The sequence below is a fragment of the Corythoichthys intestinalis genome, chromosome 17 (genome assembly GCF_030265065.1).
Source record: "Corythoichthys intestinalis isolate RoL2023-P3 chromosome 17, ASM3026506v1, whole genome shotgun sequence".
Classification (NCBI taxonomy): domain Eukaryota; kingdom Metazoa; phylum Chordata; class Actinopteri; order Syngnathiformes; family Syngnathidae; genus Corythoichthys; species Corythoichthys intestinalis.
Window position 1 is genome coordinate 4,233,915 of NC_080411.1, and position 109,438 is coordinate 4,343,352.

The 109,438-nt window shown below is 38.7% G+C and overlaps 3 protein-coding genes across 6 annotated transcripts; all 3 read left to right on the top strand.

Moving 5' to 3' along the window:
- Positions 1-2,911: 2,911 nt before the first annotated feature.
- Positions 2,912-10,211, top strand: ptcd2 (pentatricopeptide repeat domain 2). Of its 2 annotated transcripts, none has more exons than XM_057819735.1 (10): positions 2,912-3,055; positions 3,214-3,306; positions 5,423-5,552; positions 5,608-5,725; positions 5,791-5,869; positions 5,935-6,026; positions 6,460-6,573; positions 6,644-6,718; positions 8,053-8,169; positions 8,248-10,208. In XM_057819735.1, exons 1-10 carry the CDS (start codon positions 2,938-2,940, stop codon positions 8,467-8,469), a joined length of 1,158 nt encoding a protein of 385 aa, XP_057675718.1. In that variant the 5' UTR covers positions 2,912-2,937; the 3' UTR covers positions 8,470-10,208. The 2 variants fall into 2 exon arrangements, with proteins under 2 accessions (XP_057675718.1, XP_057675719.1); XM_057819736.1 differs by having other exon boundaries at positions 2,921-3,055; positions 3,150-3,306; positions 8,248-10,211.
- Positions 10,212-10,763: 552 nt separating this feature from the next.
- On the top strand, positions 10,764-29,806 carry cacfd1 (calcium channel flower domain containing 1). The gene is made up of 5 exons (XM_057819743.1): positions 10,764-11,636; positions 17,840-17,912; positions 19,817-19,942; positions 20,035-20,142; positions 22,656-29,806. The coding sequence occupies exons 1-5, from the start codon at positions 11,525-11,527 to the stop codon at positions 22,732-22,734; spliced, it is 498 nt and encodes a 165-aa protein (XP_057675726.1). The 5' UTR covers positions 10,764-11,524; the 3' UTR covers positions 22,735-29,806.
- A 4,722-nt stretch (positions 29,807-34,528) lies between these two features.
- On the top strand, positions 34,529-109,236 carry si:dkey-34e4.1 (carboxyl-terminal PDZ ligand of neuronal nitric oxide synthase protein). Of its 3 annotated transcripts, XM_057819731.1 has the most exons (11): positions 34,529-34,843; positions 42,299-42,370; positions 76,583-76,675; positions 76,744-76,802; positions 78,451-78,559; positions 78,695-78,824; positions 80,979-81,130; positions 85,667-85,825; positions 90,282-90,483; positions 93,691-93,916; positions 105,244-109,236. In XM_057819731.1, the coding sequence occupies exons 1-11, from the start codon at positions 34,736-34,738 to the stop codon at positions 105,656-105,658; spliced, it is 1,725 nt and encodes a 574-aa protein (XP_057675714.1). In that variant the 5' UTR covers positions 34,529-34,735; the 3' UTR covers positions 105,659-109,236. The 3 variants fall into 3 exon arrangements, with proteins under 3 accessions (XP_057675714.1, XP_057675716.1, XP_057675715.1); XM_057819733.1 differs by lacking the exon at positions 85,667-85,825; XM_057819732.1 differs by lacking the exons at positions 34,529-34,843; positions 42,299-42,370 and adding an exon at positions 62,762-62,832.
- Positions 109,237-109,438: the final 202 nt, after the last annotated feature.

Genomic DNA, 109,438 nt, shown 5'->3' on the forward strand with positions numbered 1-109,438 from the left:
ACGCTCTGACCCAACACAAGAAACACTGGAGAACGCCCGATATCCAATTGATATGACTCCAAGAGCCCCTCTGACGCTGAGGTGGCAAAATCCACAACCTTCGTTGCCCTGACAGCAGATTCTCCCCAATCCACAAATAGACAATTATCCCAAACACACCCGTCTTCCTGCCCACGGCCCGCCCCGCGAGAGCCTTCAAAAGACTGAATGTTTAACTAAGCGTTGTCATTTTTCTCGGGAACCTTTTGTTGACTTGTGAAAGGGTGACCTTGCCTCCCCGCCTGAGTGTTTTCTGTTTCGCCTTGCCATTTTGATCGCTGTCGACCTGAATAAATTGTCAAATTGTTTTCCGTGAGCCTTCTATAAAACTTTCAAAATTGAGTCAGTACAAAGGGTTAAGACTAAGGTGAACGCGTGGAGTTTGGCCTTCTGGACGGGGGTTCCCGTCGGCTCAGGTTGTTGGAGCTGCACCAGCGCGGGTCAAGCAGTTCAGCTGGCGCGATTCCGGAGACATGGCTAGAAGGTCAAATTCCTTCAGGATGTAGGCTTTTTTTGTTTTGTTTGGAAATTGGTGTTAAATAAATCGAATCACTTGACTTTCTGTAGTTAAAAAAACAACAACCAAAAACTAGCATGTCAACTAGCTTCATGATATATTCATAGACAGAGGTGGTAGTAACATGTTACATTTACTCCGTTACATTTTCTTGAGAAACTTTTTGAGAAAAATGTACTTCTTTGAGTAGTTTTACCACGCCATACTTTTTACTTGAGTAGATTTGTGAAGAATAAACATAACTCTTACGCCGTTACTCTGAGCTACACTACACTCGTTACATTTTCCCCTTTTTATTCTACATATTGAGTTTATTTTTGCCAGAGATGCCGACAGTGGTTGTCTGTTTCACCAATAAGACGTCGAAACAATAACCACTTGACTCCAATCGAAGGTAACAATGTTTTTTTTTCTCCACCAGAAGGCACTCATGCTCTTTGGATGGGTAACGTTTAATTTTTCTCGTTTGAATTCCATGATTTTGGTGTATTTCTTTGGCCCAATATGGTCATGATAGGTTATGTAGATGTCAAGTTCAAATATGAATCCTTATGTAGACATAATATTACCCAAAATAAGGAGAGAAGGCACTCAATCTAGTTGAAAAGCTTGCAAGGAGAAGGAGGGCAAGCTATACGGCTTCCGCAATCGTTCTTACTAGCCCATATTTCACCTCGCTTTTTATTTGGGATGGCCCTAGCAACAGATCGGTGTCTTGCCCTAAAAGGGCAAGAGGAAGCACACTAGCGAAACCCCTTGTATTTGTTTGGCTATGTGTGTGCATGTAGGCAGAATTATATACAGTACATGTGTGTAGGCACATTTCAGCAAAGCAAAGCTGCATCTTTTGCCTCTGTCCTTGAAAAGGCAAGAGGACTCTTCAAAGCTTCTTCAAGACAAAACATTCCTTCTTTGAAAGCAACAATAAGCAGAAGCATTTCTTCATTGCGAGCAGCAATTGATTAGAGCAAATATATACAAATTATCTCATCAAATACATTTCATGAAGCAATAGCATTTGGCAAGTAATAAAATGAAACAATATGATTTCCTAACTGTCCCAGACAGTTTAGTTTCCCAATGTCTGTGGCTTGTCCTCGAAGTTGACCTGTGGAACCTAGGCCGGTTTAAACCGGTCAGAATGACAAGGCAGTTTTATCAAGAACTAAACATGTCTATAGTTATCAATCACTAAAATGTCTCTTTACTGCAATCAATCATGGAATATACTTTTCTCGCAATCAGTACTTTATCGTGAGCCTTCATTGGTTCAAGCAAATATTTAATAACCATTTGATATTTATCAGCAGTGCAGAAAAATATTAACAGTTTATAAAGATGATGTGCTGAGCAACAAAATAACATTGTTTTAAAAAGAAAATATCACATCGTAAGCATTTACTCACAAAGTTACTCATTACGTGAGTATTATTTTCAATCAAAACTTTTTTACCTGTACTTGAGTAAATTTTTGGATCACTACTTTTACTTGAGTATAATTAGAAGCAACGCTACTCTTACTTGAGTAAATTTTTTAGCTACTCTACCCACCCTAGTTGATTGAGTACAAGCACCTGATGAGTTTTCGGTATGGATCAGCAATAAATAATAAATACATGGCAACAGCACCACCAGGTGGCTGTTTTTAAAGGGTCGTTTTCGCCAGTCATTGAATGCAAAATTAAAAACAAAAAGCAATAGAAAGGCTGTAAAATGAATAGCCATGCAAATACACAAAGATATTGCATACAAAAATTCGTGAACCTGCACTCTATCGATACATTACAGTTTAATCTATAGCTCTGTTTTGCATTCAGAAAAAAAATATATTTTGAAAAAAATTAATGAGGCAAAAAAAAAAAAAAGCATTCTATTTAAGTGTTAGGTCCTTTGAGTGTTAGTCTTCCATAAATGACATTAGAATTGAACAGTTACAACTAGTAAAGTATTAAAAGACAGAACATTTAAGAGTTTTGAAGAGAAATAAGCAAACTATAAAATCATTATACATTTGTTTGGTTTATTTATAGAGTAATAGGCTTCATTAAAAGAAAAAGAAAAGAAAATCGTGGCTATTATATTTTATTCCTACAAAAAAAAAAAAAAAAAAAAATGCATTGCTACCCTGTCACATTGACTACGGTAATATGGCGGCGGCTTTTACGTATTGTATTGGAATGTACCAAATCGTTTCCCGAATAAGTAAACGCGGAATAGACCTACACGTGCGGTGATAAGATACATTCCGTAGCATTGAGTTTTTAATTGTTTAGTACACAACAAATACCACATAAAGCCAAAATGGCATTTAAATGCTCTGTAGTTGTCATATGTTCTCCCCTTTATTTACTTCGTGGTGGTTCAGTCGGCCGCCCGGCAATATGGCGCTGCGAAGGTTTCCCACTTCATGTTGTCTATCTTTTCTCCGGGAGCACAATTCTCCAAATGCTACATTTTCTGCTTTGCTACAACCAAGCTGGTTTGGATGGCGTTTAGAAGGTGAAGCCAACACGTTTCTTGTTTTTGTTACCGAGCTAGAGTAATTGGTTGATGCTCTTGTACTTTATACACTTCTTTATACTCCGGTTCGCAGAGGTCACCTACCTGCTTTGCGTCGAATAGACTGATACAAATAATTTGGTGTCTAAAATCTACAGCTAAGAGACATCTGCTGTCTGAGGATGTTGTCAAACTACAAGACTTCCAGCGAAGGAAGCTGGCAGTGGCTCATCTCATCACAGGCTCAGATGGTAACAAGCTGAAGTTATTATGTCCATGACGAATTCTTCTTAATAAGAAATTAATCTAACATTCTAAAGAGGCAAACCACACGCTGTGCGATTGTCATTATCATAATCAACCAACTTTTAAATGATGCGTCAATGAAAATGTTTTGCAAATAAGTTTATCAAACAACTAGTGCTGCAACGATTAATCGATTAACTCGAGTATTCGATTAGAAAAAAATATTCGAATTAAATTTTGTTGCTTCGAGTATTCGTTTAATTAAAGTGGCGCTGTATTGGTTTATTTTGAAATTGTTTGCATGTAGTTTTATTGATTTGGGTGGCAACAATGAATATTATATAACTCATTTCTCATGGCTGAAACCAGCTGCTCCCTGTTAAGACCAAGCCAAGTTTTTGTTTGAGCTAATGTTTTTGAATGCATTCATGATTTAGTTTATAGGAATATTTAACAGATTTTTGTGGGAATATGTGTCTTAACCCTTTAAGAGAAAAAAAAAAACCAAGCATTTTATAGCATTTAAGCTAGCGGACTTTTTCTGTGTGAGTTAGCCATTTGTTCTTTTGTTGTACATAGATCCCCATTTTTAGATTTTTTAAAATACCGTTTTAGGCTCAGCTCGGGTATTTTAATTTTTCATGTTCCTTATCCGATTACTCGATTATTCGAACTAACTAATCCATCAATTAATCGATTAGTAAAATATTCGATAGCTGCAGCCCTACAAACAACGCGTTTTCTAAGATTAAGTTCACTAGGGCTGTCAAAATTATCACGTTAATGGGCGGTAATTGATTTTTTAAAATTAATCACGTTAAAATACTTGACGCAATTAACGCACATGCCCTGCTCAAACAGATTAAAATGACAGCACAGTGCCATGTCCACTTGTTACTTGTTTTTTTTTTTTTTTTTGGTGTTTTGTCGCCCTCTGCTATTGATTGGGGTGCGACTGATTTTATGGTATTCAGCACCGTGAGCATTGTGTAATTATTGACAACAACAATGGCGAGCTACTAGTTTATTTTTTTATTGAAAAATGTACAAATTTTATGAGAACGAAAACATTAAGAGGGGTTTTAATATAAAATTTCTATAACTTGTACTAACATTTATCTTTTAAGAACAACAAGTCTTTCTATTCATGGATCGCTTTAACAGAATGTTAATGTTAATGCCATCTTTTTGATTTATTGTTATAATAAACAAATACTGTACTTATGTACAGTATGTTGAATGTATATATCCGTCTTGTATCTTATCTTTCCATTCCAACAATAATTTACGGAAAAATATGGCATATTTTATAGATGGTTTGAATTGCGATTAATTACGAGTAGGGCTGTCAAAATTATCGCGTTAAGGGGCGGTAATTAATTTTTTAAATTAATCACGTTAAAATATTTGACGCAATTAACGCACATGCCCCGCTCAAATAGATTAAAATGACAGCACAGGGTCATGTGCACTTGTTACATGTTTTTTTTTTTTTTTTTGGTGTTTTGTCGCCCTCTGCTATTGATTGGGGTGCGACTGATTTTATGGTATTCAGCACCGTGAGCATTGTGTAATTATTGACAACAACAATGGCGAGCTACTAGTTTATTTTTTTATTGAAAAATGTACAAATTTTATGACAACGAAAACATTAAGAGGGGTTTTAATATAAAACTTCTATAACTTGTACTAACATTTATCTTTTAAGAACTACAAGTCTTTCTATCCATGGATCGCTTTAACAGAATGTTAATGTTAATGCCATCTTGTTGATTTATTGGTATAATAAACAAATACAGTACTTATGTACAGTATGTTGAATGTATAGATCCGTCTTGTCTTATCTTTCCATTCCAACAATAATTTACAGAAAAATATGGAATATTTTATAGATGGTTTGAATTGCAATTAATTATGATTAATTAATTTTTCAGCTGTGATTAACTCGATTAAAAAATGTACTCGTTTGACAGCCCTTTAAAATACATTATGTTTTAAAGTTAAATGCAACTGAACGACCATTCACTTGTACTTGTAGTTCATTCAGGAAGTTTTGCACACCACATGAGGGAGTCAAAGTACAAATTTTGATTTTTTTTTTTCCCCTCATTGAAATGCCAGGGAATTTCATTGAAATGATCAGCCACAAGCTACAGAGGAACAGCCTGGTTTTGCAAGACGAGCTCAAGCTTCTTCTCCACTTGTGTCAGTCGGAGGAGGACGTGAAGACGGCCCGAGATGCCATTTATAGGTACGTTACGGGATCAAAGTCTACTTAGTGAAGTCACACCGGCACCTGTCTGCAGGTACCATGCAGAAAACCGGAACATGGCGCACGGGGAGTTCAGGTTTGGCCCGCTCTTCATGAGGCTGTGCTACGAGCTGCGACAGGAGCAGATGGCCGCCGCTACACTTACAGATCATGTAGGTAAAAGTACTCACAAAGAAATGAAAATGTGAAACAATTTTCTTTTTTGGCTTCTGATCAGGAAATGAAAGGCTTTTTCAGCGAGTCCACCTCCTTCAACATCGGCATAGACATGTTGTTTATGAAGGGCTATCATGAAGGTATGGGGATAAGTGCGCACAAAAGCATCTTCTTGTCTACTGTTGTATTCCAAAATGCATTACAGAGGCTCTGGAGGTGTTGGGAACCATGAGAAGCCAACGTGTACCGTTCAATAAAGACACACTCGTGCTGGCGTCTGCCGTCTGCTACAAATTGGTAAAGTCTTACATACTATTCTTAACGAAATATAAAATAATAACAATACTAACCTTACGTCACACTGTTGTAACTCTCATTAAAGAGTGCACCTGAATACAATCCGCACCACTGAAACTCAGTAAAACTAAATAAAATACAATACAATTAAATAAACACAATAATGTTGCGGGTGTCTACCTTTAAATGTAAGATATTTACATTAAAACATGTTACACACAAGATTTAATTACAGGCATGAAAATCACCTTTCGGCAAAATTCACCGTTTTGAAGTCGGAAAGAGTGACCTACGTGATGCAAGTGTCGAAATGACTTTATTAACCAAATATAGATCAACACGCCCATTCTCTTCATTCATATGGAGTAATATTGATGCTATGCTGTTGTTGTTTTTCTTGAGTTTTTTTTTTTTTTTTTTTTTTTTACATTAGAACACGACCGAGTCGTACACGATCTGCACTTCGCTCATTGACGAGGCTGTAGTGAAAGGGCATTTTATCCCCAGGCACGCTTATTGCTTTGCTGTGGCTTTAGCCCTCAAACAGGTCAGTCTGCATTTGTGCTTCATAATGAGTATACAGTGAACCCCCATTTATTAGTTCTGTTTCTTCTTAGAATGACGTTAAAAAGGCTCAGCTGTTTTTTTCACAAATCATGACCACAGATAGCCGACTGTGTCAAAACATAAAGGTAAGTTGTCTAAATACAAAATTATACTGTACATATATTAATCGGGCGGTATACTGAAAATTTACCGTTACTGAAATTCTTCTTGATGACCGACATAATTTTGACCATGTTGATAAATTCGGTAATTTAATAAAACAAGAAAATATAGTCTATTCATCCCGCCTTGACTCTGTGTTGTTCTGCTACGTTCATTCCCCTTTAAGAAAGCAGTCAATGTGCTTACGTGTGAAGTTGCATGGTTATCAGGAAATCAAACAAGCAGAAGCCTGGTAGGCTAATGCTAGCAGCTAACACTACAAGCAAACATGATGGAGTCGGGCTTAAGGGAGCTTTGCCAAACTTCTACCCAACATTAAGTAGACGCTTGGCTGCCTCTAGACGGGCTTTCACCCGCCTTCCTCCTTGGTTCTCACGGTTTTAGCAGCAGGTGCTGTTAGTGCTTTCTGCTGGTAGCCAGGCCACAGGTTAACGCTAGCGGCTAATGCTACAAATGAACGTGATGTAGTCGGTTAGCGGCTTTAACCTTGTCGAAACGGCTGAACTTAATGAGTGGATTGGACACGGACTGCATCTAGCAATTAGTATGTCGCGTTATTTTGTATCTCTGTGTGTGTGTGATGATAGCTAGCATTCATCATAAATTATAATCCAACAGTGAAGCCTATAATATGACTGTTTAATGGCCACAGCTATTTTTCTGTATGTGCTTGCTTTATTCTGTGTCATTACTGCCGTCATAAAATCTTAACTGTTTCATTGGCATAAGAGCAATATAGCTTTAATGTTTGTGTGTCTGAGTGGGGGGGTAAATGTTGCGAATGCTAATGAATTTACAATTTTCATAGCAAATCACTCACACATATCTCCACAAACTAACCCTAGCTCTAAACTTAAATTACAAATGCATACAGAAACTTATATTAGCTGAAACTTACAGCCTTATGTGGGCCAAACGAGGGTGCAGCTGTCTTACATCTATGTCAGACGAGTCTCCTACTCAGTCATGGAAGGCAAGGTGACAGTCCAGCCACACCCAAGGCTGCCACCAGAGGGCAGTGTATAGTCCATCATAAAATAAAATACTTTTGGACTTTTTGGATAGTTATTTTTTAAAAGGGTTAATTCTGACTAACGCGGAAATTCGGGTTACGTTGCCAGCGTAAGAACGGTACTCGTTCGTAACACGGGGACCACCTTTATATATACTGTAGCTTGTAAGTTAGCTTTATTGCTGACACTGCGTCTCGGGGTCATCAACATTTTTGCCCCCACACACAAAAGTCAAACTCTGCCTATGCCTTTAATATATACATTTTTCAACATCATGCAATTAGGTTTTAGTACTGGCGATGTCCGGGTCAATCAAAGAGGCCATTGCGTTCCTCTTTTCTGCGGGCAAACTCGCCAAAAACCTGCCCTTTGTCAGGAAGCCAGAATTTTCTCACGAGGTGGTAAGTGGTTCAACTAGGCCACATATTTTATGTATTGCTAAATTGAGCGTCCTCAACATTTCTCCTATTCACTTCCAGTTGGATCAGGTGGTCCTGCACAGTGCGAGCGTAGCACAGGAGGCTGAAGCAAAGAATATCGTTTCCCAGCTGGAGCGTGCCGGTCAGGTGACGCAGCAGTCTCTGGACGATATGTTATGTCATACTCCTGCCCCCAAGAGGAAAGTGGCGCCCATCATGGAGGAGAGGCATATAAGCAGGAGAACATTGAAGCCACTTCACTCAACACTGCTTTCGGAGTGATTTGCGCCTCTTACTGATTTACATGAATGAATTGTATATTAAAAGTATATTTAATGCGGAAGGAAAACAAGTCCTCAAGTCTGGACTCTGATTGCTTATCTTAAGCAAATTGGGGTAGTCTGATAACGTTTTCAGTTTTTTAATGGGGTACAAAAAAGGTGATGGTACGACAAGAAGGCCAAACAGAACGAAAGAAAAAAAAGGTTAAAGGTACAAGGTTAAAGTCCTAGTATTAGTATGAAAAATAAGTTGTAGCATTAGTATGAGTTTAAAGTTGTTACACTGCTGGCCAAAAGTACTGGCACCCATGCAATTCTGTCAGGTAATGCTCAATTTCTCCCAGAAAACGATTGGAATTACAAATGCTTTGGTAGTAATATCTTCATTTATTTTGTTTGCAATGATAAAACACAAAAGAGAAAGGGGGGAAAAAATCATTATGACGAAAAACTCCAAAAATGGGCTGGACAAAGGTATTGTCACCCTTTGAAAAATCATGTGATACCTCTCTAATTTGTGTAATTAATTAACAGCACCTGTTACTTACCTGTGCCACATAACAGGTGGTGGCAATAACTAAATCACACTTGCAGCCAGTTAAAATGGATTAAAGTTGACTCAAACTCTGTTCTGTGTCCTTGCGTGTACCACACTGAGCAGGGAGAAAAGAAAGAAGACCAAAGAACTGTCTGAGGACTTGAGAAGCCAGATTGTGAGGAAGCATGGGCAATTTCAAAGCGACAAGTCCATCTCCTAAGACTGAATGTTCTTGTGTGTACTGTGTGCAGTGTCATCAATAAGTGGGAAGCCCATGGCACTGTGGCTAACCTCCCTAGATGTCGACGGAAAAGAAAAATTGATGAGAGATTTCAATGAAACATTGTGCGGATGGAGGATAAAGAACCTCGACTAACATCCAAACAAGTTCAAGCTGTCCTGAAGTCCACGACAGTGTCAACCCGTACTATTCGTCAGCGTCTGAATGAAAAGGAACTCTACGGTAGGATACCCAGGAAGACCCCACTTCTGACCCAGAGACATAAAAAAGCCAGGTTGGTGTTTGCCAAAACTTACTCGAGGAAGCCAAAAACTTGTTTGGAAGAATGTTCTCTGGTCAGATGAGACAAAAGTAGAGCTTTTTGGGAAAAAGCATCAACATAGAGTTTACAGGGAAAAAATGAGGCCTCCAAAGAAAACACGGTCTCCACAGTCAAACATGGCGGAGGTTCCCTGATGTTTTGGGGTTGCTTTGCTACCTCTGTCACTGGACTTGTTGATCGCGTGCATGGCATAATGAAGTCTGAAGACTACCAACAAATTTTGCAGCATAATGTAGGGCCCAGTGTGAGAAACCTGGGTCTCCTTCAGAGGTCATGGGTCTTCCAGCAGGACAATGACCCAAAACACACTTGAAAAAGGACTAGAAAATGGTTTGAGAGAAAGCACTGGAGACTTCTGAAGTGGCCAGCAATGATTCAAGACCTGAATCCCAAAGCAGGAGAGATCTGAAAATGGCTATTAAGAGAAGGCACCCTTCAAATCTCAGAGACCTGGAGCAGTTGGCCAAAGAAGAATGGTTTAAAATTCCAGCCTAGCATTGTAAGAAACTCACTGATGGAGACCGGAAGCGGTAGTTCAAAGTTATTTTGTCTAAAGGTTGTGCTACCAAGTATTAGGCTGAGGGTGCCAATACTTTTGTCCGGCCCATTTTTGGAGTTTTGTGTAAAATGATAATGATTTAAAATTTTTTCCATTCACTTTTGCGTCTTTTCATCGCAAGCAAAATAAATGAAGATATTACTACCAAAGCATTTGTAATTGCAATCATTTTCTGGGATAAATTGAGCATTATTTGACAGAATTGCAGGGCTTCCAATACTTTGGCCAGCAATACGTACTTGACGTTGCGCTTTGCCGCCTCCGTAATATAAACATATTGAGAGCATTTTGTGAGGCTGTGTTTTAGAATTTGTTTAAAAAATAACAAAATCTTTATCTTTTGGCATATCTTTATCAAATCTAAGGATTTATACTAGACTTTGACGCAGGATAACTTGCATAAAGCACGTAGCAGCTAAATTAGCCGCACTGCATCCATACTTATAACAACTTTAAACTCGTACTTTGGACTTTTTCTTGTCGCACTATTTGTTCTTATGTTAAAGTGTATATAATATTTTTTAACTCTTGATCGGAAAAAAAAAACCTGAATAGGCCAAGTAACTAAAAAATCAACTTGATAAAAAAAATATGGATCCAAATAAAGAGGACAAAAGACACCACATTTCGGGACATACTTGACCTAGACCTAAAATGGCGTGCCTCAATTATATTTTTATTTTCATTATTATTATTATAACTCATAATTGTATTTTTAAAATAATATTTGGCATATTTTAATGAACAAATAAACATGAATAAAAATTCGTTGTTAAATAGCTTCCGGAAATTGTCAACAATTTAATTGGTTCACAGCCTAAAAATCCCGCCCACCTGCGTAGATGGGTCAGTTTAATAGGTTCAAGTGAGCTGTACCGAGATCTTTAAAATACGTTCAAAATAAAAATTAATAATTATAATCACAAATTTAGTAGTTGGATTTCGTGTTTAAGTAACACGTTAAACACAAAAACCTAAAACTGCGGATTGAAACAAACAAATGAGGCGTGCGAAGACTTCCCATGTTGCAACGCGGTTGTGGCAACTCGGGGAAAAAAAACAGTTCCTCCGCCAAAACAAACAAGCTGGATTTTCCGTATCTTTACACTTAAATGATAAACACATTTTTTTGGTCGCTGTTGAATTGTAACGTAATTGATAATATTTTAAGGGTGTCATAAAGGAGATGTTCAAGTTTTGCGCAATTTTTGTCAGTGTTTGATAGCATTCCCTGCTAGCAATAAGCCTCAGTTTTACTTTGAAGAAGAACAATAGGAACGACAGGTTCCATTTCGGCGCCGCGGTACCGCTGGCGTCGCTGTCCGGAGCCGTCGCAACGCCACCGAAGAGGGTGTCGTGGAAACCGAGCCTCGGGTGCTAGCTTTCGGTCAGGAGGATGAGCTCCGAGGAGACCGCAGCCTCCAGCAAAGCGTCCCCGCCGGAGGACGATGGCATGACGTGGTGGTACCGGTGGCTTTGCAAAATTGCTGGTGTGCTGGGAGGAATATGTAAGATGATTTCTTTTACCGTGTAATGTATGTACTGCTTTGCTTGTGTCCATCAGTGTGTGTCCTAATAAGAATTCGGATGGTGGTATAAGTACACCCGGTGTACCCCCGCGTATTCGCGGATTCATTTTCGATCAAATACGTAAATGATATGCTGTAACTATATTTGTCTTTTTAATCCCTAGATGCACAAATTACTCTAACATAAGTGGGTCAAAAATGACCCATATTAGAACCAATATGTTTTTATGCCATTTTGGTGAAGAATAATCACTTGTATATTAATTCATATTATATTTAGGGCCACACAAGAATGATTTCATGCTTGAAATATGTTTATGATTCAATTAACATTATTTTGGGGGGGGAAAAAAACAGCAAAAGACTTTATCCTTCCTTGTATTTTATCATCGATGATGAAGAGCTCCCATGCATCTTTTTGGTGACACAGCGGTGCTAAGCCCTTGTGGAGGCACTGACCGATTTCTGAGAATATTGTGGTTCTGTGTTCTGCCCTGGGTGGGAGGTAATTCTCTTTAGTAAGAGCCCTACCAGCTCATTCTGTTGGCCATGATTTGGACACTTTCTTCTTCAGAGGACACATAAGTGGAATCTTATGAGTCAGATTGATCCTGTTCAGTTGGATTTCCAGGTGGACAACTGCCACTGCCACCTGAACAATAGTCTGGGTCCTCATCATTAGAAATTTTGGACACTTGAGTCCAACCCCGTCACTACCTCTCCATCATCCAACATCTGTAGGACCATTTCAGCTGTAAATCTAGTAGCTATGACATTTTGGATAAGGAAACATAAGAGTAGTGTTTTCAATAGATCAATATCTAGCTGTATAAATAAATACACACACACTATATGTATACAATAATGTTAGCTAACCGAGGCTAGGTTCGAATCCGATTTTTTCGTGTTTTTCCAACTCGACTGAACGGGAAAAGTCGCATAAAAGTGGACCATTTTAAATTCGTTCAAGGTCACTTTCGTATGTGGTTAAAATCCCATCCGGGCCACATTTTTCCAGAATGTGGCTGCAGTCCGAACTGTCAAGTCCCCCAAATTGGAATTCATGCAGCAATTAACATCAGCAAAGAGCGAGAGAGACCAGGTGCTACGGTAGCGGTGCAGCTGTGCATTAGCGTTAGCGCCTAACTTGAAGGCGGCTTTTGAGGAAGGAGCAGGCTTGACAACAGTCATAAAAAAACAAAAGGGGTTGAGGATAAGCCTGACAATGCTCGGTTTTCTCTCTGCTCCAATGCTCCTGCGCATGCGGGCCAGTTTGCTCAGCGTATCTCAGACTGCGAATTTGAGCTTATGTGTGATACTTGAACAGGCTCAATGGACCAAGGCAGTCTGAACGGGTACGCCAAAAAAATAGATATGACAAAAAATCGGAATTATGCATTAGGACCTGCAGTATGAACCTAGCCTTAGTTAGCTAGCCAGTTATGAGGTAGATTAATTTGTTGATAAATAATGATAAAAAATAGTCATGAAAGACACACACTCACACACATACACACACACACAAAATACTATATGGACATAATACTAACAGTACACGTATCAGCTCTTGCTATGTAAAATAATCTTCTTAAGGGATGTCACTTTTTAAATACCTCGTCTGTGTGGTCCACGGTAAATTTATTCCTGACAGCCAAAGTTGATAAGAATGAAAGATTCCTATTGGATTCCATAGAAAATGCACGCGGGTCATTTTTGACCCACTTGTGGAAGCTTAGGGTAGTAATACAAAAATGACAATTTCTTTAAATGTATAAAAAAAAATCATCGAAAATTTGAATGGCATTATATCAAAAACATGTTTTTTGAGGAATACATGGAATATGAATTGATAACAATTTTTCATTCCGAAGATATTTCGAGAAAACAACCTAATTTTTGACCCACTTATGCATCTAAGGGTTAAAAAGTACGTGTCTTTAAGTTTCAATGAAAACATATTTTTTGACGCGGCGTGAAAAATGCTTATTGAAACTTTAGGTGTTCGCGGGTTTTTACTTTCCAGGGCCAAGTATTTATTTTTTTTATTTATTAAATTAACATGATTAACAGACAGATGAACAATCAACAATACAAACCAAAAATAAAACAAACACAAATATGACAGGGGGTATAAACATTCCAAACATTTTGTGATACACTGTATGTCATATTGTTGCCACTAGAGGCAGTGTATCCACTCAAATCTGGAAAAGTAAATGCAAACACTTTCAAAACAAACCATTACAACGCCAATCTAATTAAACGAATACTCGAAGCAGTAAAATTTGATTCAAAGCTTTTTTTCTAATCAAATTACGCCACTTAATCGATAAAGCATTAATATAGTGTCAAAGCGCTTTGAGTACCTCGAAGGTAGAAAAGCGCTACACAAGTGTAATCTTACCATGGAGCTAGGGATGGGAATCGAAATCCGATTCCAATTCCGAACCGGTTCCGAGTGTTTCGAGGCCTCGACATCACAATGAAAAAGCCTTAACGATCCCTAAAGACGCATATTGCGTCGTGACGTGTCTTGTTGTCCAGACGCATCAAACTAGCATGGCGCCAAGAACCACTCGCTCCAAAGTTTGGCTACACTTCACCAGGAAAAAGGGTGAAAATGAAAGGTTACGATTACGATAGTTTAACACGAGCATTGCCGCCGTAAACATAACAATGACAGCACGTAGGTTCGAACGCTCGAAAGTGTGTCTTCACTTTACGAGGAAAAATTACAACAAAGCGACTTGCAGTCATCACTCGCTTGGATGCAGCATTTCTTCTTCACGTGAGCGCGTTCTTCTTCGCATGGGGAAGCGCAAGGGCGCCACCACTTGAGCGTGAACGCACCATAAAAACTAAAAGGCATGCATTTCAATATACTGGTAAATAAAAACAGGGGTCCCCAAACTACGGCCCGCGCCTCCATATTTGGTCCTGCCCCCTGAACAATTCCAGAGAGCATTTTGAATTTTTTTTGTTTTTTGCTCCCTCAGTAGTGTTATTTATTTCTTGGCCTTTTCAGTGAATAACTCAGAGAGGTTTTTTTTTTGTTATTATCTATTAATAGTGCTATTATTATTTATTATTATCACATTATATTATTACTTTTATTTTATTTACTTTTGTTCCGTGAAGAATCCACAGAGGGTTATTTGATTGTGGCTTTCTGAAAAACAATGATTTTTTTACATTTACGCACTCCTGCAATCGTCACACTTTTTCTGTTACAAACTGACCTGGGCCTCTCATCAGAGAAGGGAAAAGTTATGTGGCCCTCACAGGAAAAAGTTTGGGGACCCCTGCTTTAACACATATTGCCAAAGGCAGAACAACGACCTACATGCCAATATATACCAATATTTTTTATTTCTATTGGAAAAATGTTTCAGTAAAATGTTACACATTCTTGTGCATTTGCCACTTATTGCCACAGTTAACACTGAGGCTTTGGGCCCCTTTTGACCTCGTTGTGAGTTTGTAAGGTTGGGACTTCTGATTAAACAAACTCGATGCCAATCAAAATGTTTGTTCTTCTTTTTCCCAAAATTAGAATCGATAAGAGAATCGGTAAAGAATCGAATCGTTAAGCAATATCGATAATGGAATCGGAATCGTAAAAATCGTATCAATTCCCATCCCTACATGGAGCATATATTTTTTTTTCTCTGATTTGGTTGGCCTGTATTTAAAACACAAATTCACATAGTGCTCATTTTATGATCTTTGACAGATAAATAAGCACTATATTGACTGTACAGCTCACATGAGTGTTTCTGGGAAGCATAAGTAAAAGCTTAGCTCTTGCCAATTGTCTCCTGGCACCTGCTGTTTGATCCCGGCCCGTGAGAGCCGAGAGCCGGGTTGTCGTCAAACAAAAAGCACCATCAGTAACACTTGATACCACTGCGTCACACAAACCACAGCTGCATATTCCATGAGCTTTGTATTATTTAGCAGAAAACTTAAACCTTAACCCTAAAAGTGCCTGTGACAGCATAAAAACAATCTTAAATAGCATTATTTTGTGAATTAGAATCATATTTTGAGACGATTCGACTATATACAACAATTTGGCAAAGCGCAGATGAAGAGAAATTAGTCTTTTAGTCTGCAGTTTAGCCCCGCCTTTCATTATAGCGCTCTAGCGTCCCCAGATGGAGGATGACATCGGCAGGGTCACAATTTCAACTGATTTAGAATTCAGTCCATTGAGCGAGACGATTCAGAGGGAGGAAGACTGCGACAGAGAGCAGCAAAATGTCATTGTTTCAACTTCTACTCCAATATTTTATTTATCTAAGTATTTTTCCCCAACTGCTAAATAAATGGTATGGTCATGACAAATAACAGTCTTGTGCTACATGGAATATAAAATATTAAAAATGCATTTATTCAGTACGACAGGGCAAAATTAATGCATAATGGTCAAAACTGTCGACTTCTTGCACCTCCGGAACGATACTTTATGCCACCAGAGTTAGTCAGGCTTTTGTCGTTTCCTTGCCCCGGCTTCGAAGACAGAAGAAAGAGAGTGTAAGTAAAACAGGAGGCGTGACAGCGAGCCGACATGCTCACCCGAACAGAGCGGCGTTTCCAAGTTTTTTCTGCGGCGGGCAGGCAGTGCTCGTCGCCGGGGAGAGATGGGGAAACGCCGAAAATGACAAATCACACCAAACTACCCCAACTCGTGTCACACACGATGGCGGGGTTGATTGTCTTCACCGATCGGCCAGCCCACGGCGGCGGGCAGGCAGTGCTTGTCGCCAGGGAAAGAAGGGGAAATACCGAAAATGTAAACAAAACAGGTGTAATATTATCATCAACACAACGCCGTCGTCATCTCTTCGGTGGGGCCAAGACACCCAGGCCTACCAAAGCAACACCCGAAAACAAGAACAAAGTTTGATAGCGCAGCGCCTCTCAGACGTCAAGGCAGGCCCAAACTCCCACCTCAGTTGAGCTAAACAGACCCACCTGTGATAGAAGATTATCCTAAAACACACCCTTCTTTTGCCCACAGCCCACCCCGGGAGAGCCTTCAAAAGACTGAATGTTTAATTAATCGTGGTCATTTTTCTTGGGAACCTTTTGTTGACGTGTGATAAGGTGACCTCGCCTCCTCGCCTGAGTCTGTTCTTGTTTCACCTTGCTGTTTGATCGCTGTAGATCTGAATAAATTGTCAACTTGTTCTCGGTGAGCCTTCTTTAAACCTTTCAAAATGGAGTGCGTACAAGTGGTTAAGACTAAGGTGAACGCGCGGAGTTTGGCCTTTTGGCAGGGATGTTGGGATCGTTTCGGCTGGCGCAATTCTAGAAATTTAGATTTCTTCAACATAATATAAAACACGAAGCTTACTCACTTAGTCATCCGTCCAATGGTCTCTTGATTGTCTGACTTGTTTTGGCCATCGCGGCGAACAAGAATCTTTTGGAAATCCAAAAAGAGTCACACCACTCTCCCTGGTGCAGCAACAAAAGCCTGCAGCACATTGGGCTGGCGTGATGCGAAAAATAAATGAATTAATCCACAAAATCAGCTGAATCCGCAGTCCATCTGCATGCTATAAAGCAATGGTTGTGTTGTGAGATGGTGACCCGGGTGAGGTCACATTCGCATTCTTCCTAAACTAGGGACTGGAGCTGGAAGTCACTCATTTTTATGGCGCAGGATTAAAAAAATTGAATATAAACTGTCGCTTCCACACACATCCAAGCGGTCCATTTCATTCAGGAGCATAAAATACTGCGTAAAATATGAAATATACATGCCTTTTGCTGTCATAGGCACTTTAATAGGGCAAGTGTCACCAAGTATTTTTGGTGAATTAGAAAACTTCGTCATAAAGACCTGGCATCCACGTAAGTGGACATCACATTTTGGGTCATGGAGGCCACAGTAATAATATTTTGTGTAGTACAAGTGTGTCTTATAAATAAAAGAAGGTTTAGTTCCCCCTTTTGATTTTTGATTTTAAAAAATTGATAAAAAGGAACCAAATCCAACTATTGTAGAGTATTATCTATTATCTCATTGCATTGTATTAACATTAGATGCCCAAATTCATTTAAACTGAATGCCCTCGTTCGAGTCAGCGACTGATCTCTGCCAGACCTCCCAGGCAAAATGGATTGGAGTTTTGTTTTTTTTTGTCAAATAACAAATCCTGTGTTTTCTGCAGCATGTGCCATTGCGGGAGTGTGGAACTGTGTCACTGTGAACCCTTTAAACATCGCTGCTGGAGTGTGGATGGTGTAAGTCTATAAATTGGCACGCATTAACTCGTTTAAATGTGTTTGTATTTTAACCCCTTACTCATTCACTGGCAACTAGATGTGTGACAATATTAGGGCTGTCCCAAACGAGTAATTTTCTCCCGATTAGTCAGCCGACTATTTTTACGATGAGTCGACTAATCTTAATTATATATATATACAGTCGGGCAAATAAGTATTTAGTCAACCTCTAATTGTGCAAGTTTTCCCACTTGAAAATATTAGAGAAAATGTCAACATGGGTAAACCTCAACCATGAGAGACAGAATGTGGAAAAAATCCCAGAAAATCACATTGTTTGATTTTTAAAGAATTTGCAAATCATGGTGGAAAATAAGTATTTGGTCAATACCAAAAGTTTGTCTCAATACTTTGTTATGTTTTCTGTAACTCCTCACAAGCTTTTCACACACTGTTGCTGGTATTTTGGCCCATTCCTCCATGCAGATCTCCTCTAGAGCAGTGATGTTTTGGGGCTGTCGTTGGGCAACACGGACTCCCTCCACAGATTTTCTATGGGATTGAGATCTGGAGACTGGCTAGGCCACTCCAGGACCTTGAAATGCTTCTTAGGAAGCCACTCCTTTGTTGCCCTGGCTGTGTGTTTGGAATCATTGTCATGCTGAAAGACCCAGCCACGTCTCATCTTCAATGCCCTTCCTGATTGAAGGACATTTTTACTCAAAATCTCTCGATACATGGCCCCATTCATTCTTTCCTTTACCCAGATCAGTCGTCCTGGTCCCTTTGCAGAAAAACAGCCCCAAAGCATGATGTTTCCAACCCCAAGCTTCACAGTGGGTATGGTGTTCTTGGGATGCAATTCCGTATTCTTTCACCTCCAAACATGAGAACCTGTGTTTCTACCAAAAAGTTTTATTTTGGTTTCATCTGACCATAACACATTCTCCCAGTCCTCTTCTGAATCATCCAAATGCTCTCTAGCGGAACTGCAGACGGGCCTGGATGTGGACTTTCTTCAGCAGGGGGACACGTCTGGCAGTGCAGGATTTGAGTCCCTGGCGGCGCATTGTGTTACTGATAGTAGCCTTTGTTACTGTGGTCCCAGCTCTCTGTAGGTCATTCACTAGATCCCCCCGTGTGGTTCTGGGATTTTTGCTCACCGTTCTTATCGTTTTGACGTCACGGGGTGAGGTCTTGCATGGAGCCCCAGATCGAGGGAGATTATCAGTGGTCTTGTATGTCTTCCATTTTCTAATAATTGCTCCCACAGTTAATTTCTTTACACCAAGCTTTTTACCTATTGCAGATTGTCTTCCCAGCCTGGTGCAGGTCAACAATTTTGTCTCTGGTGTCCTTCGAAAGGTCTTTGGTCTTGGCCATAGTAAAGTTTGGAATTTGACTGACTGAGGTTGTGGACAGGTGTCTTTTATACTGATAATGAGTTAAAACAGGTGCCATTAATACAGGTAATGAGTGGAGCCTTGTTAAACCTCGTTAGAAGAAGTTAGACCTCTTTGAGAGCCAGAAATCTTGCTTGTTTGTAGGTGACCAAATACTTATTTTCCACTCTAATTTTGAAATCTTTAAAAATCAAACAATGTGATTTTCTTTTTTTTTTTTCACATTCTGTCTCTCATGGTAAAGGTTCACCCATGTTGACAATTACAGGCCAATCTAATCTTTTCAAGTAGGCGAACTTGCACAGTTGGTGGTTGACTAAATACTTATTTGCCCCACTGTATGTGAAAATATCTGTGTTGCTTTCGTATCACCTTCCTTCTATTCCACGGTATGTCTGTGACTGATATCATGTTTTAACACGTGAAATGATCTCAATTACTCAATTCACTGATTAATTGGTAATGTCTGCTGGCTTCTAATGAAGCTCCAAAATTGAAGAAACCCCCTGATGTTTCCAGATTGAACGCCTTCGTATTGTTCCTGTGCGAGGTGCCCTTCTGCTGCCAGTTCATTGAGTTCGCCAACGCTGTGGCGGCCCGCGCCGACCGCTTCCAACCCTGGCAGAAAGCATTCTTCTACTGCGGGTGAGATGTGCTACGTTGCTAAGTCCAGTTTGCTTGTCTTTGTAAGGACTCTGGTTGCAACTAGTGATTTGATACATCTTGTGTTTTACTAGAATGGCACTATTTCCCATATTCCTGAGTTTCACCTTCACCACACTGTTCGGGAACGCCATCGCCTTCGCCACTGGGGTCCTCTATGGCCTTGCTTCTTTAGGGAAAAAGTAAGAGCACCACACTTATAAATTTTTCTTTTTTAATACATTTTTTTTCTCTTTTAAGCAGCACTGTTGAACTGTAAAAACATGATTTTCATCTTTTTACTGTCTTTCAAACTCCTACTAACAAGCAGTAGACGTTTATTTTAAATCTACTTATTGGTTAAATGGAATACTAAACTGTTTTTAGTTGATCATCTTAACTTGTTTTTACTTAAGCAACCAAAATTCCTCTTCACAAAAATGATCAATAATCATTTTCATTTAACAGTGTTTTTTAAAAAGTATTTATTGTGGGAAAGCTCCCCACAAAAAAAAAAAAAAAATTCCTGTCCACTTCTTTGGCACGGAGCCCACGCCCTTTGACCTTTTCCCACCACTCCCACTTCAAAACGTTCCAAAAATTCACACAATCTTTCGATTTAACCCCTCGTGTTTACGGTATTTCAAAATGTATTATATTACACAATTCGTCTGTTATTTGTCAAAACGTATTTATTTCAAAATGTTGTTTTTATTTTTAAATTTTGACCCTTTTGGGGTTTCATAAGGCATTATTGGCACTTTGTGCTTGCACTTGATCCATTAAAACTGATGTTTGCACTTTTTTGGTTACGACATCAAATATAGTGGTGCAATATAGGCACTTTTTCTCTTATTTTTCATAGAATGCTTATTGGAAAACTTTGAAGTTGTTACATTTATCATTATTAAATTATCCAGTGGGGAATCACAGTATAATTAGCCATAATATGTTAAGTCCATAACTGCATACAGTGTGGCAAATAAGTATTTAGTCAACCACTAATTGTGCAAGTTCCGCTTGAAAATATTAGGGAGGCCTGTAATTGTCAACATGGTTTAACCTCAACCATGAGAGACAGAATGTGGAAAAAACCCCAGAAAATCATATTGTTTGATTTTTAAAGAATTTATTTGCAAATCATGGTGGAAAATAAGTATTTGGTCAATACCAAAAGTTCAGCTCAGCACTTTGTTATGTACCGTTTGTTGGCAATAACGAAGGCCAAACATTTTCTGTAACTCTTCACAAGCTTTTCACACACTGTTGCTGGTATTTTGGCCCATTCCTCCATGCAAATCTCCTCTAGAGCAGTGATGTTTTGGGGCTGCTGTTGGGCAACACGGACTTTCAACTCCCTCCGCAGATTTTCTATGGGGTTGGTATCTGGAGACTGGCTAGGCAACTCCAGGACCTTGAAATGCTTCTTACGAAGCCACTCCTTTGTTGCCCTGGCTGTGTGTTTGGGATCATTGTCATGCTGAAAGACCAAGCCACGTCTCATCTTTAATGCCCTTGCTGATGGAAGGAGATTTTCACTTAAAATCTCTCAATACATGGCCCCATTCGTTCTTTCCTTTACACAGATCAGTTGTCCTGGTCCCTTTGCAGAAAAACAGCCCCAAAGCATGATGTTTCCACCCCCATGCTTCACAGTGGGTATGGTGCAATTCAGTATTCTTTTTCCTCCAAATACGAGAACCTGTGTTTCTACCAAAAATGTCTATTTTGGTTTCATCTGACCATAACACATTCTCCCAGTCCTCTTCTGGATCATCCAAATGCTCTCTAGCGAACAGCAGACGGGCCTGGACGTGTACTTTCTTTAGCATGGGGACACGTCTGGCTGTGCAGGATTTGAGTCCCTGGCGGCGCATTGTGTTACTGATAGTAGCCTATCTTACTGGGGTCCCAGCTCTCTGTAGGTCATTCACTAGGTCCCCCCGTGTGGTTCTGGGATTTTTGCTCCCCGTTGTTGTTATCATTATGACGCCACGGTGTGAGGAGGGAGTTGAAAGTCCGTGTTGCCCAACGACAGCCACAAAACATCACTGCTTTAGAGGAGATCTGCATGAATGAATGGGCCAAACTACCAGCAACAGTGTGTGAAAAGTTTGAGAAGAGTTACAGAAAACGTTTGGCCTCTGTTAATGCCAACAAAGGGTACATAACAAAGTATTGAGATGAACTTTTGGTATAGACCAAACACTTATTTTCCACCATGATTTGCAAATAAATTCCTTAAAAATCAAACAATGTGATTTTCTGTTTTTTTTTTCCACATTCTGTCTCTCATGGTTGAGGTTTACCCATGTTGACAATTACAGCCCTCTCTAATATTTTCAAGTGGGAGAACTTGCACAATTAGTGGTTGACTAAATACGTATTTGCCCCACTGTATTTTCAAAATCTCCGTTATATAAACACTTTCACATCTCGAATCTAAAATATTGGCAATAAAATTGAAGTACAGTGAGTCCTCGAGAGAATTCTGCTCCACGACTTAACTTGCATTTCCGCGTAAGCTAGCACATTTTTCTCCAAAAGCTATTAGCTGGTTGTCTGGTTCTCAATTGACCTTAGAGTGATTGATTCCCAACAGGGCCTCCATCTTATTTTGTCGTCCTAACATTCCTAACAAGCTCCATTTTAAGTGTCAACTAATGACCTCTTCCCAATCCCCGCCCTAACTACCTAATGGCCACTGGTCTCTCAGGGGGGACGCTGTGACGTACGCCCGGCTGCAGCATCATAAACAGAGCGACGAGGAGAGAATGACCGGCACCACCGAGTAAGACCTCGCATCTCCAACCCTCCTTTAAGGCAAAACTCTCAAGACCTCTTGCTTGTATTTATTTATTTATTTAATTCTGGGACTTGGTGTGCGTCTGGTGAACGTGTATGTATTCCTTTTATGGTTTGTAATTTTTTTTTGCTGTTTGCTTGTCGCGCGTCAAATAGGGCTGCCACAAACAATTATTTTGATAGTCGACTAATCAATGACTTTTTGTGATAAGTCGACGAATGCGTACATGAATATAACGTTATCGTACTCTGGGTGTAACATTTGAGTTTAAAAAGCGCTTTGGAAATGGAAAGTTGGACTTTGACTTTGGAATTATGTACAGTGGTATGAAAAAATACCTGAACCTTTTGGAATTTGTCACATTTCTGCATAAAATCCCCATCAAATGTGATCTGATCTTTGTCAAAATCACACAGATGAAAATACAATGTCTGGTTTTACTAAAACCACCCAAACAAGTACCTGAACCTTTTGGAATTTGTCACATTTCTGCATAAAATCCCCATCAAATGTGAGCTGATCTTTGTCAAAATCACACAGATGAAAATACAATGTCTGGTTTTACTAAAACCACCCAAACAAGTACCTGAACCTTTTGGAATTTGTCACATTTCTGCATAAAATCCCCATCAAATGTGATCTGATCTTTGTCAAAATCCCTCAGATGTAAATACAATGTCTGCTTTCACTAAAACCACCCAAACAAGTACCTGAACCTTTTGGAATTTGTCACATTTCTGCATAAAATCACCATCAAATGTGATCTGATCTTTGTCAAAATCACACAGATGAAAATACAATGTCTGGTTTTACTAAAACCACCCAAACAAGTACCTGAACGTTTTGGAATTTGTCACATTTCTGCATAAAATCCCCATCAAATGTGATCTGATCTTTGTCAAAATCCCTCAGATGTAAATACAATGTCTGCTTTCACTAAAACCACCCAAACAAGTACCTGAACCTTTTGGAATTTGTCACATTTCTGCATAAAATCACCATCAAATGTGATCTGATCTTTGTCAAAATCACACAGATGAAAAAACAGTGTCTGCTTAAGCTAAAACCACCCAAACAAGTACCTGAACCTTTTGGAATTTGTCACATTTCTGCATAAAATCCCCATCAAATGTGATCTGATCTTTGTCAAAATCCCTCAGATGTAAATACAATGTCTGCTTTCACTAAAACCACCCAAACAAGTACCCGAACCTTTTGGAATTTGTCACGTTTCTGCATAAAATCCCCATCAAATGTGATCTGATCTTTGTCAAAATCACACAGATGAAAATACAATATCTGCTTTTACTAAAACCACCCAAACATTTATAGGTTTCCATATTTTAATGAAGATAGCATGCAAACACTGACAGAAAGGGGAAAATAAGTGAACCCTCTGCCTAAGGAGACCTAAAGAACAATTGAAACCAATTTTTACCATACAATTTAAGTCAGGTGTAGGGTTGCAGCTATCGAATATTTTAATAATCGAGTAATCGACTGAAAATTCTATCGATTAATCGAGTAATCGGATAAAACGTTTTTTTTTTGTTTTTTTTAGGTAAAGAGCAATTATAAATATACATGAGGGAAAAAAAGACATTTAATCCAATATTGAACCATTTTCAGTCAATCAATGTCTATATTCGATGTACATTGTTGAAAACAGCCAACAATTGCATCTAAGATGTGACTAGAAAAAACATTCACTGCTTTCACTCAAAAAACTTCTAGATCTTATTTAAAAAAAACATATTTCTTACCTAAAAATGTTATTACGCTTAATAACACACATCACTTGAAAGTTGCGTGTTTTTCCCACGTGTTTCAATTTAATTTCCATTTGTGTCAAGCTATTTTTAAGTTCTAGTTAAGTTTTAAGTTAGTCTAAACTGTAAGTACTGATAGGATTTTGATTTTTTTGCAGTGTTCAAAATAAATTAATGATACCTGCTGTATTGGAGCACATTAGGGACCAGTGCTACTTGTTGTTTTATTCAGCAATGACTACTGAGCTAAAACTGACAGTTAGCTTTATTATGTTTTAATTTTACACCCTCATCACTCTACAATGCTGTGTTTTTAGAGATTAAATAAAGCCTGTATGTAAAACACGTTAGCCACGCATCGACTATGGTCATAATCAATAGAAACCTAGCCCTCCGAAGGGCTAAGGTTACGTGAACGAGTGTCAGTAATGTTACATTTATTAGCGATGAGAAGTGTACTGCTTAAAGATGGCGGCTGTTTACTAATGCTGCCCAGACGCGGCCGAGTCTGTCATTTCGCATCTAGTCCTAAATGCATGCGATATCTATGAGACGCATCGGACACTACCTGCTGCTAGCATCATGCGGGTGTAATTTTTAGCAATGTCGGCGTAGTTTGTAGCGGCTGTTGGCTGCGGTAAGTTTTTTGAATTTTTTTTATTGCTTCTTCCTCTACGCACGTGACGTCAGCGCGTTGTCCCGCATTAAAAGTAGTCGGGGCAAAACGTGATGCTTTGAGCTGGCAAAATGAAACGATTCCTCAAGGAGAATAAAATTACTCGGATCAGTTTTTGAACTCGAGTTACTCGAGTTGCTCGAGTATTCATTTCAGCTCTAGTCAGGTGTGTGCCCAATCACTGATGAGTGGTTTAAAGCTGCCCTGCCCACTATAAAACACACACCTGGTAAGAAATGTCTTGATGAGAAGAACTGTCTGGTGTGACTCATGGCTTGGTCAAAAGAGCTGTCTGAAGACTGGCGATTAAGCTGGGAAATGATACAAAACCATCTCTAAAAGTCTGGATGTTCATCAATTGACAGTCAGAGAAGTTGTCTACAAATAAAAAAGAACCCTAGAGTGTCTGCTGAAGACTTACGGGAATCACTGGCACAGTCCAATATCTCCGTCAATACATCAACTACATGTAAAACTATGGCCAAGAATGGTGTTCACGGGAGGACTCCACGGAGGAAGCCACTGCTGTCTACAAAAACATTGTTGCTCGTTTAATGTTCGCAAAAAGACACTTGGACACTCCACAGAAGTTTTGACAAAATGTTTTGTGGACTGATGAAACCAAAGTTTAATTGTTGGGAGTAACACAAAAATGGAACAGCTTACCAACATCAACACCTCATCCCCACCGTGAAGCTTGGTGGAGGGAGCAACATGATTTGGGGCCGTTTTGCTGCCTCAGGGCTTGGACAACTTGCTATCATTAATGGAAGAATGAATTCAAAAGTTTATCAGGATGTTTTGCAGGATAACCTGAGGCCGTCTGCCAGACAGTTGAAGCTAACAAGAGGATGGGTGCTGCAACAAGACAATGATCCAAAACACAGAAGTAAATCAACTTCAGAATGGTTTCAGAAGAACAAAATACACGATCTGGAGTGGCTAAGTCAAAGTCCAGACTTGAACCCCATTGAGATGCTGTGGCATGACTGAAAGACAGCGATTCATGCCAGACATCCCAGGAATCTGACTTAACTACAGATGTTTTCTAGAGAAGAATGGGCCAAGATTAGTCCTGATCGAAGTGCCAGTCTGATCTGCAGCTACAGGAAGCGTCTGGTTGAAGTTATTGCTGCCAAACCCCAAATATTAAATGCAATGGTTCACTTACTTATTTTCCCCCCTTCTGTCATTGTTTTCATACTATCCTTATTAAAATATGAAAACGTATAAATGTTTGGGTGGTTTTAGTTAAAGCAGACACTGTTTTTTCATCTGTGTGGTTTTGACAAAGATCTGATCACATTTGATGGTGATTTTATGCAGAAATGTGAGAAATTCCAAAAGATTCAGATACTTTTTCATACCACTGTAACTGTCTCATTGTTTTCCAAAGTAAAAAGCAGATGTTTGCAAATATCTCATTTTAGTCTACTTTGATCAGATATCAAATTTATTGCATTTGCTTTTTCTAATTCAAACATTTTATTGGGGAAAAAAGTCAGTATTTTCTGCTGGTTTTTGTTGTTGTTGGTGCCTTCTTTCACTTAAATTATTTTTCATACACCTAAAGTAACAAAAATATCATGTCTCCCCCCCCGCCCCCCCTTTTTTTTTTTTTTTTTTTTTTGATAAAAGGAAAATGCAAAAGCATGAATGAAAAAGGGAATTTTTACTGTTTGGCTGTTAAACAAGTACTTGGAGTTTTTCTAGGTCAACCTTCTCTCTAAATGATTCCACAACGATTAAAATCTTCATTTGCTAATTGATTAGCTGTTGAATAGTGGTGGCAGCCCTAGTTTGAAGCCTCCACAGCAGTTCAAAACTTGGACGTCCATTTTGTTATTGCTCCCTTTCAGGACCTTAACCGTCATACTGATTGTATCATAATGCTTATGTGACTTGCTGATTTATTCCACCTTAAAAAGTCTGAGCCTTTGCCTTTCCTGATCCACAACTTGGAATGTATTTTTATTTTTAACTATGAAAAATTGAATTGTTTTGAAAGTTTTATTGATGTACTCCAGCACAACTTTTGCTCATTTGAAGTCTTACCGGGACGAAAAGTTGTATTTGAGGAAATACGGCCTTTACCCTTCATAGAGATTTAGAGTGTATTTCTCTTTAAACTCATTTTAATATTTTGTTTGTAAGTGAAAATCTACAAAGGTAGACATACGGATCCCCTAAAGCAGGGGTCTCAAACCGGTCCTCAAAGGGCCGCAGTGGGTACTGGATTTCATTCCAACCAAACGAGAACAATCCCTTTTCACCAATCTGGTGTCTAACAAGTGTAATCAGTTAATTGCAGTCAGGTGCTGCTTACTTTAGCAGAAACCTCATTGGTTGAACTGTCTGTTTTGGATCTGTTGGAACAAAGACCAGGACCCACTGCGGCCCTTTGTGGAATCGGTTTGAGACCCCTGCCCTAAAGGGACATCGACAGAAATGAAATAAATTTATCAGTCTGGTGTAACTTGCATAGCAAAGGTCTGCTAGCAATGCTAATATTTACAACAAATTGCTAACTTGCATAGCAAAAAGTTGTATTTGAGGAAATACGGTATTTACCCTTTGTAGACATTTAGAGTATTTCTCTTTAAATTCATTTTAATATTTTGTTTTTAATTTCAACAAAACACACATTAATTTATAATTGAATTTCTTCACGAAAATTAAGTGAAAATCTACAAACGTAGACATATACAGAGCCCCTAAAGGGACATCGACAGAAATAAAATAAATTTATCAGTCTGGTGTAACTTGCATAGCAAAGGTCTGCTAGCTTAAATGCTATATAATGCTAATATTTACAACAAATTGCTAACTTGCATAGCAAAAAGTTGTATTTGAGGAAATACGGTATTTACCTTTCATAGAGATTTCGAGTGTATTTCTCTTTAAACTCATTTTAATATTTTGTTTTTAATTTCAACAAAACACAAATTAATTTATAATTGAATTTCTTCACGAAAATTAAGTGAAAATCTACAAACGTAGACATATACGGCGCCCCTAAAGGGACATCGACAGAAATAAAATACATTTATCAGTCTGGTGTAACTTGCATAGCAAAGGTCTGCTAGCCTAAATGCTATATAATGCTAATATTTACAACAAATTGCTAACTTGCGTAGCAAAACTCCGCTAGTTTAAATTATATAATGCTAATGTTTACAGAAATTAGCTAACCTGCATAGCAAAAGTCCGCTAGTTTAAATCCTATATAATGCTAATGTTTACCAGATAGTTTAGATCGGGCGTCCCCAAAGTTTTTCCTGTGAGGGCCACAAAACTTTTCCCTTCTCTGATGAGGGGCCAGTTCAGTTTGTAACAGAAAAAGTGTGATGATTGCAGGAGTGCCTAAATGTAAAAATTTATTGTTTTTCAGAAAGCCTCAATCAAATAACCCTTTCTGGATTCTTCACGGAACAAAAGTAAATAAAATAAAAATAATAATATAGTATAATATAATATAATAATAAATAATATATCACTATTAATTAAATAGATAATAACCAAATAACCCTCTGTGGGTTCTTCATAGAAAAAAGCCAGGAAATAAAATAACACTATTGAAGGGGGAAAAAAAATGTTCAGGGGGCATCCGGCCCGCGGGCCATTGTTTGAGGACCCCTGGTTTAGCTGGATAGCTAAGCTAGTAGACTTTTGGTATGCAAGTTAGCCAATTGTTGTAAACATAAACATGACATTTAAGCTAGCGGACTTTTGCTTTGGAAGTTAGCCTATTGCGACAATGCAACAATTGGCTAACTCGGTAACAGAAAAAAGGCACAATATCACAAATTTGATAGTTACATTACGTAATAGGTATGTACTGCAGTACTGCTAATGTAGCTTGACTAGCTGTTACGTACTTTACGTAGCTGTGAACCGCCTTTGTTAAAATGAACACACAAATTGGTAGTTACGACAAAGTATTAGTATAAATCCTTATATTGATAATAATTTGATGAAATATGTCCTTATTGGTGAAACTGATTCTAAAACACAATACTGTTGATTTTAATCGAGGCTGTTTTAGAGTCCATTTAGCTACATTAGCCATACAGCATCCATACCAATTATGTATAGTAGTATAACGACTTTGGTCTTGCAATGTTACTTTTTTCTCTTACTAATACTACAACCTAATCTCGTAATGTTAAGACTTAAATCTCGTAACATTACAAGGCATGAATTTATTCTTGTAATACTATGACCTTTTTCTCCTAGTCCAATTTTTTCCCCCCATTTTTTTATTTGGCCCTAAAACTCCGTCATAAAAATGGGACTAATGTTAATGTACGTGTGTGTTTTCAATGTACTATTTGCATTGTTGTTTTCTTTGTTTCATCTCTAATGATGAAAGTTTTGGAGCAAATGTTTACATCCGAACCCAAGTTTTCTCAGCTGAACGTCTCAGGTACGCGCTCACGTACACACCCCCTTGCTGCTAAGCCATGCTAACTACAGTTGTAATAAAGGTTTGAATTCTTGTGTGCTGTGACATGACTCGTCTTGATGGGAAAATAAACAAACCTGCGATTGCAGTGCAACTTTATGATGCTGTGGATGTTTATTTCGCTAGAGTTCCCTTCCGTACAAAAAAAAAACGGTTTGTGTTACCTTAGTACCTGAACACATTTGACTGATTCCCAGGAATTTTGGGAGAAATTTGATGAGACAAAAAAATTTGAATTTTCATCTGACTTGAATGTACAGCAGAATTTCAGAAATACATGAACAGTCAAACGTGATGGTGGTACTTACTGGGGCTGCTTTGGTGCTTCAGGGCCTGGACAATTTTCTGTGATTGATTGAACCATTTTTTTCTGCTCTTAATCAGGAAATCCCAGCATCACTTTTTGACCCTAAGCTACATTTCATGTTTATTTAGGTTATCTTTGTCTTATATATGAATTTTGTGATATGGATCTTTAACTTAAAGAAGGGGGAAAATGTAATTTTGCTTACTTTTATTCTTTAATATGGAGGAGTTTGACCTTTTAGCCAGATTGCCGGAATCCTGGCAACCAAACTGCTGGAACAGCGCTGGCGCAATTCCAACGATTCGGGCCGGCGCAACCCTGACAACCCGGCCAAAAGGCAAAACTCCGCACGTTCACCTTAGTTTGAACCCTTCGTACTGACTCCATTTTAAAGGTGGGAAAAGGATTTGAAACACAAGTTCACAATTTATTCCAAATCGACAGCGATCAGAAAGCAAGGCAAAACAGAAAAAAGACCCAGACAAGGAGGAAAGCTGGCTCCAACACACTTAAAGCTAAATAAATCTCTGGCTGCGATTGGTGTCGATAGACATGCAATCCATTTGAACTGGGAGGGTTGGCAGCGATGCTAGTTCAAATGGATTGGACGTCAGTCGCTGTCAATAGCACTGAAAAATAATAATTTACTGCCATTTGTCCTTTATTACGGGATGGATGCTTTTTTATTTTTAAAAAATATATTTTTTTAATATACACTGATAACCCTTTATAGGGCAAGGGAGTATTTTTGGTAATTAAAAAAAAACAACTTACTTGTCCACATACAGTACGTTTTAGGTCATTTAAACCAACACTTAGATACCAAATGTTAATATTGTGGATACCACGTCTAAAATATAATCATTTAAAAAATATATATATAAACTATTTCTAATCAGTTTTACGTAATTCATAATGATAAATATGATTGTAAATGAATACCATTTTAATACAATTTTCAAAAATGAAAGCTATGTTTTTTTTTTTTTTCATTTTACTTAACTCATTGCCTTCCAGTGAGAACAATGAACGTCCAAATCATTTAAACTGGGAGAACAGGCTGTGAAGGCGAATCTTTTCTGTACCATTGACTGCGCTACACGTCTAATCTGAGTGACGTCAATGCCTGCTAATGAGCCCCATTGACACAACATGGACAACAGAGGGCGCAATTACCTTATATCATAAACGTGGCTTTTGTGTTCACCGAAAAATGAACCTTTACTGTATTTTCAGACATTTTGCCTTATTTTTTTTGTTAAATTGTATTCATTATTTAGTATTTTTTCCCATTATTGTTTTGTAAATATATACATAACATATAATAAACATTTATACACGCTAGATTTATTGTATATAATTCGTCATATTTTGGTTAACAGTTAAAAATTACACTCGAAAATGAGCTTGAATATAATGTTAAACATGCACATCTTTCAATTTCATACGCAAGTATTTTTTTTTTTTTTTTAACTCATTCACTCCCTGCCATTTTCACCAGAGCAAGGCCCTTCGCTCCCGGCCGTTTTACTGGATTTTGACTGATTTTGCAAGGCCCACAGAAAATTCTGTTCTATTGCTATAAACATAGAACCCACCAAAAGAAAGATTAGACTCTTCTTTCAGCAGAAAAAAGTAAATTCATATCTTTTTCCATTCTTTAGAAATCAGCATTAGAAAATAGCTTAGTTTGAGCAATTTTCCAATTTCTGATGAAAAAACGGAGAAATTGAGCTTTTTGTGAAAGCATACATTTCAAACATAACTTTGACTTTAACACAGCTATTTTTTTGCTTTAGTTACATCCCAAACATCTGAATTATGTTTTCCTTTTACAAGATAACAGAAACAACAAGACAATAGAGCTTTTGATAGCAAAGAAATTTACACATAACTAACTGAACGATGAAGCTATTGTGGCCGCGACAGCCGGTTTAACTTTTCCCTCATCGTTGCCTGTCTCAAAAAGATGAATTTGTTTGAGTCGCGAGCAGCACGGGCTCAACGGCATCTAGTGGTCCCGGTTGTTCTGCTCGGTTGTCCAGGACCTGGCATCCGGGCCGTCCTACCGGTTGTTCTGCTCGGTCGTCCACCGCCTGGCATCCATTTGGTCCTCTTCCACCGGCACCCCGGCTTTGCGGCTTGGCCTCTCGTTGGCGTTGAATTGGGTTGCGTGTCTTACCAAATTTGCAGCATCTGGGGAGCAAGCATCGAGGATCAAATGGTATTTCAACATGCTAAAGAGTCATTGCATTTACTGTCTTTTCTTCAAAAAGAAGGAAGAAAAGCATAAAAAGAAAGAAAGTCCCACAGCATGGCAAGTGGGCGTTTACATTTTGTTTTCAGCACAATTTTCTGCGTATGTTCCGGGACCTGTGCCCGTCTCATCATCCCTTCGCTGTCATATGTATGGTATTGACCCAAATATAAGACGGTGTTTTTTGTATTGAAATAACACTGGGGAAAAAAAAACGTAAAAGACGTATAAATACGTCTTTGGGACACTGAAACAATTAAAAATAGAACGTATTTATAGGTTTTTGGGAGCAAATTAGTTAATTGCAGTTTGTCAAATAATTGTAAAGATTAAAATTAGGCCTGTCAACAATAACACGTTAACGACCATGATTAATCTGGAAATATTAGCGCATTAAAAAAAAATAACGCAAATTATAAATTAAAAAATAAAATTTTAAAGCTCTGTTTGCTTAAGTATTAATTCATTCACACATCATACATTTCATCTTAAAAACTTTTTAAAAGTCAATTATAGTATTTTCTTAGATTTTTTTTTCCTGAAGAGCAACTTTATTCATCCCAAGGGAAATGTGATTAATCATGATTAATCACACAGTTGACATATGATTAACTAGATTAATATTTTTAATCATTTGACAGCAGTAATTAAAATAGAATCTAAATTAATTACCTTGATTGTGGATTCAGCTAAAATGACCCAAAATTATTACCTAAATACTTTATTGAATGTATTCATCTATATTTCTCCTTAAACTAGTCCACCCCCAACCTTATTTGTATAACTTGGGACGGCTACTACAGTCCAAATGATTTACGATACAAGAAAAAAAAATTGTCGATGAAAAAATAAACTAGTAGCTCGCCATTGTTGATGTCAATAATTACACCATGCTCACTCATTGCGCTGAAGCCCATAAAATCATTTGGACCCAAGCGACAGCAGAGGGCGCCAAACACCAAAAAAACAACAAGCAGACATTACACTTCTGTCATTTTAATCTGTTTGAGCGGGGCATGTGCGTTAATTGCGTCAAAAATTTTAACGTGATTAATTGAAAAGAGTAATTACCGCTCGTTAACGCGATAATTTTGACAGCCCTAAAAAAAATGTAAAAGACGTATTAATACATCTTTGGGACACTGAAACAATTAAAAATAGAACGTATTTATACGTTTTTTGGGAGCAAATTAGTTAATTGCAGTTTGTCAAATAATTGTAAATATTAAAATAGAATCTAAATTCATTACCTTGATTGTGGATTCAGCTAAAATGACCCAAAATTATTACCTAAATACTTTTTTATTAAATGTATTCATCTATATTTCTGCTTAAATTAGTCCACCTCCAACCTTATTTGTATAATTTGGGTCAGCTACCATAGTCCAAATGATTTACAATACAAGAAAAAAAATTGTCGATGAAAAAATAAACTAGTAGCTCGCCATTGTTGACGTCAATAATTACACCATGCTCACTCATTGTGCTGAAGCCCAGAAAATTATTTGGACCCAAGCGCCAGCAGAGGGCGCCAAACACCAAAAAACAAGTAACAAGCGGACATTACACTGCTGTCATTTTAATCTGTTTGAGCGGGGCATGTGCGTTAATTGCGTCAAATATTTTAACGTGATTAATTTTTTAAAAATTACCGCTCGTTAACGTGATAATTTTGACAGCCCTAAAAAAAAAAAAAAAAATGTAAAAGACCTATAAATACGTCTTTGGGACACAAATAATTAAAAATAGAACGTATTTATACGTTTTTGGGAGCAAATTAGTTAATTGCAGTTTGTCAAATAATTGCAAATATTAAAATAAAATCTAAATTGATTACCTTGATTGTGGATTCAGCTAAAATGACCCAAAATTATTACCTAAATACTTTATTTATTAAATGTATTCATCTATATTTCTGCTTAAAATAGTCCACCTCCAACCTTAAATTGTCGATGAAAAAATAAATAATAAAAAGTTTGGTTTTTTTCCATTAAAAAATAATTAGCAATTAGGATTCATTTACCAACTCAAATCAAGTTCTCACGATTTTTCAACTCTTTGAACTCCTTGGCTACCAGTGACGACAAGTGACGTTGGGCCGGTAGTGAATGATCATCTTTCAGTACCGCTGACGGCGATAAACGTCAATGGTATTCATGTCATTTAACCTAAAGCGTCTCCCTGTTTGGTCTCCAGGGGGAGCGCGAGTGCTCCCAGCTTCTCACAGTCACGTTTTGTGGAACTTTGCCCCATTGAAGCTTAGCTTTGTACTGGAAGGAAGACAAGTGAAGCCTCGCGGTCTCAACACAATCCCACCCGCATCCCACCCCACCCCACCCCCGCAGCGCACCAGCAAGCACCACAACAACGGACGCTGAATTTACGAGCACCGCATTGACGCTTCCTCTTATCTCGAGACGACAATGCGCAGCGGCCGCCGGGGCGAAAAGGAGGACGGAGACGGACCCTGGTGGTGAGGTCCCCGCCGCGGGTGCGCGGGCTGCGGAAGCCGCGCCATGCCGGCCAGGAGGAACCGCTACAACCTGGTGGACGACGTGGCCGACGCCAGGCTCCCGCTGCATAACGACGAGGCATACCGGCATGGCATCTCCTTCCAAGCCAAGGTAACTGACACCTGCTTCTCGCAATCTGTAGCCTACTATTCAGTAGCCTTTATTTTGCATGGTAGGTAGAATTAGCAAAAAATTGTACTCAAGTAAATGTAGTTTTACTTTACAATAAGTTGGCTCAAGTAGAAGTAAAACGTAGCCATCCTGATTGTTACTTGAGTTAAAAAGTAAACATTCAGCGGGAAAAATAAAAGGTAAATAGTGAACAGTGTTCTCTAGATAGAGTTAGCAAAATTCTACTTGAGTGAGAGTAGTTACAAAACAATAATATAACTCAAGTAAAAGAAAAAAAGTAGTCAGGGTTGCCAGATCGAAAAGACTTCCCCAGCCTATTCACACCGTAAAACCCATCCAGTGCAATGAAAACCAGACCAGAATCATAGACTTCATAAACTATTGACAAGACACGGGAAACGGGGCCGATCCGTAGGGGGCCTATAGACCCTACTCAGCAACGTCACAGACTGACGTGTCGCTGTATCTGGCCGCGATATTGTCCGTCAGTGTTTATCCGTATTCTCAATGGTTTCAATTTGTCGTCCAATTTATAGTGCAATTCATGGAAGCCCCGGTGCTTTCAGACGCTGTAAACTCATTGGATGCGTTGCATAAAAGGCATAAAAGGCGTTATGTGGAAAAGCTTCAGTCTATCCATTCGCCAGATCCATATTTGATGCCTAAATCGATATTTTTCGACCCACTGTCTTCGCCCTCTCTGCCTGACATCTGCTACCCTGATATCTACAACTATCTTGTCCACAGAAACTCAGCCTTTTCTCACGAAAGTTTGAAAAAACTTTAAGAGCAGCACTCTAAGCAACATTACCCCGTGTGACCCTTTACTTCCAATTTTCTAAAATGGCGACAATCAATAAAAAAAAAAAAGTTGACTGCGACGCGTCAAGGATAGGTGGATATTGGACTATTTCTTCAATAAAACACGCAACAACTGTGTCTGCCTCATTTGCAAGGAGACAGTCGCTGTTTTCAAAGAGTTCGATGTGACGCAATATTACCAAACAAGACACGCTAACATGTACGACAACATTACAGGGAAGATACGCAGCGAGAAATTATAGCAATTTAAAGCTAGTTTAATTTCACAGCAGCAGTATTTCGCAAGAGCCCGAGTGTCGAAAGAGAATGCCACAAAGACGAGATTGTTGAAATTATTAATTAAAAAATTTATAAAGCAAATGTGACACACAGAAGGGCTTGCTAAAATTTGTTTAAATATATTGTTCTATGTAAATCAGCCAAGGTAGCCCCCCGCATTTTTACCACACCAAATCTGGCCCCCTTTGCAAAAGGTTTGGACACACCTGTTTAAGTTCTTTCACTTGGTACCAGCTAAATATTATTCAAAAAATAATGATGGTGGAAGAAATAAGCATCTTGAATTTGAAACTGTATGTTATCGGCGATTAGCCTCGCAATGATCTTAATTGTGGTTGTCAGCCCCAAACCCTCTAAATATATATTAAATGCATCTTACCAGATATAAAATGACTACTACATAATCTGTGGTAATCGTTTGGAGCCCAGTTTTCTCGTCGAATTGCAGCAGCCCATCTCGCTCTCTCCTCTCCGGGTCTCTCGGAATCCGGTAGAACTTCAAGTCTCTCCGTCTATCTTCTCTGTTATTGCAACCAACCGCCACACACGCCTTCACCATTTTGATTATTAATGTTAACGAGCAGAAAAACACGCCATAATAGGAGGAATTCGTTAATCCGTAAACACGACGAGTTGACGGACAATATGGCGTGGAGGCGTGGTTGTGACGTCATGTGAGTAGGGTCTATTTTCAAAAACTTCATATATTTTCAAAATCAAAGCTGCTACCGACCTAAAACCAAAACATGCACTTACGTAAGCGGATTTTAAGGGGGGGGCAGCATGGGCAGTTTGAGTTTTGGGGAAACATGTTGATGACCCCGAAACGCAGTGTCAGCAATAACATTAACTTACAAGAATATTTATAATAATAAGTTGACAATTAGCGTTTTTTGTTTCCCACCATTCTTGAGGGAATTCTAAATTAGGCTGCTTAGGCAATACTTTTTGCCAAGATTGTCATCCATTGAATATGGTACGCCCGCCGGTGTCGTGCCAATGTAGTTACCCCAGTCAAAAATGGTATCCCCTGGGCAGAGCCATATGGAGGTAGATTTGTGTCTTTATTATTCAACCCAAAAAAATGTCGCTTTAATTAAAAAAAATGTGTTTGAATGCAAAAATAAATTTGAAATTCAAAAAACTCGCCACCCCCCAAAAAAAATTGCATGTGAAAGCTATTTTTCTTTGATTTTTTTTTTTTTTTTCATGGTGGAAAATAAGTATCTGGTCTATACCAAAAGTTCATCTCAATACTTTGTTATGTACCCTTTGTTGGCAATAATGGAGGCCAAACATTTTCTGTAACTCTTCACAAGCTTTTCACACACTGTTGCTGGTATTTTGGCCCATTCCTCCATGCAGATCTCCTCTAGAACAGTGATGTTTTGGGGCTGTCATTGGGACTTTCAACTCCCTCCTCACCCCATGGCGTCAAAATGATAACAAGAATAGGGAGCAAAAATCCCAGAACCACACAGGGGGACCTAGTGGATGACCTACAGAGAGCTGGGACCACAGTAACTAAGGTTACTATCAGTAAAACAATGCACCGCCAGGGACTCAAATCCTGCACTGCAAGACGTGTCCCCCTGCTGAAGAAAGTACACGTCCAGCCCCGTCTGCGGTTCGCTATAGAGTATTTGGATGATCCAGAAGAGGACTGGGAAAATGTGCTATTGTCAGATGAAACCAAAATAGAACTTTTTGGTAGTAACACAGGTTCTCTTGTTTGGAGGAAAAAGAATACTGAATTGCATCCGAAGAACACCATAATCACTGTGAAGCATGGGGGTGGAAACATCAAGCTTTGGGGCTGTTTTTCTGCAAAGGAACCAGGACGACTGATCTGTGTAAAGGAAAGAATGAATGGGGCCATGTATCGAGAGATTTTGAGTGAAAATCTCCCTCCATCAGCAAGGGCATTGAAGATGAGACGTGGCTGGGTCTTTCAGCATGACAATGATCCCAAACACACAGTCAGGGCAACAAAGGAGTGGCTTCGTAAGAAGCATTTCAAGGCCCTGAAGTGGCCTAGCCAGTCTCCAGGTCTCAACCCCATTGAAAATCTGTGGAGGGAGTTGAAAGTCCATGTTGCCCAACGACAGCCCTAAAACATCACTGCTCTAGAGGAGATCTGCAAGGAGGAATGGGCCAAAATGCCAGCAACAGTGTGTGAAAAGCTTGTGAAGAGTTACAGAAAACGTTTGGCCTCCGTTATTGCCAACAGAAGGTACATAACAAAGTATTGAGATGAACTTTTGGTATTGACCAAATACTTATTTTCCACCATGATTTGGAAATAAATTCTTTAAAAATCAAACAATGTGATTTTCTGTTTTTTTTCCCCCACATTATGTCTCACATGGTTGAGGTTTAACCATGTTGACAATTACAGGCCTCTCTAATATTTTCAAGAGGGAGAACTTGCACAATTAGAGGTTGACTAAATACTTACTTGCCCCACTGTATATGGACTTTTTTCCAACATTGGCCATCGATTAAAGAAAAAAATAAGCTGATAAAAAAGGATTTTGATCAGGCATCTGTGTGGGCAACTTTGGCCGCTGCTGACTGATGGTAAGACTTCGAAATAATCACTTGAGTTAGACTAGAGTAAGTTAACATTCAGTGAGGAAAAACAATACAAGAACTCAATATCTGGTAGATCCCACAAAACTTTAATTCAAGAACTGAGTGCGCCCTAACATCCTCCACATTGCCTTCACTGTTTTCTGCCATCAATTATTAAGCGTTTAGGAAAACAGAATTCAGCTTTTAGAGGACCTGAGTATGGTTTGTAATTACCTTCAATTTTAGATTGGATTGGTTGTCATACTAACTTATTTAGAGCGCTTAAGCCATTTGCGGCGCCATCTGTCAAGTCCTTTATTGCTGACTTTGTACATGTTTGGGGGTTGATCTAAACAGAGGGGGGGTGTAATATGTTACAATTACTCCTTTAAATTTACTTGAGAGTAACTTTTGGAGAAAGATATACTTCCAAGAGTAGTTTTGCCATGCCATACTTTTTGCTTTCACTTGAGTAGATTTGCTAAGAAGAAACACTATTCTTACTCCGCTCTGTCACATGATCTGTTCGAAAAATAATTCTGACCCGTTATGAAAAACTTTGTTGGATTCAGGTTCATTTCATTAATTTCTGTTGTTTGTTGTATTGCTTTTAGGGCTGTCAAACGATTGAGATTTTTAATCGAGTTAATCATAGCTTAAAAATTAATTAATCGTAATTAATCGCAATTCAAACCACATCTAAAATATGCCGTATTTTTCTGGAAATTATTGTTGGAATGGAAAGATAAGACACAAGACGGACATAAACATTCAACATACTGTACATACAGTGCCTTGCAAAAGTATTCGGCCCCCTTGAACCTTGCAACCTTTCGCCACATTTCAGGCTTCAAACATAAAGATATAACATTTTAATTTTTTGTCAAGAATCAACAACAAGTGGGACACAATCGTGAAGTGGAACAAAATTTATTGGATAATTTAAACTTTTGTAACAAATGAAAAACTGAAAAGTGGGGCGTGCAATATTATTCGGCCCCCTTGCGTTAATACTTTGTAGCGCCACTTTTGCTCCAATTACAGCTGCAAGTCGCTTGGGGTATGTTTCTATCAGTTTTGCACATCGAGAGACTGACATTCTTGCCCATTCTTCCTTGCAAAACAGCTCCAGCTCAGTGAGGTTGGATGGAGAGTGTTTGTGAACAGCAGTCTTCAGCTCTTTCCACAGATTCTCCATTGGATTCAGGTCTGGACTTTGACTTGGCCATTCTAACACCTGGATACGTTTATATTTTAACCATTCCATTGTAGATTTGGCTTTATGTTTTGGATCATTGTCTTGTTGGAAGATAAATCTCCGTCCCAGTCTCAGGTCTTGTGCAGATACCAACAGGTTTTCTTCCAGAATGTTCCTGTATTTGTCTGCATCCATCTTCCCGTCAATTTTAACCATCTTCCCTGTCCCTGCTGAAGAAAAGCAGGCCCAAACCATGATGCTGCCACCACCATGTTTGACAGTGGGGATGGTGTGTTCAGGGTGATGAGCTGTGTTGCTTTTACGCCAAACATATCGTTTTGCATTGTGGCCAAAAAGTTCAATTTTGGTTTCATCTGACCAGAGCACCTTCTTCCACATGTTTGGTGTGTCTCCCAGGTGGCTTGTGGCAAACTTTAAACGAGACTTTTTATGGATATCTTTGAGAAATGGCTTTCTTCTTGCCACTCTTCCATAAAGGCCAGATTTGTGCAGTGTACGACTGATTGTTGTCCTATGGACAGACTCTCCCACCTCAGCTGTAGATCTCTGCAGTTCATCCAGAGTGATCATGGGCCTCTTGGCTGCATCTCTGATCAGTTTTCTCCTTGTTTGAGAAGAAAGTTTGGAAGGACGGCCGGGTCTTGGTAGATTTGCAGTGGTCTGATGCTCCTTCCATTTCAATATGATGACTTGCACAGTGCTCCTTGAGATGTTTAAAGCTTGGGAAATCTTTTTGTATCCAAATCCGGCTTTAAACTTCTCCACAACAGTATCTCGGACCTGCCTGGCGTGTTCCTTGGTTTTCATAATGCTCTCTGCACTTTAAACAGAACCCTGAGACTATCACAGAGCAGGTGCATTTATACGGAGACTTGATTACACACAGGTGGATTCTATTTATCATCATCGGTCATTTAGGACAACATTGGATCATTCAGAGATCCTCACTGAACTTCTGGAGTGAGTTTGCTGCACTGAAAGTAAAGGGGCCGAATAATATTGCACGCCCCACTTTTCAGTTTTTTATTTGTTAAAAAAGTTGAAATTATCCAATAAATGTTGTTCCACTTCACGATTGTGTCCCACTTGTTGTTGATTCTTGACAAAAAAATTAAATTTCATATCTTTATGTTTGAAGCCTGAAATGTGGCGAAAGGTTGCAAGATTCAAGGGGGCCGAATACTTTTGCAAGGCACTGTAAGGACTGTATTTGTTTGTTATAACAATAAATCCACAAAATGGCATATTATTAACATTCTTTCTGTTAAAGGGATCCACGGATAGAAAGGCTTGTAGTTCTTAAAAAGATAAATTTGAGTACAAGTTATAATAATTTTCTATTAAAACCCCTCTTGATGTTTTCGTTTTAATAACATTTGTAAAATTTTCAATCAAAAAAATAAACTAGTAGCTCGCCATTGTTGACGTCACATTGGGCTTCCTGCCGTTCTTCCACAGTGTCTTTAACTACGTAAGGTAGTGATTTAAATACACCACAAGGTGTCAATGGCGAGTTTTAAATGAATTAGAGATCTAGCCAAGGTAAAGTCTCAGTAAGTTTTATGTGTATTTTGAATAGGTATGTTGATTGGGAATGCCAGTTCTCTATGGATTGAGCGCTTTTCTTTATGTGAACATTATTTTTTTGAGAGATAGGAATATTATTTTTGTTGTGCTTTCGCTAAATGATACTGTAGCGATTTAACCGTTCCGCCCAAATGCATGATGGGATGTTGGGCAACCATGACTGTCAGTGGTGGCTGCAAATGGTATACAGTATGTTCTGCGTTGTGTTTGATTGACCGTGTTTAGAAAAAGATCGTCTCGTGTGAACGATAGGAATATTATTTTTGTTGTGCTTTCACTTAGTGATGCTGCAGCGACTTAGTTGTCACGCCCAAACGCATGATGGGAAGTTGGGCAACCATGACTATCAGTGGTGACTGCAAATGGCATACAGTATGATCTGCAATGTGTTCAATTAAGCGTGTTAAGAAAAAGATTCATCATTCTTCCCCATGTCGTCCGCCACAACACTTACAGTGTCCTCCATAATTATTGGCACCCCTGGTTAAGATGTGTTTTTTAGCTTCTAATAATTTTTTTCACCGTCCGTGGAAAAAAATAAATAATAAATATTGGTGGAAACGGATGATGCTACACAGGCACTTTATTATGCTTGTTATTAACATTTGTGTGTGTAAATCTGATGTTGGTAGATTGTTTTCTTCTTGGAGATGAAATGCATGTGTGGCCGCTTAGTTTTTTTTTTTTTTACACAGCGTTTTGACAGTTGCCGTCATATTTTCGGAATCAAAACACTGTGTACTGGAACAGCATTCCGGCCCTGAAACTTATACCGGAACTGCATTCTGGCGCTTAATCTTGTACCGGAACTGCTTTCCTGACCGTTCTGGCCCACTTTCACCCCTGCTTGTACTTGAGTAAAATTTTGGGCGACTCCACCAACCTCTGGATATAATATGACACTTGGTCAATTATCACACCAGTTAACTGAAATGCGTGTGTGTGTTTTCCAGTATGTGGGGAGTCTGGACGTGCCACGGCCCAACAGTCGCATGGAAATTGTGGCAGCTATGAGGAGGATTCGGGTAAGGACACAGCATTGTGTCAAACACACACACAATTCACCATACTAATTGTGCGCACAATAGAAAGAGTGCGTTGCTGTCAGTTCAAGTTTGCGCCGACGAGGTGGTGATGCTCACATTGCCGGTACGGCAGAGTGCTACTCGGCTTACTTTATTTGTATGCGCGAAATTGATCAGTTGTCGAAGATAACACCATTTACCATTTACCATGTTGAAAGGCTAAAATGGCTGACTTCACAGGTTCTTTCAGGCATGGCTTTTGTAGGTCCACTCGTAATAAACATAGCCACCAAATTCCACATTTGAATGGGCACTAATTTAAGTTCTATGAGGAAAAAAAATCAACTATTATACTTAGGGTTGTTCCAATCATGTTTTTTTGCTCCCGATCCGATCCCGATCGTTTTAGTTTGAGTATCTGCCGATCCCAATATTTCCCGATCCGATTCCTTTTTTTTTGCTCCCGATTCAATTCCAATCGTTCCTGATAATTTTTCCCGATCATATACATTTTGGCAATGCATTAAGAATAAGTACTGCATTTGTTTATTATGACAATAAATCCTCAAGATGGCATTTACATTATTAACATTCTTTCTGTGAGAGGGATCCACGGATAGAAAGACTGGTAATTCTTAAAGGATAAATGTGACTTTGTTAATTGTGACTAAATATTGCCATCTAGTGTATTTGTTGAGCTTTCAGTAATGATGGGAAGTGCAACCATGACTGTGCGTAGGGGCACCAATTGATATATCTTCTCTGCGATGGGAAAGAACATAGGGTGTTAAGAAAATGATCAACTATTGCCTTTCTCCCCCATATTGCCTCCCACGTTATTTTTAATTGCTGAGAGAGGTATTGTAAGGCTTTAGCCACATAAAAAATGGCTCCAAAGGCTGTCAAAATTCTCTCTACTCATTATACGCTGACTTTTAGCGCTATCTATTGGTAAAACCGCGTCTTTATAGATTGAGCGCGACAATGCGTGAGTGGGTCGTGCAGCGCATGCGTTAATTATTTAACGTTATTAATTTAAAAAAGTGAATTACCGCCGTTAGCGCAATAAATTTGATAGCCCTACTTTAAGCCAAAACTACTCTGGATGAGTGTAAGACATCTTGTCTGTAACGTTAAATACAGTTAGAAAACGATTTAAATAAAAAAAAAAAGTTTTAAAAAGGCATGTCCGATATTTTTTTGCCGATTCCGATACTTTGAAAACGACGTGATCGGACCCGATCTATCGGGACATCTGTAATTATACTGTATTATTGGCAGCTATAACCTGAGTGTATTTATGTTTTTGTATAATTTTTTTGTTATTAGATCATAATTTTACTTATTCCTATTTTTTAAAGAGTAATATTTAAAAAACTACAATAATGATTAATAGTGCTGTCATTAAACACGTTAATGCAAATCCCCTTTGATGCCATTGATTTTTTTTTTTAAAACTTCCAAATAACTATGGCCCTTCCCACCCCCATGTAGTTGGGACTTCAAGACAATGCGCGTGCTCCCTTGGCTGCCAGAGTTGGCCCAGAGAGCCAGAGTGAAATACTGGTTGTCAGGCGAAACTTAATTTGGGGTTTTGATAGCCAAAATGGGGCACGTTGAGGCAGCATGACGAGCGGGACTCCGCCTGGCCGCTTGGCACGACCCATTATGGTCGTTTTTGAGCATGTTTGGATGAAAATACTACTATTAACCTTCTGGCACATTGTGAAGCTTTCGTGGCTGCCTGAGAAGCACTATATGCAGGCACAACCGCGGGGAGGATCGGGGTGAAAACGTAACTTTGGCATTTTTAGCCCAAATGTGGCACTCTGAGGCGGATTGTCCATTTATTTTGAATGAACCAGTGGAATGAATGAAGTTTTTGAGCACCACGAGAACCTCCAGGCACTTTGCGCTGCTGCCGCTTGAAGCTCAATTTTTGGGGCAAAAGGACTATGAAGATCGGGTTAAATCCCCGTTCTCAGGCGAAACGTGACTTTGGATTTTTCGCCCAAAATGTGGCACTCAGAAGCAGATTGATTAGGGCAAACCCCCCTGATATGCACATATAAACTGTAAAAATGCTTTAGAAGACAGGCCTTTTGGCGAGTTCAATCATTTTTTAAATAATTTTATTTCATGAATAATATTAAAGCAATGTTAACAAATTATATATATATTTTTTTCATTTCATTTTTATATTCTATATCTTTATTTTATATATTTTACATTTATGTAAACATATACTAGTATATATATATACTGCGTGTATGTATGTATATGTATATATAAATATATATATATATATATACAGTATATAACTGCCGACATAAATACAGGATATATAAAATAAATATATATAAAATAAAATACAAGTGTTTATTACGGAGCCCCTAAAGGGACATCGACAGAAATAAAATTAATTTAAGCTTTTTGGTAAACATTAGCATTATATAGCATTTAAGCTAGTAGACTTTTACTATACAATTTAGCTAATTGTTGCAACTGGCTAACTTTCATAGCAAAAGTCCGCTAGCTTAAATGCTATATAATGTTATTGTTTATAACAACTTTTGCTAACTTGCATAGCAAAAGTCCAGTAGCTTAAGTGTTATAATGCTAATGTTTACAACTGTTGGCTAACTTGCATAGCAAAAGTCCGCTAGCTTAATAATGCTAATGTTTACAACAATTGGCTAATTTGGATAGCAAAATTCCGCTATCTTAAATGCTATATAATGCTAATAGTTACAACAATTGGCTAACTTGTATGGCAAAAGTCTGCTAGCTTAAATGCTATATAATGCTAACGTTTACAACAATTGGCTAACTTGCAAAGCAAAAGTCTGCTAGCTTAAATGCTATTTAATGCTAATGTTTACAACAACTGGCTAACTTAAATAGCAAAAGTCTGCTATCTTAATAATGCTAATCTTTACAAGAATTGTCTAATTTGCATAGAAAAAGTCCACTAGCTTAAATGCTATATAATGCTAAAATTTACAACAATTGGCTAACTTGCATAGCAGAAGTCCGCTATTTTAAATGCCATATAATGCTAATGTTTACAATAGCTGGCTAATTTGAATAGCAAAAGTCCGCTAACTTAAACGCTATAAAACGCTTTTTTTTTTTCTCAATAATCTTAACAAATTGTTCAAACACACATTCCCACCAAAATGGCAAAATTTCCCTCTAAACTTGATTACAAATGCATAAAAAAAAAAAAAAAAACATTAGCTCAAGCAAAAACCTACTTTATGTTGGTCTTAACAGGGAGTGGCTGGATTCAGCCATGTTAAATGAGTTACGTTATATTCACTGTTGCCACTAGAGTGCCGTGAATCCACCCAAATCATTAAATGCAAACACTTTCAAAACAAGTTAGCAAGTTAGCCAATTGTTCTTTTGTTGTACTTAGATCCTCATTGTTTTTTTTTTGCAATGCTTTAAATGTTTCGAATCCGAATACTGTTTTTACTAGCTGACAGATTAATCGACTACGAAAATAATCGATAGCTGCATCCCTACACGAGGTTAACACAGGCTGCAGTTACGCTATAGGCTGGAGGGGGAAGTCGTGAGTAAATACAATGGCGAACTCCATATAGCACCTTTAACTGTGGACTGAATGCGAATAATCACGATTATTCGCTTGACAGCTCTTAGGAACAATATTTAAAAAGTAATGATATTATTATATCTGAGAACTGGCATCCATATATGTGGACACTTGTGCTGAATGGCCTGATTTCATGTGTCTTTTCAGGCATAACTTTTTGAAAAATGATCATTCATTGTTTCAGAGCACCTTATACATAGCTCTTTAAAAAAAAAACCTTTTATTTTCCACCATCAAAAGCGTTTTACCAACATCCCGGAATTGTTTTCCCTTTCTGCGCCCACTCCCCCTCCCCCGCACCCCAGAGACGGTGCACGCAGCTGCACGAGACGTCGACGGCGTAATCTAAGTGAGCCTCGCGAGGCTCCGACACGACACTGCTCTTAAGCATGGCTGAATGAGCCCGCGCCAATTGTGCCATTACATTTCACAGAGATGGCGCCAAGGCCAAAATGTGCATTTTTCTCCTCTGAATCATGCATGATCACAATTTTTGGGAGGGATCCTCAAGATTCTTTTGAGGGCAAGGCGTCAAGCGACATGTTTGACTCGTCCAAGGGCTGCCGTTTTCTAAAATGATGACACCTCGAGTGCCAGCGGTTTTAGATTGTATTTCAAAGGGCGATTGTATATTCTGTCTGTCTGCAAGCTTGGAATTGACATTCAAGCAGCTTTAGGAACTCCTAGTTACGAACCAGTTCCGTTCCTACGCTGGTGACGTAACCCAAATTTCCGTGTAAGTCGGATTTCACCTGAAGGAATCTGACCTTTCAGCAAGATTGCCGGAATCACGTCAGCCAAACTGCCGGATCCGCGCTGGCGCAGATCCAACAACCCGGGCCGGCGAGATTCCGACAACCCGGCCAAAAAGCCAAACTCTGCACGTTCACCTTAGTCTTAACCCCTTGTACCGACTCCATTTTGAAAGCTGGAAAAAGGCTTTGAAGCACAAATTGACAATTTATTCTGAGTCGACAGCAATCATACAGCACAGAGGGACCCAGGCGAGGATCCAAGGTCACCATATCACAAGTCAACAAAAGGTTCCCGAGAAAAAAAATGACAACGATTAGTTAAAGTGCCTATGACAGCAAAAAGCATGTTTTTTTCATATTTTCAGCTGTATTTTATGCTCCTGGATGAAATATGAAATGGACCACTTGGATATGTGTGGGCACTTATTTAGTAATTTGAATGCCGCGCCATGAAAATGAGTGACTTCGGGCTCCAGTCTTGAGTTGAGAAAGAGGGCGCTGTGACGTGTATGGTGTACGGCTGCAGAAAAATCTTGCTGTACGAGGGAGAGGCGTGTGAGCCTTTTGGGGTTTCAAAAGGTTCCTGTTCACCGGTGGATATTGGCCAAAACAAGCCCTACTACTGTGGGACCATTGGACTTACGAGGAAGTGAGTAAACATGTTTTATATTATGTCAAATACTGGAACCATTTTAATACGTAGGTGGGTTGCAGTTATGTAACGGCGTTATTTATAATGGCGTTATTCCCAACACTGCTCGTGGAGCAGGCTGTGGGCAGAAGGGTGTGCTTGGGCGTAGTTTAGGATTATTGTCTGTATTGTCTGTCTGCGAAATGACAGACTTGCCGCCATCTTAAAGCAGTAGACGTCTCTTGAAGGCTCTGTTGTAGCAAACCCAATTACTTTTTATCGAAAATATCCCTAAATCGGCAAAATCTTGACTTGAATCTATATTTAAATGATGAAACAGTTTTAAAACTTTGACATGGCGAAAGTAGACAGATGGGAAATTATGGAATAACAGGAACAATTTTAACAACTTTAACGGTTGATTCACAACATTAAATCAATTTTTTGATACGGAGTGGGGACTTGAGTATTTTAATTATTGTTTTTAACTGTTAACTTGATACTAAAATAGTTTGGTTTAGCCTGAGAGGATTTTTGAACAATTTTGGAACTAGTGTACAAAACATTAAAAGTGTGGTGGGGTGCATCAATAATCGATTTATAATCGAAACGGAGCCTCTGAATCGTAATCGAATCGCAAAGATTCCTAGCTCTACAGACTATGCCATTTCTGTTTGTTATTTATAATGTTTTGTGTTTGTCACTGAATAAACAGGTCAGTTTTTTGTTACCAACCGTTGTGTGTTATTCAAACTCACCTAATTCAGCTGGCTAGTTGTTATCAAGAGTACTAAAACTCTTTTCAACATGAGTCTGACAACTAAGTAAGGAGGCTAAATAACTTTAAACTTTAACACATGCTCAGATAGGCCGGTATCGGTATCGGATCGGAAGTGCAAAACAATATCGGTATCGGATCGGAAGTGCAAAAACCTGGATCGGGACATCCCTAATTTCTACAGAGAAAAACGTTTTAATTTCCTCATTTTGAGGTGTGCTGTAACTCAATGTTACAAAACTTGCTATTAAATCCTGCAATAGAGTAAGTCTCAGGCTGCCAACTCTTCCCTCCCCCTTTTTTTCCCTTAATCTCTTGATTGTGATTGGTCAACGTAGCCGTGCACCTGCCGTTCCCACGGCGAAATACAATGTCTAGAACCCCCCGCCGATCCTTTTAGACGCGTGTGAGGCTGCTCTTTATTGTGGCCCACTCGGCCGCTTTTCTCCAAGAGGATTTTTTGTTTCAGTTTGCCTAGCGGTGTAGAAAGTGCCTTTGAATGCCTCGTGCTGGTTAGTGTCTACTTTTCATAGAGTTGGGGCAGAAAATGAAGCGGAAGAACACAAATGGAAAACCCTCCCCTTCCCCTTACTCCTTTCCCACCAAAATAGCACACCTCCATTTAGCCTATCTATGGCTATGTGGACAGGAATAGATCCGAGGCTGAGGGCCAAACGGGCGCTCTCCTTTTGAATTCTGATCGGCCCTAATGGGACTTTTTTTTTGGGCTTCTTTGCTCACTGCCAACAATATCCTAGGGAATTTCACTCTTTTTTTACCCTTCGGTCCATGTGGATCACCTTTTGTTGAGAGCACATGCAGGCTGCAGCATTGCGGCAGCAGAGTGGAGGGTTGTCCAAAGGAGGTTAAAAAAGGGACGGACTCCATTAGAGACAATATTGACTCAAGAACACATGTACAAGCTTTTTGTCACTGAACCTATCGGATATGCAGTAAGTCCAGTGCTTAGTTTGTAAATCATAAGGTGCCGGAACGCAAAGTACATATGACAGCACAGGGATGACGAGACGGGCACAGGTCCCGGAACATACGCAGAAAATTGTGCTGAAAACAACACGCAAATGGCCACTTGCCATGCTGTGGGACTTACAAGCCTCAATTTCAGATAATATCCATGGTTTAAATTAGGGTTGTTCCGATCATGTTTTTTTGCTCCCGATCCGATCCCGATCGTTTCAGTTTGAGTATCTGCCGATCCCGATATTTCCCGATCCGATTGCTTTTTTTTTACCATTTCATAGTTATTCCACCCAAAACAATGCATCAGGGCGCGTGTCAAGTTCAAAAATAGATCCTTAGGTAGACATTGTAAAATTACCCAAAAATAAGGAGAGAAGACACTCAGTTTTCTTGGCCAAGGAGAGCAATGTGACTCGTGAGTCACCAAAATTGATCTAAAGGAAAAATCCTCCTTGGTATTTTATTTAGGGGTTTTCCCTAAACAAGATGGAAGCCGCCCCGAGGGAAGGGGAAAGCAAGCTGGCGACACCCATGTGGTTTTCGATTGGATATGTGTGTGCATGTAGGTGGAACTAAGTGAATACAACGTGTGGAAGCAAGAGCTTATGTAAACAAACATGTAAACAGTCAAAATGACCCAGACACTTCAGTTATGCAACGCTGCGGCCATGGAAGATGTCCTCGGATGGAAAATTGTCCTCGGAGGTCTAGACGAAAGTCCAGACGCCAGGTGCTGAGGATGCCTCGGAAGGTCTAGTTACGCAATGGTGCGGCCATGAAGCAAAACAGTTGTCACCACGACCCTCTTTTACTCTAGGGCTGCAGCTATCGAATATTTTAGTAATCGAGTAATCGACTGAAAATTCTATCGATTAATCGAGTAATCGGATAAAACAAATATATTTTTAGGTGAAGAGCAATTATAGATATACATGAGAAAACAAGACATTTTATCATTTTCAGTCAATCAATGTCTTTATTTTTGATGTATATTGTTGAAAACAGCCAACAATTGCATCTCAGATGTAACTAGAATTTTAAAAAATGACTAATTCACTGCTTTCACTCAAAAAACCTTTAGATCTTATTTTTAAAAAGTATATATATATATATATATATATATATATATATATATATATATATAAACACACCTAAAATGCCTTTACGCTTGATAACACACATCACTTAAAAGTTAGGATTTTTTCCTACGTTTTTCAATTAAATTTCTATTTGTGTCAAGCCATTTTTAAGTTCTAGTTAAGTTTTAAGTTAGTCTAAACTGTAAGTCCTGATAGGATTTTGAGTTTTTGCACTGTTCAAAATAAATGTATGATACAGGCTGTATTGGAGCACATCAGGGACTAGTGCTACTTGGTGTTTTATCCAGCAATGATTACTGAGCTAAAATTGATAGTTAGCATTATTGAGTTTTTATTTGACACGCTCATCACTCCACAACGCTATGTTATGTTATAGCCTGTATGTAAGACACGTTAGCCACGCATCGAAAGCGGTCTTAATTAATTGAAACCTAGCCCTCCGCAGTGCTAACGTAAGGTGAGCTAGTAGTGACAGTAACGTTAATCTTATACAGTATATTAGCGTTTAGCGCTCTTTATTAGCGCTTAGCGCTCTACTGCTTTAAGATGGCGGCTGTTTGCTAACGCTGCCCAGACGCGGCCTAGTCTGTCATTGCGCATCTAGTTCAACATACATGTGATCTCTATGAGACTCACTGGACGCCACCTGCAACTAACGTAGCATGAGCGGGCTAGTATTTAGCAACGTCGGCGTCGTTTGTAGCGGTTGTCGGCTGCAGTAAGTTTTTTTTTTTTTTGCTTCTTCCTCTACGCATGTGACATCAGCGCGTTGTCCCGCATTAAAAGTAGTCCGAGCAAAACGTGATGCTTAGAGCTGTCAAAATAAAACAATTACTCGAGGTGAATAAAATTACTCGGATCAGTTTTTAAACTCGAGTTACTCGAGTTGCTCGAGTATTCGTTTCAGCTCTATTTTACTCTTTGTAACACTTAAGCATTATACTACAATCTGGTATAGCAAGCAATAATCATTTACTGGTTATATACGTAAGAAAAATATGGCAATATGTATTATTTATGGTATATACGAGCACAAGCAAATATTCAATCAACCAACCAAGCAAACCCCGATAATTATCTCAACAGCGCGCCCACTTATCTTAAAAATTCTGGTTGTGACATCACAACCAGAATTGATGAACATGTCTAGCTTTCTAGCGGTGTGCTAGATAGTACATGTTGACAGAATGACAAAATGTTCACTGGGCAACAAGAGAATAGCGCGCTGATGGATAGCATGCTAGCTAGGGGTGTAACGGTACACAAAAATCTCGGTTCGGTACGTACCTCGGTTTTGAGTAGGGTTGTTCCGATCATGTTTTTTTGCTCCCGATTCAATTCCAATCATTCCCGATAATTTTTCCCGATCATATACATTTTGGCAATGCATTAAGAAAAAAATGAATAAAACTCGGACGAATATCTACATTCAACATGAAGTACATAAGTACTGTATTTGTCTATTATGACAATAAATCCTCAAGATGGCATTTACATTATTAACATTCTGTCTGTGAGAGGGATCCACGGATAGAAAAATTGTGACTTTGTATATTGTGACTAAATATTGCCATCTAGTGTATTTGTTGAGCTTTCAGTAAATGATACTGTAGCCATGCCCAAATGCATGATGGGAATTTCAACCATGACTGTGCGTAGTGCTACCAATTGATATATCTTCTCTGCGTTGGGAAATAACCTAGGGTGTTAAGAAAAGGATCAATTACTACCTTGCTTCCCCACATTGCTTCCCACGATATTTCTAATCATAGGGAGAGGGATTGTAAGGCTTTAACCAACTAAAGAAAGGCTCCAAAGGCTGCCAAAATTTGCTCTACTCATTTTACGCTGCCTTTTATCTCTCTATATAGGTAAAACGGCGCCATTACAGATTGAGCGTGACAATGCGTGAGTGGGTCGTGCAGCACATGCGGTAATTGCGTTAATTATTTTAACGTGATAAATTTAAAAAATATATTAATTACCGCCGTTATTGGGATAAATTTGATAACCCTAGCTTAAGCCCAAACTAAAGACTCTGGATGAGTGTAACATATTATGTCTGTAACGTTAAATACAATTAGAAAACGATTTAATTAAAAAATATATATATTAAAAAGAGTGCAGCTTCAGTCTATTTAGTCTTGACTGAATAATGGCAACATAGTGAAACGTGCATTTGGAGGCTGTGCAAACAGACAGAAGAAATGGGCCAGTGAGTTTCCACAAATTCCCTATGGAGAAGGAGGAACAATACAAACTAGGGTTGTTCCGATCATGTTTTTTTGCTCCCGATCCGATCCCGATTGTTTTAGTTTGAGTATCTGCCGATCCCGATATTTCCCGATCCGATTGCTTTTTTTTGCTCCCGATTCAATTCCAATCATTCCCGATAATTTTTCTCGATCATATACATTTTGGCAATGCATTAAGAAAAAAATGAATAAAACTCGGACGAATATATACATTCAACATACAGTACATAAGTACTGTATTTGTGTATTTGATGGCATTTACATTATTAACATTCTTTCTGTGAGAGGGATCCACGGATAGAAAGACTTGTAATTCTTAAAGGATAAATGTGACTTTGTATTGTGACTAAATATTGCCATCAAGTGAATTTTTTGAGCTTTCAGTAAATGATACTGTAGCCATTTAACTGTTCTGCCCAAATTCATGACGGGAAGTGCAACCATGACTGTGCGTAGTGGTACCAATTGATATATGTTCTCTGCGTTGGGAAATAACATCGGGTGTTAAGAAAATGGTCAACTACTGCCTTTCTTCCCCACATTGCTTCCCACGATATTTCTAATTGTTGAGGGATGGATTGTAAAGCTTTAGCCAATTAAAAAAAGGCTCCGAAGACTGCCAAAATTCACTCTACTCATTTTACGCTGCCTTTTAGCTCTATAAAGAGGTAAAACGGCGCCATTACAGATTGAACGCGACAATGCGTGAGTGGGTCGTGCAGCGCATGCGTTAATTGCGTTAAATATTTTAACGTGATAAATTTAAAAAATATATTAATTACCGCCGTTAACAGGATAATTTTGATAACCCTACCTTAAGCATAAACTAAAGAATCTGGATGAGTGCAACATATTATGTCTGTAACGTTAAATACAATTAGAAAACGATTTAATTAGGGGGAAATTTTTTTTTTTAAAAAGGCATGTCCAATATTTTTTTGCCGATTCCGATACTTTGAAAATGACGTGATCGGGACATCTCTAATACAAACTGTGGATACCTGCTGCTAGCTACGACATAAACACACCTGTGGAAAAAATATCACTCCGCTCTTCAGCCTGTTAACTACAGAGCTGCTGGATTACAAATGTTGCTGTTCATACTACATCGACTCCATTCCCCCATTGTGTGAACAGATGCAACACAGTTGGTGGTGTGTGTCATTGACAATGTAGGACAGTGACCACACCGCGTTTGACAATCCTGTCAACAAGACACCTTATGATATCCCAGCATGCGGTATATCCTAAAAAAACAAGCAGGTTGGGAGAGACATGAGGCGACAGATCGTTGGGGGTGTCCGGCTTAGGCAGAGTTTGACTTTTGGAGTAGGGGGGGGGCACAACATGTTGATGACCCGGAAATGCAGTGTCAGCAATAAAATTAAACTTTATAGAATATTTATTATAAGTTGACAATGAGTGTTTTTTTGTTTCCCATCATTCTTGAGGGAAATTCTAAATCAGGCTGCTTAGGCAATACTTTTTGCCAAGATCGTCATCCATTAAATATGGTATGCCGGCCAGTGTCGTGCCAATGTAGTTACCCCAGTCAAAAATTGTATCCCCTGGGCGGAGCAATATGGAGGTAGATTGGTGTTTTTATTATTCAATCAAAAAAAAAAGTTGCGTCAATAAAAAAAAAAAAAAGTTGCTTCAATCAAAAAATATATATTTCAACCCCAAAAAAAAAGTGTTTGAATGCAAAAATACATTTAAAACGCAAAAAACTCAAAAAATGCATGTGAAAGCTCTTTTTCTTAGATTTTTTTTTTGGGGGTGGGATTGAATAAGTCAAGTTTTTTTTTTTTTTGATTGAAGTAATTTTGATTTGTGTTTGGGCCACATCTTGGCTATTATTCAATCAAAAAATAAAAAACTGCTTAAAAAAACATTTTCAAAAAGAAAAATCAATCCAAAAAAAAAGAACAATTTCAATCATGGAAAAAGCTTTTGAATGCGAAAAAATATTTGAGATTGAAAATTTTGCATTTGAACACTTAATTTTTCATTGAAAAAGTTTTCTTTGATTGAAGCAATCCTTTTTTTGTTCGGGCCATATTACGGGTAGGACATTTATGTCTAAATCATTTAATCCCCAAAAAGTTGCTTCAATCAAAAAAAACAAAGACAAAAAAAAAACAGGTATAATATATATGTATAGATTTTTTTTTTCAATCAAAGAAAAAAAATAATTGAAAAATAATATTGCCCTCCCCTAATTTTTTTTTTTTGGGGGGGTGGGGGGGATTATATGCAAAGCAAATGACCGTCTACGTTGCTTGTCACATGATCTGTTCGAAAATATAAAATTATTATTTTTTGTCCATTTCATTTATTTTTGTTGCCGTTTTATTGCTTTACAACTTTTATATACATATATATAGGAAAGTATTTACATGCAATGACACTATTCGCCCACCAAGGGGGGCCTGGCCCCCCTGCCCCCCTCTTAAAATCCGCTTATGGTGTCCGGGTCACTACTTTTTGTTCTGTTTGCACTCAAACATCGGATATGCGTTTTTGTTGGGGGCTTCCCATAATGGTGCTCATTGTTTTCACTGCCGCTGGCTTTAATGGCAGATGTACACGGGCATATTGGCTGACCTATATGTGTAGGGGATCGGCTTGAAGTGTTAAGTACCCTTTTGTCTCCCTGACACACAAGAACGGAACCCGACATCAATGCTTTTGTGGGACTTGACGTGTGTGTTTTTCAACCTTTAATTGCATCTCAGACATATCAAGAAGAACGAAGTGTTGTCAATCACCATTTAAAAAAAGTGAAAATAATATGAATCGGACGATATGGAGGAATGAATCCTGATATACATACATATAAATTAGGAGTGTAACTGTATTTTTATTCGTCCCGTACAGTTACAGTACGAGCATCATGGTTCGGTGCACGCAGTTCGATGACTAATACCGTGAGTTTAAAGGAAAAAAACATGTCGTATTTAGTCCTCCTTTACTCCAGGGGGCAGTAAAGTTGTTGCACCTAAATCTGATCTGCTTGTTGCCGTCGGCGTAGGGGTTGGTGTAGGACAGTGCTTCTCAATTATTTTCTGTTAGCCCCCCCCCAGGAAGACATAAACGTTTCGCCCCCCCAACTCTCTGCTGCCTCTGTAAATTGTAGTATTTGTCTATAAAATTATTATTATTCTACACCTCTGTATATCAGTGTATCATTTTTAATATCAAAGAAAAAATGTAGATCAACTTACAATAAAGTACAACTTTGTTAACATTGTTTTGTTTGTAACAGAAAAGGCTTAAAGTGCATCACTTTGCCTGAATTAAAACAGAAAAAGTCACATCTGAACTATAGAAATACACATACAGTTGTGGTCAAAAGTTGACATACACTTGTGAAGAACATAATGTCATGGCTCTCTTGAGTTTCCAGTTAATTCTACAACTCTGATTTTTCTCTGATAGAGTGATTGGAACAGATACTTCTTTGTCACAAAAAACATTCATGAAGTTTGGTTCTTTTATGACTTTATTATGGATGAACAGAAAAAAGTGATCAAATCTGCTGGGTCAAAAATATACATACAGCAGCGCTAATATTTGGTAACATGTCCCTTGGCCATTTTCACTTCAATTAGGCACTTTTGGTAGCCATCCACAAGCTTCTGGCAAGCTTCTGGTTGAATCTTTGACCACTCCTCTTGACAGAATTGGTGCACTTCAGTTAAATTTGATGGCACACAATGAAAAAGGTCGCCAAAAACAAAACACACATTTTCCTTTCGAATTCAAAATACAAACTAACTAAAATCTTACAAAGACGAATGTTAGCCTAGTCTTACAGTTGTGGTCAAAAGTTTACATACACTTGTGAAGAACATAATGTCATGGCTCTCTTGAGTTTCCAGTTATTTCTACAACTCTGATAGAGTGGTTGGAACAGATACTTCTTTGTCACAAAAAACATTCATGAAGTTTGTTTCTTTTATGACTTTATTATGGGTGAACAGAAAAAAGTGATCAAATCTGCTGGGTCAAAAATATACATACGGCAGCGCTAATATTTGGTAACATGGCACTTTTGGTAGCCATCCACAAGCTTCTGGCAAGCTTCTGGTCGAATCTTTGACCACTCCTCTTGACAGAACTGGTGCAGTTCAGTTAAATTTGATGGCTTTCTGACATGGACTTGTTTCTTTAGCGTTGTCCACAAGTTCAAGTCAGGACTTTGGGAAGGCCATTCGAAAACCTTAATTCTAGCCTGATTTAGCCATTCCATTACCACTTTTGATGTGTGTTTGGAGTCATTGTCCTGTTGGAACACCCAACTGCGCCCAAGACCCAATCTTCGGGCTGATGACGTTAGGTTATCTTGAAGAATTTGAAGGTAATCCTCCTTCTTCATTATCCCATCTACTCTCTGTAAAGCACCAGTTCCATTGGTAGCAAAACAGCCCCACAGCATAATACTACCACCACTGTGCTTGACGGTAGGCATGGTGTACTTGGGGTTAAAGGCCTCACCTTTTCTCCTCCAAACATATTGCTGGGCATTGTGGCCAAACAGATCGATTTTTGTTTCGTCTGACCACAGAACTTTCCTCCAGAAGGTCTTATCTTTGTCCATGTGATCAGCAGCAAACTTCAGTCGAGCCTTAAGGTGCCGCTTTTGTAGTAAGGGCTTCCTTCTTGCACGGCAGCCTCTCAGTCCATGGAGATGCAAAACACGCTTGACTGTGGACACTGACACCTGTGTTCCAGCAGCTTCTAATTCTTGGCAGATCTGCTTTTTGGTAATTCTCGGTCGAATCTTCACCCTCCTGACCAGTTTTCTCTCAGCAGCAGGTGATAGCTTGCGTTTTCTTCCTGATCGTGGCAGTGACAAAACAGTGCCATGAACTTTATACTTAGAAACAATTGTTTGCACTGTTGCTCTTGGGACCTGCAGCTGCTTTGAAATGGCTCCAAGTGACTTTCCTGACTTGTTCAAGTCAATGATTTGCTTTTTCAGATCCATGTATGTATATTTTTGACCCAGCAGATTTGATCACTTTTTCTGTTAACCCATAATAAAGTCATAAAAGAACCAAACTTCATGAATGTTTTTTGTGACAAAGAAGTATCTGTTCCAATCACTCTATCGGAGAAAAATATAATAAAACTCCACTTAATGTTTTCGTTTTAATAAAATTTGTACAATTTTCAATCAAAAAATAAACTAGTAGGTCGCCATTGTTGATATCAATAATTTTCAGTTGCACCCAAGCGCCAGCAGAGGACGACAAAACTCCAAAAAACATAAGTAACAAGTGCACATGACCCTTCGCTGTCATTTTAATCCGTTTGAGCGGGGCATGTGCATTAATTGCGTCAAATATTTTAACGTGATTAATCAAAAAATTAATTACCGCCCGTTAACGCAATATTTTTGACAGCCCTAATTTTTTCATTTATGAATTTTGCACTTTAGTAAGAACAGCTTTTTAGTTTAAGCCAATAGAACATGACCCCCATACCGAGGTACGTACCGAACCGTGACTTGTCAGCGGTCGGTGAAAGAATTGTGAAAAAAAAAAAAAATCAGTGGCCTTCATTGCAGCCCTAAAAGCAGCGCACTGACAGCCGGTCTTCTCTCACATGGATGGGCAAGCAGGTGCCGAACGGCCGCCGCTTCCACTCGCAGCATCATGTCTCACGCATACATAGACGCTCTTATCGTCAGCCCCCAGGGCTGTGTCGTGCCACCGTTACCCGACTGCAGCTGATACAAAAGCTTTCTTCTCAAATCAGTCGAGCTGCTAGAGCCTCAAGGCAAGAGTTTCATCATCGCAACATTCTTGCGCTGTTGCTCGCCGTCTATGATACAACAAACGAGTAAAAACTAGAACTTAAAGGGAGTTAAAGACCTGGAAAATTTGCATGCATGACCAGTAGTTCTCAATGTTATTTTGGAAAAAATTGTTGAGGTCATTCACTAAGTCTTCTTTTTTATAATTTTTTGCTTTGGACAATTAGGCATGTGCCAGTATGAGATTTTGACAGTACGATAACCGTGAGCAAAAATACCGCGTTTTCACGGGATCACGGTATTGCAATTACAGCTCCAAAATGTGTTGAGCGGTATGGGTTTAAAAAAAAAAAAAAATTTCCGGGATTTTTTTATTTTTCAGAAAATATTCGCTTATTGGAACATGAGTATAATGTTAAAATAAATAAGTAAACAATTTAAATAAAATTAAAATAAATAAAACTTAGACTAACCACAGCCCAGGTTGCTCAAGATTACAGCAAGAACAAAATGAATTGCTATAAAAAAGTAAAAACACTTCTAAATAAAATAGAAAAATATTTACTGTATTATTTATATTTACTGTATGACTCTAGTCTACATGTCATGCCTTTGTGTTAAAAAGACAAAGAATTCGTAAGTTGAAAATGGAAAAGTTAGTTAAAATGTAAATATTGATGTGTAAAGGTTTCATCTAAAAAACACTGGGAGTGAGACCTCTCAACCAGCGAACGTGCATTTGTGCTTAGGGCAGAATCTTCTGTCGCGATTAATGATCTTTGATGCTATCCTTTTTTCCTTCATTTAAGCCTGGTTCTTAGGGGCCGTGAGATTTATAACCTCAACGAAGTTTCTTTCCCAGCTACAGTTGTGGTCAAAAGTTTACATACACTTGTGAAGAACATAATGTCATGGCTCTCTTGAGTTTCCAGTTATTTCTACAACTCTGATTTTTCTCCGATAGAGTGATTGGAACAGATACTTCTTTGTCACAAAAAACATTCATGAAGTTTGGTTCTTTTATGACTTCATTATGGGTGAACAGGAAAAACTGATCAAATCTGCTGGGTCAAAAATATACATACATGGATCTGAAAAAGCGAATCATTGACTTGAACAAGTCAGGAAAGTCACTTGGAGCCATTTCAAAGCAGCTGCAGGTCCCAAGAGCAACAGTGCAAACAATTGTTTGTAAGTGGCACTGTTTTGTCACTGCCACGATCAGGAAGAAAACGCAAGCTATCACCTGCTGCTGAGAGAAAATTGGTCAGTAGGGTGAAGATTCAACCGAGAATCACCAAAAAGCAGATCTGCCAAGAATTAGAAGCTGCTGGAACACAGGTGTCAGTGTCCACAGTCAAGCGTGCTTTCCATCTCCATGGACTGAGAGGCTGCCGTGCAAGATGGAAGCCCTTGCTCCAAAAGCGGCACCTTAAGGCTCGACTGAAGTTTGCTGCTGATCACATGGACAAAGATAAGACCTTCTGGAGGAAAGTTCTGTGGTCAGACGAAACAAAAATCGAGCTGTTTGGCCACAATGCCCAGCAATAGGTTTGGAGGAGAAAAGGTGAGGCCTTTAACCCCAAGTACACCATGCCTACCGTCAAGCACGGTGGTGGTAGTATTATGCTGTGGGGCTGTTTTGCTGCCAATGGAACTGGTGCTTTACAGAGAGTAAATGGGATAATGAAGAAGGAGGATTACCTTCAAATTCTTCAAGATAACCTAACGTCATCAGCCCGAAGATTGGGTCTTGGGTGCAGTTGGGTGTTCCAACAGGACAGTGACCCCAAACACACATCAAAAGTGGTAATGGAATGGCTAAATCAGGCTAGAATTAAGGTTTTCGAATGGCCTTCCCAAAACCCCACTGAGAACTTGTGGACAATGCTGAAGAAACAAGTCCATGTCAGAAAGCCATCAAATTTAACTGAACTGCGCCAATTCTGTCAAGAGGAGTGGTCAAAGATTCAACCAGAAGCTTGAAGCTACCAAAAGCGCCTAATTGAAGTGAAAATGGCCAAGGGACATGTTACCAAATATTAGCGCTGCTGTATGTATATTTTTGACCCAGCAGATTTGATCACTTTTTTCTGTTCACCCATAAAAAAGTCATAAAAGAACCAAACTTCATGAATGTTTTTTGTGACAAAGAAGTATCTGTTCCAATCACTCTATCAGAGAAAAATCAGAGTTGTAGAAATAACTGGAAACTCAAGAAAGCCATGACATTATGTTCTTCACAAGTGTATGTAAACTTTTGACAACAACTGTAAGACTAGGCTAACATTTGTCTTTGTAAGTTTTTAATTAGTTTGTATTTTGAATTCGAAAGGAAAATGTGTGTTTTGTTTTTGGCGACCTTTTTCATGGTGTTCATGGATATGATGACTTCCTCCCATTCTGTTGTGTTTATGCTAATGAAGCTCCTCACACGTGTAAAATACTATTGCACAACGTTTTAAATGTATTCATTTTGTATATTTCATTTACCATGATTTGAGACTTCCATGTATTCAAGAAAAGTTCTTTTTTGGTTCGCCGGCTGTCTAGCAAAATAGCGTCGCTGACACACACAACAACCGGAGAGGGAGGGGGGAGCGCTGCCGCTCCAAGACCGTTCTGGCTGAATTTTTGAGACATGTAAAATAGCGAAAACCGTACTACGGTATGACGGAAATTTTTGGTGGTTTTGAAACTGTTACCTTTTCATTAGTGATGCACGATAATACATTTTTCAACCGATATCGATAACCGATAATTTCCTGCCCCTTCCATCCGATAACCGATAATGTCACGCTGATAATTCTATTCAAATATGTATGTAAAATTTTTAAAGTATACAAAGATCAAATGTTACTGTGCAAAAACGTAATTTAGTGCTATTTTTTTCCACATCATCTGTGAACAAGTAAATTCCAACATCTAAACAATAGCAATGACATTGTGTAATGGTAAGCTTTTGGCAACAATTACTTAGAGAGTAAACACCCAAGTTTCACAAAAATGCCTTTAAAAGTAAGCCATTCCTAACATATATCACATTACTACACTGCAAAAACACCTCCTTAAAACTAGCAGAATAGGACAAAACCTGTTGATTGCGCACATTTGGAGGCTAAATCAAGTATATAATTATCGGATTGCATTATCGGTTGAATTTCGTTTTATCTGGATTATCTGTGTGACGTCATAATTGCCATTATCGGCCGATAATTATCGGTGACCGATATTATCGTGCATCTCTACTTTTTATACCACGGTAAACCTTGAAACCGGTAAACGGCACATGCCTAGCGACAATAGGGGTCAAAGCCGTCAGCAATTCTGTGTTTACAGTGAAATAAAATGAGTTTTTTTTCCTTCATCAGAAATTGTTGTGAAATGTTTTGGTTTTAAATTAGATTTTTAAGGTCTTAAAAATGTATTTAAATTTAAAATATATAGTGAAAGATAAGTAGGGCTGTCAAAATTATTAACGGGCGTTAATTAATTTTTTTAATTAATCACGTTAAAATATTTGATGCAATTAACGCACGCAATGAATGACCCGCTGACATATTGCCTCAAACATTACAATGAGGCCGTTTATGGACATTAAGAGTGAAGAGAATGCCACCGGCCGCTTGGGGGCAGCGCCGTTCCATACACATGTTATGTCCTCTAAACGTGGGAGAATTAGTAGTTGTGAGACGTTTATGCTGTATTCACAATGCAATGCAAATTGCTATTTGAGCTTCACACATATTTCGGTAAGTTTTCTTTCTTTTAGTGGCAATTATGTGTCTCTTGTTTTATTTTGGGTAAGATATGTACAGATACAGTGGGGAGAACAAGTATTTGATACACTGCCAAGTGCCAATGGGTTTTCCCATTGGCAGTGTATCAAATACTTGTTCTCCCCACTGTATCTGTTATACAGTAAAGGCGAGTGGACACAGGCGTTCTTTGGACCGCGCCATTTAATGGCATAAGCTTCTCCTTCACAACAAACATAAGTATTGTTTAGTGAAAGCACAACAAAAATAATATTCCTATCTCTCAAAAAAAAAAAAAAAAAAATGTTCACAAAAAGAAAAGCACTTCAGTCTATAGTAATGAGGCCCTGTTCTGACACACAGTTAAACAACAATGCAAAATGAATTGGCATTCCATATCAAAATAGCTATGCAAAATACACGTAAAACTTTTCACTCTATTTTTATTATTGTTATTTTTATTCTTCTTATTATGATATTAACTCTACTTTTGATTGAAAATTTTACAAATTTTATTAAAACGAAAACATGAAGAGGGGTTTTAATTAGGGCTGTCAAAATTATCGCGTTAACGCGCGGTAATTCATTTTTTAAATGAATCACGTTAAAATATTTGAGGCAATTAACACACATGTCCCGCTCAGAAAGTATTCTGCCTTTTGGTAAGCTTTACAGCAAGACTATTTGTGCTGTCCAACAGCGAACTCTTGTGGTCGCTTTGCGACATGGTTTATTGTTTTCTTTCCAGTTCATTATGGCTGCACGACGTCTCGGGCTGATAATGTTGTGCTTATATGATCCTTGGACAAGATTTGTCCGTAAGTATGGTTGTTGTAAAGAATGTACATATTATGTTAGTAAGCGAAATGTTATATTTTTTGTATGAGACGCTTTTTGTTTATGTTTAGTGAACCTGTATAGCGTGCCAAGCTAACGTTGTTGCTAATGCAATGCTTGTGTACTTTTTTTTTTGTAGTTTTACAACGGTCTAAAGAGGACAATGGTTTGATGCCATTTTATTAATAAATCAGATGGAAAAAGGAAGAAGTCTAATCATTAAAGCGTCGTTCACTAGCTGTCTAGCTTTGGAAAAAGTAGATGCTTCGGAGTGAGGACAGCATACACAGATTTAAATGACAGTAGAGTGAAATGCCCACTACAGTCCTTATGTACTGTATGTTGAATGTATATATCCATCTTGTGTCTTATCTTTCCATTCCAACAATTTATTTTACAGAATATATATATAATTTACAGAAAAATATGGCATATTTTATGATGGTTTGAATTGCGATTAATTGCGATTAATTACGATTAATTAATTTTTGAGCTGTAATTAACTCGATTAAAAATTTTAATCGTTTGACACCCCTAGTTTTAATATAAAATTACTATAACTTGTAACTATAACATTTATCATTAAAGAACTACAAGTCTTTCTATCCGTGGATCACTTTAACAGAAAGAATGTTAATGCCATTTGTGGATTAATTGTTACAATAAGCAAATACAATACTGATGTACAGTATGTTGTATGTATGTATATATCTGTCGTGTGTCTTATCTTTCCATTCCAACAATAATTTACAGAAAAATTTGGCATATTTTAGAGATGGTTTGATTTGCGATTAATTGCGATTAATTACGATTAACTAATTTTTAAGCTGTAATTAACTCGATTAAAAATTTTAATCGTTTGACAGCCCTAATAAAAAGCATTACATTTGACTTTTAAAATGGTCGCTATCGTGATCCTTGTATCGCAAATGGTATCTTATCATGAAGTACCCAGAAGTTTCAAACCCTAGTTAATTCCAATCCTGCATGAGAGACAGTTGTTGTCACGTGTAGCAGTACTTGCCAGAAACTTCTGTTGCTAGGAGGTCCAAGATGTCAAAAAAAAAAAATTCCTCCCCCCCGCTCAGCTTTTTAGTAGTCCTTCATCCACCTCAAGTTACTGTGACTCAGCTGCTTTTGACAGAAAGGTCAGCTGTTTGCATTTGACGTTTTTGAGTAGATAAGCAGAACCAGTCATTTCAACTGTTCAGTCAGCAAACCTAAGATTGTGTGACAATGTAAGTCTCAATGCTGGAAAATCATTAGACGGGTCTAAAAATGTGTTCAATCCCTCATGTCATCAACCCATTTCGGGTTCAAACCATTCAACAGAAGATTTTTGATTGTAACTGAAAAACTCAGCAGTTGGGGCACTCGTAGTTCATTTGCAGCCTCCCAGCTCAAACGGATTGGACATCTAGGCCCGTCAATGACTCCTATTATATTCCTAATTATTATTCTAGTCACATCTGAGATGCACTTGTTGGCTGTTTTCAACAATGTACAATCCCTGACAAAACTCTTTTCGCTTATTCATTTTGTAGAAACAATTTCTAATAAATTGACTTCTAACTAGGGTTGTTCCGATCATGTTTTTTTGCTCCCGATTCGATCCCGATCGTTTTAGTTTGAGTATCTGCCGATCCCGATATTTCCCGATCCGATTGCTTTTTTTTTTTTTGCTCCCGATTCAATTCCAATCATTCCCGATAATTTTTCCCGATCATATACATTTTGGCAATGCATTAAGTAAAAAAAGAATAAAACTCGGACGAATATATACATTCAACATACAGTACATAAGTACTGTATTTGTTTATTATGACAATAAATCCTCAAGATGGCATTTACATTATTAACATTTTTTCTGTGAGAGGGATCCACGGATAGAAAGACTTGTAATTCTTAAAGAATAAATGTGACTTTGTATATTGTGACTAAATATTGCCATCTAGTGTATTTGTTGAGCTTTCAGTAAATGACACTGTAGCCATTTAACTGTTCTGCCCAAATGCATGATGGGAAGTGCAACCATGACTCTGCTTAGTGCTACCAATTGATATATCTTCTCTGCGTTGGGAAATAATATAAGGTGTTAAGAAAAAGATCAAGTGCTACCTTGCTTCCCCACATTGCTTCCTATGATATTTCTAATCATAGGGAGAGGGATTATTAGGCTTTAGCCAATTAAAAAATGGCTCCAAAGGCTGCCAAAATTCACTCTACTCATTATACGCTGCCTTTTAGCTCTATATACAGGTAAAACGGCGCCATTACAGATTGAACGCGACAATGCGTGAGTGGGTCGTGCAGGCCATGCGTTAATTGCGTTAAATATTTTAACGTGATAAATTTAAAAAATATATTAATTACCGCCGTTAACAGGATACATTTGATAACCCTACCTTAAGCCTAAACTAAAGACTCTGGATGAGTGTAACATATTATTTCTGTAACGTTAAATACAATTAGAAAACGATTTAATTAATATATATATATATATATATATATATATATATATATATATATTTAATAAAGGCGTGTCCGATTTTTTTTTTTCCGATTCCGATACTTTGAAAATGATGTGATCGGACACATCTCTACTTCTAACTATTCAATTGGTTTCATAAATTGCTCATATGAAAGCTGAGACCCTCGCAAATGATGTTGAATTTACAAAAATATATTTGTTCAATTTAATGAAGACATAAAGGTCAAATTTTGGCAAGACAAGTTTTGTCGCCTACAGAAAGTAGTGTGAAAATTGAACAAAAAATGTACTTCAAATACAAAAATATGTTACATAACATAAGCGAATTAAGTAGTGGTGCTGTAAGATCAAAAATTAATATTTTGTATGACTTCCATGGGCTTTAGCAAGAATTCATGCAATTTATTGACATCAGGAACATCAAAGAAAGCAGTCTTGCATGCCTCCCAGAGTTCATTAACGTTCTTGGGTTTCGTCTTCCATGCTTCCTCTTTCATCCTACCCCAGACATGATCAATGATGTTCATGTCTGGTGACTGGGCTGGCCAGTCCTGGAGGATCTTGATCTTCTTTGCCTTGAGGAACTTTGAGGTAGAGATTGAAGTATGCGATGGAGCACCATTCTGCTGCAGAATTTGTCCCTTTTTATGGTTAGGAATGTAAGTGGCAACAAAGATTTGTTGATATTTCAGACTATTTACATTGGGGCAAATAAGTATTTAGTCAACCACTAATTGTGCAAGTTCTACCACTTGAAAATATTCAATTGTTGAAAGCACAAAGGTGTGTAATAAACAACTAGCACATTGATGTTTTGCATTTTGTTTTGTTACTGTACCGAAAATGAACCGAACTGTGACCTCAAAACGAGAAATGTTTTTCTCAACTGTTAAAAACTATAAGAACCTGATATAGTTCAGCTTCCTCAGACATTGAACAGGTTTCCATGTTATAATACAGTCCCTGTGATAAATCTTGTCGCTTATCCATTTTGTAGAAAATATTCCTAATTACATCGATCTGATCCGATCACGTCATTTTCAAAGTATCGGAATCGGCAAAAAATATCAGACATGCCTTTTTTTAATATATATATATAATTTTTTTTAAAAATTAAATCGTTTTCTAATTGAATTTACGTTACAAACATAATATTTTACACTCATCCAGAGTCTTTAGTTTAGGCTTAAGGTAGAGTTATCAAATTTATCCCGTTAACGGCGGTAATTAATAAAAAAAAAAAAAAATTATCACATTAAAATATTTAACGCAATTGACGCATGCGCTGCACGACCCACTCACGCATTGTCGCATTCAATCTGTAATGGCGCCGTTTTACCTCTTTATAGAGCTAAAAGGCAGCGTGAAATGAGTAGAGTGAATTTTGGCACCCCTTGGAGCCTTTTTTTAATTGGCTAAAGCCTTACAATCCCTTTCCCTTCGATTAGAAATATCATGGGAAGCAATGCGGGGAAGAAAAGTAGTAATTGATCTTTTTCTTAACACCCTACGTTATTTGCCAACGGAGAGAAGATATATCAATTGTTACCACGACGGACAGTCATGGTTGCACTTCCCATCATGCATTTGGGCAGAACAGTTAAATGGCTATAGTATCATTTACTGAAAGCTCAACAAATACACTAGATGGCAATATTTAGTCACAATATACAAAGTCACATTTATCCTTTAAGAATTACAAGTCTTTCTATCCGTGGATCTCTCTCACAGAAAGAATGTTAATAATGTAAATGCCATCTTGAGGATTTGTTGTCATAATAAACAAATACAGTACTTATGTACTGTATGTTGAATGTACATATTCGTCCGAGTTTTATTCATTTTTTTTCTTAATACATTGCCAAAATGTATATGATCGGGAAAAATTATCGGAAATGATTGGAATTGAATCGGTTGCAAAAAAACATGATCGGAACAACCCTACTCAAAACCGAGGTACGTACCGAACAGAGATTTTTGTGTACTGTTACGTGCCAAAGACGGCTCGCGAAGGGCGTAACATAAAACAAGCCACACAAATGTACGAGTGGACACAAATTTATTTATAGAACAATCAAACTCGCAATGAATATGTACAGAATGCCGATGAAGCGTGACTTCAGGGTAAGCCCAGGCCAAAACAACAAACAAAAGGAACTACACTTAAACCGCTAACTAAACCCTGATCATGTAAAAGGAACAAAGAAAAGACAGCTTCTAACCTAACTTCCTACTCTATACAAAACAGGAGAAAACGGGTTGAACAGAAATGGCGACTTACCCTTACTTGCTTCAGTGCTCTTATTTACAGTGGTGAACTAAAACGATCCAATAACGAATAAACACGAAAGAGCTCACCGAACTAGCGGGAGTGTATCAGACTAGCGATCAAATGCAAACGAGCGTGAATGGCGAGCAAATAGCTGGCGAGGGGGACCGCAGCAGAATGCTGTCAAATGCGACCTCCTAGAGCGTTGACAGTGGCAGGTTTAAGAAGCTTGGCGCCTTTTTCCGTGGCCAATCAGCGGCAGTGACATCGTCGGTCCCTCCTGCGTCGATCAGCTGTCACAGTGGGAGGGGAAGCAGCCAGCTGGTGGAGGCGACGATCAGCTGACTGGAAGAATCTCAGATAATTAACTATTAAACGGCCAGGGCCGTCACAGTACCGTTACACCCCTAGCTAGCATGCTATCCATCAGCGCGCTATTCTCTTGTTGCCCAGTGAACATTTTGTCATTCTGTCAACATGTACTATCTAGCACACCGCGAGAAAGCTTAGACATGATCATCAATTCTGGTTGTGATGTCACAACCAGAATTTTTAAGATAAGTGGGCGCGCCCTGATGCATTTTTTTGGGTGGAATAACTATGAAATGGTAAAAAAAACAGCTAGATTTGAGTGGCAAATTTGTTTTTTTACATATAAAATTGCATTAGTGCAGTCACGCTCACCATTTCATAGCAATTTTAAAGAGGAAAAAAAGTAGCCGTCTTCCCGGGAAATATCAGGCTGAGTGGACCGGCGGCGTCCCGACTTGGGACTTTTTTGCGCAGAGAATAGCACCACGCCTCAGTGCCTCTCTGACAGGCGCTGTAAAAGGACAGGCCGTCCCACAGGCACTAGGGAGGGGGACTTGATAAAGGATGGTTGGAGGGGGGGCCGGAGTCAAAACAAAGGAGCAACCTTAGCATGCCAAACACTTAATCTCAGCGTAGCCTTCTAAAGTGCTCTCTTAGAAACTCAGATTTAGTGGCCCAGAATGAACGCTAGCCACGGGCTCTCCCATCGCGCGATTGCGACAAAATGCATCCAATTGAGTGGCTTCCCTGTGCAATTAAAGTCGTCCTATTTGTATGCATTAGCAGCAAAATACCAGCGTTTGTTAATAATGTGTGAACGCTTCAGGACAACATTGAGTTTCTGCTTGCATCTTTAATGTGAAATGAATTTGCACAGTGTTCGTGTGATGTTGTTTCGCAGGTTCTCCTCCGAGCAATTTACAGATGACAACTTCCATGCTCATTATTTCGCATTTACTTTGACAACATTCTCAAATCAATGCTGACATTTTATGTATGTGGCGCCTCCTGCCGTTTTTCTCATCTGTTAAAAACTATAAGAACCTGATATAGTTCAGCTTCCTCAGACATTGAACAGGTTTCCATGTTATAATACAGTCCCTGACAAAAGTCTTGTGGCTTATCCATTTTGTTGAAACAATTGCTAATAACCAGAGATGAATGACATGATCGATCGGGTCCGATCACGTAATTTTCAAAGTATCGGAATCGGCAAAAAATATATCAGCCATGCCTTTTTTTTTTATATATATATATATATTTTAATTAAATCGTTTTCTAATTGTATTTAACGTTACAAACATCATATGTTACACTCATCCAGAGTCTTTAGTTTAGGCTTAAGGTAGGGTTATCAAATTTATCCCGATAACGGCGGTAATTAATTTTTTAAAAAAGGTATCACGTTAAAATATTTAACACAATTAATGCATGCGTTGCACTACCCACTCACGCATTGTCGCGCTCAATCTGTAATGGCGCCGTTTTACCTATATAAAGAACTAAAAGGCAGCGTAAAATGAGTGGAGTGAATTTTGGCAGCCTTTCAAGCCTTTTTTCAACAGGCTAAAGCCTTACAATCCCTCTCCCTTCGATAGAAATATCATGGGAAGCAATGTGGGGAATCAAGGTAGCAATTGATCTTTTTCTTAACACCTTATGTTATTTCCCAACGCAGAAAAGATATATCAATTGGTAGCACTATGCACAGTCATGGTTCCACTTCCCATCATGCATTTGGGCATGGCTACAGTATCATTTACTGCAGTACTTCTCAAATAGTGGGGCGCGCCCCCACAGGTGCCAGGGGTGGACCATGATTTTGCCACCACCAAACGTCAATGTTTTGTGGCAAAAGGTGGATTTTCAGATGAATCTTCCATTGAATTACACCACAGTCGCCGCAAATATTGCAGGAGATTTACTGGAGCCCGCATTGATCCGAGATCCACTCAGAAAACAGTGAAGTTTGGTGGTTGCATCATTTCCAAAATCATGGTCAATCAATCGTAATCGAATCAAATCGTGGTGAACCTAAGATGGCACACCCTTAATAGCGACGTTGTCTTAGCAAGTTGTGAAATTTGACTTTTACTTTTTCACCATACAAATTTAGCTTGTATGTTATATTTGAATGACTTGGTAGAGGTAAGGAAAAGGTTTTTACCCCCCGTTTCTGGTGCTCTTTGAAGCTACGTTGCCGGCTAATGAAAGTCGTTTATCTAGACGTGTCACAGCCACATATCCCACGTGGAGTCATTGCCTGCTGTGCCTGTCTGAAGAGGATTATCCCGGAAATTCTGGCTGTGAGCGTGGATGTGAAGCCAATAAATGGATGTAGCCTCTGAAAAGACTATTTTGAAAAGCTGGGGTACAGCTTTTTTTGTTTGCTCTCAAATTAAGTTGGGAGCATCGATCACAGTGATGACGTTTGCTCCAGATCTGACCTGGAATTAAATTTTTAGCCATGTAATGCTCAGCTCACACACAACGATCAAACTAAAAATCGTCAATGGCAACCTTAGAGTTAACTGAGACACTATTATGGTGGAAGATATTGGTAACAACTTGTTGGTTTCTTTTTTTCTTTTAAACATTGACCTTTTTAAAACGATATCTCGATTCTCGGCAAGAGCATATTGATAACCTTTTGGGATACAAAGTATCATGATATCACCATTTCGATATTTTGTCACACCCCTAATCCATACTGTATGTATATCATACAATATATAATATATATCATTCAGGGGAGTGGAAATGATGGTAAAATGGCTACTTATAAACAATATGGCATACTTCCAGTGACTTTTTAGCCATGGCTTCTTGAGACTTTTTGTGGGTCCACTCATGCTAGAAGTACATACTAAATGTCATGAAGCTGAATGCTGTGTTATCAGTCTTCAAGGGCGCATTTTTTTCTGAAACTGTTCAGATACATGAATGAAGTTCCATTTAAGTGCCTATTTTGGGGGTTCTGTTTATTCCAAGAAGCCTGTCCTTGGATGGGTGTCCATTGTGCTCTTGGCTCACTCGGTTTCCGAACAGTCATCTCTTTGTTGTTACCCCACCCCCAAAAAAAGGAGGGAAATTCCATAAAAGTCCCCAAATCCAGAGAATTGTAATGAATCCGTTGCTAGGTTGCAGCAATCTTTCGGGTCTATTGTGGATGCCAGTATGCTATCATTAGACTGACCCGCATTGCTTCTTGCTTTTTGTGACTTTTCCAAGGAAGCGAAAAGGGGTTTGATTCACATTGATCTGTTTGTTGCTGCTTATTATTATTTCTGTGCGATATAAAGGTAAATATCCATAAAATGACAGTGAATTAGGCATAATCATAAATCCTCTCTATTGTCGCAATTGACAATATTGACAAAATTGACAGACATGCGCTTCGCCAGGGAGAATAAAACTTAACTATCATACCAATGTTATCATTTCAATCAGAAACTAGAAAATGGAATTTCTAGACAAATAGCGCAGTTAGCTTTGCTGTGCTGGTCGGTATACTTGTGGTGCAATTACTCACAAGTACACGTACTTGTAGTACAGGGGCACACAAGTACACATAGAACAAGTACACATACTTGTTGTACAAGTACATGCAAGTACAAGTACTTGTGGTTTAAGTACACGCAAAAACTTGTACTTCTAGTACAAGCACACATACTTGTAGTACAAATACATGCACTTGTGGTTTAAGTACATGCAAAAACAAGTATAAATACTTACTTCCATTGGGGCAAATAAGTATTTAGTCAACCACTAATTGTGCAAGTTCTCCCACTTGAAAAGATTCCGCTTTAACGCTACATTGCTCTTATTTTGGCGACACCAATATGATACGCACTGGGTCCAGGCTGTGACAACATTACAAAGACTGTTCTGTCCCAGCAAAAGCCGGGGCCCTATGGAGTACAGTCTGTATGCTCAACAATCCCTGTGTTGATGAACAACAAAAAAAAGGGCTAGATTGGTGAGAAATAAAAAACGTTCAATCAACTCTGCCAACCTGCCATTGTATGTCATTCCCAAAACTCACCAGTGAATCCAGTCTGGAATCTTCAATTGGCTCTGCTAAATATCAGATCTTTAGCTGACAAATCTTTCTTAGTTAATGATTTTATCAGCAAACATAACCTTGACATGATGTTCCTAACAGAAACTTGGTTAGATCTAGATAATAGCTCTACAGTTCTGATTGAGGCAACTCCCACAAACTTCAATTTCTTTAGTGCGCCAAGAACCCATAAGAAAGGAGGTGGGGTTGCCAGATTTCTTTGTGTCAATCGGAAACTATCAGTCAGAACGAACCAAATTCACGTGTGGAGTCCCTAAAGGGTCAATTCTTGGACCACTCTTATTTAACATCTATATGCTTCCGTTAGCTCAGATAATGGAACAGTATGACATCTCCTATCACGCCTATGCAGATGACACACAACTGTACATTTCTGTGTCCCCACATGATTATAGTCCCTTAGTCTCCCTGAGTAAATGCATTCATCAAATCAATGAATGGATGTGCCAGAATTTTCTCCAGTTAAATGTGGAGAAGATAGAGGTGATCATTTTTGGGCCAAAAAAGGAAAGGTCAAAGATAAGCAGCCAACTTAGCACAATGTCACTTACAGCTACAAATCAAGTCAGAAACCTTGGCGTAATTATTGACTCAGACCTAAAATTTGATAGCCATCTAAAGTCCGTCACTAAATCCGCTTATTACCACCTAAAAAATATAACCAGAATTAAGGGGCTTCTGACTCAACAAGACATGGAAAAACTTATGCACGCATTCATTTTCAGCAGATTGGACTATTGCAACGGTATATTTACGGGTCTTGATAAAAAATCAGTCAGGAAGCTGCAGCTAGTACAGAATGCTGCAGCCAGAGTCCTCACAAATACAAGGAAGCTGGACCACATTACACCGGTTTTGAAATCGCTACACTGGCTTCCAGTGAGTCAAAGGATAGACTATAAAATACTACTGCTCGTCTTACAAAACACTTAATGGCCTTGGACCAAAATACATGCTTGACTTGTTAGATTCCTATGAGACATCTAGACCCCTAAGGTCGTCTGGAACCGGTCTTCTGCATATTCCAAGAACAAGAACCAAGCAGGGTGAGGCAGCATTTAGTTATTATGCTCCTCACCTCTGGAACAAGTTACCTGAACGTCTGAAGTATGCTCAAACTGTTAGCTCTTTTAAATCAGGGCTAAAAACGCTTTTGTTTAGCACTGCATATCCATAACTGGCTATATATTTCAATCTACCTGCTTTCTATTCCTCTTGTGCTTATCTCCATTGCTGATTTCAGTTATTATCATTAGTAGTAGTTTTTGTTGTATTTATTTTTTATTTTTTTTTTATTTATTTTTATTCTATTTGTGATTAAATGTGATCTTTTGTCTTGGTTTTTACATTGTATTGATTTAAATGTGATTTTTATGATCTTCATGTGATGTAAAGCACTTTGAATTGCCTTGTGTTGAATTGTGCTGTATAAATAAATTTGCCTTGCCTTGCCTTATGCCAATGAAACATTTAAGATTTTATGATGGCAGTAATGACACAGAATAAAGCAAGCACATACAGAAAAATAGCTGTGGTCATTAAACGGTCATATTATAGGCTTCACTGTTGGATTATACTTTATGCAGAATGCTTTACACTCATAGCTTTTATGATGGTATCAGACAAATCACACACACACAGAGATACAAAATGACGTGGCATACTGATTGCTTGGTGCAGTCAGTGCCCAATCCACTCATGAAGTTCAGCCGTTTCGACAAGGTTAGAGCCACTATCCGACTCATCACGTTCGTTCATTTGTAGCGTTAGCCGCTAGCGTTAGCCTGTGGCACTGAAAGCACTGAAAGCACTCTCTCCTGAAATCGTAAGACCCAGGGAGGACAGTGGGTGAAAGCCTGTCTGGAGGCCACCAAGAGTCTTCATGTCGGGTGAAAGTTTGGCAGCGCGTTAGCTGTTAGCGTTAGCGTACCAGGATTCTGTTTAAGTTCTTGTTAATGACTTGACTTCATACGTGAGCACACTGACTGCTTCCTTAAAGGGGAATGACCATAACTGCTCAACACAGAATCAAAGCGGGATGAAAATATTATATTTTCTTGTTTTATTAAATTACCGAATTTACCAATATGGTCAAAATTACGTCAGTTATCATGAAGAAAGAAAGAAAACGGTACATTTTTGGTATACCACCTGTCTCTACTCCACATTGGCCTCTATTGACATGCATTGAATTCCAACCAACACAAAAATTAATAAATAAAATAAAAACAAAAAAGTCCTTAGGCTCTTTTTTGCATTTAACTAGGACCCACAAAAAATGTCCTTTGACCAATTTAAATCGCCATAAGTGTTCCCACGCAATAACAGCAATCATTAAACATCTTTTTTCCCCTCAAATAATTACGAATATGGCATATCGTTATCGTGATATAAAATGACTATTACCCATCCTTCACACGACGACAGTGCATTATTATTGAGACATGGATTTACCACTGGCTGACTGTTCCCCAAAATTAAGCAAGCACTACGATGCGGACATGTTGAGCTCCCAATTGTTTGTTGCCGCATCAGTGACGTCGATGCGTTAAAAGCTTAAATATTTCAAAGCGCTCGCTGAGCGGTGTAGGGGGAGGGGTAAAAAGAAAGCAAATATTAAAATTTCATAAATGGTGAAGTTGTTGCAAGCAAGAAAAAAAATGAGAAGAAAATCTTTAATAACCAAGTGTATTATTGTGAGAACAATATTCTGATTTTATGGCAATATAACATGACTCAAGGTCCACAACTGTCAACAATAATGTAAGTAGTTGGCTGTGTCACTACCCAATTGCGACGGCTGTCTAATATAATGTTCAGCAGGTCATCAGTACTGTGGTATGAAAAAGTATCTGAACCTTTTGAAATTTCTCACACTTCATCAAATCACCATCAAATGTGGTCTGATCTTTGTCAAAATCACACAGATGAAAAAAACAGTGTCTGCTTTAACTAAAATCACCCAAACCCTTATAGGTTTTAATATTTTAATGAGGATAGTAGGGTTATTCCGATCATGTTTTTTTGCTCCCGATCCGATCCCAATCATTCCCGATAATTTTTCCCGATCATATACATTTTGGCAATGCATTAAGAAAAAAATGAATAAAACTCGGACGAATATATACATTCAACATACAGTACATAAGTACTGTATTTGTTTATTATGACAATAAATCCTCAAGATGGCATTTACATTATTAACATTCTTTCTGTGAGAGGGATCCACGGATAGAAAGACTTGTATATTGTGACTAAATATTGCCATCTAGTGTATTTGTTGAGCTTTCAGTAAATGATACTGTAGCCATGCCCAAATGCATGATGGGAAGTGCAACCATGACTGTGCGTCGTGCTACCAATTGATATATCTTCTCTGCGTTGGGAAATAACATAGGGTGTTAAGAAAAAGATCAATTACTACCTTGCTTCCCCACATTGCTTCCCACGTTATTTCTCATCGTAGGTAGAGGGATTGTAAGTCTTTAGCCAATTAAAAAAGGCTCCAAACGCTGCCAAAATTCACTCTACTCATTTTACGCTGCCTTTTACCTTTCTGTATAGGTAAAACAGCGCCATTACAGAATGAGCGCGACAATGCGTGAGTGGGTCGTGCAGCGCATGCATGAATTGCTTTAAATATTTTAACGTGATACATTTTTAAAAAGTTAATTACCGCCGTTATCGGTATAGATTTGATAACCCTACCTTAAGCCTAAACTGAAGACTCTGGATGAGTGTAAAATATTATGTCTGTAACGTTAAATACAATTAGAAAACGATTTAATTAAATAAATAAAAAAATTTAAAAAGGCATGTTTAATATTTTTTTGCCGACTCCGATACTTTGAAAATGACGTGATCTGACCCGATCGATCGGGACATCACTAGAGGATAGTATGCAAACAATGACAGAAGGGGGAAAAATAAGTAAGTGAACCATCACATTTAATATTTTGTAATTTATTTTGTGATAATTAGCGAATTTGTTAATTAGCATAGTGCTCGGCTCTAACTAGTAACATCTCAAAAACAACAACAATAAAGGCTAGACAGTACAAGAGGGTTCGTGTACTCCCCTCTTATAGACGCACACGGGACTTAACAACCCACTAGGGACATTTTCCAATTAACACGACTCAAACCTACTACTTGACAACTGAAAGGAGAGGAGAAACGAACTATCCATGTTCCCCTCTCGCTCTAAAAAAATAACTTGCGCACGGAAGAGTACCCAAAGCGTGACCGCCTTGCCTGTCTCATACACAAATTTATTTTCGAGTCTTTTGAACAGCTACCGCTGCAGCGATCCTAACCTTGTGCATCCCTTCAGGTGTCCGGGCGGCAGACGCGTCTTGAATTTGTCATTGTTATTAGGGTAAATAATCGTTTTTTTTTAACATTTATGAATCATAATCGTCACGTCTCAAGTCTCGATGAATCTAATAATCGATGTATTAGTGAATCGCTAGTGAGAATGGCCTGAAATGTGTAAGAAACACGCTCAAGTTTAGAACCATGGAGTTAAATGAGTCTTTTGTCATTGACACATTTGTGTCACATGTGCTCCACCAGTATGAGTTCAAGGCCAAGAACATCAAGAAGAAGAAAGTCAACATGGTGGTGTCTGTGGACGGTGTCAAGGTGCTGTTAAGGAAGAAACAAAAGGCGAGTTGTCGTCGCCACGCGTTTACTGGGACCGAGAATGCTTGCCAATGTGACCTTTTGTCCCGCAGAGGAAAGAGTGGACGTGGGATGAAAGCAAGATGCTCATCATGCACGACCCCATTTACAGGTACGTCTCTTCCTTCCCTGACACAATCAATTACTGTCAATTTGGTAACGATATGCCGAGTCCTTGTGAAGTTGCACAAGGAGCAGATACACACTCAGACACATACAGTGGGGCAAATTAAGTATTTAGTCAACCACTAATTGTGCAAGTTCTCCCACTTATTAGAGAGGCCTGTAATTGTCAACAGGGGTAAAACCTCAACCATGAGAGACAGAATGTGGGGAAAAAAAACAGAAAATCACATTGTTTGATTTTTAAAGAATTTATTTGCAAGTCATGGTGGAAAATAAGTATTTGATCAATACCAAAAGTTCATCTCAATACTTTGTTATGTACCCTTTGTTGGCGATAACGGAGGCCAAACGTCTTCTGTAACTCTTCACAAGCTTTTCACACACTGTTGCTGGTATTTTGGCCCATTCCTCCATGCAGATCTCCTCTAGAGCAGTGATGTTTTGGGGCTGTCGTTGGGCAACACGGACTTTTAACTCCCTCCACAGATTTTCTATGGGGTTGAGATCTGGAGACTGACTAGGCCACTCCAGGACCTTGAAATGCTTCTTACGAAGCCACTCCTTTGTTGCCCCGGCTGTGTGTTTGGGATCATTGTCATGCTGAAAGACCCAGCCACGTCTCATCTTCAATGCCCTTGCTGATGGAAGGAGATTTTCACTCAAAATCTCGATACATGGCCCCATTCATTCTTTCCTTTACACAGATCAGTCGTCCTGGTCCCTTTGCAGAAAAACAGCCCCAAAGCATGATGTTTCCACCCCCATGCTTCACAGTGGGTATGGTGTTCTTATGCAATTCAGTATTCTTTCTCCTCCAAACACGAGAACCTGTGTTTCTACCAAAAAGTTCTATTTTGGTGATTTCTGTGCGTCTAGTATAAAATCTGAGACTTTTATAGCCATTTAAAGTTGTGATATACTTATATAAAAGATAATTAATTGGGATTTTATACGGGAACGACTTTGAATTTTGGCATATATGGCTAAGGTAGGTGCCTGTTTTGTTTTTAGGTCGGTAGCAGCTTTGGTTTTGTAAATATGTGAATTTGAAGTTTTTGAAAATATACCCCCTACGAATCGGCCTGGGTTCCTGTGTCATGTCAATAGTTTATGAAGTCTATGACCATAACTAGCAAATAATGAAACAACTGGAACAGTAACTGAAGAAACCATTAGCGCAGAACAAGAATTTTGATTGTTATTTACATCTGTATTGCTGCAATGCATACTAGGAGGCATGTTGGGTGACAACAGTGTTGACAGCAGATGGCAGTAGAGGTTGACCATCTCCCTCAAGGGAGAGGTTATGGCCAAATGAAGCTTCTTGAAGCAATGAAGCTTTGCAGCCAACTGGTTCAAAGCTTCATGGGGGTTCATTTGGTCTTATGACAGTCTTATGATGCCACTGGTTAATATCTTTTAGTGAAAATATCCCTTCTTATATAGTCGGGCTTATAGTCCAGTGCGACTATAACATAAGTCTATGAACAGATGCTGTTTTCGTGTCAAATTTGGTGGGTGGCTGCTTATAGTCTGAAAATTACTGTATTATTTTTTTTTAATATTTTGCAATTTTCAACTTTAAATGACTTTTCTCTTGCCATTTATTTTCATTTTTTGTTTCCGTTTCCTAGGATTTTCTACGTGTCGCACGATTCCCAGGACTTGAAAATCTTCAGCTACATCGCCCGAGACGGCTCCAGCAATTCCTTCCGCTGCAACGTCTTCAAATCCAAAAAGAAGGTAACGCCACATGCCCTGCTTTTTTATGGATTTATGGATCATTTTATCTGTATTTTTGTTTTTTGTGTCATGTAAAAGACTTGGAATTATTTACCTTGTGTTGAATTGTGCTATCCAAATAAATTTGCCTTGCAGACGCAGGCCATCCGCATCGTGCGGACGGTGGGTCAGGCATTCGAGGTTTGCCACAAGCTGAGCCTGCAACACGCCGAGCAGGACGCCGACGGGCAGAGTGACCGGTCGGCCGAGGGCTCAGCGCGTGGTGGTAAGGGCGGACGTCCACCGCCGACTCTCAAAAATAGAGATGTCCCCGATCAGACTGTCATAAGACCATCATACAGTGGGGCAAATAAGTATTTAGTCAACCACAATTGTGCAAGTTCTCCCACTTGAAAATATTAGAGAGGCCTGTAATTGTCAACATGGGTAAACCTTAACCATGAGAGACAGAATATGGAAAAAATCCCTGAAAATCACATTGTTTGATTTTTAAAGAATTTATTTGCAAATCATGGTGGAAAAAAGTATTTGGTCAATACCAAAAGTTCATCTCAATACTTTGTTATGTACCCTTTGTTGGCAATAACGGAGGCCAAACGTTTTATGTAACTCTTCACAAGCTTTTCACACACTGTTGCTGGTATTTTGGCCCATTCCTCCATGCAGATCTCCTCCAGAGCAGTGATGTTTTGGGGCTGTCGTTGGGCAACACGGACTTTCAACTCCCTGCACAGATTTTCTATGGGGTTGAGATCTGGAGACTGGCTAGGCCACTCTAGGACCTTGAAAGTGCCTCTTACGAAGCCACTCCTTTGTTGCCCTGGCTGTGTGTTTGGGATCATTGTCATGCTGTAAGATCCAACCATGTCTCATCTTCAATGTCCTTGCTGATGGAAGGAGATTTTCATTTAAAATCTCTCGATACATGGCCCCATTCATTCTTTCCTTTACACAGATCAGTCGTCCTGGTCCCTTTGCAGAAAAACAGCCCCAAAGCATGATGTTTCCACCCCCATGCTTCACAGTGGGTATGGTGATCTTCGGATGCAATTCAGTATTCATTCTCCTTCAAACACGAGAACCTGTGTTTCTACCAAAAAGTTCTATTTTGGTTTCATCTGACCATAACACATTCTCCCAGTCCTCTTCTGGATCATTCAAATGGTCTCTAGCGAACCGCAGACGGGCCTGGACGTGTACTTTCTTCGGCAGGGGGACACGTCTGGCAGTGCAGGATTTGAGTCCCTGGCGGCGCATTGTGTTACTGATAGTAGCCTTTGTTACTGTGGTCCCAGCTCTCTGTAGGTCATTCACTAGGTCCCGCCGTGTGGTTCTGGGATTTTGCTCACCGTTCTTGTTATCATTTTGACGCCACGTGGTGAGATCTTGCACGGAGCCCCAGATCGAGGGAGATTATCAGTGGTCTTGTATGTCTTCCATTTTCTAATAATTGCTCCCACAGTTGATTTCTTTACACCACGCGTTTTACCTATTGCAGATTCAGTCTTCCCAGCCTGGTGCAGGTTTACAATTTTGTCTCTGGTGTCCTTCGACAGCTCTTTGGTCTTGGCCATAGTGGAGTTTGGAGTGTGACTGACCGAGGTTGTGGACAGGTGTCTTTTATACCGATAATGAGTTAAATCAGGTGCCATTAATACAGTTAACAAGTGGAGCCTCGTTAGACCTTGTTAGAAAAAGTTAGACCTGATAGCCAGAAATCTTGCTTGTTTGTAGGTGACCAAATACATATTTTCCACTCTAATTTGGAAATAAATTCTTTAAAAATCAAACAGTGTGATTTTCGTTTTTTTTTTCTCCACATTCTGTCTCTCATGGTTGAGGTTTACCCATGTTGACAATTACAGGCCTCTCTAATCTTCTCAAGTAGGAGAATTTTCACAATTGGTGGTTGACTAAATACTTATTTGCCCCACTATAATTATGACATGACACTGCCATGTGCATTAATGAATGCTTATGACAGATGTCATTCTGTGTTATCTGGCAAATTATCTCGAATGGATGTAAAAGATCCGAGTTGGACAGAAATGGACTTAATTTGCTGGATGACACTTATTGACATCTGTCATAAGCATTCATTAATGCCTATGATAATGTCATGTCATCATTATGACAGTATTACGACACCGCTGTCAAATAAAGTGTTACCTATTGACCCAAATAAAACAACAAATAAGCCGCACTGGGCTATAAACCGCAGGATTCAAAATGAGGGGGAAAAAGTAGCGGTTCATAGTTGGAAAATTACGGTACATTTCCGAGGTATCGGATCCTCAAAATCAGTTGACTGGGACTCACAGGCAACATATGTGATCTGGACATCCCTATTCAAAAATGCAATTTGCGGCAGTGGTTGGATTTGGGTCGCAGCTTTGGTTGACTGGCCGGACTCTGTCAGGGGCGGAGGACAGTAAAGGAGGAAGAGGAGGACTCCAGGAGCAGGAGGAAGAGGATGCGGCAGCCGACTCCACGCTCTGCGAAAAGACACTAGGTGACATCCTTCAGAGTCTGGCTGAGCTTAGCATAGTCAAGCCGGGGCACACCGTCATGGTGAGTCTCTCTCTGTCTCTCACATGCACGCACACACACACACATTAATATACTGTATATTTATGCTTTCTATATAAAGCATCCTATATCAATGATGCAAATGTTATGCTAAGCAGTTTCCTGGTTTGTATGTGAGCTGCACGCTTACCTAACTTTATGAGGAACATCTTCAGCAGTTGTGCTTATTGGGTTAATGGATTGCATGTGGATTCGTTGTTGTTTTTTTACTCATTTTCATTACCTTATTATATTTCATCCTTCACACAGCCGCTGAAAACAGAAATGTCGTTTAATCCATCAGCAGACAACCTACATGATTTTACGACACTATGCGGGTGTGCACTCATGTAAACGCAGTCTTCCCCAGCAGGGCCGAGAACAAAAAGTGGAATTTGGTATGTGGCAAAATTGATTTCGCCATGTTGTATTTTTTTGGCATGTGGCAAAATGTATTTTGGCGTGTTTTTTTTTTTTTTTGGCATTTGCCTTTTTTTTTTTTTTTTTTTGCATGTGGCAAAATGGATTTTGGTATGTGGCTTTTTTTTTGGGGGGGTGGTATATGACATTTTTGCAGGCCATGCACGTCCGATTTTTCCATTCATTTTGAATGGCACAAAACATGTGGTTGGGATTTTTGAAAGTACACTTTACATTACAGCGCATTGACATTCGACTGGTACCCAAATAAGGCTATGCCATTGATCAATGTTCCCTCTAATTTTTCATGTGTCTGAGCAAACACACAATCTCCCTGAGCACACTGCGGCCCACGGTAAGCAACATCAGATGTGTACCGTATTTTTTGGACTATAAGTCGCACCAGCCAAAAAATGCACAATGAAAAGGTAAAAACATATATGTAGCACCGGCGTATAAGTTGCATTTTGGGGGGAAATTTATTTGGTATAATCCACTACCAAAAACAGACACATCATTTTGAAAGGCAATTTAGAATAAAAATACAATAGGGAACAACAGCCTGAATAAGTGTACGGTATGATAACATTACATGACTCATAAACAACGAACTGAGAACATGCTTGGTATGTCAATGTAACATAGCTATTTAGAGTTATTCAGATAACTATAGTATAAAGAACATGCTAACTAGCAACAATGACATAATAATGTGTGAATAAGTTCACATATAAGTCGCTCCAGAAAATAAGACGCACCCTCTGCCAAACTAAGAAAAAAACTGCGATTTATAGTCCAAAAATACGGTACATAGCGGCCACAGACCAGTATCATGCCTTTTCATGCCTATTAGCATTTCTACTGCCCGTAAATTATCCAGTAGTAAGAGCATTTAATGATTAATATCCATAATTAAAATATCTTAATAAATGTCACTGGAATACACACCAATCTGACTTAAATTGTACCTTATTTTTCACGTCTTAATATATAGGACTTGCATTTGGTGTACTGATATGTCAGTGCTCTCATCTACTATCAGTGTATGCCAGGGTGCATTTTTAACACTGCACATAGTCTCGTTCTCCACTATATCATTGATTGAGTTTACAAATTCAAAGGCATAGTTTTAACTTCGCCAGCTTTCTGGTATACTCACATACTTTGCCATGTGATTGCGGATTTGTTGAACTGACACCATTGACGCATTCATTTCGATGGTGAGTAAAATATTGTCAATGAGAACTTCAACTTGCTCTGGGTCAGATTGTGTTTTGTGGGACAGCTCGTTTCTCTTGTCTTTTGCATTCTCCCGCAATAATGTACCAATCCCCTATCGCATCTTGAGTCTATGTAATTTTCAACAGCTTTCAAATGACTTTTCTGCTGAATATGACGCTTGAGGTAGTCCAACTTCCATTCAGTCCACATTTTTCCCTCTGAAAACTCACTTGGTACTTTGGCTTCAGTTTCACCGCTTGTTCGTCTATTTGCACATGCTCCGACAGCCACTCCTTCTTATATGGACCGCATTTCTTTTTTACTTTGGCTTGGTGAGTGGATGTGTCGCTGCCCGTTCGTTTCGCCATGATAAGGGGTTGGCCTTTACGTCTCTCAACTCCGCCGCACTTACGCACTGTTGTCAGCTTGCTAATCTACACCGCGCGTGTAGGCTGGGCAATACACAAGCAATGTCAATGCTATGATTGGCTGCTTAGCGGAAGTGAACCTTATCGTATCATTAGCTGGACACCTGTCACTCACCGAGTTACAACATACGTTTCTGTTGATTTTTTTTTTTTTGTGCGCAGCATTGAATTTCTTGTGCGCAGAGTAGGTGCCAGCAGTGCGCGATTGCGCACGCGCGCAGCTTAGAGGGAACATTGCCATTGATGGCTACGAACATCCAAATTTTGCATTCATTTTAAATGGCAGAAAAACAAGAGTGGCTGTGATTTTGGGACATACACTTACCATTACAGGGCAAAATTTGAACGTGCATAGCTGTCAATGGCATGGACGTGCATGGCCTGCAAAAATGCCATATAGCAAAAAAAAAAAAAAAAAAAAAAAGCCACATACCAAAATCCATTTTGCCACATAAAAAATGCCACAAGCCAAAATACATTTTGCCACATAGCAAAATCAATTTTGCCACATAGGAAAAAAAGAAAGCCACATGCCAAAATCCATTTTGGCACATACAAAAAAAATGCCACATGCCAATTTTGCCACATACAAAAAAAAGCCACATGGCAAAATCCATTTTGCGACATACAAAAAAAAAAAAAAAAAAGCCACATGCCAAAATACATTTTGCCACATACCAAAAAAAACGTCACATGGCAAAAAACTGCCACATGCCAAAATACAGTTTGCTATATGGCAAAATCAATTTTGCCGCATACCAAAAAATGGCACATGGCAAAAAAAGTGCCACATGCCAAAATACATTTTGCCACATGCCAAAATCTATTTTGCCACATACCAAAAAAAAAAGCCACATGCCAAAATTCATTTTGCTACATACCAAAAAAATGCCACATGGCAAAAAATGTCACATGCCAAAATACATTTTTCCACATGCCAAAATACATTTTGGCACATAACAAAAAAATGCCACATGCCAAAATCCATTTTGCCACATGCCAATTTTGCCACATACAAAAAAAGCCAAATGGCAAAATCCATTTTGCCACATAGAAAAAAAAGCCACATGCCAAAATACATTTTGCCACATACCAAAAAAATGCCACATGGCAAAAAAATGCCACATGCCAAAATACATTTTGCCACATGCCAAAATACATTTTGCCACATACCAAAAAAAAATGCACATGCCAAAATTCATTTTGCTACATACCAAAAAAATGCCACATGGCAAAAAATGCCACATGCTAAAATACATTTGGGCACATAACAAAAAGAATGCCATATGGCAAAAAAATGCCACATGCCAAAATCCATTTTGCCACATACCAAAAAAATGCCACATGGCAAAAAAAGGCCAAATGCTTAAATCCATTTTGCCACATACCAAAAAATGCCACATGGCAAAAAAAATGCCACACGCCAAAATCTATTTTGCCACATTCCAAGATAAAATGCCAATAATAAAATAAAAAATAAAATGCCCCCCCCCCCCCAAAAATACCACAAGCCAAAATACATTTTGCCACGTACCAAAAAATGCGACATGGCATAAAAAATGCCACATGTTAAAATCCATTTTGCCACATACAAAAAAAAAAAAAAACACGCCAAAAAAAAAGCCACATGGCAAAATCAATTTTGCCACATACCAAATGCCACTTTTCGTTCTCACTGTCTCTCATCTTCCTTAAGGCAGAACACTACCGCTTTTGTCCACCGGTGTCACTAAATCGACCAAAACTGAAAGTTACCAAGTGTTGTTTTAAATGTATTTTTCTGTAAGAACAAAAAAAAAAACACTATGTTACAATGTTTCTATTTGTTTATTTTAAAATATTTAAATTTTCCAAATACTGTATGTCATTCTTTTCTCTTAGTTTGGATGAAGAAAAGGTTGTTTTTAACCCCCAAAAGTTTTTTTCCTGTTCTTTTTATTTTCTTGTGTACAGAATTTCAATTTTTCATATTCCTCACATTACGTGCTGTTTTTGATTATGTAAATATTATTTATTCATCTTCCGAGCCGCTTATCCTCACAAGGATCACGGGGTGCTGGAGCCTAGCCCAGCTAACTATGGGTAGTAGGCGGGGTGCACCCTGAATCGGTCATCGGCCAGATTATGTGAATATGATTAAGATTTTAGTTTTTTTTTTTTTTTTTTTTTTTTTTTTGCACATTAAGTTTTACATTTTGACATTTCAGTTTTCAATTATCTTTCACTGCATCTATTTCTAAGTAAAAACTTCTCTTGGAAAAATAAGCAGGTATGACTCAGTTTGTTCCAGACCAAATCACTATTTGCCTTCAGCTGCCCTCTAGAGGCAGACCAGTGCTGTTGCAGTATGTTTGATTGACATTTTTCATGACACTGACACATTGTTGTCCCTATTTATTTATATTTCGTGCTATTAACCACATAAAACTGAATCAATAATGTATTTTTTGTGGGTGTTGTTTTTTTTTAGGACTTTTCTGGACGGTCTTTGTTTACGGTGACATCGCAGGGCGTGGCTCCTATCAGCCCTGGCTCGGCCTCAGGCTCGCTGGCGGCGCGCCACCATTTGCAGCTCCTTCAGCAGCAGCTGCAGCAGCAGCAGCAACACACGCAGGTGGCCGTTGCTCAGGTTGGAACGAGCTGCCTGCATTTTACTATTCTTTATGGTGATGCGTCTCGTTATTTTCAGTTACGACACACCCTGAAGAAAATATTTCGTGACATCACTCCCCACACCACTATGAATGGTGTTGTTGGTCTATAACAGGGGTCGGGAACCTATGGCTCGCAAGCCAGATATGGCTCTTTTGACGGCTGCATCTGGCTCGCAGACAAATCTTCAATTATTTAAAAAAAAAAAAATTTCGTCATGTCATGGGAAGGGCGCTAGGACCTCGGGGGAAACCTGGCGGGCGTAAGAGCCACAGGGGAACCGTTAAAAAGAGCAACCAGTTGGGGCGCTCAGATTTTTTTTATTGGCAAGCCAGTGATCAGGTGACATTCGGGTCGGGACACTACAGACACTCCAGGTGTGGCTGTGGAGGACGTTCGAAGTCTGATGATGCGTGTGGCAGTCAGTTGAAATAGTAACGATGGATCTGTAGCAGGGTGCAGACAGGGATTAAATGCTTCAGTCTGTTGTTACACATTTAATTTTGCTTTATTTTCATTTTTCTTATACAGCTGAAACAAGAAAAAAAAACAACGTCCATCTCGCATTGCTGCCCACAGACGGCTCATTTCTTATTCGCTCTAAAATGCGGATTCTTATATGATTATACGAATAAACAAGTTTTTGTGACAGAACATTTAACTTCTGCATTTTAGACACTACTAGCATTCACTCGTCGTCCGCTCGCTATTACGAACACATCTGCTGTCACACGTAAACATACTGTAATAGCCCCGAATGTGGAAATAGGAAGGAGAGGAGTCGGTGATGACTTTCCCACTTTATTGTGGCAACCATAGAAATAATAAAATAACAGCGGCATCCGCAACATGCTAACTCCGCTCTCACGCCCAACGCTCTCTCCTCCTTGCTTCCCGCCACGTCTATTGACCCTACTCACCAATGTCACAAAATGACGTGTCAAAGTATTCGGCCGCCATATTGTCCGTCATTGTTTTGCCCTATTCTCAATGGTTTCAATTAGTCGTGCAATTTATAGAGCAATTCATGGAAGCCCCGGTGTTATCTGGCGCTGTAAACTCATTGGATGCGTTGCATAAAAGGCGTTATGTGGAAAAGCTTCAGTTTATCCATTCGCCAGATCCATATTTGATGCCTAAATCGATGTTTTTCGACCCGCTGTCTTCACCGTCGCTGCCTGACATCTGCTACCCTGACATCTACAACTATCTTTTCCACAGAAACTCGGCCTATTCTCACGAAACTTTGAAAAACATTAAGAGCAGCACTCTAAGCAACATTACCCTGTGTGATTTCTAAAATGGCGACAATCAAAAAAAAAAAAAAAAGAAGTTGACTGCGATGGCCGACGCTTCAAGGATAGGTGGATATTGGACTATTTCTTCAATAAAACACGCAACAACTGTGTCTGCCTCATTTGCAAAGAGACAGTCGCTGTTTTCAAAGAGTTCGATGTGACGCGATAATATTACCGAACAAGACACGCTGACATGTACAACATTACAGGGAAGATACGCAGCGAGAAATTATAGCAACTTGAAGCTAGTTTAATTTCACAGCAGCAGTATTTTGCAAGAGCCCAAGTGTCGAAAGAGAACGCCACAAAGACGAGATTGTTGAAATTATGAATTTAAAAAAATAATAAAGCAAATGTGACACACAGAAGGGCTTGCTAAAATTTGTTTAAATATATTGTTCTATGTAAATCAGCCAAGGTAGCCCCCCGCATTTTTACCACACCAAATCTGGCCCCCTTTGCAAAAGGTTTGGACCAGAGGTTGCGCTAGACTTTTTCGTTGTCTGTCATTTTGACTGACAGGGTCATAAAAATCCCGTCATAATCTATTTTACCTGTCACTTTTTTAAAATGAAATAATGACATTGTGGTGACCCTTTGTTTGGCATAATTCACCTTCCGTACTTGTGTGTCCATTTGGCCGAGCACGTTACCGGCTACGACACAGTCACGTGACAGAGACACTTAAGAGCCGCGCGCGTTCCGGCTTGAATATGAATAGAGAGTTCACAGAGAGCAGCAGAGCTACAGCGGCTGGACACAGCAATTCGAGCTAACAAGACTCTTAACATTGCATACCGCTTCAACATATTCAATAGTATATAGTTTTTCATTTTAAATTAATATTCTGTCCGAACAAGCTTAACAGAGAATAACTTTGTCTTGCTATATCAAAAGAAACTTTCAAAAGAAACTTTTTCAGCATAAAAAAAAAAAAAAAAAGTGAGTTTGCTTACCTCTGCTTGTCGATGGCGTCACCCACGTGTTCAAATCCGTCACTATCTTCACTCGAGGACTCTTCCGAAGAAGACGATGATGACGAATTTGGACCATCCTCTTCCTCAAGTTGATCAAAAAGCACAATTGCTTGCGCTAAATTTAGTTTTCCGTTCATTCTCAAAGTCACACAAAGTCGCTGCTCGATCCAAACAGCCGTCGCTCGCCACCTCGCTGCTTCAGAACACTCCTCCCTCTCGTTCGGTGGAACCTCGCACGGCAGTTATATTTATAAACAAACAAAAAAACGCATTTTGTGCTTCCACTGTGGCTTCGAAAGGGTTCGTTTGATTTGTGTTTTTTTCATGGGGCTTCCGTTTTAAAAAAGGACAAGAAATGATGGAAATTTACACATAAACAAATGATCCATGCAGCGTTTTAATGTTTTTATGAGAGGACAATGAAACTATAAAACCTAAATGACAATATCTCACGTTTTAGTTGGTCGATTGACTTCAAATAATAACGAGAGTAAACCGCAACTTCCGCACTTTAAAACGAGACCAACCAACGGCATGTGGGTGACGTAATTAAAACATGAGGGCGCTTCAAAGACGACGTGCGCTGAGGACGCGCCGGCGCGTCCTTCGACTCTCAAGGGTTAATATGCTCACTCGCCACCCTGTGGTCTGGGGTGTTAATTGCAACCTGTCAAAATGACAGATGGACTTCAGTTTTTTCCGTCACCGTTTTAAAAAAACGGTCAACGACGGAAAATATTCGGTTAACGCGACCCCTGGTTTGGACACACCTGTTTAACTGATGATCTGTAGACGAGGCCAGCTTCTTTTACTTGGTACCAGCTAATTATTATTCAAAATATAATGATGGTGGAAGAAATAAGCATCTTGAATTTGAAACTGTATGTTGTCGGCGATTAGCTTTGCAGTGATCTTAATTGTGGTTGTCAGCCCAAAACCCTCTAAATATATATTAAATGCATCTTACCAGATATAAAATGACTACTACATAATCCGTGGTAATCGTTTGGAGCCCAGTTTTCTCGTCGAATTGCAGCAGTCCATCTCGCTCTCCTCTCCGGGTCTCTCGGAATACGGTAGAACTTCAAGTCTCTCTGTCTATCTTCTCTGTTATTGCAACCGACCGCCACACACGCTTTCACCATTTTGATTATTAATGTTAACGAGCAGAAAAACACGCCATAATAGGAGGAATTTACGTAGCGGTAATGCATCAACACGACGAGTTGACGGACAATATGGCGCGGAGGCGTGGTTGTGACGTCATGTGAGTAGGGTCTATATTAACACTCAGCACACATGACAATCATCCTAAAATAAAGCAATCCGCTAATATACACAGTCAAATTATACTCTTTTTCTCACCTCAAACAAGAAAAGAATACTAGCTTACAACGTCCGTCCCACATTACTGCCAAGACGGCTGATTTCTTATTTGCTCTAAAATGCGAACATTTATGGCCCATGCACACCACTTAGCGAATACCTCCCCCCTGCTGGTTTAAAACCGTAAGTACAGGAGTATCTGTGGATTAAAACAACTATTTAAATATTATTTAATAATTATGATTTAATTTAATTATTATTATTTATACAAGTTATTAAAAAGAATTCAGAGACTTATTGTACTTTAAAAGTGTTGAAATTACATAAAATGCACATATTACTTGTATTTTTAGCTTTAAACATATTGTATGGCTCTCACAGAATTACATTTAAAAATATGTGGTGTTCATGGCTCTCTCAGCCAAAAAGGTTCCTGACCCCTGGTCTATAAAATGGTCATTAGAACACCTCTGTATAACATTGTATCCCTATTACCAATAAATAAAACAAGAAAATAGGATAACAGTTCAACTTACAACAAAGAATGACTTTATTAACTGTGATAATCAGTAACTAAAAAAAATTGCATTGCATAAATCATGGCCCCATGTCAAATTTAACCACGCATTTTGTGAGATTTTACAATAATAGCAACTTCACAGAGTCACATGCATATTCCATAAAAAATGTCATTCACTTGTTTATAACAAACTGGCAAAGTACTAAAAAGAGAAACTATGGCCAAAAGTGGTGCAGATCTGTTAATCCCACCGCAAAAATAACCAAACCGCATCGTTGTTTGTTTCCCCCCGACTGTTTGTGTGCGCGGCAGGTGCAGCTACTGAAGGATCAAATGGCAGCTGAGAGCGCCGCCCGCATGGAGGCGCAGGCGCGCTCGCACCAGCTGCTCCTGCAAAATCGTGACCTGCTTCAGCACCTGGCCCTACTGGTGCAGCAGCTCCGGCAGCTGGAGGCCGGAACCGGCCAAGGGGCGGAGCCTCGGCCGTGCCAGACGCCGCCACTCAACGGATGCGGTGAGTTGCAGGACCGTTAAATGATTTATCAACACCAACTCAAACTTCACTTAACTCATTAACTGTCATTGAAGGCAATGGACATTCATTCCATAAGACAGCTAATGAGTTCAAGCTCTGTGCTTGTACATCAAGTATACAATGACATTTTGGTGCCAAGAAACTACAGTATGTTGTTATAAGTTGAGGAACTTCAGTTAGATGAAATGAGTGCTTTACTTGGTGCTTAGCAACTAGCTTCTTTTCGACAAAAGTAGTGCTTTGACGTGATCTTATGGCATGCAAGTGCTAAAAACTAAGTTGATGCAAGTTGAGGAACTTCATTTAGATGAAATGAGTGCTTTACTTTCTTTTACTTGGTGCCTAGCTACTATGTTGCAATGTAATGAGGAGCTTCATTAAGACAAAAAGTCGTGCTTTGTCGCAGCCTTATGGCATGCGGGTGCTAAGAAACTATGTTGACGCAAGTTGAGGAGCTTAATTAAGACAAAAAGTAGTGCTTTGACACCATCTCATGGCATGCTGGTGGCAAGGAACTATGTTGATATGAGTTGGGCTTTATTCAAACAGAACTTAGTACTTTGACACCATCTCATGGCATGTTGGTGCGAAGAAATACATTTTGTATTAAGTTGAGGAACTTTATTGAGATAAAAGTAGTCTTTTGCTGCTATTTTGATACCTAGAACATATGTTGTAATGAGTTGAGGAGCTTCAGTTTGACAAAAAAGTGTGCTTTGACGCGATTTTATGGCATGCGGGTGCTAAGAAACTGTTTACCTTAATTAAGAGAAAAAAATAGTAGAGATGATGCCGATTTCGAAGTCATTTTCGAAGTATCGGAATCGGCAAAAAAATATCGGCCATGCCTTTTTTTAATATATGTATATATATATATTTTTTTATTAAATCGTTTTCTAATTGTATTTAACGTTACAGACATAATATGTTACACTCATCCAGAGTCTTTAGTTTAGGCTTAAGGTAGGGTTATCAAATTTATCCCAATAACGGCGGTAATAATTTTTTTTTTAATGTGTCACGTTAAAAAATTTCACGCAATTAATGCACGCGTTGCACGACCCACTCACACATTGTTGCGCTCTATCTGTAATGGCGCCATTTTACCTATATAGAGAGATAAAAGGCAGCATAAAATAAGTAGAGTGAATTTTGGCAGCCTTTGGAGGCTTATTTTAATTGGTTAAAGCCTTTCAATCCCTCTCCCAATGATTAGAAATATCATGGGAAGCAATGTGGGGAAGCAAGGCTGCATTTGATCTTTTTCTTAACACCTTATTTTATTTCCCAACACAGAGAAGATATATGAATTGCTAGCACTACGCACAGTCATGGTTCCACTTCCCATCATGGTTCCACTTCCCATCATGCATTGGGGCATGGCTGCAGTATCATTTCCTGAAAGCTCAACAAATACACTAGATGGCAATATTTAGTGACAATATACAAAGTAACAAGTCTTTCTATCCGTGGATCCCTCTCACAGAAAGAATGTTAATAATGTAAATTCCATCTTGAGGATTTATTGTCATCATAAATACAGTACTTATGTACTGTATGTTAAATGTATATATTCGTCCGAGTTTTATTTTATTTTATTTTATTTTATTTCTTAATGCATTGCCAAAATGTATATGATGGGGAAAAATTATCGGGAATGATTGGAATTGAATCGGGAGCAAAAAAAAAAGCAATCGGATCGGGAAATATCGGGATCGGCAGATACTCAAACTAAAACGATCGGGATCGGATCGGGAGCAAAAGAACATAATCAAAACAACCCTAAAAAAATAGTGCTTTAACACCATCTCGTGGCATGTTGGTGGCAAGGAACTAAGTTGCCATGGCTTGAGGAGCTTTATTCAAACAAAACATCGTGCTTTGACACTGGCTCATGGCATGTTGGTGCAAAGAAACAAATGTTGTAGTAAGTTGAGGAACTTCATTTCGATGAGACTTGGTGCCAAAGCGAGTTGAGGAGTCAAAACGTGTTGGATGTCCATCGCAGTGAATGGCAGCCAATGAGTTAAAATTGAAAAAAAAAAAAAAATCATAATTAATATCAAATTAAATTGAAGCACTTTCCATTTAGTTTTTTATCTTGCATAATTATAGAAAAATGAGAGCCATATGCATTTTTTTTTTGACCAGCTATGCAAAATAAAGTCATTTCATAACCGTTTTCAAATGACATGAGTTTCATTTTGACATGAGTTGAGGTGCTTTATTTAAACAGAAAGTTGTGCTTTGACACCATCTCATGGCATGTTGGTGGCAAGGAACTATGTTGATTTGAGTTGAGGAGCTTTATCCAAACAGAGCGTAGTGTTTTGACACCATCTCATGGCATGTTGGTGTGAAGAAATAAAAATTTTGTAGCAAGTTAAGGAACTTTATTGAGATTGCTGTTATTTTGATGCCTAAAACATATGTTGTAATGAGTTGAGGAGCTTTATTCAAACAGTGTAGTGCTTTGACACCATCTCATGGCATGTTGGTGGCAAGGAACTATGGTAATGTCAGTTGAGGAGCTTTATTCAAACAGAAAGTGATGCTTTGACATCATCTCACCGGATTTTGGTGCGACGAAATAAAGTTTGTAGCAAGTTGAGGAACTTTATTGAGATAAAAGTAGTCTTTTGCTGCAATTTTGATGCCTAGAACATATGTTGTAATGAGTTGAGGAGCTTCAGTTTGACAAAAAATTGTGCTTTGACGCGATTTTATGGCATGCGGGTGCTAAGAAACTGTTTACCTTAATTAAGAGAAAAAAATAGTGCTTTGACACCATCTCATGGCATGTTGGTGGCAAGGAACTAAGTTGCCATGGCTTGAGGAGCTTTATTCAAACAAAACATCGTGCTTTGACACTGGCTCATGGCATGTTGGTGCAAAGAAACAAATGTTGTAGTAAGTTGAGGAACTTCATTTCGATGAGACTTGGTGCCAAAGCGAGTTGAGGAGTCAAAACGTGTTGGATGTCCATCGCTGTGAATGGCAGCCAATGAGTTAAAATTGGGGGGAAAAAATCATAATTCATATAAATTAAATTGAAGCACTTTCCATTTAGTTTTTTACCTTGCATAATTATAGAAAAATGAGAGCCATATGCATTTTTTTTTCACCAGTTATGCAAAATGAAGTCATTTCATTACTGTTTTCAAGCAACTGCCAACTGTCTTTCAGCGGTTTCCACATCGGCGAAGCGTCTGTCTCTTTCACTCGATCTGAAGAAGCTCATCACCTCGACTCCCGCGCTGTCACCCGAGGACACGAGCAACTCCGAGTCGGTCCCGCTCAGCCTGGAAGACTGCTGCGATCCCTTCTGTGAGGCGGCCGACGGCGGAGACGTCGCCACGTCCGACCGAGCGCTCGCCGTCACATCGAGGAGGGTGTCTGTCGTCGAGGAAAAGTAAGACCGATGAAAGTGTTGCACAGTGAACCCCAACTGAGTGTTTTCTGTTAATACCATGATTTCTGCATCATAGATCACACCTTTCTATAATACGCACGACCCAGATACACAATTTCAAAAACAAATACAATTATTACTAGACAATAAGTTCAAGTTAGCATATTTACTGAGAAAGATGTTAGTCAGAAAGATAAAAATCTCTCTGTTAACCAAATTAACATCACCAACACAACTAGTTGCATCCTCTACATTCATATGCAGTAGAGCTGGGAATCTTTGGGCACCTAACGATTCGATTACGATTACGATTCAGAGGCTCCGATTCGATTATAAAACGATTATTGATGCACCCCCCTCCTTTTTTTTTTTTTTTTTTTTTTTTTAAATAAAGTTTTGTACATTAGTTCCAAAATTGTTCAAAAATACTCTCAGGCGAAACCAAACTACTATTTCAGTATCAAGTTAACATATAGCAGTAAACAAATATACAAAAATAACATTAAATAAAAAAAACTCCAGTCCCTATTCTGTATCAGCAGCTTTAAACTACATTCAATTAATTTAATGTTGTGAATCAACCGTTAAAGTTGTTAAAATTGCTCCCGTTATTCCATAATTTCCCTTTTGTCTACTTTTGACATGTGAAAGTTTTAAAACTATTTTAAAGATAGATTCAAGTCAATATTTTACCGATTTAGGAGTATTTTAGATAAAAAGTTAATTAGGTTTGCTTGGAAGGTTCGCTACAACAGCATTGCAGGGAAGTTTACTGCTTTAAGATGGCGGCCGTTTACTAACGCCCGCATCTAGCTTTTTGCAGGTGTGCTGCTACCGCTACCGAGTCTACAATCCATCTAGTCCTATATAAATGATATCTACCGTAACATTATGTAGCTTAGCTGTACTTGTAGCAGCTTTTCGGCAGCAGGCAGGTATGTTGTTGTGTTTTTTTATCTCGTGGCATGAGTTGAGCTAGAGCCGTGAGTTGAGCGTTGGCATTACCCGAGGGGCCGGTTAATGAGAAGCATAATGTTTAGCTACTCCCGCTCCGTTCCGTCCCGAAGCCCGCGCGGCGCGCTGAGTGTGTTGTACTTCCGCTTTACTTGGCATATTTCAATAATCGGAATTTGGATGTTTGTGAATCGTTCTCGAATCTTCCACGGCCGAATCGCGAATAATCTAAGAATCGGAAATTTTGCACACCTCTAATATGCAGTGTCACAAGTCTCACTGGAGTGTTCACTTCCAGTTTGGTAAAAATTTGTTTCAATTGCTCTTCAAGTCTCCTTAGGCAGAGGGTTCACTTACTTATTTTTCCTCCTGTCATTGTTTGCATGCTATCCTCATTAAAATAAGAAAACCTATAAATGTTTGGGTGGTTTTAGTTAAAGCAGACATTGTTTTTTCATCTGTGTGGTTTTGACAAAGATCAGATTACATTTCACGGTGATTTTATGCAGAAATGTAAGAAATTCCAAAAGGTTCAGATACTTTTTCACACCACTGTAGTCCTGCCCACATGAGATCTAATTGCTAAAAATGCGGCCTGCAAAGCTAAATGAGTTTGACCCCCTTGTTCTACAAGACGAAAAAGAGCCCCCCCATCCCCAAAGAAAAGCCTTACCCCGACATATAATCTTCATAAAATGCCCCTAGACCTTCATTTCTGATGTTTTCTGTGCCGCGACACCAACATAAAGTAGGTAATTACTTTTTAATGAGCTTTTAATCCCCTTAAAGCCAAAAAGCGGCAATGAGGGAAAAACATTCCCTCACTACAAGCCCGCTTTTTCCCTTCTCTGTAATGTGTGAAATCCCAGCACGATAAAGCAGATTGCAACACCAGCAGAAAGCAATGAAATTGTTTTCATTTAAGCGTCTGCTTCTACTCAAAATTCTGTGGTTTCCTCTCAGCTGCCATTCCAGAAAAAAAAATCGCGCGCATGAAAAGGAAGGCAAAAATAGACAAATTGCACTCTTTTCTCCAGTTTTTCTTTTATCTAGCCTGGTATTCATTTCATATGGGAGACAGTGGTGGGAAGCACTAGGCTGGGTTCGTACGGGGCCTTGAAATCTTGAAAATACTTGGATTTTACTGTTGTGTTTTCAAGGTTTGAAAAACGCTTGAATTATTCTTAAAGTGATGCTCTACCTTAAATACATGTAGGCTCTAATAAATCACAATTGTTCTCTTGTACTAAAATATGTTGTTAGAAACACATAAAATGTTAAATCAGTGGCAATATTTTATAATATTTAGTCCATATTTTGACCGTTAGTTGGCGCCATGGTTTGCGGGCTCGCAGTGATGACGTCATTGGGATCTTTCCAAATGTGTAGTGTGTTCAACAATTGCTTATTACTGCCTAAATTTGCGAAGTAAAATGCCACGATGTGCTGCTTTTGGATGCAATTTCCAGTCAAATGGAAACAAGGGGAGTGAAGTGAGTGGTCAAGGTGGAATTATTATTTTTAGTGAATAAATGTGTATAAGTGGAAGCTTCTCCCCCTTTTTGGTCCCTGTATGCACGTATCCTACCCACCATGCGTTACAACTGGCGTCTGAACATTTTTTCTGGATCCTCAGTCAAGTAAGGGGTCCGTCTATTTTCTGGATCCGACGGTCCCATCGCGTCTGCAATATTGGTTTCGGATCTGTCTATTTTTTCTATTCGTCGGTCCCACAGCAGCTTTTCGGATCGGTCTATTTTGTGGAATCGACGGCCTGATCGTGGCTGCAACATTGCCATGGGATCGGTCTAATTCCTGGATCTGCGAGTGAGTAAAAAACGCGGATTTGGATTACTATTGCTATCTTTTTTGTTGACTATTCTTCGTGGCAGTTTTCCCTAAATCATACCAAATAATCAAAGCACTATGGCACGCTACAGTGACGACATGGACCTTACAACAATGTTGGAGTTCGTCAGGGAACGCGTGTTTGCGTACTGCTGAGCTCCCAAGTGAAGAATGGTCAAGGTGCAAATATTATTTTTTGTGAATAAAATTTGCATAGGTGGAAGCTTCTCCCCTTTTTGGTACTTTTATACACGTATCCTACCTACCACGCGTTACAATGTACAAGACATGGATTACACAAGGGGTGCTCTTTGGCCTGTACTGTATGTAAAGCACACGACAGCTCTGGATGCTAACAATCTACATAATTATATTGGGATAAGTTTGAAAACGCAATATGCTAACCTTGAATATCTGCTAATAAAACCGGAGTTCCAAACAGCATAGACTCTCGCTCCCAACCGGAGTTCCCAACAGCACTCTCTCGCTCTGTTGCCATTGAGACTCACTTGCAGCGAGTGCATCACCAGTTTTGCCAAACTTTTATCTCATCAGGTATTTGCTGCACGCATTTTTGCCTGAAGCTCGTCTTGTGAACGACCGACAGTGCTTTCCTGCTCCTCACTTTTCAGATCTGGTTCAAATAGGAAGGGTAGAACCGACGACATGTTGGGAAAGCTAACGAGTGACACGCTGGAATTTTGGCAACGGGCCCGGTGACGTCACGCACTGCGATGTAATAAGAATGGCGACCTATCACTTCAAATAATTTTACAAACTTTTTTAAAACAAAAACATTAAGAGGGGTTTTAATATCAAATTATTATAACTCATACTAACATTTATCTTTTAAGAATTACTTGTCTTAAAAATAGAGGATCCCTTTAAAATGCTTGGAAGTCTTAGGCACAAAATATTTCTCATCACCCGAAATCAGTGTTTTTCAACCTTTTCTGAGTCACGGCTCGTATTTACATTGGGAAAAAAATCTTGCGGCACACCACAAACTAAAAATGTTCCAAAATGACTTTCTGTACATTATATTTAATTATAATCTAATTTCTCAATATTTATACTTACTCCGTGTGAAAGTAAATCCAAACAAAATATACAGTCATGTGAAAAAATAAGCTAAATAAAAATGATGCCTCATTAAATATTAAGTTCTTTATTTAAAAATGTTCACATATCAATTTCTGTTCTTGTTTTTCTTTATCTCTGAAAAGAAAGTAATTTAATTGCAGGTAAACAATAAATAACACATTGTTTACTCATTAAAACAAATATATCAAGAAAAATGCATATTTTAACTGAGGAAAAAGTTGACACACCCGACCACCTAATAGCTTGTCTTACTGCCTTTGACCGACGCTTTTTGTAGCCATCTACCAGTTTTCGACTTCCGATTCCATGTTTCGATTCCGGTTCCGAACGATTCCTGATTCTGATTCTTTTAAGCGGCAGAGTCAGGAAAAAAAAAAAAAATGCAGGGTCCAAAAAAATTGCAAAGTTTATATTAAGTCTTAACTTCCTGAAGTTTTTGAAATCAAATGAACTTCTCACAGGGCTAATTATAACTTGTATATAAATTAGGGCTGTCAAAATTATCGCATTAACGGGCGGTGATTAATTTTTTAAATTAATCACGTTAAAATATTTGACGCAATTAACGCACATGCCCCACTCACACAGATTAAAATGACAGCAGTGTAATGTTCGCTTGTTACTTTTTTTTTTTTGTTTGGCGCCTTCTGCTGGTGCTTGGGTCCAAATGATTTTATGGGTTTGGGGAGTGAGCATGGTGTAATTATTGACATCAACAATGGTGAGCTGCTAGTTTATTTTTTGATTGAAATTTTACAAATTTGAATAAAATGAAAACATTAGGAGGGGTTTGTAATATAAAATTTCTATAACTTGTACTAACATTTATCTTTTAAGAACTACAAGTTTTTCTATCCATTGATCGCTTTAAGAGAATGTTAATAATAATGCCATCTTGTTGATTTATTGTCTTAATAAACAAATACAGTACTTATGTACCGTATGTTGAATGTATATGTCCGTCTTCTGTCTTATCTTTCCATCCAACAATAATTTACAGAAAAATATGGCACATTTTATAGATGGTCTGAATTGCGATTAATTACGATTAATTAATTTTTAAGCTGTAATTAACTCGATTAAAAATTTTAATCGTTTGACAGCCCCAATATAAATATCAGTCTTTAAACTCGAGCATTTTTTTTCTGCTCGGCGGTCAGGGCATCGAAACAAGGAATTTAAATTTCAAAATTCGAATGATTCCGGGAGGATCGTAGTGTTAGAACCGGTTCCCATCGATGCTCGATGCCCATCCCTACCCACGATGTCCGCGTGCTGTTAACAAGGCGGAGTATGCTGGCTTGTTCACAAATGGGGACACAAGAGTTCTTGTTGACCAGGATATCGTTCATTTAAGATACTGACTATGCCTTCATGTGGCTTTTTTTGCCATGTGGAATTTTTTTTTTGCATGTGGCAAAATAGATTTTTTTATGTGGCTTTTTTTTTTTTGGGGGGGGGGGGGGGGGGGGTGCCATTTTTTTGGGAATATGGCATTTTTGCAGGCCATGCACGTCCAAATTTTCCATTCATTTGAATGTCAGAAAAACATGTGGTTGTGATATTTGACAATACACTTTACATTACAGCACATTGACATTCAAGTGGTGTTCTGCCAAAATATGCTACATCGGCGAATTTGACACCTAAAGTACTACCGTGCGCTCTAAACTTGTTTTGTTTAGATGCATACAGGAATAAAGTACTAAAAAAAGGTCTGCAGACAATACTTAAATGTAGTTATATCAAATAAGGACGGTTTAAATACGCTACGTGACCAATGTGGTCAACTGCTTCAAAGCTAACACAAAAAAAAACACAATGGTTAAAAGTATGAGAGGGTAATACATGCAAAAAGTATCTTTGAGGCAGTGAAAAGATTCTAAATAAACTAAATAAAAACAAAAATAGTGAGTACTTGCCGCTTCTAACCTATGTGCGCATGCGTGTGGATGCATGCGCAAGCGCCCTGAGCATTGTGTAGACGTTTCGCCGCGTAGTAAGGAATGGCCGAACACCGGTTCCCAAATAAGGCTATGCCATTGACGGCTACGAACATCCAAATTTTCCATTCATTTTAAATGACAGAAAAACATGAGTGGCTGTGAACATTCACGTACCATTACAGCGCAAAATTTGGACGTACATAGTCAATGGCATGGACGTGCATGGCCTGCAAAAATGCCATATAGCAAAAAAAAAAAAAAAAAACACATACCAAAAAAATGCCACATACTAAAATCCATTTTGCCACATACAAAAAAAATGCCACATGCCAAAATACATTTTGCCACATACCAAAAAAATGCCACATGGCAAAATCAATTTTCCCACATGGCAAAAAAAATGCCACATGGCAAAAAATGCCACATGGCAAAATTGAATTTTGCCACATCGCAAAAAATACCACATGCCAAAATACATTTTGCTACATGGCAAAAAAATGCCACATAGCAAAAAATGCCACATGCCAAAATACATTTTGCCGCATGGCAAAAAAATGCCACATGGCAAAATCAATTTTGCCGCATGGCAAAAAAATGCCACATGCCAAAATACATTTTGCTGCATGGCAAAAAATTGCCACATGGCAAAATCAATGTTGCCACATACCAAAAAAATGCCACATGGCAAAATTGAATTTTGCCACATGCTAAAATACATTTTGCTACATGGCAAAAAAATGCCACATAGCAAAAAATGCCACATGCCAAAATACATTTTGCCGCATGGCAAAAAAATGCCACATGGCAAAATCAATTTTGCCGCATGGCAAAAAAATGCCACATGCCAAAATACATTTTGCTGCATGGCAAAAAATTGCCACATGGCAAAATCAATGTTGCCACATACCAAAAAAATGCCACATGGCAAATAATGCCACATGCCAAAATACATTTTGCAACATGGCAAAAAATGCCACATGCCAAAATACATTTTGCTGCATGGCAAAAAAATGCCACATGGCAAAATCAATTTTGCCACATACCAAATACCACTTTGCGTTCTCGCTGTCTCTCGTCTTCCTTAAGGCAAAACACTACCGCTTTTGTCGACATGCGGTGCTAAAATCGACCAAAACTGATACGTTACAGTACCTAGTGTTACTTTAAATGAATAAAAAACATGGAATTAGTTCAAGTTGAAATTGCTGGCTGGCTATGGTCTAACTTCGGCCTCTTTTCGTCAGGTGCGAGGATCCCGTCCTGCTGGTCCTCTTGCTCCTCTAATCAGATTTTAAAAATCCCTCAAATTGACACCCCACCCTCCTTGGCTTTTTTCATTTGCCTCATCATTCTGGAGAGCCTTGCTCCTCTTCCTCCTCTCCTCCTCCTTTCTGCCTCCTTACTCCTCTACTTCTCCTCCTCCTCTTTTATGTGAGTATCATGATCACTAGCAGCTTTTAAACACATTCAAACCTGTTGAAAATAATCATAAATTTGACAAAAACAAAATAATTCTTAGCATCTGGTCTCACTCTCTCATTGGCAAGAAATGGGAGACTGGTGCCAGGTTTACTCAATTGAAATATACACATGATACATTTTGAAATTGTTAAATACTGTAATTGAAACATATTTAATTACTTTTTTAATCATTTATCTGATTATGTAGTCATTCAATTTTGGCACCCTGGTCCTCCACACGGTAGCCGGGAGGGTTCATAATACAATGATGTGCTTTTCATTTCTTGTATCGCCTGCCTGTTCTGCTTTTGCCTCTTTTCCCAACCTAGAAAAAAAGCAATAATAAACTCACCTCCCGCACATAGTCTCACTTGTTCAAGATATTAAAATATACTCATTTAATAAGGCGGCTGGCAAGGAATACTGTCGCTTTTGTGAAGAACAAAAATAAAAAACAGTGAGAAATTGGCAGCCTGTAATAAAATGAAGCGAGTGGATTGTAATAAGTTAAATATAAATCCACCTTTCCATTCTGGGTAACTATCATTTTTTGGGGTATTCTTGCTTTAAAAAAAGAGAAAACATGCAAGACATCTTTCTAATCTATCCTCTCTGACGTGGAAAACTTTCTCAGTGTGTGCGGCCATTAGTGACAGGCTCGTTACAGCATTTCTTTTACCAGTATGGTTTGCGTTTTGCATTAGCAATGTGATGATGAGGCGGGAAGGCTCATTACCGCGTTTATGTTTCATAATGTGCCATGTCCAGCATTTCTGTTCTTTACTGTGGGATGTATCCAGAGGTGGGTAGTAATGCGTTCGTTGCATTTACTCCATTACACTTACGTGAGAAACCTTTGAAGGAAAATGTATTTCTAAGAGTAGTTTTACCATGCCATACATTTTACTTTTACTTGAGTAGTTTTGTGAAGAATAAACATGAATTTTACTCCGCTGCTTTGGGTTATACGGAGCACTCAAAGGAACATAGACAGAAATAAAAATTAATTTAAGCAATCTGGTGCACACCAGAAACTAAACATTAGCATTCTATAGCATTTAAGGTAGTGGACTTTCGCTACGCAAGTTAGCCGATTGTTGCATTGTTGCAATTAGCTAGGGTGACCAAACGTCCTCTTTTGCCCGGACAAGTCCTACTTTCACCTACTATCCTCGTGGTCCGGGCGGGTTTTATAAATTCATAAAAATGTCCGGTTTTTATGATTTTTCATGGGACCAATTTGAAGAGAATCCCTCCGGCCGCTGGGTGGCAGCGCCTGCCTGCGATGACATGGCTCCTAGTCGTAGGGAGGGAAGGAATAGTTCTTGTTTTTGTTGGCAGTTTACCCCTATCATGAGGCATTACCGCCATCTACTGGGTTGACGATTTGGCCACAACGCCTGCCCAGTTATTAAGTTTTTTACGATAAATATGTATATAATGGCAACTGTTGACTTCTGTCGGAGCTTTGACTGTAAAATCCCGTTTGGTATCGCATCGTTGCGCTGCCGATGATTGTAAACTTTCATAGCAAAGTTTGATTTTTACCTGAGCTAGCTATCAGTAAGCTAAACCGCGCTAGGCATTATGGGAAACGTAGTTTTTAACTGCTACGTTTGGAAACATGCTGGTTGAATAGTTTGTCAGTTTATTTCGGTTTTTGTTTGTGTGCAATCTAGAACATTGAATGAGAATAACAATTGAATGGGAATAACAATTTGTCAAGGACAATTGTCGTGATAGTAATTTATAAAAATGTTTACTTGGCACATAGCCTACTCTGTGTATGTGTATTGACTGGACTACATTTCTATGGGTCTGCATTATATATTATACGTATACATATATACTACATATATATATATATATATATATATATATATATATATATATATATATATATATATATATATATATATATATATATTAGTCTTTTTTTTTTCTTTTTTCTTTTTTTTTTTTTTTCAAACTGCATTTTTCCATCTAGAGAGAGGGGACACACTTTAAATATATTAAAGTGATATAGGCATTTTGGAGTGAACTTCGTGTAAAATTCAAGTATCTTGAGGCTGGGCTGAGTGTCCTCTTTTTTGGAAATCAAAATATGGTCACCCTACAATTAGCTAACTTGCATAGCAAAAAAACGCTAGCGTAAATGCTATATAATGCTAATGTTTACAACAATTGGTTAACTTGCATTGCAAAAATCTGCTAGCTTAAATGCTATGTAATGCTAAGGTTTAAAACAATTGGCTAACTTGCATTGCAAAAGTACGCTAGCTTAAATGCTAAATAATGCTAATGTTTGCAACAATTGGCTAACTTGCATTGCAAAAATCTGCTGGGTTAAATGATATATAGTGCTGAGGTTTAAAACAATTGGCTGTGCATTGCAAAAAGCCGCTAGCTCAAATGCTTCATAATGCTAATGTTTACAACAATTGTCTTACTTGCATAGCAAAAGTCCACTAGCTTAAATGCTTCATAATGCCAATGTTTACAACAATTGTCTTACTTGCATTGCAAAAATCTGCTAGCTTAAATGCTATGTAATGCTAAGGTTTAAAACAATTGGCTAACTTGCATTGCAAAAGTACGCTAGCTTAAATGCTAAATAATGCTAATGTTTGCAACAGTTGGCTAACTTGCATTGCAAAAATCTGCTAGGTTAAATGATATATAATGCTAAGGTTTAAAACAATTGGCTGTGCATTGCAAAAAGCCGCTAGTTTAAATGCTTCATAATGCTAATGTTTACAACAATTGTCTTACTTGCATAGCAAAAGTCCACTAGCTTAAATGCGATGTAACGCTAATGTTTACAATGATTGGCTAACTTGCATTGCAAAAGTCTGCTAGGTTAAATGATATATAATGCTATGGTTTAAAACAATTGGCTGTGCATTGCAAAAAGCCGCTAGCTTAAATGCTATATAATGCTAATGTTTGGAACAATTGGCTAACTTGCATTGCAAAAATCTGCTAGGTTAAATGATATATAATGCTATGGTTTAAAACAATTGGCTGTGCATTGCAAAAAGCCGCTAGCTTAAATGCTTTATAATGCCAATGTTTACAACAATTGGCTAACTTGCATTGCAAAATTCCGCTAGCTTAAATGCTATTTAATGCTAATGTTTACAACAATTGGCTAACTTGCATCGCCAAAATCTCCTAGCTTAAATGCGATATAATGCTAATGTTTACAATGATTGGCTAACTTGCATTGCAAAAATCTCCTAGTTTAAATGCTACATAATTCTAATGTTTACAACAATTGGCTAACTTGCATTGCAAAATTCCGCTAGCTTAAATGCTATATAATGCTAATGTTTACAACAATTGGCTAACTTGCGTCGCCAAAACCTACTAGCTTAAATGCTATATAATGCTGATGTTTACAACAATTTGCTAACTTGCATTGCAAAAATCTGCCAGCTTAAATGCTATATAATGCTAATGTTTGCAACAATTGGCTAACTTGCATTGCAAAAGTAAGCTAGCTTAAATGCTACATAATACTAATGTTTACCATATCATTTCTGGTGCACAGTAGAAACACTCCGGTGCGCGCTACATTGCTTAAATGAATTTTTTTTCTGTCACCGTCCCTTCAATAGTTGGCTCCATAGGGGTACACGAGAGCATTTGCCGATGCAGATGCCCACAATGGCTCTACCAGTTTCACCAATCCGACGTCACAACAATAATCACATGACTCCAGGATTCCAAACAGATGTACCAATACAGTCACAAGAAGAAGTGATCAATCACGTTGTGTCTTGAAGGCACTGTAAAAAATAAACAATTTGAAATGGAACCCTGCTGTTAACATTACTCAAAAGCACATATTTCAACCTCTCAGTTTTTGACACCCACAGAACACAGAATTATTTTCGATTATTTATCGATTTTATATGTATAAACCATCAAAACAGACACATTTTCACCATGTTTGATGGATTAGATATGTCACAACGTAATTTTTTGCAACTGCCCATCTCACCTTGGCAGGTATCAAGCGCCCATCCCAAAGCTGGACCCGCCTCCTGCTTCCTCCAATCGGAAGCGAGCCAGCCGCACCTTGTCCCCGGGTTCCATCCGGGACTCCGTCCCGAGTCTTCCCGGCTCCAGCCCGCCCGGTAGCGGCGGCCTCCTCTTCTGCTTCGCCGACGCCACGCCCGGTTCGCTATCGCTAAGCAGCTCCTGCTCGGCTAGCGACGACTCCGGCGTCAAGTCGCTGCTGTCGCCGCCGCGGGATGACGATGACGGCGATGCGGCGAGCGACCGTGGGACTTTGATGACTCCGGTCCACAACGGGAGTCCGGTCTCGGCACCCGCCGACGATACCTGCCTTCATATCAGCTTCTCCGAAGACGAGCTTCTGGAAAACTGCCAGGAAGACCACACCGTCCCTCAACGGAGTTAAGACAACCCCTTTTATGCATTCCTTAGACACTCCTGTCACTTGTCTCACAACCCCAAATTCCGTCTTTTGTACAAACCATTAGCCCATGGACTGATATAGTATTTTTATAACGAAAAACATCACCTTTCAATATACTTTTTAGAAGTAGTAGCAGTTCCTTTGCACGACAAAATCAGCAACTTTTCCAAAACATATCACCAAGGTTGTTTATTGTCTACAAGATACATAGTTGGGGTGTAACGATATATCAATCTGGATTAATATATCAATTAACCTTTCGCAAAAGCTCCGCCCCCCCTTAGTTACGGTTGCCAAGCCGACAAGCTTCAGGACTCCAACGGCACATGCCATTGGAGGCAGACGTATACCGGAGTTTTATATAGCAAGCTGTGGAGGCAAACGCATACAGCAAAGCAAATTTTGGGGTTGGGATACCAAGTTGTCTGTTCACAAAATGATACATGAAAAATAAAAACAAAATAAGTTCAAGCCACTTGTTAGAGTTAGTTAGTTACCCTAAACCCTAACCCTGAGTTTGTCGGATTATGCTTACTTAACAACAGATGCTAGGACATATGGCTGTTTTGGGGGCGGAGTTTGCGAAAGGTCAAAATAAATCGTTTGAAATGCAAAACAAACATCAACATTGCTATTTTAGATAGCGTGGTATGAAAAAGTATTTGAAATTTTTTGGAATATCTCACATTTCCGCATAAAATCACCATCAAATGTGATCGGATCTTTGTCAAAATCACACAGATGAAAAAACAGCGCTTGAACTAAAACCACCCAAATATTTATAGGTTTTCCATATTTTAATGAGGATAGTATGCAAACAATGACAGAAGGAGGAAAATAAGTAAGTGAAACATCAAATTTAATATTTTGTGGCCCCCTCTTTGGCAGCAGTAACGTCAACTAGACGCTTCCTGTAGCTGCAGATCCATCTGGCACATCGATCAGGACTAATTTTGGTCCATTCTTCTCTACAAAACTGCTTTAGTTCAGTCAGATTCCTGGCATGAATCGCTGTACAGCATATCAATGGGGTTCAAGTCTGAACTTTGACTTGACCACTCCAGAACGTGTATTTTGTTCTTCTGAAACCATTCTGAAGTTGATTTACTTCAGTGTTTTGGATCATTGTCTTGTTGCAGCATCCATCCTGTTTTTAGCTTCAACTGTCTGACAAACGGTCTCAGGATTTCCTGATAAACTTTTGAATTCATTCTTCCATTAATGATTGCAAGTTGTCCAGGCCCTGGGGTAGCAAAACTGTCCCAAATCATGATGCTTCCTCCGCCATGCTTCAAGGTGGGGATGAGGTGTTGATGTTGGTGCGCTGTTCCACTTTTCCTCCACACATGACGTTGTGTGTTACTCCCAAACAATTCAACTTTAGTTTCATCAGGCCACAAAATATTTTGCCAAAGCTTCTGTTGAGTGTCCAAGTGCCTTTTTGCGAACATTAAACGAGCAAAAATGTTTTTTTTTTAAAGACAGCAGTGGCTTCCTCAGTGGAGTCCTCCCATAAACAACATTCTTGGCCATAGTTTTACATATATTTGAGATATTGGACTCTGCCAGTGATTTCTGTAAGTCTTTAGCAGACACTTTAGGGTTCTTTTTTTACCTCTATTATACTATTCTGCGCTGAACTCTTGGAGTCATCTTTGGTGGACGGCCACTCCTTGGGAGAGAAGCAACTGTGCCAAACTCTCTTCATTCGTAGACATTTTCTTTGACTGTCGAAAACTGAACAGATTCCAGACTTTTAGAGATGGTTTTGTATCCTTTCCCAGCTTTATACAAATCAACAATCCTTGATCGCAAGTCTTCAGACAGCTCTTTTGACTGAGCCATGATGCACATCAGGCAATGCTTCTCATCAAGACAATTCTTACCAGGTGGGTTTTATAGGGGGCAGGGCAGCTTTAAACCACTTATCAGTGATTGGGCACACACCTGACTTAAATTGTTTGGTAAAAATTGGTTTCAATTGCTCTTTAAGTCTCCTTAGGCATTTTTCCCCCTTCTGTCATTGTTTGCATGCTATCCTCATTAAAATATGAAAACCTATAAATGTTTGGGTGGTTTTAGTTCAATCAGACACTGTTTTTACAACTGTGTGATTTTGACAAAGATCAGATGACATTTAATGGTGATTTTATGCAGAAATGTGGGAAATTCCAAAAGGTTCAGATACTTTTGTACCACTGTATGTGGTTTTGTTTCAAGAATAAGTTTTTGTGCAAATGTCTGAAAATGTTTCAGCAACAAAATTGTCTAAAATTTCAAAATTCCTTTGCATCGTTGATTGCTTTGGATCCTGGGAGACTTTGCGTTATTTGCCAATATCGTTTCATTTTCCAAATGATCGATATCGTATTTCGTCATGAAATTGGTGATTTACACCCCTAATATGTATGTAGTCCACATTTTCATTCATCGCTTATCTGAAATGAAGGGAGGAGCCTCGATGTCTGCCAAGCAGCTGATTGGACGATGGACAGAAGGATTAAGGAAGTTGTTTGAAGGAGAAAAACAATCCCAAAACACACAAGTTAAATTATAAGATTTAAAAGGTGGAAAAAGGGAAGCTAAAGTTCAAGCTAACCAATACAGGATTAAAGCAACACTAGGTAACTTTTCAAACTTTATAAAATATTTTCATAACATTTGCGATATGTCGACTGACAACGAGTTGAATGACACCTCTTTTATAGCTTGAGAGGGTTTGTATAGCTGTTACCTGCAGTAATGAACTTTGAGGAGCTACACTAAGCCACATGGTTGCTAACGGTCATATGCTATTATTTTGCTGCAACTGAATTCATTACCTTATTACTTTTCACACAGGTGCTGGAAACTGAAATGTTTAATCCATTTGCAGGCAACTATGAGGGTGTGCGCTCTCATGGGAAATGCAGTCTACCTTAAGGCCAAACACTACCGCTTATGTCCACCGGCGTCGCTAGAATCGACCAAAACTGAAAAGTTACCAAGTGTTGCTTTAAGTCTTTTTTTTTTTTTTGGGTAAAAATTCCGGAAAATTTTGAATCATAAACTTACAAATGGAAGATAGTTGTAAGCTAAATGTTAAAAGTAAATAAAGGCAAAATAATACTGTAACAAAAAAGTTGCAATGTTAGCATGCAGTCATGCTATTTGAAGAAAAAAAGGTTGCCATGTAGCAATGCGAGAATATATGGATTTAAAACAGCAAAGTTGAATTGAATTGCAGAGTTAATGCAGGTGAAAAAATGTTGTTCTGGTACAAAATCGAGAAGGGGAGGAAGGGGGTGGATTAAAAATAAAATTGTAATGTTGTGCAAAATAGTAATGCTACAAAATAATGTTGAAATTTGTTAAAAATAATTAAACCAGATTTTCACACGAGCCAAAAGTTGTGTTGCGAGCAATTTTTTTTTTAACTTCCAGTTTTAGGTCATTTGTTACAAGTACAGGTAGTCCCCATTTTACGAATGAGTTCCTTTCATGTGCTAGCGACGTAACCCGGATTTCCGCGTAAATCGGAATTAACTCATTAAATACCTTTAAACACCCTCTAAATTAAACAGAAACTATCCAAAAACATGTATTATAATATTATTGTACTGTCCTCACCAAGACATTGGAGCTAAGTCCTAGCTAGACAGCGAGCTAAGCGCCGAAAGGACGATGTCAGACGTCCGTGTGGTCTGCTGACTTTGGTCAGCTGCTCATGACATCAACACTTGCAGAATAAAACTAAAATAAAATGAAATTAAATCAGTCTCG

Bases quoted from the DNA above. Each gene is read 5' to 3' on its own strand.
- ptcd2 (XM_057819735.1), top strand. From the start codon at position 2,938: ATGGCGCTGCGAAGGTTTCCCACTTCATGTTGTCTATCTTTTCTCCGG. The intron at 6,027-6,459 runs GTAAAGTCTTAC...TTTTTACATTAG, and splicing joins CTGCCGTCTGCTACAAATTG to AACACGACCGAGTCGTACAC. The intron at 6,719-8,052 runs GTAAGTTGTCTA...TCATGCAATTAG, and splicing joins GACTGTGTCAAAACATAAAG to GTTTTAGTACTGGCGATGTC.
- cacfd1 (XM_057819743.1), top strand. From the start codon at position 11,525: ATGAGCTCCGAGGAGACCGCAGCCTCCAGCAAAGCGTCCCCGCCGGAG. The intron at 11,637-17,839 runs GTAAGATGATTT...TGTTTTCTGCAG, and splicing joins TGGTGTGCTGGGAGGAATAT to CATGTGCCATTGCGGGAGTG. The intron at 20,143-22,655 runs GTAAGAGCACCA...CTGGTCTCTCAG, and splicing joins CTTGCTTCTTTAGGGAAAAA to GGGGGACGCTGTGACGTACG.
- si:dkey-34e4.1 (XM_057819731.1), top strand. From the start codon at position 34,736: ATGCCGGCCAGGAGGAACCGCTACAACCTGGTGGACGACGTGGCCGAC. The intron at 76,803-78,450 runs GTACGTCTCTTC...TCCGTTTCCTAG, and splicing joins ATGCACGACCCCATTTACAG to GATTTTCTACGTGTCGCACG. The intron at 81,131-85,666 runs GTGAGTCTCTCT...GTTTTTTTTTAG, and splicing joins AGCCGGGGCACACCGTCATG to GACTTTTCTGGACGGTCTTT.